Raw genomic sequence first — 144,179 nt, forward strand, 5'->3', positions numbered from 1 at the left:
GGGTGATCTTGTGAATGTGTAATTTAGAATCTGTTGTCTGGTTACACTGGCAATACAGCATCTAACACTCAAGCATTCATTTAACAAATAATTATACCGTCTGCTGTGTGCCTAGGGGCTTGAGGGACCAAGCCCTGCCCTGGTTACAAACAAATTCAAATTAGCCAGAAGCCTCCGGAGAAAACAGAGCCCTGGAGGGGTTGGGTGTGGAGTCAAAAGGCACCAGCTGGGTGGGGGGGGGGGCATACTCCGCCTGCACACAGACTGGAAAAGCAGGTGCCTGGACTGGTGGAACAATCAGAGAGAGAGAGAGAGAGAGAGAGAGAGAGGCATGAGCCATGATATTCAGAAACTTCTAGAACATACCAAACACATTTGCTATAAAATTCCCAGACATTACTGGACCATTAGAGCAGGGACATGGAGTGGCCACTTAGATCTTAAAGAAACTGGTCCCTCCAACTATTGCAGGGATACTGGTATGAGGCAGGAGCCTGCTGGAGATGAGGGTAGCTGGGACCAAGATAGTGGGGAGAAAGAGGATGGTATGTGTGAAAGACGGACACGTCTGTGTATCTGTGCTCAGGGAGGCAGGAATGGGTGGTTAGGCTTCAAAACAGCTTGGGGTTGGGGTACACGCACCCATGCTCCTGTGTATTCCTCAGTGGCAGAAGCCTGCCAGCCAGCCCTACATTTTATATTGTATTCTCCCCATGATGACTTATTAATCGTAACCCGTAAGTTAAGCACTTTGAAAGCAGAACGGGGATTTCCAGGCACCGAGTGTGTTTAGGATGCCTAGACATCAAGGAGAGATTTAAAGGGGGAGAAAATGGGTGAGCCAGGGAGCTGGCTCCGTGGGTAAAGCGTTTGCCATAAAACATGAAGCTTGTTTGATCCCCAGCAACCACCTTCGTTTGATCCCCAGCAGCCACACTTAAAGGCTAGTTGCAGACACTCTACCGTCCCTGTACTGAGAGGTGGGGACTCGTGGGGTCGTTGTAGCTATTGGCCAGTCGGTATAGCTAAATCTGTGAGCCCTAGGTTCAGTGAGAGCCTTTGTGTGAAACAAGGTGGAGGGAAGCCAACACTTGATGTTAAGCTCGAGCCTACAGATGCATGAGAGCGAGGGGGAGGGGGAGGAGGGAGAGGAGTGGGAGGGAGAGAGGGAGGACGAGAGGAAGGGAGGAAGGGAGGAAGAAAGAGAAAGAAAGGAAGGAAGGAAAAGAAAGGAAGGAAGAAAGAAAAAAGAAAGGGGACTGGAGAGATGGATCAGTGGTTAAGAGCACTGACTGCTCTTCCAAAGGTCCTGAGTTCAATTCCCAGCATGTTCAATTCTCACCATCTGTAATGGAATCCAGCACCCTCTTCTGGTGTGTCTGAAAACAGCAACTGTGTACTCATATACATAAATAAACTTTAGAACAACAAAAGAAAGAGGGAGTGAGGAATCTGTTCATTAGAAATGAAGAGTAGGACCAGACATAGGGGTACATATCTAAAATTCCAGAACCTGGGACTGAGGCAAAAAGATTGAAAGTTTGGGGTCAGCCTATGCTACATAAAAAGACCTGTCATGAGGAGTGGTAAGGAAGGAGGGGGGGAGGGGGGAGGGGGGAGGGGGGGAGGAGGAGGGGGGGGAGGGGGAAGGGGGGAGGGGCATACCCAGCCCAGTTAGGACCAGTGCACTTAAGCTTGTGTGGTGCTTGTGCGTGCCTGCAGACCTTGCTGATGCAGAATCTGAGTTAGTAGCTTTGCCAGGACTAACATTCAGCATGGCCACTAACGAACGTCTGAGTGACAGCTCAGAGTCAGTAGGTCAAACTTGGAGCAGCAAGGCCCTAAGCTGGAGCTCACATATCCCCAGGCATTGAGGGGTGCTGGTAATGAGGCTAGGGGGTAGTAGGAGGTGCATACAGGGGAGTAAGACGACTGAAAAAAATGAGTGAGAATCTTCTAATCATATTTCCATCACCTTGCTCTCATGTCCTCGGGCATTTGCCCTAATTCCAAATCTGATGGGAGTTTGGAAACAGAATTTATTAACACAAATGATCTTTCTTAAGTGTTTTCCTGAGGGCTGAAACCTAAACTCTGCCATTGTAGGGGGAGAGGCGATATGGACCAGAGCGGAGCAGATGTGCACCTGACGCTGTGCTAAGGCTGCGCACCATCGTCTCATTCCTGATTCTGATGGCTTACGATTTTTGGGACAGGATCAATTCTAGGGGGCTAGCCTGGAACCTGTGACTATCCTCCTGCCTTCTCTTCATGCAGTGCTAAGGTTACAGGCAATGTGCAAACACAACTGGCTCCAACATCTCACTTGAGACGACCTGACTTTCCATCTTGCTGAGACCAATCTCTAGGCAGGAGCCATTGTCTCCTGTGTACTTAATGAAGAAACAAGCAAGATTCAGTGACAGAAGCTGGTAGATCTCTGTGAGCTCAAGGCTAACCTGGCCTACATATAGCAACTTCCAGGCCAATTTATCTGGAAGGAAAGAAGGGAGAGAAGGGAGGGAGGGAGGGGGGAAGGAAGAAGGAAGGAAGGAAGCTGGAACAATAAAGTAAGCTATTCCAACGTCTTTGAACCTTCGCCTTTCAGTCACAAAAGAATCAATAGAAACTGAGTCAGGATCATTTTTCTGGAAAAACGAATCTCTCCGTATCTCTCAGCCAGAGATAAAGGTTAAACATCCATAGTCACTCAGTGACCCTATCCAGCAGACATTGCTCTAGACTCTGTGCTGTCTCTGGTTCGACCATGTGCTCAGAAATCTCGCCCTGCACAACATTCCATTACCTCTTCCTACTTGAAAGCATTTGTTCTCAAATAAATGGAATCACCTTCTAAAATATTTGTGAAAATACCATGTTACAATTGACTTTCATTTCAGAATTTTGTGGTAATTTGGATCAGTGGTTAAGAGCACTGACTGTCCAGGGGCTAGAGACTAGCAGCTCAGTGTTTACCAAAGAGCACTAGCTGCTCTTCCAGAGGACCTGGGTTCAATTTCCAGCACCCACGAAAGGATATAATGTCATCTCCTGACCTCCATTGGTATTTCAGGCAAGTGGTACACAGATGTACCTGCAGGCAAAGCACACATACACATAAAATAATAATATTAAAAGTACTTTTTAAATAAAGTATTCTAGAAATCAATTCGGCTAAAATTTTTGCCCGGAAAGATGATCTTGAGGCTTGTTGAGAAAGCAAAGAAACCCTTGGAGACACTCCAGTCTCTTCAGTTCGTCCTGGGAGACCATCATTGCTACTCTCCACTAAGCACTGTGCATTCCCTACCACAGGATTCCTAATGTACAAATTCAGTTCTCTTCCTTAGGGAAGATCTGTAACGTCACCCCCAACCCCCATGTAGTTGCGATGCAATATCATAACTGGCCAGTAGGTGCTGCTGTCCAGCACCCAATGGAATGATTGAGATCAAAATTTACATAGAGTACCAGTCCAAACTTTTACCAGAGTAAAAGTTCAGCAGAATGCAAATGACTTTCAAGGGTGCTCCTAATCATAAACATTTGCTTCTCGTGCTTTCTAGAAATCTGTCATTTTGGCAAGTTCCCAAAAATTTAATCTACGACAGTAATTCTCACGTTTATATATTTCACCCACACATCAAAACCTGTATCCATGCAACAGACGCTGAGTGAAACTCTGGGCATACAACAGTCTATCAAGATAGCCAAGACAGACAGACTCTGTCAAGACAGCCAAGAGCAGGTTCTAGCTCTTAGTCTTTGGTCTGCAAAGATATTGGGGTGATTTGAGTGAAAAGGATCGTCCTGAAGCTCACGTTTAAATGTTTGGTTCCCAGTCAGTGGAATTCTAGAAGGATTGAGAGGCATAGCCCTAGATTGATGAAGCTAGAAAATGCATGCTGAAAGAGACTGGATATAGATCTCTCCTGAAAGACACATCCAGAGTGTGTCCAATACAGAGGTCAATGCTAGCAGCAAACCACTGAACTGAGAACGGGACCCCCGTTGAAGGAATCAGAGAAAGAACTGAAAGAGCTTGAAGGGGCTTGAGATCCCATATGAACAACAATGCCAAGCAACCAGAGCTTCCAGGGACTAAGCCACTACCTAAAGACTATACATGGACTGACCCAGGGCTCCAACTGCATAGGTAGCAGAGAATAGCCTTGTTGAGGCACCAGTGGAAGGGGAAGCCCTTGGTCCTGCCAGGGTTGGACCCCCAGTGCAGGGGAATATGGGGGGCAATAAGGGGGATGTATAGGGGGAATACCCATGTGTGTGGGGGGAAGGGAATGGGGTCTTATGGACAGGAAACCGGGAAGGGGAATAACATTTGAAATGTAAGTAAAGAAATATATCTAATAAAAAAATTTAAAAATTTAACATAAAAAAGAGACATAGCCCTGTTAAAGGAAGTATCATTGAGGGTTGTCTTTTTTTTTTTTTAAAGATTTATTTATTATATGTAAGTACACTGTAGCTGTCTTTAGACACACCAGAAGAAGGCATCAGATTCCATTACAGATGGTTGTGAGCCACCATGTGGTTGCTGGGATTTGAACTCAGGACCTCTGGAAGAGTAGTCAATGCTCTTAACCACTGAGCCATCTCTCCAGCCTGAGGGTTGCTCTCAGCTACTGCTTTGACATCATGCCTGTCTGCTTCCCATGAGGATAATGAGCTAAGCTTCTGACAGTGTAAGCTAGCCCCAGTTAAATGCTTTCCTTTGTAAGAGTTGCTTTGGTCATGGTGTCTCTTCACAGAAGTAGGACAGTAGTAAGTAGGAGATATTTCCTGGTGACAGGTATCTCTTGATACTTATGCTTTTGTGCAATCTCTGCATAAAACTTTGTCTGGCCTTGGACTTATTCAGAACAACAGAATGTGTGGAAATGATGCCTCCTGGCTTCTCGGATAGGCTGCAGCCATCCGCGAAGATCTCGTCTTGCTCAGGGGAAGTTACGTGCTGAGGAAAGCAGCTATCAGTCACCATGTTAGGGATTGGTAGTGCAGGTCTATACTCCCAGTCAGCCCAGAGACTGAAGCAGGAGAATTGCAAGATTATAGCTAGCCCTGACAACAGGAGGTGTTCAAGGGCAGCCTGGGTAGCTTCCTTACTTCAAAACAAACAAAAAAGTATGATGTAAAAACAAGCCTGGAGTGGTGGGTCGTGCCTTGAGTTTGTGGTCAATCTGGCTACATAGATGAAGTCCAGACCAGCCTGGACTTCAGAGTAAGACGTGTCTCAGTAACAACAGAAGTCAGTAACTAAACAAGATAATTATATATTAATTAATAATAATATTCAAACAAAGACTACGGAACTCGGGGTCAATCCCCAGGAATGAGGAAAGAAAAAAAAAAGTTTCTCTCCTCAGGCCCATTGTATTTTACTTTGTTCATTCGTTTGCTTCTCTCTGTGCATGCACACATGTGTGTGTCCCTGTGGTAGCCAGAGGTTGACAGCAGATACCTCCCCTAATTACTCTCCACTCTATTTTCTGAGACATAATATCTCACTGAACCCAGAGCTCACTCACAGATTTGGTAAGTCTGGCTGGTCAGTAAGTGCCATGATCCTCCTGCCTCTGCTCTAATCAACACCGCACTGAGGTTATAGACATGTGCCACCACCACCAGTGCTCAGCTTCTCATGTGGGTGCTGGGGGACCCAGACTCAGGTCCTCATGTTTAACAACAGGCACTGGGCTGACTGAGCCCATCTCCAATCTCCTCAGCCTCTTTGCACACAGCTTAGTTCCAGGGAAACAGAGGTCAATCCTGGACACTGGGGCTGAGGTCTTACTGGGAATCCTCACATCTCATCTGTGCCCTGTGGCATCAAAGTGAAGCAGCTCTGCTGAGCCCTGCCCTGATCTCCTTGGGCGCAGCTCACAGCAGGCCAGGCCTGGGGGGAGGCAGCTCGGATCTCTTGGATTATTTATAAGATAGGTTCAGTGCAGCCCGTCTAAGCAATCTAAGCTCCCCTTCAAGGCCTGGCAGTCAGCCAGGGATGCACTCAGCCTGCCCTGCATACCCAGCCGTGATTGCAGTGGTGGGAGAAACCAGGGAACCCTCCCTCGTTTTGAAGAAGCTTTTTTCAAGCTGTATGCTCAATCAAACTGTGCCTGGCACCCCTGTGCCTGAAAATCTGGGACACACGGGAATGTTTCAGTGGGAAATCCTTCCAGCCAGCAGCTTCTGTCACTAAGTAATGGCTCTCATGCTCATGACGGTTAATGTCAGCAGCGCCGGGCATTCTCTAAGTTTGATGCAAAGCTTATGTGGGTCATTTTCACCCCTGAACCCCCAACCCTACCCTCCCCCTCCCCTCCGTCCCCTCCTCTCCCTCCCCTCCCCCTTCCCCCTCCCGGGTCTCATGGAATCCAGACTGGCCTCAGGTTTGTTAGGAACTGGAGGATGACCTTTTATCTGGACACACCCTGGAGAAAGTGGGGAATAAGAAGCTGGGCTGGAGCGAGAACGCAGCGATGAAGAGCACGTCGCTCTTGCAGAGGAACCTGGTTTGATTCCTAGCACCCACATGGTGGCTTCAAATCGTCTATAACTCCAGCCCCAAAGGATCCGAAGCCTTCCTCTGACCTTCAACCTACATAACCAGGCAGGAACATGGTGAATGTATATACTCACAGGCAATGCACTCAGACACATAACTGATTAACTAACTAAATAAATCTGTAACTTAAAAAAAAGAAGGAAAAATAAATAAAAGCTGTGGGGGGTGGGGTGGGGAGGGCTTGGAATATGGCTTCTTCTGCAAGCTTGAGCACCTGAATTCCATCTCCAAAACCCATGCAGGAGCTGGACACCATGGTGCAAACTTGTAGTTCCAGTGGCAGAGAGGCTGAGACAGGCAGATCCCTGGGGCCCTATCGCTAGCTTCTACTGAATGAGTTCCAGGTAAGACCTTGTCTCAGAAAAGAACCCGTAGCCAGCTCTTCAGGAACAACAGCAGAGGTCACCTTCTGGCCTCTGCACGTACACACATGTTTACCATGTCCACCTATGACCCCTCCCACGACTATGGGGACATTTTGTTCAGGGGGCCAGGACTTTCACCTGACAGTTTGATCTAATGTGGCAGCTGAGGTAGACGCTGTCTCAGAAAGGCCAGTCTGTCAGGGAGGGCAGGACAAAGCAGACGTGGGGTCCCTGCTGGCATTCGGCTCAGCCACTCAAAATCTTCACCTCATTTCTCCTTCATCCGCCCTCACCTGGGGTGGGGAGCAGAGCTATGCCCACTTAAAGGCAGAGAGAGCTGACTCCACAGCCCAGGTCCAGCGTCGAGCCAGGGTGTTAGCGTCAAAGGCTTTTCCCAAGCCCCAGGCAAGGAGGAGGGATGAGTCATGCCTTCCTACTCAGGAGAAGGAACAGAACCAAATGCCTCCTTCGCCACTGAGTCAGGGCTCGGAAGTGCCATTTTTAGACGTCTCAGGAGGCTCCGAGTTGGTGAATCAGAATACCCAGTACCGAGCTAGACTTTACAGAAGCCTGAGTCCAAGAGGCGGAGTCTGGCGCACTGAGCACACACAATTAGACGGGCACTGCCTACACAGAACCGCTGGGCTCGCGGACCTCCTTCAGGGAGGGTTAACCCTGCTTCTAAGGGATTAGTGTGCTGCGCTCCCCCGAAGGGATGCAGGGGAGAGGAGTGGGGGTGGGGTGGGGGTGGAACAGGGTTCAGGCTACATTGGAGAATGTAGGGTTGGTATCCTGGCTACAGTGGGAGGTTCATAATGTGAAGTTGCCTCAAGTTGTCACCAAGTCACTTGTGTAGTGTATCTCGGGGTTCTTTGAGAACAACAGAAACTCCTCAGAGTTTCTTGCAGCAGGGGTCCTAGGACACCAGCATGGGATACATAGAGTATGTGGCCGAGACTCATAAGGGTCTGGGTGGAGAAATGGTTAGCCTGCCCTTCCCTTCCCCTTCCCTTCCCTTCCCTTCCCTTCCCTTCCCTTCCCTTCCTTCCTTCCCTTCCCTTCCTTCCCTTCCTTCCCTTCCTTCCCTTCCCTTTCTCTCTCTCTCTCTCTCTCTCTCTCTCTCTCTCTCTCTCTCTCTCTCTCTCTCCCTCCATGTGTGTCTTTACTGTTTGTTAGCATCTCTGTTGAGCAATAACCAACCACAGCCACTTGTGCCCACCCAAGGGCTAAGGCCAGGAAAGTTAGATTCCTTGGGAAATTCTAGTTTGAGGCATCCATAGTGTCCATACTCAAGAGCCCTTAACTCAAGTTAAGAGACAAACATGCATACATCTTTGGAACATCTTCATTCCTCCTGGGTTACAGAACTACAGCAGGCTTAGGGCCCTTAGCACTAGAGACATGACTAGCTCTGTGGTGACAAATGCCTCCAGCCACCTGAGGGCATGCAGCCCCCACTTGCCTAAACCCCTGTGTTCAGCTATGAGTATGGCCTAGGGACCAAGGGCATGGTATCAACACTGGCTTATGTGCCATAACAAGGCAAGGAAACTCTGCTCTGCAACTGGGCTAGGACCAACCAAGGCTCCGGAAGGAGGAACTCACTTGCAACTGGGTCATGGATGGTAGAGAGAGGGCGGCATAAACGTGAAACACCCTCCAGGAGACAACAATGAACTCTCCATGGTGTCCCATTTCTGAGTATACACCCTGAAGAATTAAAAGCTGGGTCTCCAAAGATGCCTGCTTACCTCTCCATTCCCAGCATGTGGAAAACAGCCAGGAGGTGGAGGCTGGGCAAGCATCCGAGAGAGAGGAATAAACAGAACACGCTGGGTACACACACGACAAAGACTCAGCTTTAAAGGTAGCGAGGATGGGCTGGGAAAATGGCTTAACAGGTAAGAGCTCTGACATACAAGCGTGAGGATCTGAATTCAAATCCCCAAAATCCGTGTCAAGAGATTCTATAACCCCAGGGTAGTAGTAGAGGGGCAGAGGCAAGAGGATTCCTGGGGCTTACTGGCTACCAGCCTAACTCCATGTTCAGTGAGACAGCCTGCCTCACGGGGGCGTAAATCAGTGATAGCACGGGGCCTCCTACATCCTCCTCTGGCCCCCGTGCATGCAAGGGCCCGGCACACATATGCACCACATATACATGCAAACAAACAAATAAAAAATCGCAAGAATTTTAAAAATAGGAAGAAAATGGTGGCTGTCATGTGGATGAGCCTTGAGGCACTGTGCCAAGTGCAATGTTACACAAAGGCCAATGCCTGCCTAATGACTCCCTGTGTAAAGCCCCTAGAATAGTCAAATACACAGAGGCAGGATGTAGACCCTGGTTGCCAGGACATAGGAAGGAGTTGGTGCTTCGAAGAGGTGGGGCCGCAGTTTGGGAGGATGAAATGTTCTGCAGACAGGTGGTGATGATGGCGGCTGGGTGGACAATCCTGTTCATCCTAAATGTACTGTGAAAATGGTCAAGATAACGGAAGAGGAGGGAGAAAGGAGGGGGGAGGGGTGGGAAAGGGGGAGGGGAGAGGAGGGGGGGAGAGGGGAGAGGAAGAGGGAGGGGGAGAGGAGGAAGGGGAGAGGAGGGAGGGAGAGGAAGGCAAAAGGGAGACCCCATGTGTTGGGACTCCGTCAGCAGAGGGCAGGCACATCCTCCTCTATGGACACAGTCTTCCTTGGTGACCCATGGGAACAGCTCGGGTTGCCTGAGATTCTTGATATGTGAACAACATAGTCCAGTAAAGCCTTGTGCTCTCTGAGTGGCAGACCCATCCCCAGCAATAGGGAGGTAAACGCAACAGAATCAGTGGTTCAGGTTATCCTCAGCTACACATGGCCATCCTGGGCTACTTGGTGGGGTGTCTCACCACAGACAAGGATGGCCCTCTTTCCACAAGATTGGGGATTCTAGAGGTGCAGGGTGGTCTTGGGTGAGGACTTCCCAGCTGTCCAACTTGGAGACATTCATGCAAGGGAGTGGAAGGGCCACTCTCTAGTGCTCACAAGAGGACTGGGGCACAGTGAGCACAGCTCCCTCTGGCGCTGCAGTCAGCCAGAGCCCAGGATGACAGGCAGCAGTGGAACCAGCGCTTCGGATTCCTCTGTAGACAGGTACACCAGTCCTCGGCTGCTGTCTGGGACCAGACCAGGTTCAAAAGCCCCAAGGGGCTTTCTAGCCAAACCTATTTATGCAGGAAAAATCAGGACTGAAGCTGGCCAGGAAGTGATGGAAAGAGTTGTCCTTCCTTTCAACTCAGTCACCTGAGCACCTGTGGGGGGAGGGTGGATGGCTGGTGTGGTCCGGCCGAAACACGTGGCAGGATCTGCCAGCGGAACCCAAGACAAGTGTGTAATATGCGTGCAAGCGGATGGGAGAGAAGCCAAGGCACTGCCTTCTCCCACACCGTGAGCTCAGCATCCCCTGGGACTGAGCCACCTGTACCGTAGCAAACCCATCTTCCATGCGCAAGAGATTCCTTAATGCAGCGTTCCTGCTGTTCTTTCCGTGGCCGGCTCCCGTCTTTGTCTGCTTCTGGCTTCCTGGATCTCAGGCGCTCGCTCCCGAGCTGTACCACCTGTGACGAGGGAAGGATTTTCACTTTCAGCTACAGCACCAGGAAGTGGAATCTACCAGCATCTCTACCCTCGCCGCCGCCGCCGCTTGCTGCTTCCGTTCCGTCCTGCAAGTTAATCTCGAATCACATCAAGCGTGCAATTGTTTGCTTCCTAAGAGGTGCCCTCCTCTTTGGAGCTGTGCGTTTGAGGGGCAGAGAACAACTTAATTACGACAAGGCACGTAGCAGCCTCGTTTTTAAAAGTATGGTAGCTGATCTCTTTTTTCTCCTTATTCTATATTATTTACTCAGCTGATGAGCGCTAATGAGCACCTGGAGAGTAATTCAGCGGAACGTTGGAGAATTCATGGCCCAGTAAATGGGAAAACGAATCTGTCGGCACTTGAGATAGATTGAGCTCAGGTGGCCTCTCTCCAGGAAACACACCTGACACCTCAGGCGCACAGAACTCCACATGGGTGTGGAGCTGCGGATCTGCTACTCCTGGCGCCTGGTCTGTGGGTGAGGGTGACAGTTTATACGGATTGTCAACTTGACAGCATCTAGAGTTACCTCTGGATCCATCGGTGTGTGTTTGGTTGGGGGGAGTTTCTACACTGGCAAGCCAAGGTGGGACGTCCCACACTAAATGTGGACAGAGCACCATTTCATGGGCTGAGGACCCAGACTAGCTAAAAGGGAGAAAGTGACCCAAGCACCACCGTTCATCTCTCTGCTTCCTGATGGCGGCACAAGCCACCTCAAGCTTCTACCCCTAAGCCTTCCCCACCACCATAGACAGGACCCTCAAACTCCGAGTCACAATAAGTCCTTTCTTAATAAACTTTTTATAAAGATTTATTTGTTTATTATATGAGTACACTGTAGCTGTCTTCAGACACACCAGAAGAGGGCATCGGATTCCATTTACAGATGGTTGTGAGCCACCATGTGGTTGCTAGGATTTGAACTCAGGACCTCTGGAAAAGCAGTCGGTGCTCTTAACCACTGAGCCATCTCTCCAGCTCAAGTCCTTTCTTCTTAAGTCACTGTCTTAGTGAGGGTTTATATTCCTATGAGAAACATCATGACCAAAGGGCAGGCTGGAGAGGAAACGGTTTATTGGCTTACACTTCCACATTGCTGTTCATCATTGGAGGAAGGCATGACAGGAACTCAACAGGGTAGGAGCCAGGAGTCAGGAGTTGATGGATGCCATGGAGGGTGCAGCTTACCTGGTTTGTCCGTTAAGACTTGTTCTGTCTGCTTTCTTATAGACCCCAGGACTATCGGTCCAGGGATGGCACCACCCACAATAGGCTAGGTCCTTCCCCATTGATCACTGATTGAGAAAATGCCTTACAGCTGGATCTCATGGAGGCGTCTCCTCAACAAAGCCTCCTTCGTCTCTGATGGCTCTAACTTGTGTCAAGTTGACACACAAACCCAGCCAGCACAGTTACTTCTGTCAAATACTGAACTTGGGCGTGGGAGGGCATAGCATGAACTCTCCCTGTTGGTTCTCCCAATAAATATATGATGGCAGAGATTTTCATGAGAAAAATCTTCATGCCTTTTTTGCAAAGGAGGGAAGAGCCGAAGCCTGTGTCTTCTGAATCAACTACTTCCGGCCTGTGGACCGTAGCCATTTCCCAGTTCCGTGTGTGGGTTCAGTGTCACAAAAGATTTTCAGCAGCCCCCCTCCAGGAGGCTACTGGGTAGATGTTTAAGGAGGACATCCGAGGTTGACAGAGCCTGGGGAAAATCACAGGAGGGAGGGGCAAGAGTCACTCACGGAAGCTGGGGGACAAGTTGTTATGTATTTCATGAGGCAGGAAGAATAAGAATTCAGCTTTGCACCTCAAGTGTGGGCCGACTCAAACTGGAACCCCAATTGTAGGTAAGACCACATGGCCAATCAGTCTCCTTTTGATTGATTGATTGAGACTACCTTACTATAGCTCAGGCAGACCCAAACTTGTCATGCCCTGTTCCTCAGACTCTGGAGTACTGAGATTATAGCCATAAGCCACCATGTTTGTGGAATCTCCCTCCATTTACAGAGGGTGTTCTGCCTGACTAGATCAGATAACATGCCCCACCCCGAGATTCCTTCTAGAGTCTCTCTGAGCCCCAAGGCTAAGCTGCTCTCAGTGGAGTTGCATCCAGGCCTCCGACGTCTAACAGCAAAGACACTGGACCGTCAGTGGGACCCAGCTCAGTGGGACACAGTTTTAGCCAGTGGCTTTGAGAAGGCCAATCACTGCATATGAACGTTCATGTATGCTGATATGCATGCACACATCAATGTATATATGAGTCCTGTGTATGCACGTATATGTGTGTCTTAAATCCCATGCAGGTCCCTCTCAGGAAGTGTGTTTTGCAGCAAGTATCTGACATGAGTCTTGGAGTACACAAATCAACTTTAAAGGTGCGGCCAGCCTACAGAGAAGGGCGGCTTCCAGTGAATGATGATCGAAGAAATCTCAGAGACCTCAGAGCAGGGGTCGTTGAGTTGAGGAGGAGGGAACCTGACCTCAGTAGCTATGAACCTGACCTCAGCAGCTATGTGGCTTTATGTCAGGGTGTTGGGGCTCAAGGACCACACTGTGGCCCTGAGAACAAAGCCATCATCCTCTAAATGGGATGAGTGCCAGGGAGTTAAAATCTGCACTTGGGGCAGTCACCTGAGCACAGTGACATAACACCTGGACATCAGAATTCAGCATCCTGGGAATCTTTGAGACAGAGTTCTTTTTTTTTTTTTTTTAAGATTTATTTATTTATTATATATAATTACACTGTAGCTGTCTTCAGACACACAAGAAGAGGGCATCAGATCTCATTACAGATGGTTGTGAGCCACCATGTGGTTGCTGGGATTTGAACTAAGGACCTCTGGAAGAGCAGTCAGTGCTCTTAACTGCTGAGCCATCTCCCCAGCCCGAGACACAGTTCTTGCTGGGTTAATAATATTGTTTTCTGTCAGAGATAGCCACTGACATCACAAAGCCATTGAGGAATGTCTGTGCTGGGCCCTGTGGATGGGTCTTCTCAGGTTCCTGACCTGGCAGGGCTGGGCCTGACTTGTGTCACAGCTTTACTGGGTCTGATGCATCCATCAGACATCTTCAGCTCTACTTTGAGAGGTACCAAGCCACCTCAGGAAGCCTGGAGGAACCCGGACACTGGAATGCTGTTGGTGTAAGAGTGTCTGAGGTGGGGGCTGGCCTCTGATGCTGTGCTTCTGGGACATGTAAATGTGGCCCCACCAGGACCAATAGTTTCAGACCCCTTGAGAGTGGGCCCAACACCCAATAGTGTCAAGTGTCCTCTGGAGATTATACACCGAGCCACAGGCAGAACTAGGTTTAGGAACAGCTTTGGAGAACTGCTGGCCCTGGAAACAGTGCCTTGAGGGGACACACAGCTCTTTGCCCAGCACTGGATGTGCTGCTAGCCTGTGTGTGTGTGTATGTGTGTGTGTGTGTGCGCGCGCGTGTGTGTCCATGTGCGTGTGTGTGAGTGCGCATGCGCGCGCGCATGTATGCATCAGAACAGATTTGTGGGATACCACATTGTCATATTGGACAACGGTATTAATTGGCATTACAGTTAGAGTATCATCTTTGCAGGGTACTTCTTAAAGTCAACTCAGCAGAGACCTGGGGATGAAACTCCAGGTGATTCGAGTCCGGGCAAAAAGCCAAAAGCCCCAGGTGCAGATTCGAAGTGCCAAGCACTGATCCCCTGTAGAGGACATTGCCGGCTTTGTTCTCAGGTGCACAGCTGTGGTCCCTGGGCCCTGACGCTCTGCCGTGAAACTTTCCAACTCAACAACCCACCCCGTACTTAGTTCTAAGCAACAGGTCCCCAGTTCCTTGTTAATGAACGGACAGGCATCTTTTGTATAAATGCTACCCCAGTGAGGGTCGTGACAGTTGAGGGTAGAGTGGAGGGAGATTGAGTCCTACTCAGATCTGAGCAGAGTTGGGAACCCTGCTGAAAAAAGGAGAAATGGCTTTAGAACAGCAGGGCTGAGACACCCATAGGCACAGCAAGAATGCTACATTTCTATACCATATATAGAATTACAGAGTGGTGGTAAGGAGTTATTGCTGAAGACTGTACTATTTTTCTCATTGACTAGGAAGAAGTCAAGCTGGTGCCTAACGAGAGTTTCCATCTCTGCTGACTGGTGTTCACGGTACCGAAAGGTATGCGGCGCCCTACCAGAGAAGAAAGGTAAACACTAACCAGCGACGAACCCTGCCATCTACAGCAGTGACCTGCCTGTGACACGTGCAATAGTAGAAAAAAAATGTGAGAATAGCCCATCGTTATCTGGTTGTATTTAAGGCGTATTCCATGAGGTGGAACCCCTGCCTGGCACTGTTCAGGTAGCGAGAATCTGAGACTAAGGGAACCTGAGGGAAAACTGAGTACTATTGTCCTGCTAAAGGAACACAGACTGAAATCACCCCTCGGGACATGCTGCTGTGCTCGTAAGTCAGTGTCTTCCTCAGGCATGCCCAGAGGAGCCTCCTCCTCCTCCTGCAGCAGATGGGAACCAATACGGGGGACTCGAAATTCGGCAATGCGCAGGGAGTGAGAGACTTTGGAGCTCTCTGTCCTAAATGGTATGTCTCCACCAAACTCCCCCCCTCAGGGCTCGGAGAACCCTACAGAACATTCCGAACTAGAGATGGATGACACCGAGGAAAGAGTTCCAGACACAACAGGACTGAAGTGCATAGGAACTCACAGAGACTAGGGCTGAGGGGAAACCGGACATGAGCTCCCACCCCTAACCAAGAAGTGATCTCCAATTGACAGTCATTTCCAAGGGAAAGATTAGTTTGCTCCAATGCATCTTACTGGGCATACATACCAGGCTTAAGGGTAAACCCCATGCCACAGCCAACACAAAACAAACTCAATGGTATTTTTGTGGAGGTTTTTTTTGTGCTTTTGGTTTTTTTGGTCCCATATTACCTGGTTTGGATTTTTTCTTCTTCTTCTTCTTCTTCTTCTTCTTCTTCTTCTTCTTCTTCTTCTTCTTCTTCTTCTTCTTCTTCTTCTTCTTCTTCTTCTTCTTCTTCTTCCTCCTCCTTCTTCCTCCTCCTCCCCTCCTCCTCCTCCTCCCCCTCCTCCTCTTAAACCAATCTTTTGCTTGTATATTATGGTTTCCAATTTTGTGGGGTTTGTGGGTTTTGCATTTCTTGGTTTTTGCTTGATTGTTTGTTTGTTGTTGTTTCAAAGACAGGGGTTTCTCTGTGCAGTCCTGGCTGTCCTGGACAAGGCTGGCCTTGAACTCAGAAATCCACCTGCCTCTGCCTCCTGAGTGCTGGGATTGTTTGGTTTTGCCTGTTTGTTTTCTAAAGGGAGAAAGAAAGATGTGTGATTGGATGAGTGGGGGTGCAGAGAGCCTAGGAGGGAAAACCTGTGATTTGAGTAGATTGCATGAAATGATTTATTTTCAACTTAAAAATAAGAACGAATTATGTATATGTAAATATATCACATATCTCTACCTGTCTACCTGTCTGTCTGTCGGTCTATCTATCTCTATATATTCACATTCGTGAACAGTAGGGTTTCCGGCAGCCTCTGAAGAGCCCTCACCAAGTTTCTCCTACAAGCACCAGGAGGAAAAGAATGAATCTGACTCAAGAGCGAGCTCCGGTATCTTTGCCTTTTAAACAAGAACACAAAAGAGATCCTCCCACCTTCTCTTGCGGCAAACAAAGGGACCTCCCTTGAGTGCTTTAGGGTGTGGATGGAGCGCCCCCTGGTGGTGATTGGTCCTACACTGCACCATCCGTACGCGGACCTATAGAAATCAAGTCCTTTTAAGGATTCTCCAGTTTCTATACACACCAGAGACTTCAATGTGTTTCCAGTGTTGGAAAAGAAAAAATTAAAACAATACAAACTGTCCTTGGCTGGTGCTGTAGGAGGGGAATAACTCAGTGGTATAATATGCTTGCCTAGCGTTCATGAAGCCCTGGGTTGAGTCCCCAGGTCCACAAACAGTTTGCAGGTCTATAATTGTACACTCAGGATTTGGAAGCAGGAGGATTTGAAGTTCAAAGTCATGCTCAATTACACAGTGAGTTCGAATCCAGTCTGGGACCCATGAAACCTTTTCTGGAAACAAAAACAAAAACAAACAAACAAACAAACAAAAAACCAACCAATTAAATAAACAAAACCCAGCAACATTAAAAAAAAAAAAAAGAAAAAGAAAAGAAAGAAAGAAAAAAAAAAAGAGAAGGGGTTGGGGATTTAGCTCAGTGGTAGAGCGCTTGCCTAGCAAGTGCAAGGCCCTGGGTTCGGTCCCCAGCTCCGAAAAAAAGAAAAGAAAGAAAAAAAGGAACCTATATTATACCAATGCATGTTGGCATTACTGTATTTCAGCCTGCCAAATCAAATGCGATCTTTTGAAATTAATTTCACCAGCATTTTCTGTGTGTTGCTGGGATGACCACAGTTGCACACAGGGCTTGCTTGTGCTGTTTATATCACAGTACAGAGTTTAATCCCACTGAGCCTCATTACAAGCTATGGACTTAATGAAAAAAAAATGGGTCTTTGGTTATTTGGTCAAGGTGGGGCAAATAGAGTCAAAGAGAGGGGAAGCGAGAGGCTGGACCCTTTTGGTCTCTCTCTCTCTCTCTCTGCCATTATCAAGAATAAATCTGTTTTCTTGGAGTCCTGACCTGAGGTTAGGGAGAGGCCCTGAGGCACTGAGGCAGAGCAGATTCTGGAAATTTCCAAAGCATGAAGGAGCAGTGTGGCGGCGTGGGGTCACCCAATACCTGACGCGTGGGTCGTTTGCTTTGCTGTGTGTCTGGCAGTCAGTATAGACGCCATGCTGTGGGTTGCACTGCAGATCACTCTGGCTGGGTGGTCCCTTGGTATCAAGGTGGCCACTGTGCTGGGGGACCTATTCCCTGAAAGAGAGTTCCGGACCCTCACAGGCCCTTCAAGGACTCTTTATTGTTCTGTTGTTGCCTCTGGAGACGAGCCCACCTCCTTGTGTGTCTGGAAGGAAGAGTAAGACCCCGTTTTCCCCGATTCTGAAAATGACTGCTCCATTTGTCAATGTCTTCGATGCTGTTAACCCGTTATTGTTTCCTTGGCCTCAGTTGAATGGCCTGACACCGCAGGCCTCTGAGTGGGCTGTCTGGACTTTAGAACCTCATGCTCATTAACTGTGACACTCCTCTGTATATGGAGAAAATATTGCATCTACTTATTCTCGTCAAGAATACCATCAAATCTGTATTTCAACTCGACAGGATCTAAAGCAGCCCGGGAGACAAAGCTTTGGGTATGTCTGTGAGGAAATCTCTAGGCTGGGATAACTGGGTTAACTGGGTTGATCAATTATTGTCCTAAATGTGGGCAGTACCATTGCTTGGGTTGGAATCCCACGCTGCCTGAGAGTGAGAGCACAAGCCGGGGAACATGAGGGTTTATTTCCTCCTACAGCTCAAAGGGATTCAGTCCATGGTGGTGGGGAGTCACCGCCACAGGAACAGGAGGCAGCGGTCATACTGTACCCACCAGTTAGGAAGCAGACAGAGAACAAGGGGTAAAGCCTAAACTCCAAGCCCTGCCCCCAGTTTAATTTACTTCCTCCAGTGAGGCTCCGCCCCTTAAAGGTTCCCATACCGCCACCCGCTGGGACTAAGTGTTGAAATAAATGAGCCTAAAGGAGAATTTCATATTCTAACCACAACACCGTGGATGCCTCACGCGCTAGGAGAAGATGGTATATGGCTGATTTCTCTGGGGATTCTAATCAAAAACAAGTAAACAGTGCGGTTAAGTTATGACGGTGCCAATGTAAACCAGTGTGTGGCAGGGCGCAGGCGGCCAGCCTCTGTGAGGAGTTGGGTATTTGAACCAAGGAGTTGGAAGTTCAGAGGCTTTGCTATGGGGCAAAGTGGTGTGTTTGAGGAAGGGATGCAGCAGTATGGATGGAGAAGGACTGAGTGGTAGGAGGTGAAGTCTGAGGTGGGTGGGTAACTATCTATGCTAGGCAATTACTCTGTGAGTGTCCTAGGAGCTGAAGCCAGGGGGATCCTTGGGCTGCTGAGAGGAGCAGGGAACTGGAGACCCATTAAAGACGTGGATGTGCTGAGCGTGGGTGAGTAGTCTCTGGAGATCTAGGGACCAGAGCTTGCCCAAGGCCAAGGGGAAACAGGCTCAGGATGCCTCAGGTTTCTGAGTGGTTAAGGATACTGGCGGAAATACTGCTTTTGTGGGGAGGGGTGCAGGAGCAGGAGTGGGGGAGGGCCCTATGTTAGATGTATTCAAACAGGCCTGTCAGGAAGTAGTTCAACAGCTGGCAGCCGGAGGACCAGCAAAACTGCTGACACTGGAGCACCTTCCAACACCTGTTCTGGACATATTGATTGCTGTTAGTAGTTTTATTGCTGCAACAAAAAGCAAGTTGGGGAGAATGTATTCAGCTTACACTTCCACATTGCTGTTCACCGTCGAGGGAAATCCGAGCAGAAACCTGGGGAGGCAGGAGCTGATGCAGACTGTGGAGGGGTGCTGCTTACTACCTCGCTTCCCCTGGCTTGCTCAGCTTGATTTCTATAGAAAGAACCCAGGACCACCAGTCCAGGATCGCACTCCCTGCAATGGCTGGATCCTCTCCAACAAATCACCAATTTAAAAAAAAAATAAAAATGCCTCAGAGCTAGATCGTATAGAAGCACTTTCTCAGTTGAGGAACCCTCCTTTTGGATGACTTTAGTTTGTGTGTCAAGTTGACGTGAGACTAGCCAGCCCAGTTATCCTTCTTTCTTAATGGTCCTGATTGTGATCAAAGCCCCTGGTGGCCCTACGTGGTCTGTCATGGTTTGAATATGCATGACCCAGGGAGTGGCAATATTAGAAGATGTGGCCTTGTTGGAGTAGGTGTGTCACTGTGGGTGTGGACTTTAAGACCCTCACCCTAGCTGCCTGGAAGTCAGTCTTCTGCTAACAGCCTTCAGATGAAGATGGAGAACTCTCAGCTCCTCCTGCACCATGCCTGCCTGGATGCTGCCATGTTCCTACCTTGATGATAATGGATTGAACCTCTGAACCTGTAAGCCAGCCCCAATTAAATGTTGTCCTTATAAGAGTTGCTTTGGTCATGGTGTCTGTTTACAGCAGTGAAACTCTAAGACATGGTCCAAGAGTCCATTTTCTTTGACAAGAGATCAGCCAATGAGACGTTCAGTTTGGGTGCAATTCTTAGTTCAAAAACCATGTATAAAGTTGCTCTCCCTCTGGATTTTGTAACGAATACTTAGGCTGCTGCAGCATCTTTGAGAAGCTGACCAGTTGATGGCAGGGACATGGAAGGGTCTTTGAGGACATCACTGGCCTCTACCTTCTGCAGCCAGAAGACACAATGTGCGGCTGCCCACCCAGGTGTAGGCTGAGGGTTTTCAGGTTGAGGCCTTCATGACCATGGAGTTATAAGCCCCATGATTAAGTATAATCACAGGTATGAACCTGGGAAGACTGCCTAGAAAGACAGTGCAAACACAGAGGGTCCTGTAAGGATTAGGGGTGATGGAGAGAGGCCAACAGTGGACCCTGGAGGAAGGTAAATGTTAAGCTGACAGAGTCTGAGGATTTGGTGCACCAAGCTGCTTCCATCCATGTGGGTCCTCAAACTTTACCATGTTCACCTGTTCTGTGGGAAAACTTGGAAGCGTAGGACCCATCTACCCACTCATCGCTTCTAGGAAGCCTCTTTACAATTGCTTGGCCTGGGTAAGATGCCTAACCCCGTCAGTGGGTCGAAGTCCAGTCTCCATTGAACAGGTGCTGGGTAAGAACAGTTCCATTCAGACCCTGGGACAGACAGGAACTCAGCTTGTTGCTTTGGACAGTTGCAGGAGGCCGGTTAACGTACTTGCGAGGACTCTAAGGGCGGTGATGGCTTTTGCACTGGCGTGGCTAAGGACTCTGTGCTGTCTTTTGCTGTGGTTCTCCAAATCCTGTTAGACACTGTGCCCTGTCTTCAAGATGGTTGTCCTTAGTCTCTGCCATCCTCTTATCTTCCCTTAGACCCTTAGATGAAGGAGGCAATTTCCAGAGAGTTATGAGGGGAGGCAGGTGCTTCAAAAAGCTCCCACACTGTCTCCTTCTCCGGCAGGTGGTTGTAGGCTCGCTCCGAGGCAACCATAGTAGTCAGGGGAACGCAGTGATCAAATGGCCTGAGAACCCGAGAATAGAGACCAGACAGTTGCTCAAAGACCTTGAGTACTGCTGGCTGGGGTGTGAGTGAGGGAGGGGGTCTCCAAATGTTAACCATGACTGCTGAACAAGACCAGGAAGTAGGTGCTCTTAAAATCTTATTTAAAAAAAAAAATAATGCAGCAGGTTTACAGGGATGAACTCATGAACTCTACCCAGGAGAACCTGCCTTGGCAAAGGAAATCTGATAGGCACAGAGCATTGCTGCATTCTTTTCTCATGATTCCTAGTCATGGATTTAAAGTCAGTAAATTAGAACGTCCAGGAACACAAGAATAAGAAACAGACCATGGGCTGGTGAGATGGCTCAGCAGGTAAGGGAGCTTGCCACCAAGCCTGACTGCGGAGTTCAATACCTGAGACTCAACTGGTGGAGAGGGAGAACTGACTCCTGAGGGTTGTCCTCTGATGTCTGTGCCCACTTCCCAAGTAAGTAAATGTAAAATAATAAGAGCGAAGTGAGAAAAACCAAAGCAACAAGAAATGGAAGACAAAAAAATAAAGTGAGAGTCACTGTAATTACAAATGTGCTATGTTCAGTAGATAAAAGGCAGAGCACGGCCGAGTGGGATGAACACATCTGTATCCTGTCTGTAGACTCAGATATGATGATATCTGTGGATTGGAAATAAAAAAGAGGAAAACAGTGCACCATACAACCCCCCCAAAAGGAAAAAAGCGCAGAAAATTAGCATTAAATTAGTCTATTAGCATCAAATAAAGCAAGTTCAGAACAAAGAAAATGACTAGGGCCCAAGAGGGGGGGATTCGCTAACAACAGAGGAGTAGATCCAGCACACCTGGACATGTATGCATCAAACAACAGAGCATCGAAAACATGTAAAGCAAAAGCCCGACGATGCTGGAAAGGGAGCAAAACGCAGGAAAAGCGCATTTGCTTCACCTACAGCAAGAGATGGAACCACAGTCAGCAAGGTCAAAGAACCACCTTAAGAGAATAGAGTCACGGGCACAACCTTTACCAAGGTAACCATACCGGCTCACAACAGCCCTCACAGCTTGTAAGAGGACCGAAAGCATAGTGGCCACAATGTTATCATTTCAGCAATCTGAAATGAGAAGACAACAGGGAGATCCCCAGCTCTTTGGAATAACACACTTCTAAATAATCCACAGTGCAGAGGACACTGCTAAGGACACCAAACAAATTGACCTAGGATGCAACTAAGAGGAAGAGTGCCTGATCTTGAGCCATGACTCCAAATCTTAAACCAGTAAAAGCATAAAAGACCCCAAAATGAACAGAAGAGGAACTGGAGGTTTGAGTCCCCACTGTACTTGACTATCAGGTCTGAGGTTTCCATGGGGTTCTTAGCTTCTTCTCTGAAGACTCGGTGGCCAAGGCTGTATCTTGCTCTAATCTCATCACTCAACCGCTACTACTGTGCAGGGGAAGCCGACAGCAGGTCAAGTCTCACATCCATGGCTGGTCAGAAGACTATGTCCTTTAACTCTGCAAATTTGCCTCTGGTACTTCTCTTGATGTGCACTCCAGTGGTCCCGGGGCACCAGACACACAGCAGGCTTTGTGCAGGAGGGTACTAGGTTCTGCATTGTTTTGTAATTTTATCACTGGGGAAAGGCCTGCCCACTCCATTATATTGAAGACACCTCTTGTGTCCCAATCACTACTAGGCTGGGCCTAGAGAAAGACGACTCCACAACTAAATAGGTGCCCTCGATGCACACCTCGGGGCACTGACTTCTAGGGAACTGGGTCTTCCCACCGGTGCAGGCCTCGACAGACAATCCCATGCAGCCCAAATTCTGATTGGAAGGAACACATGCAGAAGAGTTAGGGGGTGTGTGGAGAGCGAGGACAAGCTCTGAGCATGCTTTCTCCACCTCTGCTCTGCCTCGGTCCCTCTGCTGCTGCTGGAGCTCTTGAAACTTCACAGCTCAGTCCTTAGAACCAGATGTGGTAAACCCCACACTTCTGTCAGGACGCGGTGCAGAAGCCCGAGTGCCCCAGAACATGTGAATCTAGTCTACTCTTTCATTCCTCAGACCATCCAAACTGGTCCAACCACAGTGGGGCACACGATTGCTAGGCTTGGCTCTCTGGCTGGCTTGGCCAGCTCATCACCTGAACCAGCCAACCCTCAGTGCTGTGATTATCACTACAAATCACTAAACTTTGTTGAGGTTAAAGCTTCGTTAAGTGGCAAAGCAAACCAAGTCACACACGCACGTCACTTCTGAAGCCAGTGCTGTGCGTGGAGAATATACAGTCTGCAAATACCAAGATTCAGGACTTATTTGAGCGCCCCACTATGCTGCACAAAGCACAGAGAAGAGGAAGCAGGGCAGTGGGTCTGTCTCATGGACATAAGCCTGCCTGTGTATCAGGGGCATCCCTACCTGAACCTGAGACAAGCAGCACAAAACAAACTCTTGGAAATGACAGAAGACGGGTAAATTAAAGGGAACTGTGTCACAGAAACTGAAACGGAGAGCCTAGATGGGCCCAGGTTCATATATGTGGTTAGTGTGAGGTAACAAGGTTGGGTGGAGTGGTGGTGGTGGTGGTGGAGAGCATCACAAATCTGGTGAAAGAACACCGCGAGACATACCAGAAGCTGGGTGTGGTGGTACACACTCACTTCCAGAACTCTGAAGGCAGATCGGAGTTCCAGGCCAACCTGATCTACACAGCTAGATTCAGGCCAGTGAGTCCCTGACCCAACCAAACCAAACCAACCCACCCCACCCCACCCCAAAAGATACATGCCGGAGTGGGCTGGGGAGATGGCTCAGTGGTTAGGAGCACTTGGTGCTCTGATCTCAGAGGACCTGAGTTCCAACACCAGCAGGCTGCATACTTCATCATATGCTGTGGGCAGTCAACTTAGGAGGGGACTGGACAACTTTAAAATCCAAACTAGATGTTGTGGGCTCCTGTGTTTCTTCCTCATGTACAGTGATTGGAAACAAAAAGATCTTTAAAAAAATGCATTCTTGAAGAAAATTTTAATTTAAAAGAATCAAAAGAAAAATTGAACAGTGCCTAAATCTTTATTTTTCATAACCTACATTTTTCAAATTAGACAGTCTTACACAAAATGACACAAAAGGAAACTTAAATTCCCAATAGTTTACATGTAAGCTTGATTCCAGTCTTATGGAAAGGAAACAGAAACCCTCAGGCAAGCTCCCACGTTACAATCCTGTCTGTGACTCGCCACGGCTGTTAGCGCTCCTGGAATCTTCGATTGTCTGTTGCTTTCCGCATGACAGGCTACAAAGCACACAAACCCACAACTACAGCTCACTGAAGGGGACACAAAGACAGGTATGCACCATCAGTCGCCTGCTGTGACACACTGGACCAGTTTTTCAATATCAACTGCAGAAACCCTAATACAGCAATATAAGACTTTTTTTTCCTTTTTTTTTTCTTTTTATTTTTTTGCCACCCACTAGTGGCAACCAGTGATGCAATGACAGGAGGGATTCACAGAGACATCATGACACTGACTACGAGGAGGAATCACTTGAAATTCATGTCTGGTGAAGCGGGGCCAGATTCCTAGTCCATATTTCCCTATGATAATTAAGCATCATCACACAATTTTACAAGTTAAAATGTCATTTGTGACTGTGGTATCTCCGATTCTATACCTTGAGATACTGAAAGGAATGAGTAAACTTAGAAAATAGATTATGGAAACCACGGATCACACTTGCTGGACGTGACACAGCAAGAGTCTGCATGCGCCCTCAACAGCTTCCTATTTTGATAACTTCCATTTTTTTCTGAGTGGAAAACCTCAAAGTGTACAGGAAGTCTCTGTTTTGACATTACACAGCTATTTGGCATATCACCTTTGCTTCCTGAAAACGAGTGCTATAAAAACCACATCTGAGCACGGCTTTAGTTTCTGATGCCAGGCTGTCACCGGCCAAGCAGTAATTACAGTGTCCCAACCTCGTGCATCTGCAGACCTGCCCTTGGGTGCGGCCACTGAGCTTACACTTCAGCCCGCAGACAGCAAGCACCTACAGCTGGCTCTGCCACACAGGTTTCCTGCTGCAATGCTCAGCCTTGGGGAAAGGACTCCTCATTGAAAATCAAAGATCATCTGTGAGAGCATCCTTGGGGATAAGGGATGCTGCCATTACTTGGCCCCTCTTCCAGCAAGGCTGTGGTGTGAAGGACCTGAGGCCTCGGGCTCGCCTTTCCAGACAGACAGTATCTGCGAGTGTGGGTTCAGAGGCCAGCCTTTCTTCTTCTTCTTCTTTGTTTTTTTTGTCAGTGATCTGACATCTACAAGGAAATGCGTCCTATGTTCCTTTCACAGGCGTTTGAAACATCAGCACTGCGTATGCTCCTATGTAACTGAGTGACAGTTGCTCTGAAGGAAATGGTCATGTGCATCAGGCCGTCTTTGCCTCTGGCAGGAAAAAAATCACTTCACAAAGTTTTAATTCTAATTAGCACATTTCTGTTTTTTACTTTCATTGGAAGATCTTGCCAGTCTCTGCTCTCTATACTCTCTTCAAAACCCTCAAACATCAAATACGATCAGTATGTACTTACATACTTTTAAGAGTATGAAAACATCCAAAGGCTTTAATAAGACTTCCCATTTCCCTTTTGCAGCAAAGAGGCAAAGTCAGTTCAACACACCAGTATAAGGGGAAAAAGAAAAACCTTAACAAACTAAAATAATACTCAAACCACAACATTTAGTTTATCCACATCCAGCTCATCAGCAACATTTATAATATATCAATAATTTTTATCAGATTCTTCTCTGTAGGGTACCTTTCTCATATGTTCTGATTATTTACACTGTACAGGCAGAGCACACTCCCAAGTGCACAGTTAACACAGTAGCGACATTTGCACTTACAGGGTTCTCAACATCTGAAAAAGACCAACTGTTGAAGATCTGCAGGTTTGTTACAAAACCACTGGGTTCTTGTACAACAGTATGCGCTCTCAGCAAAACCAACACCAGGAGATCCGCATGGCAATGAGGAACCGATCCACTCCCGCCAACCCGGGGCAGGTCTCCGTGAGCTCTAAGCTGTCTTATACAAAAGTTAAGGCAAAGTCATTTTCAAGTTTAAATAAAATTCAAGTCTTTAAATATTGGATGGAAATCATTTTTTTTTCCTTAGAAAATAAAAAGAAAAAAGAAACCAAAACAACCTTCAGTCTTGTTAAATAGCATTTTGTGGAATCAGCTGTATGGTTACATATAGCAGGAAATATTTTAAGGTCTGCTGCTTAGAATACTTAAAGAAAAATTTTAGGCATTTTAAAACAAAATAATTTATCTGTAACTTTATTATAAACTTGCTAACTTGACTGCACTCGTTCTTCAGAAGTGCAGCGCTTCTGGAAAGAATCAACAAGACCCTCGTCTTGGAGGTAAAAGGAGCAAGGGTTCTGTCCTCCGCCAGCCAAAGGAGGGGGGGACCCACAAACACCACTCTCTCACGGCTAGGTTCTTCTAATCCATGTGCCGATGCAGAGGTACAGGAAGACACCCACACAGAGCTGGCTAAGACACGACTCTCCAGAGAGAGTGAGTGGGGGACACGGACAGAGCAGGCACTGGAGGATGGGAGCCAGGCGGCCCACTCACAGGACACACATCATGGTACAACTTCATGGTCTGACGTCAGTGGGCAGCAGTTTCTAATTTCATCTAGGTTCTATTCACAATGTGCTTTGAATTTATTTTACACAGTAGCCACTTGGAACTGGAGTGAGAGGCTGGTTACTTGCTCGCAGGACATCAAAACTCAAAGGTTTCAGGTCTTTCTAGGGTGCTCTTTGCAGGTTCATTCTGTCCACTAGATCAAAAAGAACTGTATATACATATGTATCTTGTTTTAAAGCTAGAGTTACCTGTTAGCTAACAGTTTAGATGAAAACACAGCTCCTATGCCAGTATGTCAGTGCCCTGACATTGCCAGTCCCTTGCTCTGTGAGGCCACGGCTGCCCCTGCCAGTGCCCTCAGCCCCCACCCATCTGCTGGGACACCCTACCAATGTGCACTTGCAGACCAGCTATTTAAAAAAAAAAGTAGTAGAGTTCCCTTAATTTAGAAAAACTCATTATAGCTTGCATTCAGAGCCACGTGGAGGCTTAATAAAAATATCCATTTGTTAGGATAAATACATTTTCTATCCTGAAAAACATCAGACTTCTGAATCACCTCCAGTTAAGCACCAACCTAAAATAAGGTTTATATTATATAATTAAATCCTGAAAAATAGATTTTTTTTTCCAAGAGGGGGAAAATCCGACTCACAGAAGGAAGTAACTTGCAGGTATCCCACGGGCCCCACAGACGCTGCAAGCTCCTAACCAGCGGCTCACTCCGTACTGAGTGTCTGAGTGTACGGGAGAGCTTCGTCCACGGTGAACACAGCTCTTCCACACCCTCCCCGGCAGGTATCCGGCTTTCACTAAGGAGACTTGGGAGGGGTGTTCTGTTCCCTGTTCAGGCGCTTCCCGGCAGCTGGAGGAGACGGTCGGCGCCCAGGCTGCCTCCTCTGATCTTTGGGGACTCCAGGAGTAGACTTAAGGGCAGGGGGCTCTCTGTATCTCTCCGCAGGCTCAGCGAGCTTCTTCTCCTCCTTCCCACAGGCGACAGTGTTTGGCTTTTGTTCTTTTGGGGGTTGCAATGGGGAGGAGGAAGGAGGCTCTTTACTCGTTCTCTGACAGATCTCTGCATAACTGGGCTTTCTCAGTTCCTGGAAACACAGAACGTGGGATTATGCATACAAAGACAGAAGCTCCTTCAGGGGTGAAGTTGCAGAAGATAAAGTTCTTAAGTAAAATCTCATCTTCATGGGTATTTTTAAGACATTCACAAAATTCAATGGCAACTCCTGGCATGCCCAGGGCAGCCAGTGATCAGCATCAAAGTTCCTGCCTCTAGCTTGTGGACATAGGACAGCATCACAAACCCACTCTGTGAGATTTGCTGACTTTATAAACATGGTGCTGGAATGAATATGCCGCAGAGTCTGGAGTTACTCCAGGAGAAGAATAATTACTAAACAGGCATCATGTGACAATGCTGCTTCCCTGAGGAAGGGCCTGAAGCACAAATGCACTTTCTTGACTTATGTTAGATTCTAGCTTTTTGTGTGTTTGTTTAGATTCTATAAAGCTAAGTTTCTATTAAAATTAAACAATTTGAAAATACACATCCATTTTTGCTAAGCTAATCACAGTATCCTTGAATAAAAAAACTAAGTGTTTTAAAGACTAAAAAAGGACAGACATCTTTGGTTTAACAAAAACGTCACCGCCCGCTTTCCACGCAGTGCCGCTTTGCTCTGAAGAGACTATAGGAAGGCCTCTCTACATCAGCTAACAGCCATAAAGGCAGGGCAATAAAATGGTGACCACATTCTGACCAACATGAAGCCGTAAAGCATTCTTAAGAAACATGGAAGCCTACGAGGCTCAAGGGAAACAAAAGAAAGCAGCAAACCCTGGCCCCACCTCGCTTGATCTAAGCAGGACTAGTGCAGGTGCTGCCGTGCTTACCCAGACGGCTGGGGACAGTATGACACGGGTGAGGAGGTGAGCTGGCTTCAACTCCTGATCCTCCTGCTTTCCCCTCCTGAGTCTGACCGAGTTTGACATGAGCGTCACTGCACAGCCACAGCTGGTCTGGCACTTGTGCGGACTTGTGGAATTCCAACTTCCTACTTCTGCCTCCCGAGTAGAGATGCCGGGTCATCAAGGACAGAAGCTACTGCCTCACTGTATCCCTGCTGGCTGAACTTTCAGTGTAGCCCACAGGCCTCAAACACGCAACCATCTCTGCCCATCTCCCAAGCATTGGAACTAAGGGCTTAAGCTGCCACACCTGGCAGAGTCACTGGGCTTTAAACAGGACACCATGTTGTTCTTTTAAGTCTACTTCTCTCTAGTCTCTACCCCTCTATTCCTTGCCCCATTTTTTCTTTTATTCTTCTCTCATAGATCACATCCTGGCCTTACTTTTCCCTCCCTCCACTCTCCGGGTCCCTCCCAAAAGGATGAAGAAGGATGGACCACCTGTGCCCTCCTCTAGAACCCCATCTGTCTAAGCCTTTGAAGCAGACAGACTACTGTTGTGTTTTTCTTGAGACAGGATTTCTCTGTGTAGGCTTGGCTGTCCTGAAGTTCATTCTGTAGACCAGGCTGACCTCAAATTCAGAAATCCACCTGCCTTTGCCTCCAGAGTACCTGGATTAAAAGTGTGTGTGTGCCATTACTGCCCAGCTACTTCTTTTTCATATATACAACACACACAATAAATGCAAAAATCACCAAACTCCACAGAGGACAGAGTTGAGACCTGGTTGCTAGTCTACTGAAATAGGAGGTCTCCGTGATAGGTATAGAGAAAGGAAGGTGCAGACTAATGAAACCATCGTCAGAGGCAGGACACAGGGAAGGAGTGCCCGAGTGCTGTGGAGGGCAGGCACGGCACTTACTGTTGCTGCTCCATTCACCTGCACCGATTTACATGCAGTCGCAGTGGGGGTTGAAGGGAGTCTGTCCACACTGTGAGCGTCCCTCTGCTTTTCTGCCACCTTGGGATCCCTGTGGAAATGCCATCTGGTTTAAGAATCACACTTAATATTACAATCCTTCACACCTGTACCTGGCACAGGGCTGGCAGAGTACTGATACTCACTCAGGTAAATGGGCCGGGGAAGGGGAACGTTCAAACGCTGCGGACACAGCACAGGGCGCTGGCACGGAGGGCTCTCTGGGCACCACTACAGGAGCAGTGTTTGTGCTTGCATCTGTACTGAGGCTCTGAAACCATTAAAGTCGTATTTAGCAACTGTCAGATCTTTACCCACGAAGTTAAGGGTCTAACCTGGCAATCTCTCTCTAACCCACCTTTGGACACCTTCCCACCTTGACTGACTGATCCTGAAAGGTGCATCACCCTCCCAGCAAACACAACAATGGCTGGCTACCACCAAGTGCCAAGTCACAGCGCAAAGACGCAGGAGAAGCCTCCAGCAGACGTGACTACATTTGAGTCTGTCACCCGCTGCCCAGCACTCACTCAGCCTCCTTGCTCTCAATGTTAAACACATTAGTCAGCCGTACATTAGTCAGCCGTAAGCTTGTCTTATCCAGGGAACAGCTTCCAAACACACCTCACTCATCTGACATATCAGGGCTCCCCATAGCTGAGGTGGAGTTAGCAAGTTATACTATGACTCACACTGTAACTAATACAAAACGAAGACTCTCTCTCTCTCTCTCTCTCTCTCTCTCTCTCTCTCTCTCTCTCACACTCTCACACACACACACACACACACACACACACACACACACACACGCCTACATCAACTGGAGTGCCCAGTGGTGGGAGGGAGGTAGACACCACAGGAAACCACCCTTGGAAGTGGGTGTACAAAACTGCATTCCCAATTTAACAGGCAAGGTCACTAAACTAAGACCTGCGTGAATCAATTATCCCATCAACGACTTTCTTAGTGCAGCCGTAATTCATACAAGTGTATGCATGGTATGTCCTTAACCCAGTGTGTGATTTTAGGACAAGTAATTGGCTACAAGCTTAAATGCGGAAAGACAAATTTACTGTTTTTCTCTTCAAAGAGGGGAAAAGTTCCAAGGTAAAATGAAGTAGCTGAAACTGCAGCTTTGGGAGAATGGTGCGACTGGCGGGTGGAGGGTGGATAGACTGAGGCTCTGCTGGCTGGAGAACCAGGTTTCTGATGAGTGCTCAAGTGAAAGGAACCTAACACATGGTAGCATGGCTTTTTCTTTGCAAACGCATGCTCAGATTCAACATGTGTTCAGTGCTGATTCTAGACACACATAAATATGGCACTTTACAAAGGGTCACAAATCCAGGTCAAGGATGGAGGGCTAGGTGGCCCACTGTCCCAAGTCCTCTGCAGATGCAGATGGACCATCACTGGCAGCAGTGTGGACTGTGTAACCTGGCCACACAATCAAGAACAGCCCTTTCAGAAAGCAAAAATTGTTTCTTTAAAAAAAGGCTTTTCACAGAAACTCAAGTACATTCAGAGCAGCAACTGTCTGCAGCTGGGATGCCTACTAGCTTTCTCCACTAGAAAGTACAGAGCCTTGGGAAGCAGTGTCCACAGTCAAAAGCAGTAGCAACTACCACCCCATATGAGACTCCACTCTTTACCTGACCTTAGTCTCCAGTTACAGCAGCAAAGTCATCTGCCCTAGGAACTACTGCAACACTACTGTGGTTCCCACGCTCTAAAGAAAAGACAGATGTGTGGTCTGATGTACAGCCAGTTTACAATGCAGCATAAGGGAAGCCTGGAACCGGGACCACTCTACAAGTCCCCCACTGTGTGCGTGCGTGCATGCGTCCGTCCATGTGTGCCCCTAGCACTTAGCCATACCTCAGTAACTGGGTGGAAAGTAATTTCTCCACGTGTCCCACAGTCTTCAAACACTGACGCTGGCAGAGGGACAGATCCCATTTCCAACCTGGCAGCTAAGTGTCCTACACAAGTAGCCCTGGAAAGAAATCTCCTTGGATTTGAGGCTCATCTGCCTAACAGTGACGACAGCTACAGTCAAAGACCTTGCTGTGGCCCGTGCTTTACCACAGCACAGCAAGTCTAAGCTTCTTCCTGTGTGCACCATGTACATTACCTGCTCTAATTCAGATTCCTGAGTCTCATTCTGTAGTTTGTGAAACAAAACAGCTCTAAATGTCAAGGACAAAAATGACACAGGCTGCCCCCACCCCCACCCCACCCCGCAACCTCAGTAGGTGGCTTGACCTGTCTCCAGTAACAAACACCAATCACCCAACCTCAAACCTCTCCCTCCCAGGTATTTTCTCCTTTTCCTGTGTGTAAAGGACCTGGGTCAAGTCCTGGCACAAAACCAATGCTGAGAAAACATCAGCAACTGTACCACATAGCTTACTCTTTCTTTTGAAGATCCTATGATCAAACTGGAAAGCCTGTTTTCAAACAAGTCCTCTGCCTTCAAATTGCCTGCAGCTCCAGGTAATGGGGGGAAGTTGGACAGCCCCAGTTCGAAGCTTGGTGATGGAGGCTTTGGTGGTGTTGGAGACTGCGTCTGACTGCTCTGCAACACAGTGACACCCCATAAGGTCACACAAGTGTGGAGTGACAAGAGTAGAAATAGAAAGCAAGACAAAGAATCTCCCGACTTTCACATCAGCCCAAAAATTTATAAATGTTGCAAAAATAATTTCTAGGGTCTAACCAACTTGAAATTTAGGCCAACAGGATAAAATGTGAGCAGAGTCTAAAAAACAATAACGACAGAGTTCAAATGTAAACAGTGGGCCAGTGAGAGGGTTCAGTGGGTAAATATTCCTGGTCCCAAGCCTGAGAACCCAAATTTAATCCCGGGGACCCACAGTAGAAAGAAAATAAAATCCACTCATACAAGTTGTTCTCTGACCTTCATACAATCTCATTCTCTCTCTCTCTCTCTCTCTCTCTCTCTCTCTCTCTCTCATAAAATTCAAAGGTGAGCAGGTTAAAAGACGTAATGGATCTAAGGTGACAAATAGTGGCTGCACTGACAACCTTTTAGCTGACGTTGTCTGATTATGAGCCCTGACAACTGTTCTTTTCGTAGCTTTCTTGACGATCAGATCAAATGTGATCTCACAGAGCTTGTTTAAAAGTAACCATTAGATATGACTCCAAAATGTCAAAGCAGTAACATTAGAAATCCAGATAACATGAGAGAAGCCAGAAAGTGCTTCCTGCTGAGAAAAAGGTGATGGTTCTCTACTAATGAGAAGGAAGACATCCGCACCCCAAGTTGCTAAGATCTATGGCACAGACGTAGCCTCTGCTCACGGTGCTGCAAAGGGAAGACAGGCTTATGCTAGCGTGGCTGCTGCATCTAGCCTGCAAACAAACTTCATGTTCCTATTAGCCAAGGTTTCAGCATCCTCTCTGAATCTTAGATATCTGTCTCCCAAGGGTTGGGAAGGGAGCTCCTGCTTAAAATCCCATTATAGTTATCTGCTGAGGACCTTTTCTGAACAGACACATGTAGACTGAACTACTCATAAAAGCGTGCTCTTACCTGCACTATTCACAGCACCTTTATCTATATATTAAGGGAACACACCATAAACCAGCTGGTCATCACTATGCCTAAAAACTCCACAATCCTTTGTTAATTAGGCCAAAAATGTCAGTTACAATGTAAGGATATCACCTTAAAGTTCTTTGCAGTGTTCCTCCTCATATCTTAGCCTTAATCCATTTAACTCATGCTTATGCTTGTTTACTGTTAGATTTAAATGTCTTGTAAAGATAAGCCTTTGGGGATAAAGATGGTTCTGTAAGATTGCTTGCTCTGCAAACATGAGGACCGGAGTTTAAATCCCTAGTACTCGTGTAAAGACATCAACTTAGCTTTATGTCTGGAACCCCAGCATTATTGATGATCAAAGGAGTTCACTGGACAGCCAGCCTACAGCAACAGTGGGCTTCAAGTTCAGTAAGAGAGCATCTAAAGACGATGCGGTTGAGAGGGATAGACACCTGAAGCCTCCTTCTGGCTCTATGTATTCGAGTGCATGGGTTCACACATTAGTGTGATTTTGTGTGTGAACACACACACACACACACACACACACACACACACACACACCACTTTATATACTTACTGTAAACTTCTCTTCTCTTTTCTTCCGGTAGCCAAAGGAATTTTTCCTAGAAGAAAGCAGAAGACCATTATTGTTCCCCTCCCTTGGAAACTTTGCCAAGCTTATGTTTTGTTCATGTGTTCAAAGCAGCATGCATCAACTCAGTCAGTCTTCAGTATGTTTAATCTTTCATGAATAAATTCTGATTCTGAAAGTCAACTTGTAAAAGGACAGCCAGAGCCCAGGCACTGCAGCACATGCCTGCAGTTCTAGTAGTGGGGTGGCCGAGGCAGGAGGCTGACAAGCTCATGGTCAGCCTGTAATATGTAACAAGATGGTCTTACTGTCTTAAACAAAAGTACAAACAAAATCCAAATGTTGAGAGAAAGTCATTAAGTTAGATGTCCAGAAAAATAACAGAAGAATAGTTATTCCTAGTAGCTACCTAGAATGTTTAAATCCCTTCAGCTGGAATGACAAGAGATGGATAAAATCTAACGCTAAACTATATAGGTGGGCTATTTAAAACACGAGTAAAAACTATGATTAACCCTTACTGCAAAAGCCACATAAGAACCTCTGAACCTTAAGAGGTCCCTAAAACCCCAGCTTGCCTTCCCGTCAGCAGCAGCCAGACTCTGGGCAGAAAGGCTGAAGTCTGTGCCCTGCAGCTCCACAGTGAGCACTGCATCAGGATTTGTGGCATCCTTGATGAGGCTGTGTGGCCCAACAACCACCCATGAATCCCAACTTACAATTTTATTTTTACTTGTTTATTCCTTCTATTATTTCAATTGAACAGACTCCCCAAAGGAGATTCATTATGTAAACTTAAGAGGATTTCTAATTTATTTATAGAAAAATGGATTTCCTAAAGTATTTTATTAGAATAAGCTAGAGGACTGCTCTACATAGCCTCTGGCTAGTCTTTAGGCTACAAACCTTTCTGACTCTGGAATGGAGGCAGGCTTTCTGCTGGGCTAGCCTAGGATGGGCTAAACCCCTGAGGAGAGATGAGCTCCTGTGCATAAAGGTGGGCATGAGCAGCAACCTGTAGGACTAGGTCTGTGGGTCCCACATGACCAGGCCTTTGGGCATGTGGGTCCACTGTGAGCACCTGTGTTACAGTTGCTGCCCCAAGATACCATAAGGGCTCATCACTGGGCTGGCTTCCCTCAGGTGCCTGTGTGCCAACACCAATGCTGCCTGACAAGTATCTTCTTGTCAGCCCATGGCCTCCCACAAAATGCATTACTGCCTTCAGAGCACCTTGATAGCCTACTAGGAACCTACTGGGTGCAGGAATCCTGTAATGTCAGAACCTCCTGCAACATGCTATCAATGCCAATCCCTCAGAAAGGGACTGCAGAGTGAAGACACAGTCACAGAACTGTTGCCCCAAGGTGAATGGCTTGTTGGAGCAGGCAAGGAGATGGTCCCAGCACCACTCAGTTTGCACTGGGATACTGGAACTCACATGTTTTGGACCCCACATGGTCATGCTTCTGCTCTGTGAACCAAGAGAGCTTCCATTGACACAAAGTCAAGATGACCACCTGGCATTTGGAGTTTTTCACTATACTGACCTTGACGTGCACAAGGGTAGCAGACACATGACCAAAGCCTTGAAGAGTCTATGGGAATTTCTTAGAAACAGTTAATGGGAAACAAGCTCTCCACAAAGGAGCGGAAGGGGACCTGTGAGCTCAGTGGAAGAGCAAGTCTTTCAGGAAGATCTAGATCACCCCTCCTGCTTCTAGATACACCCTCTGGACATGGACGTATGATGCAGGAAGAAGAAACCTACACGGTAACCCTGGTTCCATCAGTTCATAGCTCAAAAACAAGGACCGAAAGGTACATCCATTCATGGTCCAACAGTGAACATGGTTTGCTGTTGTCAGCAAAGTAAAACACACTAGTTTTTGCTCAAGTGTCACTGGAAGTGTTAAGTCCTTACTCAGGTCACAGATTAAGTGGGAACATGACGCTTTTGTTGAGAATACAGTAAGAGCCTCCATTATCTGTCCCTTAAAAGCATAAGCCTGTTCCAGCAGCTACCTGGAAGTTCAAATACTGCTGGGAGACTTAACAGTGACTAGGACACCAGAGAAGTAGAGGACACTGGTTAATAAGACGCCCTACAGGCTCAGCCCTGCCTCTTTATTTCACTTTGTAGGTGGCAAGGATTCGGCAAACACTGCTTTTCCTCTGGCAGAAGCCTCCATTAACAAGTGCTGGAAGACCATAGGAAATTACCTTTCAGCTTACAATCTTTGTACACTGTGCCTGTTGGATCCAGAAGGTCTGCTGCCCAGGCTCCCTTCTCTCAAGACTCTAGCCTTTACGAATGCCACACATGATCTTCGGCTGCCACCTGATGCCTCCAATAACCCATCTGGTATAAAAATGGCTGGCATAGCTTTCTTCCTTGGTGGCTCACAAGGCCACTCTTAGTTTTATTAAGCCATGGTGCCTGTGGTCTGTCTCACCGTAGCTTTAAGATGCTGCCACTACAACTGAAGATGGGAGTCGCTGCTTCCAAATTTGTCAAGTTCAACTCTCAAACTGCACTGAAAGCAAAGATACCCCCCTCCTGTTCCACTGCTGTCCTTTATAGCTATGAGCATTTACAGGTAGCAGCCTCAGGCAAGCAAGAAATTCCATGCTACTTCTCCTATGCCATTTACTTACTGTGTCTCTGTGCCACACGTTTAAAATCAGCAATATTTCAAACTTTATTGTGTATTTAATGTGTTTTAAGGTTACCAGTGTAATTGTTCTGAGATGCCATGAGCTTTACCCATTAAGGCGGAGAACTTGACAGATGAATTCTATTTCACTATTTCCTGGGACATAACAATATTAAAATGAATTTACAATGCCACACAAGTGATTCAGTGAAAAGAACAACCCTTCTCTTACGATCTAGAAATGACTAAGCTTCGTGGAGAAGGCACGTCACAGCAGAGAGAACAGAACATCTGTCACACCACCAGCCAGTGAATCCACGAGTGACAGGAGAGCCAGCTGGCCTTCCTGCTGATGGAGGACATTCCGGTGACAAAAGACCCAGACAAAAGACCAGACCAGCCACAAGGTTCCCAGATGGATAGGGGATGAGGGATAACAAGGCTCCCTCTTTTTAATCCCGTGGGGTGGTGAGGGGTGAGGAAGCTGTAGATGCTGACAGGGTGGCACATGACACACAGGAAAGAAGCAGCTACCTTACACCAGAGCACAGGGGAAGCAGCAGGCACTGAGCTCAGCAGAGGAAGACTCTCCACCAGGGACTAACAGCTTGTGACTATTACCACATGGTTACTGAATGTTTTAAGCAAGTACTGAAAATGTGTTATTAAAAGTAAATGATTCCTTTCAGATTATTATTATTGTTTGTTGCCAATGCACCCAGCCATCCAAAAACTCAGATGGAAACACAAATTAGTAAGTAACATGTTAAAAAAAAAACAAGCCAAAAAACTAACAAACATGCATTCTGCAGTCATGGGTCAAAAAATGATTTTAACCTTTGGGCCTTAGTGTTCAATAAATGCACTTCACAGGGACTGGGTAGATGATGGTCAGTCAGAAAATACTTGCCACCCAATCATCAAGACCTGAGCTTGAGCCTCAGAACCCATTATTTAAAACACACACACACACACACACACACACACACACACACACACACACACTGGGACTAGGGACCTGCGTTTGAATCTCAGGTCACATAAAGTCAAGTGCAATCGCTGTATCTGCAACCCCAGTATACACAGGGAACAAGAGGCAGGTGCCTGGAGCTCACTGGCTTGCAAAGTTTGCCAAACTGTCAGCTCCAGGTTGAGTCAGAGACAAAGGTGGAGAGTGAGAGAGGTAGGCGGCTGGCATTGGCTCTGGCCTCTGCATGCATCTCCGGAACATGTCTGTCTGTACACTCATAAGAACATTAGAGACACCAGACTCTCCAAAATAAAAATGTCAAGTAGCCATGTTTACAATCCTGGTATTGGGGTGTTTGAAACAAGGGAACCCTGGACTCAACCAGCCTACACTAACTGGTGAGCTCCAACTAAATGAGAGAAACTGTCCCGAAAGGACATGGGACTTGAACAAGACCCAAAGTTGATAAACATGATACATGTAGTCTGCTTTCTCCCCTTCCTTCCCCAACACACACACACACACACACACACACACTCTCACACTCAAAGAGAGAGAAAACTACATTCATAGACAACAGCAATCCTCTGAACGAGAAAGTCAACTGAATGCTTCTGGAAAGGACTCAGCATCTCAGGTGCTGCCAAAACCTGTGGTTGAGGAGGGGCAGTCAGAGGCAACGTTAACCGGGTGAGGGCTCCAGGGGAGAGAGTGACTTCAGAGCAGTGCGAGCAGGATGAGCCCCAAGACCAGCGGGCTTCAAGAGCTCCCAACTGTGACCTCATTCAGCCTTCAGTGGCCGAGGAAGCTGCTTTGCACAGATCAGCAACACTATGGTTTCTTGAGACAGAGCTACTAATGACTCAGGTCTTCCAGTGGAATGATGGGCGAGATCTGTGAGTAAAATAATCGGCAATGCTCTGGAAAGCAAAGAAAGCAGACAGCAGTGTCTTGGTCGTGCGCGCCTCTGGTCTGACTCTGTGCCAAGAAAGAGGAATCGACAGTTTTGAGTTTCAATTTGCCGTTAATCACTGCTGCATATTTATGTATGGAAAGCTTAAGACTTCTTTTCCATTTAAACATTTCAAAGTCGGTAAAAAGAAAAGGCCCAGGCAGGCTGAGGATTCTGTTCAGCACTTGTGAGGAAAACCCTGCCAGGCTCCATCACATCAGCAACACTCGGGCCGTGTTAACACCGGGTAGGGCGCAGACCTGAGAACACCTGTTCTCTTTTCTAATCTCATCTCTTTAGAGGAAGAATAAAGGGCAGGAGAAAAGAGTGAGCAAGAAAGAAACTGCATTAGAGGATACGGGGAGAAGGAAACGGAAGCACAGTAGCTTACAGTTATAGTGGATGGAAAGCACCCTAGATAATGATCACCAAGACTCTAAGAACTACTTGTCCAAGAATGGAAGTAATGTGGCAGCAGGCACTGCTCTATTGGCGCAGCTTTTGTTTATGGGTAAACTTAGCAGAAATGGAAGTGACATGCTGGATTGAGTGGCTACACAGCCCGCATCTGTCTATGTATCCCACTGCCAGCTCATTCCGGTTTATTTAATTTTTGTGGAGCACTAGGCATTGGACCCAGAACCCTGTTTATGCTAGGCATGCTCTCTACAGCTGAGCAGCATGCCCAGCCCTCCTTACTACCAGCTGTAAAGAAAGCAAGGCCAGGAACCCACAGGACACACCTTGGAGCCCATGTCTGTCCAGGACAGGGACCTAGAGGGCTAGGGCTAACTGCTAAGGTAAAGCTGTATGCAGGAAAAGCAGGTTACAAATTGTACAGCTCCTAAATAACCAGCTTAGTTCTATGAAAGAAAATGTCATTCTTTTAAGAAAAAAAAAAAGCAAGCACTGAAGTCTATGTTCTAAAACTGACTATTCTGGAGAATTAAGGGAAACACTTTATATCCTCCTATTTGATTTTTCTGAAGTGTACTATATGATATGATTATAAAAATCTAAGTTGAAACTTAAAAATATTAGTAGTTCATGATTGGTACATGATATCTTTTTGACAAAATATGTGAGTGACTTACCTTCCTCTCCCTAAACCAGGAGAGGATTCAAGACTACTTGGCTCCACACGCCCAGTTCCAATCTCTCTCTTGGCATAAGCTGAAGGGTTTTGTATTCGTGTTCTAGTTTGCCCTGCTTGCCTCGTCTGTGGGCTCCGGACACCATTAATTAATCGATCTGCAGTGAAGTTAAATATTGAAGGACTTTCTAGCAGCCCAGGCCCTCTCTCTGTACTAGGAATCGCATGGCGCAGATGAGACTTACTAGGATTCCTGCAAATGAGATGTTTGTATACGCTGAGTTATAAAGCAATCACGGAGTATAGAATGAACATGCAATGTGAACTATGTATGTCAAGATCTGCCTCCTACCAAATAAACACATGTAAAAGCTGCCCCCAAGCCTTCTCCTCCTCACTATGGGCATCCATCTTGGGGTTGACTTTAGACTACAGTATTAAGTTTCAGGTAGTCTCATCTCTGATGAGCATCACTAGTGCTTACACAGATCTCTCATTACAGACAACTTGGAGCTCATGAGCATTGACAGCAACCTTGGAACTTGCCTGCTTCTAGGAGGATATTGTCTGAGCGAGGTCAGGGGAGACGTTGCAGGTTTGAAGGTCGGAGATGTAAACCCATTTATAAATCCAGTACTTGGAAAAGGAGTTACCTGGATTAACAAAACAAAACAAAAACAAGCATGTAAAAACAGGAGCTATGAGACACTTCAATTGGACTTATACTGTTGTATCTTGGGTAAACAAGATTATGTTTTCCTCTTGCCAGAGGTGTTAATTCCATTTTATGCTTAAAAATAACCGCAATGGAAGGAAAAGCTTACATTATTACTAACGGCAACGTCTACTGACCATGCCAGGCATGACTATTGCTCAGAACTTTCTCCCTGTCAATGTAATTAATATTTACAATAACCAAATGAGAATGCAAGAGGAACATGTAGTCCTGAACAGAGGTACTGCCTGGTGACACTCAATTGCTTAAGACATGTCAGTGTGACTAGTACAACTACCTCCAACCTGGTCAGAGGCAGACAATCCTTCATTTTCAATAGCCTTAACAAAATTCAGCAAAGACCCCAACTCTCTCATATTCTTACTGCTCCTAACCATGCGTGTGCCACCCCCTTGGGCAGGGATTTCTTCTCTCAACCCCTACCCCCATTCCAGCTCTGCCCCCACCCCTCTTAAGGCTTTACATTCATGTAAAAATTGCTGTAAACAGCATCCTGTATTTTAGAATCTAAAACATTTTTTCCAAATAATCTAAAGTGATAAAGAACATATAAATAAAATAATATAGGTCCAGGCCTTTAATCCTAGGACTTGGGAGGCAAAGGCAGGCAGATCTCTGAGTTCTGATTTCAAGCCCAGCCAGGTCTACAAAGAGAGTTCCAGGACACCTAAGGCTACAGAGAAACCCTGTCTCAAAAACAATCAAAACAAACAAACAAAAACAAACAAAAAATCCAAAATAAAAAACAACAACAACAACAACAAATCAGAAGAGAACTACAACAGGTCATAATGGCTTTAAGATTTGAGCTAAATGTACTTTTAAAAAGTTTAAAAGTAGGACTTTAAGTACCACTCAACTGTTTAAAATCTTGACACAAAACTGAGGTAAAAATCAGTGTGAAAGGCTCAGTGACCTCTGGACACAGGTTTCACTTCAGATCAATCAGGATGCCAGAGGGGTATCTCCTGAGAGTTGTTCTTTGTCCTGACTGGGTAACATGTATGTCCTAGCATGTATCTAGCTTTAGACACAACTTTTTAGTGCATGCCTTTAATCCCAACTCTTAGAAGGCATAGGCAGGCAGATCTCTCCGTGGATTCAAGGTGAGATCAGCATGGTCTACACACATGTGTGAAACTCAGTTGAGAAAAGGAAGACAGAAAGGGAGGGAGAACCTAAGCAATTCTCTTCGGTGCTAACTGTTAACAGAAGCTCTGATTTAAAATAGCTATTGGAGCTAACATAGCATTCCCTTGGCTAAAAGTTAAAGTGACAATGGAAAACAGTTAACACTGTTAACACCAAGGAGGATACACTACTTGGCAAATTCCACAGTCCAAAAAAAAATCTCTCCCAGTTACACAACAGATGGGGGATTAATATCCAGAATATTTGAAGAAACCTAAAATTAAACACCAAATCATCCACCTAATAGATGGGCCAATGAGCTGGATACTACTCAGTTCTCAAAGGAAACACAAATGGCAAATGCACACCTGAAAAGGGACTGGACCCCATCAGCCACTGGGGAAAAGCAAAAACTGAGAAGCTTTCTTAACCTGGGATACAAAAAAAGACAAATGCTGGTGAAGAAAGAGGAACCCTAATTAGCTGCTACTATAGATGTTTCCAATGTACACTATGGAAACCAGTCTGGAAACCACATGACCCAGCTACATCTCCCTTGGGTCTTTACACACCCATGTTTATTACTGCTTTATTTATAAGAGCCAGGAAACAGGCCTATCCTACTATGTGAAGCAAACCAAACTAAAAAAAGATAAATACTGTGTATTTAATATTTGGAACCTAGACTTGAGGGGTGGGTAGCAGATAGATGTAGGAAAGAGACCATGAAGCTAGAAGGAAGATCACCAGAAGGAAGAAGGGCCTTCAGAGGGAAAAGCAGAGGTGGCACACTAACATTAAACAGGGAGACTGAGAACAGAAGGGGAAGGTGGGGACTCATGGTACAAACAGAATAGTACACACGCACCAAAACGCAACAATAAACCCATTACACCTTGTTGGCTAACTTAGAGATTAAGAAAAAAATTCTGGGGTTGGGGATTTAGCTCAGTGGTAGGCGCTTGCCTAGGAAGCGCAAGGCCCTGGGTTCGATCCCCAGCTCAAAAAAAAAAAAAAAAAAAAAAAAAAAAAAAAAAAAAAAGAAAGAAAAGAAAGAAAAAATTCCATGCTACAAGAGCCACTTAACTCAGACCTGGTAGGCCACTCTGGAAGTAATGACACACACCTTCAATTCCTTTACTCCCAGCAGAGGCAGGTGGATCTCTGAGTTCAAGGCCAGTATAGTCTACGGAGCGAAACAAGGACAGCCAAGGCTACACAGAGAGGCCCCGTCAAGACAAACAAGACAAAAACTGTTAAGACCAAAACATCAGTTTAAACTCACAATTTTAGATATAGTACACACTCCAGAAAAGGGCCTAGATGGGAGGACCTAGATATAAAACAGAAAAGGCATCTAGACACAGAGTATAAGAAGAGGTGACAGTGTCCCACTGCAGGAAGAACTGAGCAAGGCACACCTGCACAGCACGGGGAGGAAGCTATGGGACAGTTCCTCTACACAGCTCTTCTGATGCTTCTGGGAGAAACAACCACACAGCCACGGGTCCATCTGCCCCCCCACTTCCTCCCCCTCCTTCCCAAGCTGGTGCCTCCCTCCAAACTAGAACTTCTTCTATTTCTACACCTTTAAAGAAGAAAACAAAAAACCAAACAAATACCCTCCACCTTCACACCCCATGTGTGAGAAAACCATGGGTCTAGCAGTATTTGCTTAATGTATCGATCCACCTTCTTTTCCTGCAGATGACGTGATTTAGTTCTTCTCTATGGCTGAATATAAATATATCTGCTTTGCCTTTCCCAGTCCTGCTCCTGGAATGATGACTCTGAGACTAATTAGTTATTACTAAATGTCTAGGCCATAAGCGGTGGCTCATTTCCTAAGTAGCTCTTTTCTTTTTTAAAAAGATCTGATGGGATTTAAAGATTTATTTATTGTATGTGCGTGAGTACACTATAGCTATCTTCAGACACACCAGAAAAGGGTATCAGATGCAGATGGTTGTGAGCCACCATGTGGTTGCTGGGATTTGAACTCAGGACCTCCGGAAGAGTAATCGGTGCTCTTAACCACTGAGCCTATCCTAACTAGCTCTTATTTAAGCCACTCTATGTATACCACTTGGTTAGTTACCTCTCCTTCAGTCCTGGACCACTTCTTCCTTTACCTTCTGGGGCTCCCTCAACCTCTTTCCAAGTTCATCTACGTGGTGGTCTGTCCCTCATCCCTCTTCTCTCACTTATTATTTCCCAGAATCCTCTTTTTGTCCATGCTCCACTTCCTATTTCCCGCTTTTTTATTGACAGGTGGCTTATAAGAGATCCTCTCTACAGTTAGCACATGGTTCTCTGTTGTATCTATTCACGCACTGATAGGCACCTAAAGTGATTTCCAGACTTGCCAGTAGCATGAGATATTAAAGAAGCATCCCACGCTAACGCTAGCTAGCACCGGCAGATAGCTTCAGTTTGTCTCCATCCGGGTGGACAGGCCAAGACTGCACTCTTTCCTTTTAGCCAGGGTCTGTCTTACCCATGCTGGCTCTGCCTCTCCAGCTGTCTAGGACTCAGAAATCACTCTCTCTTTCTTCCCATCTCACTAAATGCTCACAGCTGGCTGCTGCCACACACACCCCATACTTCCAAATTCCCATGGCTGGCTGGGGTGCACCCTTGCACAATACGCTCTTCCATCATACCTTTCTCAGGAACCCAGTTGAGTCACTGGGCACAGAATCTCGCATCCTGATCTTACAAACTATCCCTCTATGTTAGATGCAGATGAACGTGCAGGCAGCTCTACTACTGTCTGTGGGTAGTTATTCCACTGGATTATGCCATGGGTGGAAACTGGATGCTATTACAGGTCAACTTTTATTTTTTTCCCGAATCTCCACACTGATTTCCATGGTGGCGGCACTAATTTATATTCCCAGAGACAGTGTGCAGGGACCCTTCCCCACACCCTTACCAGGGTGTCAGCTGCCATTTATCTTCCTGATGGCACATGGAACCTCGTGCTTTGTAACTGTGTTTACTTTATGACTAAGAACGTTGTACAGTTTCATTTATATATAAATTGGTCATATGTATTGCTTCTTAAAGCTCTTATTGTTTGAGAGATGATTTACATGTGGGGGTATACGTGCCACAGCACATACTTGAGCGTCAGAGGAGATCGTCACGAATATGTGCTGTCCAGCTTGTGGCAAGTACTGAGACAGATCACTGGCCCACTGGCTCTGCTTTTAGAGCTGCTGTTCTTCTGATATGCACTTCTTTACGTCATTGTGTATGTGGGTATTAAGCCCGTGTTGGGTGAATCATAACGTTCTCTTCCAGGACAGGGTGTCTCCCCTATGGCAATTGTTCCTTTGTTGGGCAGAGACTTTCAAGCAGGACAGAAGCCTGTTTGTCCACTGTTACTATTGTGCTCTGAGCCACTGGTGTCCTCCTCGGGCAGTCTTTACCTATGCCTATGTCTCCATGTGTTTCCCTCTGCCACTTCAAAGTTTACAGATAGACATAAGTCTTCATCTTAGATATTGGTATACCAAACATTTTTTGGTGCAGTGTTCTAGACCTTGAGGGAGGGGAGTGTTATAGGCCTGAGAATCTCCTATAACTCCTGTCCTGCACATGGCAAGAGAGCTAGCTTTAAAATATAGAATATGCTTTAATTTAGTGTGTGTGTGTGTGTGTGTGTGTGTGTGTGTGTGTGTGTGTAAATGTGCCTAGGTGTCAGATCCCCTAGAACTGAAGTTATAGATAGTTGTGAGCTGCCATGTGGGTGCTGGAATTGAACCTGAGTCCTCTGGAAGAGCAACCAGTGCTCTTAACCACTGAGCCACCTTTCCAGCCCATTTTCATTTTTTTTAACATTTATTTATTTATTATGTATATATACATCATACAGTTTTCTGCCTGCGTGTATGCACCTGCAGGCCAGAAGAGGGCACCAGACCTGATTACAGATGGTTGTGATCCACCACGTGGTTGCTGGGAATTGAACTCAGGACCTCTGGAAGAGCAGACAGTGCTCTTAACCTCTGAGCCATCCATCTCTCCAGCCCCCATTTTCATTTCTTAAGGAAACAAAATGTTCCACATTACTTCCTACAAGATCAGGTCAAAGTCCATGTGTCTAAGGACTAAGCAAGTTACCACCCCTGTTCCCAGCTGCCTGCTATACTCAGAATAAAAGTTGACCTTCAGCAACGTGAATGCTTTTGTACACGCAATCTATCCTGAGACCTTCCTTTCTTCGATCCTTCTAAGTTCCCATGAAACATGAACACCCAATTAAGGTACACACAATGGTTCACCAATCCTTGCTGTGAGTTTAATGGTATTTTCTCTTTATATCTCCTTTGGCAATATCAACTCCTAGACAGACTCTTTTTCTCACAGACATTTATCTTCATGTTTCAGTACTTAACAGGACCTGCATTTTCAAGTCTGAACAACTCTGTTCAAGCTCCCTCTTTCCCACACCTCCCCAGCTGGCCTGCCAACCAGTGGTACTGACAACATGACAGGTGGCGGCACCCTCTACTTGTTCTCTGATCTGGTCCACAGCCCCATCCTGGATATGCACTCTTCCCGACTTAGTGAGTTCATCTCTGCTTTCTGACTACTTCCTTCTATGCATCCTACTCTTCACTGTTTATTACATTTAAATCAGTGTCAACAATGTGCCGCAGACCTACAGACTAAACTCACCGACCTTTGTAACCTGGACCTCACTTTCAAGGAATTTACCACATAAGGTTGATTTTCTTATCAGGGAACCGTACTGCAACCTTACTACATCAATAAAGCTGAATCAGAACCCATGCTTCCTAGAGTCTATAGTACAAACCTGGAGAAAAGTGACTGTGCTCACTACAAACTTATGAATTAAAACCAAAGTCCTTAACAGAGGCCAAAAGAATGAATCATGTTACCCAACCCTAAGGTAGGCATGCCAACTACGTTGAGTTTTGTGAGACATTCACCATGTGTCTGCTTCCCTATACTGTTAGGAACCTACTGTTAGGAACACATCTTCCTCTATGACAGAACTCCTCGTGTCAAGTCCCTCTCTCTGCTCAGGACACCAGTTGGAGCCCTTACTGTCCTGTGTCATAGAAAGGAAATGCTAAGAGGGATCACAGCATCGCAGGGCTTGGTTGCTCAGGACTCTATTGCCTAATTAAACTTTAAATCCACACCGTAACCTGGGGTCTGGGCACTAGACAAGCTGTAGACACATGGTTCTCTGATTAGAGTAGGACTTAAGCTTTCAAAGGGCCTAGTGCAATATCTCAATGTAAATCTGTTATGTAGGGGTTGGGGATTTAGCTCAGTGGTAGAGCGCTTGCCTAGGAAGCACAAGGCCCTGGGTTCGGTCCCCAGCTCCGAAAAAAAGAACAAAAAACAAAAAAAAACAAAAACAAAAAAAAAACAAAAAAAAACAACAACAACAACAAAAAAAAATCTGTTATGTAAATTTAAAACAGAAAGAACAAGGCTTACCAAGGGTGGATCGAGATAACTGTGTGTTGTTGACCATGTCTGGGGGGCGATCAGGCTGTACAGAGGGAACTGCTGCTGGGGACTGTACACTGGAGGTAAGTAAAACGATGTAGCATAACGCTGCTGTGTGTAAAGGTTCATGTCCAGAGGTCTAAATCCATTCTTTGGCAAAAATGTGTTTATCGCTATCGCCTTTGCTTTTATCCGTGCCTGTGTGGAGACATTCACGATGTTACATGTTCCCATTAGAACATTCAAGAACACCGATCAGATAATAAAGGAGTTAAAAGCAGTGGTCTTACTTACCTTAATTGGCTTTCCTTGGAAAGTTCTGACTTCTTCTCGAAGGTATTTGTAAGCCTATGGGTAAAATTATCCAAAACACCATTCTGTTAACTTTCTAAGTTAACTTTACAGCTCAAATAATGATCTATATGGTCGAATATAGCAGACAGGATCTAAAAAGAGTGATTTATGACCCTCTTTTGGTCGCCGATCAGTAAGAATATCATTACAGTACCTGTACCCCCAAATTATTGTAAAAAAATAAATAACATAATGTAAGTATCCCAAACCCACAACTTAAAATTCCTCAATTATGATACAAAAAGGACCACTGCTTCCTTCCTATTCATCCCAATTAAAAACTAGGACTGTGTAATACAGGAAGGGAAGTGCTCGAAAGGAAAGGAGATTGAAGTATTTGTGCTATTATCACTGCGTGGGCCTATGTTCATCTGAGCACTAAGTCTTTATCAAGTTCCACTTCATACGGAGGCTCCACAGTTTCACCTCTGCTCACCGTCTGGCTCATCAGGCAGGCCAAGGCCGCACCACACAGTGAGGACCTCTACCCTTCTGGTCTTTAGGTTTCTGTGTTTTTCCCTTCTGACTCTCTGTTTGTAGTGCTTAACATTTCATACTTGGTATGCTTCTCTAAATCAGACATCTCCTTTAAGAGCACAAAACTTCTCAAAAACTTTGAAAGCACTTTGCCACACAATGGACACTGCCTCACAGGTCAGGGTTAAGTTCAAATTTCCCTACTTGGCAATCAAAAGTTTTCCTCAGATATGAGAGCAGATTTGATTTCCCACAAATGCCTACTCATAACACATTTAAGGAGTAATGTGACCTTCTTTCAGTAGTGCTACAAATCATACCTGTGGTTCCTGCACCTCATTTTCCCTGGACTTAACTGGGTGTTGCTGTAACAGCCTCAGTGTCCTAACTTCTGCTGCACACTGAAGGAACATGGGTAAACTAGGGACTTCACGGCTCGCAGAGCAATATACTCACCTGCTGTGCGTCAGCTTCTGTTTCAAAGGTAATGAACCAATTATCATTATAGGCAAATTCACAGTTTATAAATTTTGGTAAATTATCTCCTTTAAATAGTGCTTCTACTTCCTATAGAAAACAGAGAAGTTAGAAATTAGTCCTCAGTTATGTTGCTTTTTGTCCTCATCAAATTAGGAGGAAAAAGTATCCTCTCAGGCTGTGATGCAGCTGTGATGCAACTGCAAGCCTTTGAGAAACACTGCAGGGAGCACCCACAGGAACACATGCCACAGAGAAGGAAGGCAGGAATCCCTGGCAGCCTCTCCACTCACAAGGAACTGGATGGAATTAATATGACAAACAGGGGGGCCTGGGATGTGGCACACTTGGAAGCATGCCCTGCCTAGCACATAAGAAACCCTATGTTTGATCCCAATAACACATAAATGGAGCATTGTGGTATATGCTTGTAATTCCAGCACTTAAGCTGGAAGAAGACCAATCAAGTTGAAGGCCATCCTCAGCTACACAGAGTTCTGTGCTAGTCTGGGCTACATGATCCTTAAACAGAAGAGGATGGGGACAGGGAGGGAGAGTGAAGCAGAGTGGAGCGAGAGGAAGAGAAAGGAAACAGGAAGGAAGGGGAAGGAGGGAGAGAAGAAGGAAACATTGTATTTTATCAGCAGGCTAATAAATACACAAATTATTTTAAAAGATAGTTTGAAAACTAAAAATATTAGCTGAGCTGCTTCTGGCCAAGTTAAACTAGATTTATGGTCCCAAATGACACAAGTCATAAGTAAAAAAGACAAATGCATGTTATATAAAGCTTTTTAGACACCTGTCATTAGTAGGCATGGAGAGCCATCCTCGAGAGAACACACAGGGGCCAAGAGCGCCAAAGCCTAGAGTTTCCAGGTCACAGGATGGGCAAGTCTCCATAGCTTCATGGGGGGTTCTTTAGGCCATTAACCAGAAACAAAACAACTAGAATGGTCAGGTAAAATAACCCTACAGCCAGGTCACTGGGCAGCGGGAGAGGGAAACCCTTCTTAACCCTGAGAACAGGAGGGCAAATGAACAAGACTGTTTGAAGCCCTAAATGAAGGCTGTTCTGAACCACTTCACAAATGTGCAGAAACCAAACTGGTACCCAGTAATTTTTTTATCCATTTTTTTTGGAGCTGGGCGTCTTTGGGACTACGTGGATAAACGCCACCAAGGAACTTAGACATTTATTAGGAGTAATAATCACATAAAGAAGTAGAAAAGGCGCTGCCTTCTACTGAAAAAGAGGGGTTAGATTAACCTTAAAAGAATACAAACAGCAGCAGCCCCGGAGACCCCCGAGAGTTACTCAATGTCCATTTCAAGTGCTCAGACAGGAAAAGGCTTAGGATGAAAGCTCTGAAAGAGTAAACTCAACCTGCTTAAATCAATGATACAATTTTCCAAAAGTCAGAGAAAAGGACAGAGGAATAAAGAGAAAACTGGCAGATTTTTTTTCAGCAGAAACAATGTAAACCAGAAAAGAACAATGTGTTTAAAACACAAGAATTGGGATGTCGAGAGGAGAGCACTCCCTGCCAATCCAGAAACCTTACTAACTCCTCCCTGCAAACCAAACCAAACAAATTAAAGCCTTTAGTAAGCTCTAAACCAGGATTCTCTCAAACAGCAAAGATGAAAATAAGTTGCTTTCAGTAGTAATGGATTTGCACAAAATCTTTCAAAGGAATCAGGCAAAAGGAAAAAGCAGAACCTGCTGAAGGGCTAAATTCAGGCTTGTCCATCTGTTACAACATGCAAACAAGTGATATCATCAACAAGATTCATACTTAAGAATCATGCAGTTCACTTACAAAAGAAACACACACAAGCACTCATCATGCTTTAGTAAGTTTGCAGTTTTGTTTTAGATGGCCTTCTTAGTTATTCCAGGCTGCATGCAGCTGGCGGGCTGCAGGTGGACGTGCCTGAAAGCACTAAATGTGTAAGCATCTGGGCCAGTCATGGGGGCACATACCTATATTCAGGAGCCTGAGGCAGGAGGACCATGAGTTAAAGGCCAGCCTGGACCTTGCCTCTAGAAAACCGAAGCTCAACCAACCAAACAAACAAAAAGCCATATCTAGTGAGGGGAAAAAAAAAAAACAAAAAACAAAAAACAAACAAACAACCAAAAGCCCCAAGCCCAAACAAAGCAGACCAACAAACCAATAGATGCAAACAGAACACAGACCCACACCATGGAGCATCCCCACCCATCACACATCTAAACCTATTTTATTTTTAATTTCTAACTACTGAAATATACAAACCCCATTATGTTTAAAAATATAAATGTATAAAGGAATCCTGAGAACAAAAGGTGTGGTCATTTCCTTCTGCAAGTGAATCACATTGTATCTATCAGTGTGTATATTCTGAGAAAAGGTGTTTCTGTATCTTTTCTTAAACAAGCCCCATCAAAAACAGATATGTAAACAATCAAAAACAGATATATAAATAAGTACCAACAAAATAAAAATCTCGGGAAAACGTCAAGCAGCACACGTGGAGCAGCGCTTACCTCCACAGGGGTGGACTCAGATATCTCACGCAGTATCACTATGCACCGGTTTTGATTTGGCCTTACTTTCTCTCCCTTCTCATCCACTTGGACTAAAGGTAAAGCTGTGAAAAGGGAGGAAAAACAAGGGTGAAATACACATTACATGATACGCCAACAGAATGTGAACACTCCTTACCAAACATACCAGAGAAACTTGTACACATGGTGAATTATTAAAATGTTGAAACTCAAACAAACTGCCAAACAGTTGAAACCCACCTTTCTGTTTAATTTTCAAAGTGAAGGAATATGTAAATTTAAAAGGTCCTGCAAGAGCTACCAAATATACACACAATGAGGTGACAACTGTAGACCAACAGATCAAACGCTAGAAGCACCAGACAAGGGGTTAATGGTTTTCTCCTTTCTACAGTGAAAACTGACAACTTTAGTCAGCGATATTGGGGGTAATCCTTAAGAATAATTCCACAGACTTAGTGTAGTATATAAACAGATACAGCCAAGTTGCTGAGTTTTTAAACCAGATCTAACTAACACACACACACACACACACACACACACACACACACACACACACACACACACACACACACAGTAGTGATAATTTTTTTTTTAAAAATCTTTTAAATCCAATTAAGCTCTAAAGGAAGATAGCAATCTTTTAATATCACTACTTAGTCAAGTGTACACAGAAAATTTTTGAAATCACTGTCTCATCAATGAATAGGGACAGGGCAACATAAACACACACCTACAAAAAAAGCTGGTTGGTAGAACTAAGACTTTATTTCAAACACAGCAATGTCGAATCACTCAAACATCTGTAAGCAGTGGGTGTGCGAGTATGTCTGCGGTAGAGCATACCGTTTTCTTTGTGAGAAAGCCGCTACAGCTGGACCACACATCAGTTTCAAGGGAGGGAGCAGGGAAAAATACTCACCTGGAATTTGTAGCTTGAGTACAAAAAGTGAATTTTTATAATAAAAACAATGTGATTTAAAAAAGAAACGGAAACATCACAGCAAAGTATATGCAGAAAGCGCCACAGGGCCAGCAAAGCTCTGAGAGGAGCAGAGGCATCCTTCACCTCATGTTCCTCCCATGGGTCAAGACCAAATGGCTATGGACTTTGAATGTGGCACTTTAAGGCCAATCAACATCTAAGGTGAGGTTATTTTCTTTCTTTTAGGAAAATAAACTGGTAAGGTAGTGAAGTCCCCCAAATCAAGTAGAAATAAATAAATCACAGTTTTGACACAGAAGGTAAGCTTTAAGGGACTAGTGAAGTGCCCACGGATTTAAACTGTGTAGGATTTAAACCTTCACTGTATGCGCCACATTTCAGAGAAACGTCATTCCCAATATCTTTCTAAGGAAAAAGTGCAACAATATTTCATCAAAGGTTAAACAACAAGTTGGAAAGAAATTCATTTAGTAGCTAAACCAATATTTTACTTCATTAATGTTATTATTGGTTTTGGTCTTCATTAATTTAGCAGCTGTCTTTAAGGATCTCTAATGAAAAGATTCTTTTTCTCTTTCAATTACCCATGATCTTTGACCTTTCACTATAGGTTCAGTCAATGCCCCTGTCATACACAGGGAGGCTGTGGGAGGAGAGGAGGGTCTAATTTACACCCAAATCCTGTGTGGTGGCTGGGTGAGAAGGTTTATAACAGGACAGATAGTGTGGAGACAGTTGTCAACTTCACCTCACTGTCTACTTACATCTCAGGACTTCAACAATCAAATCCACATCAGTACTGAGCTTCTTGATGTGGTCAAGGTTAGCCACCGTTGTAATTGGCACATACTGATCACTGTCCATCTGCGATATAAGGTACATGTCGCTAGCAAGATTCTCCCTGTTGAAAGAAAGCAAACTCTTCTAACTGATACTACTTTAAAAGAACTTTCACTTCTAAAACCGATTTACAAGAGGCATGAGTGTGGTGAGACAGCTTTGAAATGAGAGCTGAGTCTAAACTCCATATGATATTTACTCAACTGATAGAATCAAAATTAGCCAAAAATGAAATAATTCTTTTAAAACATAATTATAGTCAGGCATGGTGCACACACCCTTATCTCCTAACTCTCAGGAAGGAGACAATGTAGATCCCTGAGTTGGAGGCCAGCCTGGTCTACAGAGCAAGTTCCAGAATAGCCAAGGCAACAGGGAGAGAGAGAGACCCTGTCTTAAAGGAAGAAAAAGAAAACAAAAACAGTAACTCAAAACAAACCAATAAAAGGGTGCAATTATAGTACATCTTTGTTTTGGACAATGTTTGAGTAATTTATTAAAAATGTACACGAATTATTTTCTTCTTTTTTACAGTAGGGAAATCTAGTTAAATGAATCAGAAAGCTACAAGAAATACAAAAGGCCAGAAGAATGTCAGTACCCCGGATGTTCCATACCATCTGGACACATGTTAAAGGTTCTTCAAGTTGTGGCTTCTAGGCAGCCAATGTCAATAACAAGAAGAAAATAGGGTTAGCACCTTCAGCCCGGGTAGAAGGAAAACCATACACCAGCAAACAGGACAAGATGTACTACCTCCTGGCATTTGGGCCAAAGAAAATGTTTCTGTGAATCCTCAGGGAAAAGACCATATGCAATTCAACACACAGTCTCTAAAACACCACAAAACAAAAGCACAGCTGGGTTCCACAGCCCTCCTTCAGTGAAGACTGCCTGAGAGGAGCCCTGCTCACCGTTCCTCCTCTCAGAGCTGACACTGGGAGTTATGGGAAGGCTACACCAAAGGTTTGTAAATGGCAGGGATCAGAGCAGAGCTTCAAAACTTTGACAAAAGTATCCTTCATTTTTACACCATGCTATTTGCTATACTAAGTTGTGATAAAGGGGAGGAAGAAAGGATGCCTGGATATTGTTCCTTTATCTTAAACAGGCCTCCTTGTCTTTGTGGGACCTTCATTCAGACATGGTCGTGTCCTCAGAGCTACAGGGAGCTTCACTCTTTGCCAGTTACCTACCTTCCACATATCTACTCTCATCACTAACTCAAAAGGTCAACATTTTCCAGCAAGATGTCACTTAAGGGAAATTAAATGGAGGAGCCCACTAAAGCGGCGAGTGTTTTGGGCGTTCATCTGAAGGTCCTACAGCATGCTGTGCATATGCAGAAATCCACAGTCAAACAACAGTCCAGACAACCATCACCAAAGTGGATCTGAGGCAAACTCTGGGCATCCCTGGCCTGAGGGTCACCACCAGTTCTCTACAGCACTTCTGATGAGTAGACAGACATGTAATTAGGTATTTATAAACATACCACTATGAAAAATCACATTTGTAATCAATAGCCAAAGTGTAATTCAAGAGATATCAGGCATTAGAAAAAAAAAACCACTAACAGCCTTACCTAGATAAGCAGAATTCCAATGTTTTTTTAAGTACTTCCCGAGGGTCTTCCTGGCTTTCTGGTTGAGACTCATTTCCTCCTATACAGAAGTAATAAACAACTCAGGAAAAAAGGCTTAAGATTTACCAAGCAGGTGGGTAATCCAGTACAGCATTTCAGTGTTTTCACCTGTATATATGTACAATAATATGAAAAGTGCTATTTTATCTGCAGTAACCCAGGAAAAACAAAATAAACGCAATAGCTGGGAAAACAATGGTACTGCGTAGCCAAGTCCAGCAGTCACTGTCACAACAACAGTCGGCACAGGCTTCCTTGGTCCTGCCATACTTCAGAAAAGGTTTTCAGGTAATAAACAAGCACATTGACTCTAAATAACAGTAAACAAAAAACAACAACAACAAAGAATCAACGCAAAAGGTAAGCACAGGCAAAACCAAACAGCCCCAGACCAAAACATCAGAAGAAAGCTGGAGACGGCTGATACACGGGCCATTTGCTCTACAGGACTAGGTATGTTCTACAGGGGAGCTGTAAGTTTTCCTTCCCAGCTGTCTAAGGGACTAATGAGAAACTATGTGTGTATGGTCACAGACAGCAGCAGGAGAAAGGCAATGCACTATAGAAGCGTGACGTTTGACTGAAAGCCCCTGCCTACAGCTGTGGCACCCAGGGCGCCTTGGGAACTAATGTTTACTATCACTGATTTGAAGGCATTGGAACACTAACAAGTGTCTGTACATATGTCAGACAGGAGAACACAGAGGACACTTGTATTCTAAAAGTCAAGGTTAAAGACTGTGAAGGTAGACAAGGTGGGGGAATTCAGAACAAATGTAGAGAAGACAGTTGGAGACAGTATCATACTGAGCAGTAACAAAACACATCTTCACTAGCAAAAAGAAACTAAATTGCAAAAATAACCAAGGAATAAAACACAGGAGACCATAAGACTTGAAAGTGAAAATGTGGCCTGTCAATCTCTGATCTGGAGACTTTCCAAGGTTATCTCCTTTAAATTCACACTACAATCTCCATACTGAAGAGACAATTACTTGATACATGAACTGTGAATTCAGACTGAAAGAAGCAAGGCCCCAGCTCTCAGGGGGCCAACATTCCACCGAGAGGCAGACAATGGACAGCTGAAGAAGCCTTTGGCAGCGTAATGAGACTCAAGTGACTCAGAAGAAAACAGTCAGGGCACAGGGCCCAGGGCCAGAGTAGCATGGTGCTGCCCCACACTGCGGTGTCCTCTGAACTGATGGGGGAAAGAGTGTGCATGAGAAGAGTGACTCATTCCAGACAGAGGCCCTGTGAGGCAGTGCCATCAGACAGCAAGGAGGCTAGTACAGCTGTGGAGCGAAGAACTCAGTAAAAAAGAAAGGCACAGAACGAAGCATGTATGACTCAGGTCAGGGAGGTTGTTCAAATTTTAATTTGAAAGTGACTGGGAACCAATTTGGGGGATGATGTCCTGGAAAGACTACCATGGTTACATGGTACAGGCAGACTGAAGTTGCAGCCGTATAATCAAGAGGCTAACACAATCACTGAGGGCAGACCATCTTTTGGTACCACATGGTACCAAAGCCAAGTAAAGAAGTCGAAGGCCTGCCATTTAGCTCAGAAGTGTGCCAGTGTTCCACTCTGCAGCGGCAAAGAGCCAGTGCCTACAGAGACGCCTCTGGCCCGTGAAGACTACCAGGTAAGTCTACTGTGACGTACATGGGAATTAGGAGGGAGAAGAGAATGATCTGCTAGGATGAAGAAATCACCAACAAAAGTGACCCTGGGGATGGGGAGATAGCCCAGTTGGTATGTGCTTTTGTGCAGCAATGTGAGGACTTGAGTTTAGCCTTCTGATCCATGTACGCTGACTATGAGGCTATACTCTTGGAATCCCAACACTGGCTGGGAGTGAGAGTGGGGGCAGAGAAAGGGAGATTCTTGGAGCTTGCTAGCCAACTTCTCAGCCTAATCAATGAGGTCCAGATTCTACTGAGAGACCTGGTATGTCTCCTGAGGGTTGGCTTTTAGCCACATGAATATTCAAATGCCAGACATGTGCCCACGAATGCACGCATACACGCATGCGCGCACACACAGATAAAATAGGTAAGAGCAGGGTGAGATATATAGCCTATAATTAGAGCGCTATGGAGCCTGTTAAAGCTGAGACTCAAATACCATAGGGAGGAAAAAAACAAACAAACAAAAACCCCAAAAACCCCCACCCCCTAAACAGGCCTGGCCAAAATAGGGTCTTTAAAGAATTGGGTAAATGCAATTATCATACTTGCAAGGACAACTTAAGTAAGGCTTAAACAAATTCAGGAGGCCAGGACATAGGAACAGCTAACACGAAACAGCGTTCCAAAGGACCTTGATGGAAGGACATAGGTGTACAGAAGATACTGTGTAAGAGAATGATGGAGACTGGGGGTGGAGAGATGGCTCAGTGGTTAAGAGCACTGGCTGCTCTTCCAGAGGTCCTGAGTTCAATTCCCAGGAACCACACGGTGGCTCACAACCATCCATAATGAGTTCTGATGCCCTCTTCTGGCGTGCAGGTATACGCAGATAGAGTACCCACATACATGGACAGAGTACTCAGACACAAAGTAAATCTTTTTTTTTTTAAGCAGAATGGTGGAAACTGATCTAGCACAAACTGCACGGTAGCACTGCAGGAGGCGCAGCACCATGCGGGTAGCCAGACAGCAGGTGTAGTGGGGAGGCAAGGACTGTACGTGGTAAGAGGAGAGCTGCTGAGGACAGGCTGCAGGACTGAGTGACATCAGCGAGACACCAGATGACTTACAAGACGGAGATACAGGACTGAGGTTACTTTCTTTTTAAAAATAATATAAAAAAAAAATAAGTAAAATAAATGAACCAGTATGTTCCTAGGCATGAAAAAGCACTACTCCTCAATCCTAACTATAGAAATCAACGGGACTCCAGCAGGCTGTCAAGGTCAGCAGCCACCACGCTAAGTTTCTTGACTGTCACCAAGTGTGCAGTCCTGACACATGATGAAAAAGGGCGCTTTACCTTTGTGGATTTCTCTTTACCCCACATTATAGGCATGGTGATAGAAACACATGAGAAAACGTCTAGACAGGAGTATCACAGAGCACATGGTGCTCTTCCTCAAACTGTTAGGATTGTCAGAAACAGAGTCTAAGCACTGTTACGAGAGAGGAGCCCAGAGCAGGACAACAACTAAGTACAATGTGGCGTTCAAGGCAGGAAGAAAGACACTAGTTGGAACAGGTCAGTCCTCATTCCGGTTTGTGGTAAATACATCACTGTAAGAGAAGAACAGAAAGGCTGGGTGTGGGGTGGAGTTCTTTCTGAGGGCAACTGCTGTCAAGGTGGACAGTGTGCTCACTCTGCAATTCGTGACAACGGGTCTTTCCCACTTCCTTCTGCCAGAAGCACAAGAACTGTCTCTAATAGTCACTGTCACGCCCAGTTACAGTCCCCACAAGTTTCAAACTCTCCTCCTGCTCTTCACCCAGAGCCTATAGAAAGTCTTCAACTGCACTTCCGGTTTCCTACTGTGGCTCTGGTTCTGTCTCTTCTGCCTGGAGCTGAGGGTATTTCAGCTCCTCCCATGCTCAAGCGCCCTGGAGCACACAGCCATCTTCAGTGTTGCTCTGTCTTTGCTGTGAATTTTAAAACACTTTTTTTTTTTTTCCTTTTTCTTTTTTTTCGGAGCTGGGGACCGAACCCAGGGCCTTGCGTTTGCTAGGCAAGCGCTCTACCACTGAGCTAAATCCCCAACCCCTTAAAACACTCTTTAAAGGCTACCTGTACCACTGCATCCAAGGCTCACGGAGCATAACAGAAGATGAAGCGTGCTGCCTAACAGTGTCTCTGGCATGTGACACGGCACTGGACTGACCTAACTGCAGCTGGGAGGACCTGCGCAATACTGAGTCTGTTACTGTTTCATTCATCATGAATGGGAGAAAGGAACACATGAAGCCTACCCCTCACTGCTACTAGGCGCTAGGAGAGGAGCTATAAGTTCTAAGCCTCAATTTGCATTTACAAAAGTGACCCTGACCAAACTCAGTGGGGTAGACATAAGAGTCAGAAGGGTTGCTGGGAAGAAAAAAGAATTTGGGGGGGGTAATGAGGTGAAAACAACCCAAAGATCAGTACACACATGTATTGAGCTGTCAAAGAATAATAAAGAATGATATCTTAAAAGGATAAAGATGCTTGAGACCGTGAGTCATTATGGAAACTCAAGCTGAAATCCCTGTGAGCTCTCTAGCTGAGGCACGGAGAGAGGCTGCCTTTGCTCCTGGGAAACAAACGCTGGCCCGCTGTGGAGAGCTGTGGAGAGCTGTGGAGAGCTGTGGAGAGCTGTGGAGAGCTGTGGAGAGCTGTGGAGAGCTTCCTCAGTTGCTCCTTCCTTAGCCTTCCCTTCATCTGCTTCCAGCCCACAGTGTTGGGGACTGAATCCAGTGCATGTGTTAACACTTTACAAACCGGTAGGCTTTGTCAATCACACCATAAACAAAACTGGAAGTAAGGAATTATTTTCCCAATACCCACAAACATTTCACATTGGTACCACACCCTAGCTTCAAAAGAGAAGTCTTTGTCTTTTTCTTCCAAAAATAGCTTTAAATATCTCTTTTACAAAGAACAAACTCTTTTGAATTTAGAATTCCCAGACATATTTTAACGTATTATTTTTTGATACTACCTACTTTGGGTCTTTTGCATAGTTTCTGTTCCCAGTTTAAGATTGATATGCAGTCTAAACTTTGTTATTTTTAGTTCCTTTCATTTTACTATAGGATCCCCATCACCTGTATATAGAGAGCCTGTTATTTTTTTCTTTTTGTTGCCTTTTTTTTTTTCTTTTTTTTTCGGAGCTGGGGACCGAACCCAGGGCCTTGAGCTTGCTAGGCAAGCGCTCTACCACTGAGCTAAGTCCCCAACCCCTGTTACTTTTTTCTTAAATCTAATTTAAATGCCTTAAATGTCTAGCATTCTTCCCTCATTTTGCTATCAAAAAGTCATTTTCACCATTACTGCAGTTTATCCCAATGTTTTGTCATTTCCCAATTATTAACCAGTGTTAGGTTAATGAGGAAGCGCTGATCAAATCAAATTGCTAAATGCTAGTGAATCCTTGCTTATATGAAGGTTTAATAAAATCACTTAAATTCAACATGGCTAATTCATATTTACTAGAAAGCAATGTGACTTGATTTTTTTCTTTCCTTTATAAACTCTTACCTTATTCATTTGACCAGTTTAAAACAGACCTAACGTCTACATTTTCTACATAAGTAACGATGCTGACTTCTGTCGTATTTGAGTCTTAAACTAAATGAGGTTATCTCACACTGCGGGGCCTGGTAGCCTTGGGTCTGCCAACTCCGCTCCTGCTCACTAAGATAATGCTCTCCTGTATTTACAAATGGTGACCATAAGCAATGCAGACCAAGAAGACAGGCCTTGGTTTAAAACCTGAGGTAATTATACCCTGCAACAGTAAGAAACAAAATAAAAAGGAGAAAAATATATCCAACAGGTTTGCTTCCCCACATTTCTTTCTTTCTGTCACTTCTTTCTGTCACTGCACTAACAAAGGGGACACAGTTTAAGTCCTTCTGGCTCCCAGGGCCTTTATCCACTGCTCTGTTCTACTCTCTAACTCTCAGCCCACCAACCTGCCTTACCCTCAATTCCAACACTAATTCTCCACCTCTGCCTGTCTTGACACTTCACCCCATGAAAACCCTTGGCTTCTGGTATTCAGTGCCATTTGTCTCAGAAGCCACTTGATTCTCCAGCACACCTTCCCCTCCAGGGTTTCACTCCTGTCTCCACCAGTTTCAAGGAACACTGAGCAAAGGCAATGAAAAGTACATTGTTTAAAGCAAGACTAAGAAACTGACATAACAATTAAATCTCCAGGACTCTCAGTGAAAAACATCGCACTTTGCAGGCTTACCCGTGTCGCTGTTCTCAGGCAGAGGTTAAGTATTCTGCATGGTCTAGAGCCAGAGTGCTCATGTCTGTCTGCTCTGCCTCCTGTGCGTCCGGGAGCGTGGCATTCTCACGGCTTTTGTCGCCATCGCCATTGGCATCCGATCCTAGAATTGCAGTTTTGTCCTCAGAGGATGTGTTACAAGAATAACTTTCCCTTAAAGTACAGCTTACTACATTGGCATTACTCAAAATTTGTAATTGGATTGTACAAGCTCCCAAGGCTCTAAATGTGTCACAAGCCTGGGCCCAGGTGTGAATGGAGAAGACAGTTAGCATGCTGAGGAAGGCAAAGGTATAAGTTAACAGCGGCTCCAGGCTCACTACTCACCCTGCTGGTCGCAGTCTGTAGGACGGCCGGGAGCCTCTTCCCACGAGGCATTCACACCGACAGCCGCACTACTTGCCTCCAGATGTAACATATGAGTCCCCCATACTTTTGCATTAGGGTTTAGCTCTGAAACCTTAGTTGTTGGGACCTAGAAAAAAATTTCACATGTATGTATTTTTATCCTAAGTTCAACAAATGCTGTTTTGTTAGTTTATAGTAAAAACCAACACCAATATTAAGACAGTTTAGGCTCAAAAGCCTAGCTAGCTATCTATTCACACACACCTTGGGATTAAATGAGGCTCAAAACAAACAAAGCTGATGCAGTCAGAACTGCAGCTAAGTCACCCTTACAGTTTCTTCTAAGCTCAGGGCTTACTGCAAATGAGGGCTCCTTTATTTCACTCAGCTCAGCCTCAAAACCTGGATGGCCTAACATGAATCTCAATTTATAGGTTTACAAATGCAATACAATGTAAATGGAAACGTCTTAATTATAAAGCTCTAAACTGTAAGCAGAGATAGAAAACAAGAGCTCTTCCTTGCAGCTAAGACTCCTGAAGCACCAGAGAAGGTTAGAGCATCACTAAGGCAGGAGAACACCTTACAGTCTCGGTAGAGCTACTCGCTCCCATTCCTGAGAGTCGCCCTATCCTCTTGGCAGCTACAGAACGACTGCCCAGATCGCCCACAGGAGGCTGCAGGTGATGCTGATTCTTCTGGTCTAGGGCTCTCACCTGTGCTAACGCTACTGGGGCTTGAGTCCAACGCCCTACAGACAGCTGTGCAGCTACTTTATCTCGTTAACATCACTTGGAAATAACTTTGCAAGTCTCACTTTTTAAGTGGATAGGAATTTTTCAGGTTTTGGTAGTGGTTAATTACATAAAAGTATATTTGGTAGTGAAAGAGTAAAATGCAATTTGACACTCCTCAGGTTCAGAACAGCTATTCAATTGTAGTGAAGTTTGTTGAGATTTTTAGACCCAGGTCTGTTTAAATCTGCATGATTTTTTTTTTATTTATAGGTATTTTAATTTTAAAAGAAAAAAATCAGATGATAACAGCAACCACCACCACCACCACCACCACCACCACAACAACAGTGCTGACATTGCTGGCATAAAGCACTCAGCATGATGCCTGGTACACACCGGGCACTCCCAAAATCACTAGCCCACTGGTCACAATGTCAACAGCAGCATCCCACGCTCAGACGCCGGGGACCTCATCCAAAGGCTGTCCAGCTCAAAGTATCAGGACAAGCACTCTTACAGGATCAGCACCTCCTAGGCCTTGTTCAAGTGCAGGCACATCCCGGCGTCTGTGTCTAACACAGCACTTCTGTACTTTGGCCCAGTCTGTCTGGCATACGCTTTCATTCACTTCCAGGACTGACAGTCTCTGCTCACACGCTTCACAGCTTATCATATCCCTTCACTAAGTGAATACTCTCCATTTCCTTTTTTTCCTGGTACCAAAACAAAAATCAAACAAACAAAAAAATCTGTCTTTCTTCTACTTACAAACCCTGAATTCTTCTCCAACTACATCCCAGTAGTGGCTATTTCCCAAATACCAACTCCAATTTGCCCCTGAACTCTCTCAACAAACCACTTGCCTTTTTGAGCACACCACCAGTCATGGTGCCCTGAAGTAGAGCCCCTCATGAAGGGACAGGGGTCCCAGTCCTGGGTGTACCTCAGACTGGTGTTCTAAGCTGGGAACAGGCAAGCTTGTGTTTCTCCAGGGTCCAGCACAGACAGTACCCTGTCTGCACTGCACAGCACGAGGCACTACTGCTGCGCTACAGCAAGGGAGCATGGAGCATTGTAACCACGGACAGGCAGAGCAGATCCAGTCTCAGGCAAGGGGCGCGGGCAGTGGAAACCTGAAACTGTTTCTAACACTGCAAGGAGAAGGCTCTGAGCCAAGCAGTGTCCACATTCGTCCTCTGAACGTAACTCTGGCCTCTGCTGCCTCCACTCGCTGGGCAAGAACTGAAGCACAATGCCCACAAACGGAGGCCTAAGCAAGTGCCCATCTCTTTACTTTGGCAAGTATTTCCAAAAAGCCAGGATTTTCCTCCAAGTTAAGTGTAAGCAATAAACGCCGATTCTTCAATCACAATTAAATGTCCAATTCATCTTTGGCATCTGGTGTCTCTGCAAAAGGCTAGTCTCATCTCCTCTCTCTCTCCACCTACCTAACAAGGACAGCCTACACTCACAGGCATCTGCGAGCACTGTGCTGGCGCCTGAGCACCGCACAGCGAAAGGCAACCTGAGGTCCTGGCTGTTACACACACGGAGGTTTAACAACTTTACTCAAGTATAACTTGCATATTTTTAAAGATTCCCACATATTTAATTTTCATGAGTTTGGATTCATAAAACTACCATCAGAATCCTCCAAAGAACCTGTTGTTTTAATTATAACTATTATATCTGTATTATTATACTAGTCTGTATAATATAACCTATTTCTCTTTTTTCCTTCTTGACTATCTGCATAAATCACTTTTTGAATTAGGCTCAGTTCTCTTCCCAGTATCCCAAAATCAAGTTTTTCTATTTCAATTTCATTCAATATATTAACAGACTCTTGTCACATGCACTGCCTATATAGTCTTTAAATTACTAACATTAATACCAAGTAACATTATCTTTTTCTTCTTAGTGTCTTTTGTGGCTGAGCAGCATGAACAATATATGTTCTGTAGTTTATAAGACAGATTACACGGCTGTGAAGTGCCCACAAGCAGCACTCAGTTATTACGGCCTGGCATAGTTAGTCTTCCATGGTGTCCACAGCCAGACTGTGTCTGTGCTCTATAGAACTCTGGGGTGGTGGACACCACACACACAGGGGTGGTGGACACCACACACACACACACACACACCCCACACACACACCCCACACTCCATACACACACACACACACACACACACACACACCCCACACTCCACACACACACACACTTTGCTCACCACTATGTTGCCACCCAGCCAGCATCATTCAGAACATAGTAGAAAGGTGCTCAATGAAAACTTACCAGAGTAATAGCATAGAAATGTACATTTTCCACAAAGTAACAACAGTTTTAGCTCACAAATGACTTGGACCTTATGGGTAAGAAATTATTACATCTTGGGTGCTAAAGTGATGGCTCGGTGGCTACTTTTCCAAAGGACACGACTGGAGAATTGGCACAAGGTTAGGAGCACTTGCTGCTCTTGCAGAGGACCAGAGTTTGATTCCCAGTACCCACATAGTAGCTCACAACTTCTTACTGCAGTTCAGGGAATCTGGAGACCTCGTCTAACCTTCCCTAACACCAGGCATGCTGCAAAGACATGCTGACAGATACATGCAGGCAAAACATTCGTGCACATAAAAATAAAGTAAAATAAATCTAAAATGAGAAAGTTTTTCAAAGGAAATAAAGAAACCATTATTTAAGTAGTAACGCCCAAGCAGATGTCAGGAAAGCAGTCCATTAGGATTGTGGGTAGTTATTTAAGATTTGGAGAGAGCACTGACAAAAGAGATGATGCACGAAGACCTCCAAGACCTAAGGGCCTAACAGCAGAGAGCTCACTGCATTCTGCACTCCTACTACAATCACAGCAAGCTTAACAGGGAGGCATCACTACCCTCATTTCCCAAGAAAACCAAGAAAGAGAAAGGTCATATCCACCAATGGTAATGAGAGGATTATAAGATTGTACCTTAATATCAGCAAACTCAAAACATTCAAGAACTGACTTATCAAAATCCACATGAAAAAGACTTTTATTACACAAAGGCCAACCTTTGCTTTACTTAAAAGAAGGGTTTTGCTTTTACTTGTATGAAACTTGCAATGGATTATCATCAAGAGCCCTAGTTTTATCTGCCTGGATCTATGAGTCAGAATTTTCTTCTCTGAAAATGTATGGGTTGGTAACATTTATTACAACCAGAAGCAAGCTGAACTTCCTGCCACACTGTGAGGGTGTGGGGACTGTACATAAAGTCACCACTGCTTCTCTTTGAAGGACGAGGCATTTCACCTGCAGGCTCGGATGCTCTGTACATTCAAAACACTATGCTCTACTTTTTAAAAATTCCTGTTTCACAAGTTTGTATTACAAGATAGAATGGTCTCGCCAACAGGCTGCTGAACGGAACAAGAGGGAACTAGGAGTGTCTGAGTGGGGAAGTAATGGGGAAACTCAAAGAGATGAGACAACAGAGCAAAGGGGGGAATGCCTGAGGGAAGTCTGGACTCCTAAAGTCGCCCTGAGTTTTGAGGCACACCAATGCTACCTCTGTCCCTTCAGCTGCAAAGAGACATGGCTCCCAATATAGGGTTAGTTTTAAAATGTCTGTGACCAGACTTTGAAAATAAGTTTTAAAATGAAGGCAACACTATTAAACATGATAATATCAGAAGTATATGCTTGGACATTATCTCATAATTGAAAAGCCAGTTTAAAACAGCATATACTTTGCTTAAAGCCACAGGATAAAGACAGCACTCAGTCTCCATGTCAAATAAATGTACCAAACAGAGCTGATAATCAGCTACTAACTGTGTGTACTTAAAACATTCAGAAACAATTGTGGGCATAGAGAAAAGCAGGCAAGAAACACTGATGGGCAATCATCCTATTTGCTTATCTCCATCTTACAACTGTCTCCTTAATTTCTAAGTGAAATCTATCTCCTTCCTATTACCGATAGCTTTTCTTACTGAAAAAAAAAAAAATCCTATTTCAGACCAGCCTTTTGTGTCTATTGGTTCCATATCTACAAATTCAACAAGTCACAGATCAAAAATATTTGAGGAGGGAACCCTGTACCTCTAAATACAATTTTCTTGCTATTTCCCTAAAAAAGAGAGAGTGTATGGTATTAGATATTTCAAGTATTTTAGAATGCCATAAAGTATGCAGAAGAATGGTTTTGGTATCCATAGGTTCTCGGAACCAATCCCCTGCACATACAAAGGGATAAGTCTATGCCCTTTCATTACTAATACTTTGTTACACCTGTACTATGAGCAACATTAGCTTCCTGTTGCTGAATAATAAGTGCATTTATTAAAGAACTTTTACAAAGATGCGCAAGTTAGCGACCCAGTATCAGTGGCAAAGCTTCATCCAAACCATGGAGGTCGGAACATGAGTGATTTTTATTGAAACTAAAATTTTCTGCCTTAGACATATATAAATATATATGTGTGTATATATGTGTATATATATATTTATATATTTATATGAAATGCATTTGTGTTCTGCATGTTGTTGGTGACTTCAAAAACGTGCTGAAACACATCACACTGCCCAAGTGACAGCTACCCTCTCTCAGAAGAGTAAGGTACACTGAGCAAAACAGTACCCATATGAAAAGGTCTGCACAATGCTGTGTGGGTTAATTAGGGGGCATGCTTTAGCACCAACAGTTTACACACAAACTCTGGCTTAAAGATGTCAATTGATAATTCACATTTATTTTTCATTCGAAAAAGGTTAAATTGATACTTCATGCATCCAGTCTTAAAAAAGATTAATACAGATTGCCCACAACCTAGAATTAACTAATTTTCATAAACACAATCAGAACATAGCACAGAAGTGCCACAGCACAACACAACAAACACCGAGAAGGCATACTTACTAACTGTCCACCTCTACTTTGCCATCCCCAAACAACACCATCATCTGACACTGGTAGCTGATAAAGGGTCTGTTCCAAGGAAAATGAAGTATCTTCTAAGTACTGGGTCTTACTGTGTAGATCCTCATTAAAAGTCGGAGCATCTTCTGTCATGTTTTCTATGGCTGTGTTAGCCCAGAGATAGCCCACTTGATATCTGCCACACCTACCCGTCAGTCCTTCGGCAAGTGCCTGACTTGTTAGCCCTCCCATAGGGTAATAGGAAAATTCATTCAAAAACTGAGCATAGAACTCTTCGGGGATACTGTGCCAGTCCATTTCTGAGGGACTTCCAGACACATCCTCTGTGGGTGATGCAATGTGGTCGACCCTGGGCACTGTACATTCTTGGCTGTCAGCTGGGATGGCAGGAACTGCCTGGGGAGCATTACCAGGACTAGCTGCAGGCATATCCACTTGTACAGACTTGACATCAATCAAAGAGGAACACTCCTCACAAGTGTCATGTAACACTGATTTCTTAAAAGTTGCCTCAGTGTTCTCCGAAAAATGAATCTCCCCATTTAAAGTGGACTCTTGAACTGTGGATCTGTTTTTTTTTCTTTTCGTCTTACATGGGCCTAAGCAGCTAATGCTGTTAGGATTAATACTGTCTTTATCCAAACAAAGTTTCTCATTCTCTTCTTGGCATGTTGGCTTTTGTTTGCTCAATTCTGATGCATTATTACCAAAGGCATTAGAAACATCTTTAATTGATTCAGTGTTGATGAGATGTGAATCAGGGCTTCTGTCACTGTTAGCCCACTCCTTCTTTTCAGGTGATGATGAGCTGTGGTTTAAAGCTGGTACAATTGTAAGGTTTGGGTTTTCACTCACCCCATCAGTTCCATAACTGTTTTCAATTTGACTTGTTTCACAATCAGGATCTGCTGCTACGCCAGACCCAATACAGGTTGCCATGTTCCTATTGGGCACAACCTTGCTAAGAACACTCGTTTCCCAATGAAAGATTGTTTTAGTACCTGACTTGGCATTTTCTATGTTCTTCTCACAGATCTCTCTATAATTAGCTTTCTGTGGTCCCTTTTCAGCATTTGCTGGTACACAGGGCCCATCAGATTGGCTCTTCACATGTACTTTGTCTCCTGGTTTGTCATGTAGGCCTGTTTCCCTTGCTTCAGGACCAACACAAGTGAAAATAGATGCAGGGGATGTTACTGAGCCCTGATGAGGTCTGGAGTGATGGTGAGACTTGTCACTTGGTGGTCCTTGTGAAAATCCAGGCTTCAGGAGCTCTGTCTTCTGGACCACCTCTTCTATGTCTGATTCACTTTTCACTTGAGTTAAATCATAAGCTTCTCTCTGAGCCTTGTCTGCCCTCCTACCCTGACAGACATCTGCTTGACACCAACTTTTCAACTCCCTCTTGCCATGGCTCTCAGTGTCTAAAATGCTCATTCTACCCTCATCTTGACAAACGGAACTATTTTCAGAATACAAGAACAGCTCACCTCTGTTTGCCAGCTGGATACTTCCAGTCTCCAGGTTGCTATCCCCCAGGTGTTGCTCCTCCATACACACTGGTCCCCAGTGGGGTACAGGATTAGGGCCATCAAGTTTACTCAAGGCAACCTCTTTGAAATTAGCATGAACTGGGAGATACTCACTGTCCAAGCTCTCCAAAGCTAACTTTTCAGGACTTAAATTAATCTTATCTAGACCAAAGGAAAGGATCCTGCCTGACCTGCTAGCACTGATGTGGAAGTAATCAGTATCTTCTAGTGGCTTTTCAGAGTCATGCTCTCTTTCCATTTCGGAGTTTAACCTTCGACAAGTGCTAACTGTTGTAGCCTCAGGTTCACCAATCCCATCAACATAGGAAATATCATTTGGTAAATTAACAAGTGAGTCATCCACCTGACTTCCTAGTCCTGAAGCACTGCTCGAGCTCTCTTCAGATATAGCACACGTGCATTGTAATGAGTCACTGCCTATGTTAATATTTAACTCAGGGAGTAGGCCAGTATTATGTAATGTACTATGTTCTGTGTGATCTTTAGGGAATTTGGCATGAACTTTAGCCCTCAGAGACTCAGCTTGTAGGTCACTGATGCATGCTTCATCACATGCAGCATAGCCCCCAAAAAGCTCAGAACGACAGCCACTTTTCTCACTAAACACTTCTTTTGTTCCATGTGAGCAGAGGACATCTTGGGGTAACAGCTCTTCCTGCTGCAGCTTTAACTCTCCTGCCCTCTGGATGGCATCTGAGGCAACACATTCTTCCCTGATATCTAAGGGCCAATCCTCTTGGGAAACTCGGTAAGTAACAGCTGAATGCCATTCTTCTGCAGCTGCTCCATACATGGGAGTACACAATTCCTCATCCATGTTCATACACTCCAGATCTATAGCACAAATACTATAAAATCTGTTCTCCCTTGAATTCTTACACAGTTTGTCACCAACACAAATACAGCTTTTATTTTCCAACTCCCCAGCAGACACATTAACAGAGTTATTCTCACTTAAATTACTGATTCGCCTGTTTAGCACTTTTTCTTTCTCTACTAAAGAATTTTTACAAGTGGCCAGGCAACACTGCAGATGGTCACTTAGGAAAGTTTCCTGCTGCTGGTCAGGTACGTGTGAGAAAGGCTGGTCATTTTCAGAGCAAACCTGTCTACCACTGCTCCTACACAGTGGGTCACTAGCAATCTCAGGATCCTCTCCAACAGCAACAGTATCTGAACTCTCATTAGCCTTGTCTGCACTTTCAGACCCATAAAAGAACTCGTATGAGGTGGAGGAATCAGAATTCCATGACTGCTTTGATCTATGATCCTGTCTGTGCCCAGACCCTGTAAAGACTCGAGCGCACACAGTAACCCCAGCGGCCGCTCGACTGGGTCCATTGTCAACATTATGAAGCTCCTCACCTTCAAGGGTATCAAATAATGAAGATAAAGTTTTACTTATCTTGGTCTCCAGTTTCTTCTCTTCCACACATTTTTGTAACAGGCCGATTTTCTCACTGTCATTGTCACTACTGAGTTCTTTGCTGAAGCAACAGCCCATATCGAAACTTCAAACTCACATCCCAACACTTGTCCTTTTTTGCGCCTCTACAACTGTGTCTTACACTACCTTGCTACAGTTCTTCGGCTACAGCCAACACCCTATACCAAAAATAGCTCCTGGCAAAGCAGTCACATGTTCCTGCCACTCAAATCCCAATCCTAATGACAACAGAGTCCTGCCTGACATTCATCAGACTTCTTGTGCTGAGATCCAAATGGCACATGACTCTAAAGCTACAGAACAGGGGAAACAGAAACATAAACGTGGTTTCACCTCATCTTCATAAACTGAACTCTAAAACAACTGAAGTTAGTAGCACAGCCAGAAGACATTTCAAACTTCTGTTTTTTCTTCTTCAGTGTTTCAGTATTACCTGGATTATATTTCATAAGACAATAGCCACCACAAGTTAGTTTGTAAAGTCCCTTTAAAGAGAGCAATACCAGAACCTGACTCTGTAACATTTACAACTATGAGACTGTTAGGTGACAGACAATAAGGCTGCTGGACAAGCCTGAAAACTTGAGTTCAATACCCGGATGGCACACCTGACCTCCACATGTTCCACCTATGTAGGCAAGGTACGTGCACTTGCACACTTATGCATGTGAGCAGACAGACAGACAGACAGACACACACACACAAATAATAATAATTCTAAATTTTACAGCTACATAAAAGTTTAATCTCATTTTCTAGTTTTAAAAAATTTAATGTTAAGGAATCATATTTATTTTGTCAGGCAAAACAATGGAGTGACAAAGAGATCCATTCTGAAGTGTCAATGTGAACTAATGAACTGTCCAGTATTTACCTCAAAATAGTCCAGAAAATAAAGTTCTATGTCTATACATGCCTTGAGTGTTATATGGGGTAGGACTGAAACATGAACAGCTGAATGAGAGCTAGAATGATTGCTAGGGTTCATGATGCCTACACTGGGATGTAAATACTATTTTCTTTATAGATATCTGAAACTTGAAATTAAACATGCACTGGCATTTCTATTAACTCTTCTCCTGGAGCTAGAGAGATGGCTCAGCAGTTAAGAGCACTGACTGCTCTTCCAGAGGTCCTGAATTCAATTCCCAGCAACCACATGGTGGCTCACAACCAATCTGTAACAGATTCTGGTGTATCTCAAGACAGCTACAATGTACTCATATATGTTAAATAAATAAAATATTAAAAAAAAAAAGACTTCTCCTAAAATCAGTATATACTGCTACAACATTTAACCTGTAAGATACTGTGCTTTAAAAGCAGACAGTTGTCATTTACATACAAAATGAAAGCACTGGCTATTTTCATGAGTGTGAGTCTACTTACTTATGTACTAGTTAATCTAAACAGTCACTCAGAAACAATGTCATCAAAAGAGATAGTTTGTCTATGGGGATTGGGGGAGAAGGTAAAGTCCTAGAAGTTAAATCACAGCCCTGTAAATGCCAAGCAAGCACTCTACCACCGAGCTATATCCCAAGACAGTTCCTTTGCCTACGTTCTCTGATCTAGTTATCTTAAGTAGTTTGGACTAGTAAGATGGCATAGTGGATTAAGGCCCTGCTGCCAAGCCCGACAATCCCAATTTTATCCCTGGGTCCAACGTTGTAAGAGAAAATACTGACTCCCTTCAAGTTGCCCTCTGACCAACTGACCTACACACACACACACACACACACACACACACGCCCATGCTATGACATATGTACATGTGTGTACACATACACATATAAGGAATAATTAAATATAATGAAATGCCATTCCGACCCAGTTCAAACTTTCCTGACATAAGAATCGAATCCTCCTATTATGACTAGAAAAAGACATGGCACTCCCCAGAAAAGCAAACACTAACATTGCCAGTCTTTACACACTGCTCTCAAACAGCATCTTTGCTCATTTATGGTGAAATCCAACAGGACCACTTCAACAGAAAGATCTAAGTTCAGTCTCTGGGACCCACGTGACTGAGAGAACTAAGTCCTACACGTTGCCCTCTGACCTCTACGTATAGACTGTAGAACATGTGCTAATTTCATAGATGCTATGTATTTTAGAGAACAGAACACTAATGTTTATTATGCTGTCAAGTTCCTAAGGTTGTTAAATACTTAGAAGATAAACTAAATTTGTAGTTCTACGGAGATGTACTTCCTAGACGCACATATAAATGCAAAAAGCAAGATTTAAAACAACGGATTCCCACTCCCTTGTGTACCTAAGACTGACCTCAAACATGCTCGGTATTTAAAGACGAGCCTGCACCTTGTTTCTTGCCTCCTGGTAGGATGAGAAGCAGGAGCTACCACGCCCAACTTAGAGTCCTGAGGCTCTCTCCTTACATGTGAGGCAAACCCTTTACCAACTGAGCACACACTTAGCCTGTTGCTTATTCTCTTATTAGAATTTGACTTGCATACTCTAAAAAAGTCATCAAAATGTAAAGCTAATCATATACATACGAAACAGATTGACTGAAAACAGTCATAAACACTTGAGAATAAACTATCTGACACATTGTGAAAGAGTAGTGATATTTAACATACTCAAGGGCACAATACCAAAATGGATCCTCCATTTAAGAAACATCTACACTTAATTAATTTTGTTCACAATACATATTTGGGTAGTCTTGCCTGTGGCTGGGCAATCTGTGATAATCTTAAAACTAATTTACCTGAGTCAATGCTGGGAGGGAACTTGTTTGAGAAGTGGTTTGCGATATAGGACCATTCATCTGTAAAATTGCAAACATCAAAACTCCATTATAACATTAACAAAACATAATTTTAAACCATAGCAATTTAAGTAACACCAAACCCACTAAAAAAAAATTCACAATTTTACATAGCAAAGAAATCTGTAAAAAATTATACCCAGAAATACAGTGGCACCTTAAAATGTATAATTTCTCAAGTTCTAACTAAACATTAGAATTTCTGGTAGTTTCAAACTGAGGTAACTTTAAGAAGCTGTTTTTCCCCAACACCCATTTAAAAGTGTTAAATATTACTGTTTGACAGGATTAAAATTCCTAAAGATTTATTATTTTTATGAATGTGTACATGTATGTATTTATTCTTGTGTGCAGGTGCCCTCAGGGACCACGGGATGGCCTGAAGTTGCAGTTAGAGGAGGCTCTGAGCCTCCCAGGGTGGATGCTGGGGACTGACCTCTGCAAGAGCAAGGAGTGCTCTTAAACACACAATTCACTATGTTAATATGATAGCTAGTTTTTAAGGCTATTTTATCTGCATGAGTGTTTTGCCTACATGTATGTCTACATGTGTGGTACCCATGAAGGTCACAAAGAAGGGTCAGGTTCCCTGGAACTGGAGTTAGAGATGGCTGTGAGTCATGATGTGGGAGCTGGGAATCAAACCTGGGTCCTTTGCAAGAACAAGTGCTCTTAATTGCTAAGCCATGTCTCCAGCCCAGATTTTCTTTCACTAGTGTGTATGTACACACTGTGTGTGTGGGCGGGTGATGCCAGCATGCATAGGAGTCAAAGAACAGCTTTGACGAATTTGTACTCTTTTCACTGTGGAATACGGTAAAACAAATTCAGATGGGCAGAATTGGGTGACAACTGCTTTTACTCACTTTCCTGGCCCCAAATTGTATTTTTTTTTTTTAAAGATTTATTATATATTACTGTAGCTGTCTTCAGACACACCAGAAAAGGGCATCAGATCTCATTATAGATCTCATCATATCTCAACCGTGTGGTTGCTGGGACTTGAACTCAGGACCTCTGGAAGAGCAGTCAGTACTCTTAACCACTAAGCCATCTCTCCAGCCTGCATTTTCTTGATACAAAGCTCTAAGTATTTAAAGTTATATCTTTTTTTTAATGTATCTCCTAGTACTGGTAGTTTCTGCTAATAAAGTTGCAGATATTTTTTCAAATAAATATAATTCAGTCTGAAATATAACAGCTTGCTACTTGGGGGAATTACACGGAAAAAAACATTAAAATTGAAACTAGAATTTCCTTCACTACTTTTTCAATATACTATAAAATAAGCTAACTTTCCTTTGAAAATATGTCATAAGGCCCTCATTCCAGGGGGGGAGTCTGGAGGAATGTCACACATGGGATGCACAAAAAAAAAAAAAAAAATCTAAACAGGTCCAGCTAAGCTCCCAGCTAATACCATCAGATCACACCACCTTTTGGATAATTATGCTTCAATATAGCTATTGCTTCTCTTTTGTTAGAAAACAACATAGTTTTCCCTGTAGGTCTTTCTGAAAACTTTTGTGTGCATCTCTTGCTGTAGAGATCTCAGCCAAGAACACTGGATGAGTAAGTTCTTTTGCTCTGTTATTGTTTGATATACGTGTTCTAAGAAACATACTGTTAGAAAATTACTATTCCTTTTTAACCTCTTTTTTTTTTTTTTTTTTTTTTTTTTTTTTTTTTTTTTTTTTTTTCAGAGCTGGGGATCGAACCCAGGGCCTTCTGCTTGCTAGGAAAGCGCTCTACCACTGAGCTAAAACCCCAACCCCCTTTTAACCTCTTCTTAAGTCCATAAAGAGTCTGAGCTCTTTATCAGAAATAGGAATGGATGGCTGTGGCCTGTGGCCTACAGGCCTCCCCCGGGCCTCCCCTCTGAGGACACCTACCAGATGAGAGCTGTCCTTGCCCTCCTGGACTCGCTGTGCCTGCGGTTCAGCCACAACTTTAGCGTCCTGATCAGAAGTCATGGGCTCCACTGGAAAAGTATAATGCTAAACTCAGGACGCTGGAAAAGACAGAATGTGAAAGTTAGCTTTGATTTGAGAAGCACCAGTTTTTGTTGTTTTATTTTTGAGATGGCCTAACTGCTTAGGCCTAAAATAGCTGGAACTCATAGGAGCCCAGGTTATAAACAACTAACTTGCCATAACCCTCCTTCCTTAGCTTTCCCAGTGCTGGGATGACAAGTGTGAGTCACTCCACCCAGCACTATAACTGATTCTTAAAGTAAAATTCCTAGGTCTGAGAATGCTTGAATCTTTCAAATTGTTTGTTTGCTCTCTGGATTCCAAGCAGTTAGGAACGTTTGCCCAGAATGCCCATGCTATTCACTGAGCCTGCAGCAAGTTTCTCCTTCTGACCAATTTTAGAAACTGTGTGCTAACAAACAAAAGCTCAGGAATTCATCTTAAAACCTAAAATTAAGGAGTTGATAATCAAAGAATATTCACAGCTCAAGAGCAAAAAAAAAAAAAATAATTTCAAACCTGGTCAAAGAATACATGTACACACACACACAAATGCTCCCAATGGAAAATGAGGAACACACATACTAAGATATTCAAATGCCTCACTAATCATCAGGGAAAAGCTAATTAAAACCACAAAAAGACACCACCATGCACCTGTTCGGATGGCTATAAAAAAGACTGTGACAAGTGTTGGCGAGGGTGTGGAGAATGGAGAATGCAGAATGCTGCTGGAAGGACCGGTGCAGCATTGCTGAAAACAGTAGAGGTTTCTCAAAATTTTAAAAATAGAACTACTACAATACATGATCCAGCGATCCCATTTTTTGGTATCCATCCAAAGAAAGCAATAAGTTCCTCGTGAAGACAGCCCATCCTCGCTGCACTATCACTCACACTGGCCAAGACAGACTCAGCAATGGATAAAGGAATATGAGAGGGAGCATGCGCTTGTTCAGACTTAGAACAGAAAAATCGGAGACATGTTGAGCTAAGGTAAATAAATCAAGCACTGGAAGTTGAATACTGTATGAATTCCCTTACAAATACAACCTAATCAAATAATCAAATAAACACACACACACGGCAGAGAGTGAGGGAAAGAGGGAAACAGAATAGTAGTTTTCTGGGTCTGGAAAGTAGAAGAGGAAGCCACAGGTCAAAGAACTCAACAGTGCAGTAATCTAGCATGATGAGGTCTCCTGATCTCATACAGCACAGGGCTATCAGTTACTGTGCACAGAAATCTGCTATGAATGTAGACGGACACATAACGGTGAGTAACTCCGAGATGACTAATGACAAGAGCCACTTTACTATGTATACCTTAGGGAAGTATATATTAACAAATCACAGAATCCACAATTTCAAAAATAGAAAAAATATGAACCCCAAATTTGTATATTTACAGTTTGTGAATGGTCCCATTTATTTATCTTGATCAAGAACAACAGTTGTGGATGAGGCATGGTAGCAAATACCATTAATCCCAGAACTCACAAAGCAAAGGCAGGCGAACCAACCAGTCTGCTCTACATGCAGGCGAACCAACCAGTCTGCTCTACATATCAAGATTCAGGCCAGCCAGAGCTACATTAAACAGTAATTGCAAAGGAATAATCTCATCAAAGAAACTGAAAATATATGAGCACAGTTACACAAACACTGGAGCGTTCGGAAAATGCCCTCTCAACTCAGCACTAAGCAATAAACCACATATATCTTATCTAACTTTAAAAAACTACTTAGAAATAGACAACTTTCATGACTATTACTGTGGGGGGGTCCTAATCATTTAGTTCTGCGTTGAAGGCATTTCTTCTTTAATGCTTCACAAATAAGGTAGGGTCCAATGTAGGTCAGGTACCTTTCAGTCACTTCTGAAAACAATGGCCAGGAGGAGGGGAAGACAGAAGTAGCTTGCTTTATTTCACTAAGTACCCATGCAAGTTTTTCCACTTATACTGTTTTAAGTTAGCACACAGAGCAACCAACGGGTTTCACCACACATCTTCACACTGTCTTCTTCCACGGCCAGGCCTTTCCAGCTGGGTTCTCTTTCTTCTCCCAGTTAGTCCCAAATTATGCTGTATTACTTGTATTCCATTTTCCTATTTCCCATCTCGTCTTGTCTCATGAGATCTTGTCTCATGACCCTTGTTTCGTGAGTGCCATACATGCATACATAAACAGAGGAGGGAGGGAGACAGAGGATAGAATTGAAAATTTTAAATGTTAAGTTCCAAAGGAGAGAAACTGTGGACTTGTCTTTGAATGTGGTTTGATTTTCAGCTGCCTCCATTTTCCTGCAAATATCTTGATTTCAGGTGTAAAATTCTGTATGTACCGCATTTTCTAGGCAGGTTATTTATCGATAGGCTGGCCCCACTCTCAACCGTTAAGAATGGTGCAGCAACAAACACGGGTGAGCAAGTGTTGTATGCTGACTTGGTACACAGACTAGGTATAGTCAGGTTGTACTAAACTATTTTGAGGAATTTCATAATGGATGCATGAGATCACATGTCTGCTGGCCCTCTCCCAGGAGCCTTACCAGCATTTGTTGTCATCTGCTGTCTTTATTGACTTAAGGTTATGTGTTTGCATGTATGTCTGTCTGTATTTAGTGCCTGTTGAGGCCAGAAGCCGTCAGATCCTCCAGAACTGAAGATACAGTTGTGAACTGCCTTGGGTGCCTTTTTCCAACTGCTAAGGATGGAGAGGGTTTTTCATCTTTATAATGTTTCTCCCTATTTTCCAAAAGCCTGGTTCTAAATCCCAACACTCTTATTAAGGAAATTATTTGATAATCAAAAGCAATCTCACACAAACATGGTAACATAGATCTTTAATTCCAAAACTTGGGAGGCAGAAACAGCCAGTGATTTACAAAGCAAGTTCCAGACCAACTAGGGCTGCATAATGGCTTCTGACTCAAAAGAGAAATGAAATTTAAAAATAAGTAACAACCAATCTCAGAAGGGTGGTGTTAGAACACGTGTGCTGTCCGGGTGGAAGGAAACTTTCCAGTAGGGAGTGGAAAGGTTTAAGACTGATTTAAGGGCCAGACGTGGTGGCCTCTGGTGGGCCTTTGGTCCCAGCACTTGGGAGGCAGAGACAGGCACATCTCTCTGCATTTGAGGTCAGCCTGGTCTACAGAGTAAGTTCAAGGGCAGTCAAGGCTACACAGAGACACCCAACCTTGAAAAAACCAAACAAACAAACAAAAAAAAAAAACAGAAAACAAAATGAAAAATGGAAATAAGGAAACAGGAGGGAGTTGGGGGTGTGTGTGTCTGCCCTATGAAAAAGCTTTAAGGATACTTGGTAGCTAATTTAAATATAAGCTGAACTGAAGTAACCTGCATGGGTAGATAATCTACTCTCAGAAGTCACAGGTTATTGAAGTTATAGGTTATTAAGAGTCCAATGACTCCCCTCACCTCCAAAGTTGCTGATCAGGAAGATCTGAAAATACCAAATAACACAGGCAATTGCCACAGTGGCTGACTGCCCTTTGGGACTAGATGGCCTTATTGCTGAAGACACCACATGATCTAGTTATAGGTCATAGAGAAATCAACTGGACTGAGATTAAAAGGCTTTCTCCATTCAGTACCAGAATGGGCTATGAAGGCTCTTGGGTGAGAACTGTAATGAACAACCTTACTCTATGCTGGGTCTTTCATGGTGTATCAATCAACTTGCTAGGTACGGTGTGCTCCACTAGTAAAATAGAAGTATGTCTATTGTGGGGGTAACCAACTTCATTCTGGCTGCTATTGAGACCCACTCCACAGGGGGAAACCCCTTCTGGTCTCATTAACCCTGGTCAGAAACTGGGACTGTAGAGGTTATGGATCTTATTCTGCTAAACAGGCGTTATATGCCCATCACTTCTCCTTCTATTAATCAGGCTTTTGCAAAAGCTATCAACTCTGGCCTGAGAGACATCTGCTGCAGTGAGAATCATAACTACAGACAGACTCACAATGGTCAGAGATCACAGTGACTGCTGCACACTTAGTCCACCCACAGTTGTCTACTGTAGGTTCAGGGAACATCACAGAAGACAGTTTAAAGACTGTAAGAACCTAAAGAAAGGATAAGATGCTTTGGAAAGCTCTCTGCTAGGTACAACATGGCCACTACAACTCCTGAACCCACAGCAGCTGTGATTATGGGACAAGATTAAGGCCATCAACCTACCATGAGGAGTGGGCACTCATGAGGCTCCATAAGAACTGTAGCTCAGGCTGGCCTTGACACTCTTGCTATGTGGTCAGAAGACTTTGGACTTCGGGTCCTACAGTCTCCATTTTCTACATGCTAGGATTGCAGACATATTCCACCATGCCCCCACTTAATACAGTGCTGGGAGTTGAGCCCAGGACCTTGTGCATACCAGACAAGCACTCTACCACCTCACCTATATTCCCAGCCCTAAACAGGTATTTTATGAGTCTTACAGATTATTGCAAATCACCTGACCAAAGAAAAAAAACTAAACACTTGTCTAACGCACCCCACAAAAAAACAAAGAAAAAGCTGGAGGGAGGACATCTCTGTTTAAATGTGTGGCTATGTCTGTACATGTGTGTGTAGTAGGCACACACACGCGGAGGACAGCGGAGAATATCAGGTGTCCTGCTCTATTACTCTCTGCCTTAAACCTTTGAGACAGAGTGAGTCTCAAGATTTGGAGGCAGGGTTACTGACCCCCGACTCTGGCTCCCACAGTGCGAGGGTTACAGATGTGAATGCCATATGCAACTGTTTATGTGCTGCGTAAGACTTAAACTCAGGTCCTCCTGCTGTGTGTCATGTGTCCTTACCAAGTGAGCTATCTCCCAGCCCAGTAAGGTCAATTGTGAAGGGCAGATTTAGTTATGTAAGAAAACTACTAGGGAGGGAGGACTGGGAAGGGGGAACAACTTCTGAAATGTAAATAAATAGAACAGTTAAAACAAAAAGAAAAAGGACAAAAAAAAGGAACCTACTTAGGATGATGGTGTAGAAGCTGGCTTTGAATTGCAGTGAATGACAAGAGTCAGAATGACAAGGAACAGTTTCAAAGAACTGGAGTAACAGAATGTAAGTGGCACAGGGCTCAGTGTGCATCAGGGAGTGAGCAGGGTAGTCCAATCCAAGTCTGCTCGCCTCAAGCCCAATGGCAGGAGATGTGTCAACCTCTGGAGACTCTACGAAAGGCCTGATGCTGCAGCAGAAGCTGAAGCTCCAGAGGATATAGCTGTATCTCGTAAAGCACATGCGTCCACATGTACAAATTCCAGTGCTGCTGGCTTCCCTGATCCCAAAGCACTCCCCAGTTAGGCTCGCAGTGGGCAAACACAGAGACACAGAGACACAGAGGTGTCTGGGGGAGGAGGAGTGAACCCTCCAGCTCACAGCCTACAGTTACGTGTGGTCATCAGGAGCTCCAGGTACACAAAGCACAGAAGCTACTGAAGTGAAGACTGCGGTGACAGATATGACACTTGTCTAGCATGTGCTCGGCACCAACATAAATTGTAAGAAACACGCTCCAGGCTGAATCGACGACATCCCCCACCCCCGCCCACCATGAAGAATCCAATTTTGGAGAAGTGAAGAGAAAGCCACTCCTAAAGGTCATTTACTATACTCTGAATAGTATTATGAGTCTAAGAACTAGAATGCCTTTTTCTTACACATATTTATATAATCCTTTTTTAATTTTTCAGTGCTGAGTGAACTTTTAAAAACCGGCTCTCCCCTCTTTCATTTTAGTCATGCTTCTCAGCCCCCTCTCCAGTCCATTCACCCGTCTAACCTTTAACTGAAATCATTTTACTTTCACACTACGTGCCACATTATTTTGCTTTTCTGTCCACAGCTATTATGGGCTTTACATAATTTTGACTGTTTCTGTACCTTGTTCAGGTTTTGTTGTTGTTATTGCTAATAGTCTTTATTTTGAGGACACAGAAAGCTGCTTCAAGTTGGGAGGATAGTCCAGTCAACAAAGTATTTAACACTGAGTGTGAGGAACTGAGTTCAGATCCCCGGCACCCACATAAAAGGTCAGGTGGGTGCAGTAGTGCACACCAGTAATCCCAGCACTGGGAAGGCAGCAACAGGAAGATGCTCTGCCTGAGGCTAGCTGGCCAGTTACTGTAGCCTAACCACTGAGCTCCAGGTTCAGTCAGAGACTGTTTCAGAAAAGGGCAAGTAAGCATTGTTTGACCTTTGGCTTCCATACACATGTGCATGTACACAAATATATACCACACAACAGCATACATGCACAAGCAAATAGTAGGCTGCCCAGTAAGACAAAGGGGATTAGGAGTGCAGGGTTCAATGCTGAGCACTGTGTGAACTATGTGTGGCAGTACCAACTCTTACTACCTACACCTCAGCAGATGGAGTCAAAGGGACAGCCTCAGCTGCCTTGCGTGCCAGCATGAGCCAAGTCTCAGTATAACAACTGTTCAAAAGGGCTACCACCAGTTTGGCTGACACCGAGTGGGCTGGGTTTTGGTTGTTTTTTTGTTTTTGTTTTTTGTTTTTTTTAAAGATAAACCTGGGATATCTTAATAAGAAAGCAAGGAAATTATTCATGGTAGGTGTAGTTACACTGAATGAACACTAAAACCACAGCAGAAATGTATATAAAATATGGTATCTAAAAGTCCCTGAAAGCTAAAAACATCACCTCCATACTGTACTTCATTATATACGTGTTGCGTGAAATAATAAAAAGGCAATCTACAATATCACTGGGCGAGAAGTAGGTGGGACTTCTGGGTCAAAGAGGGGAAAAGAAGAGGCAGGAAAAGGGGACTGGGCTTTTGGATGAGAGAGCTTGGAGGAAAAATGTAACTAGGAGGTCCCCCCAGTCTAGATGGCAGATCCTTCAGGATTCACCGCTGGAGGATTTAACTAAAAATGGCTTTGAAATCAGGATGGTAGTTGCTGCAGCCAGCAACTGTGTTACCTGTTAATTCTAAATTAAGATTGTGCGGTGTTTTTCTTCATGGGGCGAGTAGACTGGGTTCAAGAGAGAAAGGTACAGCAGCGAAGCGTGCAAACCAGCTAGCTGTGTGAATTTGAATGCGTGAGGCTGTCCTGGCAGTGACCCATCGTGGGAACTTAGCAAGTCGGGTGGAGAAATTTAGGAGCTCCAGGTCAGAATTTCCACGAGATGTGACCAGGCCAGCGCCTTGCTGGAGATAGCATAGATTGCCTTTTTATTATTTCACGAAACATACACAGATTCATCATCCTACAAATTACTAAGGGAAACAGTTATGTAGTCTACCTCCCACAGATGAATCAATAATTCATAATGACAAAAAGTTATCAAGAGAAGAAAAGCCTCAGTAAATGAAGAATGAATGAAAGATTTTAAAATATCAAAATGTAAAGAATCTAGTGCTGAACATAGCAGCATACACCTGCATGTCAGCATTCAGGAGTCTCAGGCCAGACGACCGAGTTCCAAGCCCGCATGGAGACTGCACAGCAAGACTGACTGGAAACAAACACAGGAGGAGGAGGGCGGTGCTCATCAACACAGGACAAAATGTTGTCTGCACAGTTGATGGAAGCTTTGTAACTACTAAATCAGACACTGGCTGGGGCCATTTTTCAGTCTTGTCACTGAAACTGGAACTCTAGGCATTTTTTTAAAAATGTAACAACAGTACCATCTAAGAGGTATTTGTGCAAAAATAAAACAAAACCACATTTAATCAAACCTCTAGATCTGATTCCCAATTTAAAGAGAATTCTGAGAAAATTTATGTTAAGACAAAGCTATCAGTTAAATCCAAACTGTGAAGCAAGAAAGATGACCTCACTTCTACATCAAATACAAAACATTGTAGAAGGGGGGAAATATATACAAAGTACAAAAGTTTTCACCAAAATAACCTAGTGTAATATAAGAACTATTTGGATTTTGAGTCAGATTGAATTTAAAGTTTCATTTTGGATACCAAAAAAAAAATTACATGGATAAAAAGAAACATTAAAGAATGACAGTGATTTTATTTAATTCAATCAAGGTGTCCCAGTTCTGTTCATTTGGAGTGGCCTTGTCTAATAGAGAAACAAACCAAAATTCTTTATTCATGGGACATGCTAATACACTCTAATAGACACCCCACCCCTTTTGCTTGGGAAGCCAATTTGGAAGGGTCACTAAGCACATGAGATCAAGACCAACGGTGACTACAATAAGAACTTACCCTATAAATAAACACACACACACACACACACACACACACACACACACACACACACACACACACACACAAGCAGCTTGGGGAATTAAATGTATCTAGACTATGGTTTGAATGAGAAATGTCCTCCATTCCCCATGTGTTTATAAACACTTAGTCCCCAGCTTGGTGGCACTGTTTTGAAAGGGTACTTAAGTAACCTTCAAGAGACAGAACCTTGCTGGAGAAAATCTGTCACTGGGGGATGGTCTTGGGATTTTATAGCTCAGGCCCACTTCCTGTTGCCTCTGTGCTTCCTGACCTTGGATGCACAAGACTGATCTACTTCCTGGTCTTGCTATATATAGTGCCTTTCCTGCCAAGATGGAATGTATGGCCTCAAATTGAGAGCCAGAAACCCCTCCCTTCCTTTACTTATTAGGCAGTTTGTCACAGGAATGGGAAAATACAATCGGAATTTGCTTTTTAAATATGCTAATAAAGTTTGAGAAAAAAAGAAACAAAACCTCAAGGATGGCAGATCAATGGCTGCTGAAACCAGATAGTACAGGTCAGCTGAGTGAGGTTTATGAAACTGTCCTCTTTACTTTTATATATTTAAATCTAATTAAGAAAAAATAAGTACATATATAACTTGAATATATAACTTGAATATATTACTGATATTCAATTAAAATGTCACATTTATTTATACTTAAAATGTGTCCTGATGAAATCAAAGAAAACATGTAAAACATTTTTATGAACAGTAATTGTGTTGGCTTTAGTTATAAAAAGGAAGTAAGACATTTAACTACAGAAAAGCAGAAACCAGCGCAATCAATCTCAACTACTTAAAAATTGACAAAACCTGCAAAGTAAGTGAAAATAGCATGATATAAAATGATAGACAGGCAAGTTTTAACTATACTTCTTTAAAAAACTCAACTAACAGCAATCATTTAAAAAAGCAAAAGAAACTAAAAGGGAATAAGCCAAGAGATTAACAATGTGGGACTAAGGTTTCACTTCTGGCACACTGCACAGATATGCACACTGCAGCAAGGGTACAAACAAAGTACAACTCAGCCCACTGAGGTTTCCTTCATTATCGCTCACACACGATGGCTCCCTACAGTGCTGGCCAAGTGAGCACTCTATACTCCACCACCAGCACTTACACAGTGAATTAAGTGTAAAGTTTAGTAAGGTCTCTGCTCAGCCTCATGGTGGGGTCCAATCCCTTAAGGGATGAAACGCAGGCAAAGTACTAGACGCCACTATACAGCCACATGTTCCAACAACTCCAACCGAATTTCTAAAAGCTTACCGGAAAGAAAAAGAAAAGACAGTCAATGAAGGGCCAGCAAGACGCTCAGCGGGTGGAGGTGCTTGAGCATAGGCCTGACAATTTCACTTGATCTGGGGATCCTATAGGGTGGTAGAAAAGAATGGACTCCAGAAAGCTGTCCTCACTTCTTCACATGCACCCTGGCATAAGTCAGGGCCACATAGGCACATACATGCACACACACATGTGCAAATATATACATACACAAAAATAATAGTTTTCAAGTTAAAAAATAGTAAATGAATATTCATCTGGATAAGTAAGCAATTTTCCTGAATTTAAAAAATTAAAAAAAAAACCAGGCTATTCACAACTGTACACCTGCTTTAAGTATTGTATGGATCCCTGGGGAATCAATTTTAAAAGCCAAATTGTTTTACTTTTAAGGTACAACTGTATTTATAAGTGAAACAGTTTACCTACTAGACTTTTGTCTTCTTTGAAACTAAGTAAATTCACCAGGGGGAGAAAATTGTCAAAGCAGTTATAACAAAAGTTATCAAAATACAACTCTAGCATTTTAGGTCTGGAACGAAGGCCATTTCTTAGTGTTGTTAATTTTCTATTTCTAGAGAGGTGTAAGGAAGTGAGACAAGAAAGGAATTGGAGTGTCTCACTCATTTGCTCCATGTTGCTAGATTATATCCTCTCGTGGCTGTTAGCATCATTCTGGCATACCTAAATTATATATATTCTGGTTTCACACCCCCCCACACACACACACAATGTAGCGTTCCTCAAGGGTGGCAACTCTGCATTTTTCTTTCAACTCACAAATTACACACTGTATTCACTCGTCTTCAATAGTGGAAATATGTACAGAGCAAAAGATGGCTGTCTCCAGCACGGCTGCTATGCTAGTGCTTTGATTTTACACTTAGTATCTCTACAACAGTCTCTCCAGTGACTATTCCTACAGTAAATGTGTCACTCAAAGACACTGGCAGATGAAGAAAGGAACCCAATCTCAGTACAGTACTTGTTTAATTGTACATTTACACTGGCACCCAGCACAGGTGTACTCCTAATCAGACGTGGCCAATAAGCTTCAAGATTATTTTAAAATTTCCTTTTATGGATGCACACCTGTACTTCTACTGAAAAGCCCAATGGGGGGATTCAAGTTGTTCGTACTGGGGAAGAGGGGTGATAAAAATCAGACACCGGATACAACAATTTATTAGCAAAATCTGACTGGAAAGGTATCTATTCACAAGAAATATACCAAATACAGTTGTACTTTTAAATGTCACACTAATAAAAATCTAATTTAGAACTTATGGCTGCTTTTATGACATACTGTCGGGTCCCAAAGAAACCTGGGACAAACTCCACTTAGTACCTGTGGCTCCTCCTAGCACTTCTCATCCTATCCTACCCAAAACCTCTCCAGCCCGGAGGCTGAACTTCCCTTCCCCCAGCTTCTGATTCCTATAACAACTCAGTCATTTTGGTTACAAACTCTCTTGGTCTACAGCACCTCTCTTGTTCGGCTTGTCCGGCTTGTCCATATCTCTCATGGTGTGATGGTTTGTATATGCTCGGTCCGGGGAGTGGCAATATTAGAAGGTGAGGTCCTGTTGGAGTGGGTGTGTCACTGTGGGTGTGGGCTATAATACCCTCATCCTAGCTGCCTGGAAGCCAGTCTTCTAGCAGCCTTCAGATGAAGATATAGAACTCTCAGCTCCTCCTGTTCCATGGCTGCCCGGACTCTGCCACACTCTCACCTTGATGATAATGGACTGAACCTCTGAACCTGTAAGCCAGTCCCAATTAAATATTGTTCTTATAAGAGTTGCCTTGGTCATGGTGTCTGTGCACAGCAGGAAACCCTCACTAAGACAGTAGCCTGGTTCAGTCTTGACCTTTCCAGGTGCCTCTGGATGCTCTCTCCCTCTTATCTACAATAAAACACTTCTCCTCAACTGTACCTAGGAGCCATCATGTCCTCACTTTCATTCACAAAGTTCGACATACTTTCAAACACTTGTTTGAAAACATTTTTAGCTGGCATTCTTCTTAATATAAAACAACCAAAACAAAACAAACAAAAACTGAGAATTTGGACCATCTCATTAGGTAAGCCTCTGCTAGGAAAGATGTCATATTACACATTAATATTCTGACAAACTCCAAATCGCAAGTCCAGCATTGGTGTATAAGGAAATGTAAAACAACACCATGCGGGACTAGGAGTGGGTCCTCTCTCTCATTTTGCATCTGTAAGTTTGCTTCCACAGCTGCAGCATGTGGGGAGCCCTTCTCTGCTCACAACTTGTTGCTTTTATTCTGTATGTTCCTCTTCCAATAACCATGGGAGAGCTGCTTCTACAAACGCTTCACACACTTTCCCAAGAGTCTGAAAAGCTGGGCAGAAAAGGACACAACTACTTTAGCTTTATCTTCCTAAAATGCAGGCTTGACTGGTTCACTTATCTTTCTTGTTCATTAGGGGAATGCCACTATCAGAAAATGCCATACCTTACACTTGGAGTCTCTGCAAGGTTTACAATAATTATTTTACTTAACCTAAATTGGGAAAGCATATAAGAGAGGGAAAAAAAGGTTTAATCAAAATGTTAAATAAACCCCATGTGAAAAGTCAATTGTCTCTTAAACCCAGACTGCTTATAATACATTCTGACATTTATCTATGGCTTCTTTTTTTTTTTTAAAGAATGTTTCCTAGGTTTAATGTCCCAGGCTTTGACATTCAGTATGCAACCATTTCCATGACTAATTCAACCGTGCCTGGCTTGTCTGTGCCTTCTTCCATCCTGGCTTTGAGCTCAGTCTGTCACTTGGTCCTGTTCATTGGCTGTCAATGTTGTTGCAATTCAATTAATGTAAGTGCTTCTGTTTACTCAAGCTATCTCTTTAGGAGGATGAACATAGGGTGGTGTAGACCTGTAATCCCAGATGTTAGGGGCTGGAGTATCCCAAGTTAGAGGCTGGTTTGGACTACATGGCTAGACCATGTCTCAAACAAGTCAAACAAAATACATACAGAATCCAAAAGAGAAAAGAATAACTTGTCAACATTTCACATGTATTACCACTATCCTGACAAAGGCAGGGCTTCCTGACTCCAATCTTTCCTATTTGTGCTCTAGAAACTGCATTAAACACTTCCTCACTGGGCAGCTTTAGTAACTTTCTTTTTGAGTAGATGAACTACTTTGATGAACATTTTCTTGGGACCACCGACAATTCTCACAAAAATCTTCATCCATTTACATTTGCAAACAAAGAGTTCTGATGGACAAGATTAGTATATACTTGTTTCACAGAATTCACAGTCAGTGGCTACAGAAGATACTCAAGCTTCAGATATCCTCTTAAGATATCTACAGGGGTGAGGAGGGAGGGGGGGAAGCACCCTCTTAGAGGCAAAGGGGAGGAGCAATGGGTAAGGAGGTTCATGGAGGGGAGACCAGGAAGGGGGATAACATTTGAAATATAAACATCCCAAGGAAGATTAAAATGATTTAATAATAATAATATTTTTAAAATTCTACCATGGAGAATTCATCATTACTCAATTGTTGAATGGGAAAAAAAATCTCTATTCGCCTCACCCTTTGTCTTCAAAGGCTGCGCATCATCCATTCCAATGTGTACTTACAATTAAGAGTCTCAATCAAAGATATACAAACAGTGAAGGTTGGCATTTTAAGCAAACTTAGAAGTGAGCATTTAAAGTGTGAATCTAGAGCTGAAAAGCAGCTAGAGACACCACACCTGCTCTGCTCAGAGGCACTGATTGCCTCCTCTTAGGAATAGAGCTGAGACCACACCTAAAACCTGAGGCTTCTGATCCCTCAAAGCTGGTTTGAAGGATCAAACAAGAAAACACAGCTACTCAGAGACCCTCCACCAAAGATGGAAAAGTCTACTGCAAAAGTCATCTTTTTCAACTGAGCACACAACTTTCAGAGGAACATACACGGAACAGTAAGGGTCATTCACCTAGCCAGGCATGTTAGCCAATCAATCCTGGAAGCGATGGAGTGCCAGTATCAGTCAGACTGCCCTTCTATACAGACTGCCCTTCTACACCTACTGCAGTTTCTAGAACACCTGTCTTCACTTTTTTGTAACACATTAAGTGATTAGTTTCACAACAAAAAACAACTTTAATACACTGAGACAGACAGTTTTTTATCCCAAGGAAGAGTAATTTATCCAAAAACTAAAACGTTCCAGTTTCTCAGAATGTTCAATCAAAACTTCACTTTATTATTAATCAGTCATTAACCCAAACAAAGCAAGAGTACCTTTAATGTGTAATGAAGGCTGTGAAACCCACCAGGCCATGAAGCTCTAGAGAAGGGAGCAGTTACTTGCTGATGACAAAGATGGCAGTTACAGAAATGGCAACTCATCTTCTTCATAGCCTAAATTACAGTCCTGACTATATGTCATATATGACTATATGAACATGCAAATCGCGTTCCTTAAAAACTAAACGCCTAGCTAGGTGCACACCTGTAACCCTAGCACTTGGGAGGCAGAGGCTGATGGGTCTCTGAGTTTGAGGCCAGCCTGGTCTACAGAGAGTTCCAGGACAGACAGTGCAACTGAGAAACCCTATCTCAAAAACAAAACAAAACAACACAACACAAAACAACACAACACACTAAAATGAGCTGAGAGCGACAGTTATGCCGGCAGTCCCAGCTACTTGGAGGAGCAGGATTACTTTGAGCCCTAGTGTCCAACGCCAGCATAAGTAACAACACAAGACTGAATAACTGAATAAGTAACTCATTTAACAGCATTATAATTTATGAACGGGAAACTGGGAAAAGTGATAACACTCGAAATGTAAATTTTAAAAAATCCAATAAATCGGTCCCCAGCTCTGAAAAAAAGAAATGTAAAAAAAAAAAAAAAAATCCAATAAAAAAATCCCAGCATTATAAATGATAAAACATCTCACTTTAAGATATAGAATATGCAGCCTTCTTTCTCCATTTAATATGTTTGTGTATACATAAAAGTATGTAGATAAAATAAGGTATCTACATTTCATATTTCAGTGAAGTGGAGCTATTTCCCAGCAATTATAATCCTGTATTCCTAAAGAAAAAAAAAATCACACCTCCTAAGTAAGACAAAGTGCCTAAATATAGAGTAGATATGATGGGTTTTTATTTTTTAAAAAAAGTAAACATGAAAATGAATGGTTTTTGTTCCCGTTTCCATATTAAAAAGGTTTTGAGAAAAAGCCAAACAAGTCACTGGGGCTCAGTGGTTGTGTACCAGTGCCCACCTACAGTCTGGGTCCTCGTCTGTCTTTCCCCATCTTCAGCACTTCCTGCTGTAACTGTTTCAAACAGCCTAGGGCTGGAGAGATGGCTCAATCATTAAGAGCACTGGCAGAGGGCCTGAGTTTAGTTTCTGTATCCATCCACACAGCAGCCCTCTTTTGGCTCCAAGAACACCAGGCACATGTTTGGTGCACATACATGTGCTCGGGAAAAAACATTCATACATTCCAAAAAAAAAAAAGTCTTTTTTAAAAAAGTAACCCAATCTTGACTCAAGACAGAAGAGGTAAGAAATGAATGAGAGGTACAGGAAAGGAGAAAACTAAAAAGAGCCAGGTCAACCCTAACTGGATGTTCTCATGACCTTGTTCCTGGGAGCCAGTCTCTCCAACATAACCTTTCACAGCCTGCTCCTTTCTCCAGACTCACCAGACTCACAGTAAGTATCCCCCTGCAGTACCACTGGATAGACCTCTCAACAGAACACAGTCTGCTTTGCCTTCACCCCTCTGGCCTGGTGCTTCTGCTTCTGTAGCTACTCTTTCTTAACCACCCTGAAATGTTCTTCCTGTGTGCTAAGCAGAGTAAGAAGTTCTGTATCCCATGCAATTGAAAGGAACTGCAAAAGCAAATAGGTAGTTACAAAAATTAATGTGTGCACACTTAACTTGAAGTTGTGTGTTCTTTTGATCTTTGCCCTAGACCTGACCTGGTCCGGTCCTTCTATTGATGTTTTCTTACATAAGCCATAAAACATCACTGTTTCTTTAAAGCACATCTAATGCAGATGGAAAACAATCTAAATACGCAATGTTTATAGAAGCTTTATTCTCCTGTGTGTGTATGTTGTGTGTGGACCTTTCGTATCACCCTCAAAAACACATTAGAAGCTACTTCCCTCAAGACAGGGACTGCCAACTAGGTCAGGCTGACTGGGCAATGAACCCTATGGATTCTCGTTGCAGCCTCCCTAGAGCTGGACTTACCAGCACAACACCATACACTCAGTTTTTTTCTTTTTCCTATTTATTTACTCTACCTTGTATGTATTAATCTTTTGCCTGCCTGTATCTATGTGTACCAAGTGCATGCCTGCAGATTCCCTGGAACTGGTACTATGGATGGCATTATGTGGGTGCTGGGAATAGAACCCAGGTCTTCCACAAGAGCAACAAGTGCTCTTAACTTCTGAGCCAACTCTTCACCAGCCCCCAAATCTTCTTTATGTGTGTTCTCAGCTACTCCTCAGACCCTCCACTACAAACGTATGAGTACACTGTAGCTGTCTTCCAACACACCAGAAAGGGGAATCGGATCCCATTAGAGATGGCTGTGAGCCATCAGGTGGTTGCTGGGAATTGAACTCAGGACCTCTTGAAGTGCAGTTGGTGCTATCTCTCCAGCCCCATTTATAATTTCTTAGTGAATGAAAATATTGACTACTTTGATTTCTAAGATACAGTATCCGTTACAGCAATTAAATTACATAATTGCACTAACAGAGGGTCAATGTGAACAAGGTCATGAGGCTTTGGTAAAGAGGTAACTCAGCCAAGGAGGAGCCTACCAGCCACAATGCAGAGCACCAAATCTGGTTGGTGAATGCAGTCAGGAAAATGTGGCTCTAGAGTTTCTGCCTCTTCTTGAGTCATGCCCCTGTGTTCACTTTCCAGAAGGCCAGTTCACAACGGTACGCTAAATTTCAAGACAGCTATCTAATCAACACGCAGTGAAATTTTTATGGTTTGGCAGACTCCTATATGTCGGATGTTTAAAATAAAGTTAACTCTACTACCCTTTTAAAACATAAAACCCGATAATCCCTATCTGAAGGATATGCAAATGACCCAATTAAAAACCTGCAACTAGATTGCTGTAGCCTCTTCTCAGAAAAGGTTCATTTCTAAATTCCAACTGTTATTAAATTCTTCAAAAGCCAGTATCTCTGAAACTACCCTAACTTCTTAGTTCCCTTCTAGAATTCCACCAGGCAAGTTGGTCTTCCTAAAACATGGGCCTTCTCGGATTAGTTCAAAAATCTCTAGTCTGCCCTCGGGATGAAGTACAGATATAAGAAGCTATTCAGATATTACTTTTCTTCCTCCTAACAAAGCCTAATGAGTTAATTCTTTTATGTCTCTTACTAGCCCTTTCTACCCTGGAATATGGCACAGCAAATTATGATCATCCCATCAACTCCAAAATTTTGTCACAGAGAAAGACGTTTGTGCCAGCCTGCCTGCCTTGTTCACACTGTGCTCCTAACAGGACCTAATAGAGTAGAATCCCATTAAGTGTGTGTCTAATAATTCTTTTTTGTGGCAGTAAGTGTGGGGAGACTTGCCTAGCAATTAAAATGAAAAGTACAGGAAGCAACATGGTTCCAAGTAAAACCTTCATTCCAATTGATGGGTTACACACAAAAGACAGCATTTATTGTTAGGGTAAAATTACTTTGAATAAACTTTCACCTTCGTTTTAGTCTCTAGATTTAGTGTGTATGCATGTGTGCATACAAGGATGCATTTGAGATCCAAGAGTTACACATCAAAGCGTGACATTAAAAATTAATCTAATATTAAAAACAACAAATCAGTAAAGAAGTCTCTTAATGGCAAATATACTAAAGCAATTATTTGTATGGGAGGAGCAGGTAAAAAATACTGTTTTGAAAATCTGCTCAAGCACTGACTGCTCCTGAAGAGGTCCTGAGTTCAAATCCCAGCAACCGCATGGTGGCTCACAACCATGTGTAATGAGATTTTTCTGGTGTGTCTGAAGACAGCTACGGTGTACTTATTATATAATAAATAAATAATAATTTTTTTAAAAAAAAGAAGAAGAAAGTCTGCTCAAAGCTTATCTCACTGGAAAGATATTTAATATAAATGACCAAATACTCGAGCTAGACACCTACAAATACATTTTAGCCTTTCCTCAACTAGGAAGTATGTTCTGAAGTATGATGAATACTTGCCTGGGAACTGGACTCCTTCCCCACCGGCAACCACATTCCCCTGGGTTTTCTCATCAACAGCACTGTGAGGACATCTTAGAAGACAGGGACAGCACAGAACCTGGTGCATAATGTGCTAAGAGTCCTGAAATGCTGAAATACCAACTGTTCACAAAGCCACAGTGTCAAACTACAGTCTCCAAGTAGTAAGCACTACAATTGCAGACACTTAAGGTTTCCCAAAATAACAGTGTAAATGGTACTATTAAAACATAATGAATATCCTCTATCATGCAAGAAGTAATATAACATTTAAAAAAAGAACCAACGTTCCAACATAAAATAGAATCAAATCTCACTTTAGCTTAGTACTGTAAAAGGTCTGTCTCCTAGCCAACTCTGTTTCACAAGTAGGTTATAACTCAACACAGTCAGGATTATACTCCCTTTTTAGGAGACAATATACATCACATAATAAATTTTGAGCAGAGAATCCACACCAGTACTTGTAATTCCAATTAACTGGATGGAGTGTGGTTCACAATGAGTACTTGCCTACCCAGTGAGAGGACCTGAGCTCAACCTTGTTGACTTCGACGTTGGTTTTGTTTTTTTTAGACAAGAAGCTTCCCATGGATAAAACTGTAGCTTACCTCAGTAAGCTAAGTGATCATGTTAGTGCTGTCCAGTGTGGCACCTCCAGCTGCACGGTAACATTAAGACTTTTTCATTAAAGCTTTCTCTTTTTAAGACTGTCTTATTATGGAAGACATGCTAGGATTGAACTTGGAATCCTCCAGACTATTCTTCCCGAGAGCTAGGAATACAAAGATGGGTACACCTGGCTAGAGCTTGCATATCTAACATAAGCCCCAGATATACATTATTGTATCATCTGAGTCCAAGGGATTGGAATAAGACTATTTTTTTTTTTTTTTGCAAGGGGTTGAGTATTGATTGTCATGGGCTTGAAAGTATGAAAATAGAAAACAATATCATTTTCTGTCTTTCTGAACTGGATAATGAAGAGCAAACTGTCCTCTGGCCTCAGGTGTTCTGAAGAATGAAAAACAAATCAATAGCTTCAGTCTTCAGAATTGTAAGACGAGCACACTGTTGTGAGCTGCTGCAATGTATTCAACTCTCTAATTTTGTGGGGAAACTATTGTTAAACTGAGATCCTGACACACACCAGTGTTTGCTGACTTGAAAACAGCAAACAAAACCACACATAGAAAAGCTCTCCAAAAACTCACATTCCCTCTAGTTTCAGTCTCTCCTTTTTAAAAAACATGGATACTGGGCCTTTAATCTCGGCACGAGGGAGACAGAAGCAGGTGGATCTTTGTGAGTACAAGGTCATGGTAGAGAATGAAAGCTACAGCTTTTAAAAACATTAACAGGGGCTGGAGAGATGGCTCAGTGGTTAAGAGCACTGACTGCTCTTCCAGAGGTCCTGAGTTCAATTCCCAGCAACCACATGGTAGCTCACAACCATCTGCAATGGGATCTGATGCCCTCTTCCGGTGTGTCTGAAGACAGCTACAGTGTACTTATATACAATAAATAAATAAAATCCTTAAAAAGAAAAAAAAAACATTAACAAAAGCCACACACACAAAAATGCAAGCTATGACATTGGACCTTTGAACCTATACATATGTCCCTATGTTAGCACCAGGGATACTAAAACAAACAACTGCATGAATGCTTTAGTAAGCAAATCATATAATTTATATGAACTTCTCTTGAGTTTACTCTTTCTTAAAGGTAAACTATAATCCAGTCTGTTAATATTATACGAACTGGGGGATGCTAAATCACAACACAATCTAAATCAAGGTTGCAGGATATTCTAGAATGACAAAACCTTTACCTTTCCTTCAATACATACAGTCATGTACTACATAACATTTAAGTTAAGGATAATGCAACATTTCCTTAAACATAACATTTAAGTTAAGGATATGGTGGCCTTATAATAACAATGGAGCTAAATATTGGGGGGGGGCTGGAGAAATACTTCAGTAAGAGTACTTGATGCTCTTGCAGAAGACTGGCATTTGATTCCCAGCACTAACATCAAGATTACAATTGTCTATAACTCCAGCTCCCGGGGATCTGATACCTTCTTTCTGGCATCCATGAACATCTGTACTCACATGTACAAACCCTGCTACCACCCTATCCCAACTCCAATGCACAACTAAAAAGAAAAAGAAAAAAGAAATATATATATATATATATATATGAATTCCAGTTGCCGACTGCTACTGTAGCTATTGCAACAGATCTAATACCTGGTTACAACACATGACCCACTGTTGAGCAGTACTGACATAAACAAAGCTGCTGCACTACCAGGTGTGTAAAGACACATGCGGTAATGTACAGATAACATCTGAGAAGGACGGTTATAATGATCCTTACTAGTTTGTTTATTTACTACACTATGCTTTTGAGTACACCATTTGTTTTTTTAAAAATCTTACTATAAAATAGCATGGCCATGTTATGTAGGCAGCAGTATTACATCTCTCTAAGCCTTGACTATATCAAAAGGCTGTGTGAGTGACTAGCCTGTCCTGCTTGTGCTAAGCATTCTAAGGTATTCAATAGTCATAACAATTAAACAGCCTATCCGCACTTCAGAACATACCCCATCATAAGCAACAAATAATATTCCTTCAGTATTTTTTAAATCTTAAAGAATCTGCTTTTACGGTTAGAAAAATGGTGGTTAAGATTAAGAGCATGTACTGATCTTCCAAAGAACCTGAGTTCTATCCCCAGCACCCACATGAGGCAGCTTACAATTGCCTGTGGCCTGTAGTTTCAACTCCCTGTAGATCCAATGCCTCTGACCTCTCTAGGCACCTACCCCACTTAGCTTTAAAAATTAAAACTTGAAGTTCTGCAACAAAAGTAAAAATATTTTCACCAATGCCAAGACTGGTTTTATATACTTGCAAGTGTTCTGACTGAGCATGCAGCTAAAGAGTGCAGCCAGAGGTGGGTCCACAATGGAGAAAAGCCAGAAGAGTATTAGCCTGAGGCCATTCCCAGCCCCATATCCAGACCCGGGAATGCAACAAGTTAACAGTCCTAACTCTGTCACTAAACAGCTAGCCGTATTTCTAACCAAGTACAACTTCTGTATACTTCAATCTTCAGAGCTCTGAAATCCTACGATGATACTGGTTTTTTTTGACAATTGATAACTAGTTATCAAATCTCAACTGGCAAAAGAGTGCAGACCAAACAAAACTCAAAAATGTCAGAAAATGACTGTGATACTTCAAAGTGGTATTAATCTTTACCTAACACTATATTGAGCATCTAGTAATTCCAGACAGATAACAACAACAAAGTTAAAAACTCATCAAACTGGTGTAAAGTTTATTATGCACCACAATGAAAAGTACTTTCAATATTCTGAACTTGAAAGACACAGTACACCAAGAGAGTCCCTGGGTTTGATTGAAACCTATGACCCCAAGTGCTTCTGGCACTTTTGGTTTTGGCAATTCTAGTTTCTACCTCCAATCTTTTTGTGTTTAGATTTAATTCACCCTAAATTAGACAATCTTGAAGGACATTTTCCATAGAAAAGGTTTTAGTTTATCAACGTATTTAGAAAAGCATAAGAACTATGCAAAAGTACAGAACACATACTGGGCACACAGTTTCTAGCATTTCACCCTTTGGTCTTCCTCATGGTTCTCTCCCTCCCTAAGGGTGTAAAGAAGCAAATATGCTGACTCACCAATTACTCATTTGCACAACTGGTCTGTACTCCAACTGACCTGTTAAAGGCCAACAATAATTTGCATTCTGGCATGATAACAATAACTGGGAAGTATGGGTGTTAGCCACTAAGGTAACAGGACTTAATAATCATGCCAGGCAGTTTTGTCTGAGAATAAAACCAAGTACCCACATTAAGTAGAATCCCTAAGACCTAAGGACGGGAAATTTAAATACTATACATTGTCTTTTAAATGTTTACCTCGTTAAAGTGGGGGGGGGTGTTATGCTCTTATCACAGTACTTTAACTCTACTTTTAAAAGTTTTTGTTCACATAATAACAACTAAGTGGTGAAAACAATAGACTACACCCCATACAAGTGTCCTCCCAAAAGGAAATCTGATCCCTTGTAAGCCATTAGGAAGAAGTAGTAGTGTTCTCCAACTTGACCAAAAATTTCCCTCTTTGCAGACTCTGGTTAAAAAGTAACTGGGACTACTTTTAGAAGTTACTGTTAGCTACTAAAGCAGAGAAATACAATTCAAGTGAAGGTGCCCAGCAGGATATAAATCTCAACAATGAAACATAAGGATATATTGTAATCAACAAAGAGAAAGGAGAGCTCAACAAAGTCTAAGTCTTTACAGACTAATGCCACCCCTACCCCAAGTGATGGGGCCTCATAGCCCAGGCCTTGAACTCTTCTTGCTCATTCTGCCTCTACCTCCCAAGCACTTGGATTACAGGTGTGATCATCACACCCAGCCTATAGAAAGGTTGTACAAGGTAATTTTTTTAAATCGGTGTTGAAACCATGGTTCATCAAGAGTTCATTTCACCATTGAAGCCACCTGTAACTTTACACCAAGTTGGCCAAGGGGTTTGCATCCTTTACTGTGATCAATCCACAATAAAAACACAAAGCTTTCTGAAACATGAAAACATTCCCATTTTTAGAGATGTTATTAAAAAGAGAAAGTTCATTAGTTTGCTTTGATAAAATCTGAACTAACAATATACTTTTAAAAAACTGATAAATGCCAGCAGAGTTAAGGCATATTTTAAAACTATTTTTTAAGCATGCATGATTTTGCACAACACAAACTAAAGGAATCTAAGCAAGTTACCCTTCGTGTAGACTGGAACTAGGCCTTTTCAACTATGACCAAGGGAAGTAAGAGGAGTCTGCATTTTGCCCCTAAGTAAAATCCATGTCTGTGAGTTCATTTCTGACTCTTCCATATGACTTTCCATAAAGCAGAACAAGAATCTTCCTAAATGTCTCGGTTTCATTATCTTTACTTAACTATGCATATGGACTCATGCCATAGCACGTATATGGCAGAGTTCAAATTTCAGGAACTGGTTCTCCCTCTCAACCATGTGGGATCTGGAGGTCAGGTTTGGAGGAGGCACCTTTAACCTGCTCAGGTAACCTCACCAGCTCCAAACAATTATTTTTAAAAGGCAATCCTGATCATGTAATTCGCTACTTAAAAACACTCCAAGTGTTTCCTGATGTTCTCAGGATAAACAACAAAATCCTCAACCTACACAGGGACATCCAAGGCCCTACAAGACCAGCCACCACCTACTTCTTCCGGCTTTTTCACCTCATTAAGTCATTTCTATACTAATTTGTCACAAGCTCTTTGTTCCTGACTACCTCAGAATCACTACAACGTCATTCTCTGCTGAGAATGCTGCTCTCGTCTCCTTTCTCTCCTCAGTACTTCCCTCCAGGCCCACATCTCTGACCTGTTGAACACTGGGTGAAGTGGCTGCACTCCTACTTCAGCAGGCACCAGGTACATCCAAATGAAGACCAGATACTTTGCTTTTCTCACCACACAAGGCTGGGGTTTATTAAATTCCTCAGGGAGACGCTCTAGAGCACTTGCCTGGGACAAACAGAGCTTACTTCCCAGCACGGCACCCCCATACATATACAAAAACAAGTCATTTGTGGCATTTTATGATTCTGATACTGTTCTGGGATCTGGATTCATATGAATAAATAAAATAGAAAAAAAATCCCTTGTATATGTCACGGAGTTTATATGAGTACAGAAAACAGACCACAAATAAATACTGTAATGGCATGTTATAGTGCTGTAAGTAAAATGAAGGAAAAATACAGCAAGGAAAGGAAATAAAAGAGAGCCAAGGGCTGACATGACATAATACATATGACAACTATAACTATCAAGGGAGCATGTAGCTATCACCAGCATCTGAATGCCAGTGCATATGACTTTAATATTACATTAAAAGTATGTCAGAAATACTACAATTATCTTGGGTTCTGTTAATAATAATTTAATTTTAAAGCAAAAGATAGAAAAACAAAAAAGCAAAAACCTACCTAAAGAGAATATCTTTAAAGACTGAAGACAGTGAAATCTGAGGTCCAATAGTTTAATTACTAACTGTGCCTAAACAATTTTATCCATTAAATACAGCTACAAAAAGTCAGAATATAAACTAGAAGAAACTTCACAATGCAGCCTTTTCAGGTGTCCAGTTTTGTTAACAGATACCGGCAAATACATGGTCAGCAATTTCCTTTACACACCTGGGAGATGTCCCTAGCCATGCTTCCATCTCTCATCACACCAGGGTTTCAAGTGGGGAAAACAGTCACAGGCATAAAGAGACCTTCCCCATAAGTGTCCCTGAGTTGTGCTGTCAATAAGATGCAACACATAAGAAGCACCCAGTCTAAACTCAGAAACTAGCAATGATTCCCCAAAGAGCCATCTTCAGGAATTAATTCAGAATATTAATAAACTAAGCAAAACTTTAAAAAAAAATACATTTTGGGGGGTAGGGTGGGGCATCCAATTTCAAGCAAAGAAACTACCAAGAGCCAAGACAGCGACGCCATGGGAAAAGGTTAGGAACAGAGAAGAGGAAGGCCTAGAAGGTGGAGCAGAAAATGAAGAAACAGACAGTAGGTTACAGTGGGCAGGTCAGAGATTTTAGAGCTGTCCTGTTAAGTTTCTAGGAAGGGTCAAGCAACCAGGATGTGCCTGAAAGGCAGTATCTGGTAATAGATGGCAAAAACAGTTTTTGTAAATACAGGAACATTTTATTTTGATCAAGCAAATAAGAACCACCCTGATTAACAAGCTTTAAGGAAGACTTAGCATGCAAACTACAAAAAGATATTTTCAGTGACACCTGAGTCTTGTATCAGTGAATATTAAGCTTCCTCCAAAAAATAACAAAGCAGTACATTTTCCATTTGTGTTAAATACAAAATATTTTCAAAGGCCTAGGCCTCAGAAGCTAGGGTAGTAGGTATAGCAAGGAAGAGAAAGATCACACAATCAGCAGCATCACTCCAACACAAATCCTTCATGAGTAAAATAGGGATCAGGACAGTTTCCACAAAAAAGTGGTGCAGAGACTGACTTTATAAAGACAGAAAAAGAGCTGTGGAAGAGGAGAGCAAGGAATGATAGGAAGGAAGCATAGCTAATAACTTCCCCCATTCTAAGGTAGACACTTACACATGGGAAATAAAGCAGCTTGTAAAGCACAATATTAAGGGGAAATATTTCCAAGTTAGAATTTATTTTCCTTCTGTCTGGTTTTGTTTTCACATTTACATATTTAGTGTGTGTGCAGAGGTCAGAAGATAACGTGCAGAAATTAGTACTCTCCTACCATATGGATTCTAGGGCTTGAACTCAGGTAGGCAAGCTTGAGAGCAAGAGTCCTTAGCAGCTGAACAAAAGGCCCCTTCCTTTTCTTAAGAGAATCTAGAGGCTTACTATTTCAATTCCATGCTCTAATAAGAAAATCCATTTCTAATTAAGGTAACTGCAGAGAACATCAGCTCCAAAAACATCAACAAGTCTAACAACTGGGAGCAAACTAGCTGGCCTGGTGGTACTTGCTTGTAATCCCAGCTACTGTCAGGCAAGTTCAAGACCTGTGGGCAACTTAGGTGAGATTTTTGCCTTAAATAAAAAAATTTAATCTTTTTAAAGAGGGCTGGGAGTATAGGTCTTGCCTAGCATAACCAAGTACCAGGGTTCAATCCTCTGTACTGTCAAGTAAATCAGGACAAAACATTTCAAATAAACTGAGGTTCATAAATTTAACCCTCAAATAATATCCACTATTATTACTCACTTACTATGTACTCTAAAATGAACTCTCACAGAAAAAAACAAGATTTCTTGACCTGAAATAATAATACAAGCAAAGCGCAGCAGTAACCCTTTTCAACACTCAGCTCCAGCCTGCATTGTCTTCCTTCCATCAGAAAAAGGCTGAAATGGTGCAATGGTGGAAATCACAAGAGGACACTACAATCTTCCTGCTTCTACTAATCTAAAACTAAGGAATATACTTTAAACCTCAGAGTATCTACAAGAGCATGAGTGTTAGGAAAGTGCTGTAAACTCCGCCTTTACTCTGTAAGAGCAAATGGACTTCACAGGAACTAACGTAACCTATGCAGCAGACCACCAACCATCGCTCCTCACTAGACACAGACTATAATCCTAGTTCCTATTTCAGCAGGTGTATGCTCCATGATCTAAAAGCCACAGTGAGAGGAGATTATCAGCTCTTTCCTGCTGGTAACATCAACCAAGTCTAAAAAGTCTGTAAATCTTGTTGCAAATCTGAGTAGCTGCTGCTACTTGAAGGCACTGTTTATTTTAATTACCATTAAGCTGATACAAACTCGCTTAACATTTCGCAATCTCGTTTCATTTAACTTTGTGAAGACTTCATGAAAACAGGTGGTTAAGTGAATGAAATATTTGTTTCCACGGAGTTCAAATACATGTTTGTACATACTTAGGTAAGTCACATAAATTTATTTCCTCAAATCTCAGGATTTTTTCTTTTTTACAAAATGGGCAAGCCCCCAGGACATGAATATGAAATTGCTGCTCCTTAAGTTTGCCACTCTTCTACAGAATGTGGTAAAATGAATGCTAGCAAACCTCTACGCCCATATCATCATCTATTTTCTCTCTGGTTCCTACTCAAATATAGTATAACGCCTTTCTCCAAACTTATATGCCGCCTCAGAACCTGTCTTCTATGCCAGAGACAAATAATCAAGACATGTAATGAATTAAAATTGACAGCTATAAGGCAGAATATAAAAAATTGGAATTCAGTAACCATAAAAATAGCAAAAAGACATCATCTACGTGCTTCATCAGTCTTATGAGACTTTTCAGATAAGAAAGTCACCAAGAGAATAATTTTTTTTTTTTTTTTTTTTCTTTTTTTATTTCTGGTTTTTCAAGACAGGTTTCTCCGTGTACTCCTGAGAGTAACTCTGTAGACCAGGCTGGCCTCAGATCCACCTGCCTTTGCCTCCCTAGTGCTGGGATTAAAGGCGTGCTCAGGATATCTTCTAATGACTAAGAAGTCATACCATTTCTATCCATATAAATAAGTCAACTCGAGTCACATTAGTATTCCAAACAGGAGAAAGTTTTAAGGGAAAGTGTAGTAACTAAAAAGTAAACTTTCAGGGAGCATTCTACTTTAGCAACTCCAACAAACCTCCTTAAACTATTCCTTGTACAGCTTGATTACAAAACTGGCTTTTGGTATAATAAGCACGAAGGAAAAGCCTCAACCATTTCAACTTCTGTAAATTAACCCTGAATGTAAATAAGGGGAGCCAATCAAGTTAGGAGAGTATAAAAACTGCACATAATATACTAAAAGATCACCAAAAATCTCCTCTTGTGGTCTTGCAAACACGAACTCAAAACAAACTGCAAGTGCATTTTAAATATCCAACTCAATTTGAAAAGGGGAGTAGCTAAATATCCTAAAAGAAACACTTCTAAGTTGCTACTGTCCCTATTACAAACTCCCTTGTTTAACTGTGTGCTACAAACTAATTCCACTGCAGCCATGGAAAGGAAGCCCTCTGTTTGTTCGGTTACGGAAAACTTCAAAGTTTCAGTTTATGATTAAGACAAAGTATTCCTCAGCCAGTGAGAAGGCAGATTGAGATCATTTTCTCCGGGTCGTTTTCTCACATTTCGAGTCAGTCCAAATTCAAAGCCACCTTACACCAAAAAATGAGGGGGGTTAACAAGATTACATCCACTGAAAGTCACAAGATGCAATGACCTCGACTCTGAAACAAACTCAATGTTCTACTACACACCACTGAGAAGCAGGTGGTTAAGAGGTTCCTGACCGGTTACCGTGAATCTTCTCATTTGATTTTTTTTCTCTTAACTATTTCAAAGTCGTCCCTGCTCAAGTCTATCAAGTGTAAGGGGAAAAGGGAGCAGCATTCCAAACACACAAACGAGCAACAGGATCCTAACTTCCTGGTTCTAAAGGAATGCGATTCCCTAATGAGCCATCTCTCCCCGCAGCAGCGAGCGCGGCTGTCTGGCCGGTCTCCGGCGGGACCAAGGGGGGCGAGGCCCCGGCGCCGCACTGCGGGTCCCCGGCGCTCGCTCGCCTGCCCTCGGGGCGATGGTGGCCTGCGACCCCAGCCCATTCTCCTCGGGTTGCAGAGGCAAACCCGCAAGGGCCTCGGGGACGCGGCCTCAGGGAGGACTCTGCACACGTCTCACTTCGCTCCAGTCCTCTCCGGCCAGGGCCGTGTCAGTCAGGTCTGACCCCGGCCCGCAGGTCCTCCCAGGTCCAGTCTAACCCCGGCCGCCCGGGCCACAGTCCAGCCTGCCCTGCCGGTCCCTCCACGGCACTGCCCCTCTTTCTGTCCTCCCCAGCGCCGGCCCCAGCTGGGCCCCGGCCCTGTGCCGTCCCCTCCCCGCCCGGGCCCGGCCCTGCCCGCCACTGGCCCAGTCCCTCCGGGAAGATGGCGGCCCGGTGACAGGCTGGTGGAGGCGCGGGTCCGAGCACGGGGCGCCGGGGCAGGCCGCCCCGTCGGTGACCGAGGACAGCCCGCTCACCTGTCAGCCGCCCGCCCCGCCCGACCGGCCGCCCGCGGGCTCGTCGCCGCAGCCCCGGTGCCCGGCGACCGCGCAAAACACGCGGGGACGGCCGAGGAGGGAGACGGCAAGAAAAGGCGGCACGGCCGGGCCGGGCCGGAGACAGCAAAGAAGAGCGGGCGCGGGCTTGGCAGCGACAGCAGCTGATCCTTCCTTTTTCGGGCCCGAAAATGTCTCAACCTCGAGACTCCAGATCCCCAACGCTCCTTCCCGTTCGCATGAGAACACACAGATCCCACTTCCGGGGCCCTGCGGAAGTCCCACCCCCGCGCGCCCCCGCGCCCTACCCCGGCGCCCTCACCCACCCGGCCCGCCGACTGGCGTTTGGCGCCCAGGAGAGCCTAGCGTCATGGCAGCGCTGCATAGTGATTGGCTAAGTGGAAAACGCGAGTCCTCCCTTCTACTTCCCCCGGCCTCTCCGCGCGCACCCATCTCGCGGCATCTGTGATTGGCGCGTGCGCGCAGGATGCCTTCCCCGCCCCGCCCCGCCCTGAGCTGCTGCGCGCGCGCCGCACACCCCGTCTCTCCCCGCCCATTCTTCAAGCCCCGCCCTGTAGCAGTCGAAGCGCCAGTTGTAGGTAGGCAGCTTAGCTTAGCATCTTCCAAGCAAGTGCTAGCGTGCCGGGCCTCCCAGCTTGGCAGCATCCTGGAAGCCCACCCCTCGCTCCGGACCCGCTGTCCCCAGGACCTCGACCCCTGTCCCGCCCTTCTCTACAGATTCCCCGACTTCAGTGTGAGACAACAATGATTCAGATAAGCAAAAATACCTAGTCGCTTCCCAGAGAATTGAGAATAGTAATACCTTGCCTTTATCAATTTTCTTAAAAAAAAAAAAAAGTATGTTGCATTTACTTTACTTAAAACTTGCTGCCTACTTATTTGCGTTTATGCGCCGGTTGCTTACTGTCTATAATGCATTATTCGAAGTTGTACGAAATTTTCCCGAATGAAAAGGCTTTCTCAGAACTATATTCACAGTTACTGTACACCCGTTCTGCTCCTTGGTTTCTAGGAAGTTTTCAAATGCTGAAGCGTGCATTTTGGAAAAAGGCTTCTTGGACTCTCATGCACTGGGCCTTTTTGTGGGAGTTTATTCTCTTCCTCCCTCTGGATCTTGATGCTCAACCTGTGGTGTTTAGACTTCAGAACAAGGGCCTTTACCAACTGAGCCATCTCACCCACCCCCTGAGTGATACCTTGTTGCCTTTTACTAGGCTTACGACTATTTCCTAGTTAATTGTTCTCACAGACCTATTTCTTCTTCAAAGACAAGATCTCACTCTTTTAACACAGGCCGGCTTTCAACTCACATGGATTATTCTCTTGCCTCCCACCTCCCAGGTTGGAAGTACTGCATGGCACTACTGTGCCCTACTCATAGATGCGTTTCCTACCCTGTAGATTGAGGAACCCTAACTTTCCAATTACATTAGTGTCCTAAGCATTCTTAAGAAAGACATTAGGTGAGTTACTCAATCTACACCAGAATAAAGCACAACCTGTACACTCTATACATTGCACTTTTTTGCTGAAAAGCCAAGTCAGTGTTTAATATGTGGTTTTCCCTTTAAATCACCTGGGATGGAGCTCAGGGATCTCGGGTACCTGACTGACATATGGAAGGCCCTGGCTTCCATCCTAGCGTGGAGAGAGAAGGGGAGGAAAGAAGAGGAGAGGGAGAAAGGGAGAGAAGACGAGAATCTAGAATCCAGAGCATCTTGGGTCCTAAAAGCTATGATTCTGTTCCCCTCATATGCCCATCTTCTACCTCTGATCAACTCTTGCTTATTTTCTCCCTTTCATATGGTCCTATCTTCCTTTTAGGTCCTCTCTGTACTTTGTAGATCTAGTAAAGACTCAGCAATCAGAGCAATGGCTCTCACCTATTATCTGAGCAGCTCAAGGAGGTGAAGCAGGAGGATCATCACTATGAGATCCAAGCATGCCTTGGGGAGCCATCAGCGTGAAACACTGTTTCAAAAAGTAACTGAGGGGCTGGGGATTTAGCTCAGTGGTAGAGCGCTTACCTAGGAAGCCAAGGCCCTGGGTTCGGGTCCCCAGCTCAAAAAAGAACCAAAAAAAAAAAAAAAAAAGTAACTGAAAAAAAAAAGTAACTAAAAAAAAAAAAAAAACTGAAACAAGAGATCCATCCCATCACTCTTACCTCCTTTTTTTAAACTTTTAAACATTAACTTTATTTTCTTTTCCTGTATGTGTCCATAATCATAGTACTCAAAAGATTGAAGGAGGGACTGGAGAGATGGCCCAATGGTTAAGAGCATTGACTGCTATTCCAGAGGCCCTGAGTTCAAATCCCAGCACCCACATGGTGGCTCATAACCACCTGTAATGGGATCCAATGCCCTCTTCTGGTGTGTCTCATACCTACAGTGTACTCATAAATAAAATAAATAATTCTTAAAAAAATTTTTAAAAAAGAAATTAATTTAAAAAAATTGAAGGAAGATGATCTCAAGTTTGAGGCCAGTCCAGATTTTGCTGTTAGTCAAGGATATCAAGAAAAACCTGGGCTACAGAGTGAGGACCTATCTCAAAACACAACATAAATTCTAATTATTTCCAGCTACTGGTTGCCCAACAATTAAACAAATATTTTCTAAGAACTTCCTCTGTGTTGAGAGAATCTATTGAATTCTGAGGTAGGGTGAAGAATCTTGAAGAGAAAATAACAAAGAAGCAGGGAAAGAGAGTGTAGGAGTTTCAAGAAGAAGATCCCAACCAACTCCGGAAGGAAACAGGAGTGCTAGGTAACCCAGTGTTAGGTAACCAAGAGTGTAGGGGCTGCTCACAAGCCTTCCTCAGAGAAGAAGCACCAGTTGGGAAGCTAGAGACAGGCTAGTCCTGTTCGGTGAGTCAAGATTTTATTATGAGGCAAGGAGGAGGAACCCTTAAGAAGCTTTTGTAAGACTTGCTACAGAGTTTCTCCTACCATAAAAGGGACCAGAATAGAAACACACTAAAAGAACTGGCTAAGCCAAATTAGGCGGAAGTGTCAAAATGAATGGCAGTAATATATTAGAATATGTTGAATTTTTTTTGAATGCGTGAGCTCACACAGCTACTAGGGTGTGTGTGTGTGTGTGTGTGTGTGTGTGTGTGTGTGTGTGTGTGTGTGTGTGGTTTGTTTAAAAATAGTAAAAATGATAAAAGGGAAAGCTCTTCTTTAAAGTAGACTACTGGCTAATAAATGAAGAAGAAATTGTTTTCCTAGATCAGCCCTGCTGCCACTATACAATTTACAACAGCCATGAAAGCTAAGGTGAATGAAGTTTACTGAGGCCGCGGTTATATATGACACTTCAATGCTTATTACATTCAAAGGGAAAAAAACATTTCGCAGTTGACAAATGTGTGTGCTCCTCCTGAATCAAGTGAACCAAGTCAGCAATAATGGCTTCCTGACTGACATGTGCTCCCATGAGACTAATTCAGTCATGTGGGATTCATGCCCAAAACACAATGAGCAAGATGATGTGTTGAGCATTGCTCCGGCCACATGTGATTGACACACAGGGAACCATAAATCTCTTCTCCCTGTCTTTTTGCATGTTTTAATTTCTTTATGATAATCAAAATACGAGAATGCTATGGGCGATTTTAATTTCCTATATGAATTCCTATATGTATTCCAAGTGAAAGAAATGAGGAGTGCATTTCCTAGGATATCCCACACTCCCTCCCTGAAGGAACAAAGAGGCCCAGGCAAAGCCTCTGAGTCTTGAATCTTCGGACACTGAAGAGACATACAGTGGAGCTTAATGGGCAAGCACAGAACCAGGAAGAACAGAGTCCAGGCAACGGTGGTAGAATGACCTGTGAGGTAGCAACAGCAAACAAAGGAACCTATGGATAAGTACCTGCAGTGGGAACTCAAGATTTGCATAGTCATAGACTCCTGGAATGAGGGACCATATCTAAAGAGAATCAAAATCTCTCTCTCTCTCTCTCTCTCTCTCTCTCTCTCTCTCTCTCTCTGTGTGTGTGTGTGTGTCTGTGTCTGTGTCTGTGTGTGCTGTGCATGTCTATGTTAATGCAGTGTGGTATATGAGCTTGTACAGGAACATATACCCATACATGTTGTCTTAGGGTTTTATTGCTGTGAACAGACACCATCACCAATGTAAATTTTATAAAGGACAACATTTAATTGGGGCTGCCTTACAGGTTCAGAGGTTCAGTCCATTATCATCAAGGCAGGAGCATGGCAGCATCCAGGCAGGCATGGTGTAGGAGGAGCTGAGTTCTACATCTTCACCTGAAGGAAGCCAGGAACAGACTGAGCATCCTCAGGCAGCTAGAAGGAGGGTCTCCAAGCCCACCCCCACAGTGACACACTTCCTCCAACAAGGCCACACCTTCTAATAGTGGTCAAGCATATGCAAACCATCACACATGTGCATCTGGAGGCCAGCAGGGTCCTGTTCTGTTACCTTTCCTCCAAGAGGGTCTCTCACTGAACATGGAGTTGGCCTGGTAGTCATCAATGCCCAGGAATCCTCCTGTCTCTGCCTCCCACAGCAGGCCAGCACATCAATGCCTGCAGTCATACTCAAATTTTTATGTGTGTTCTGGGACTTCAAATTCTGGTCCTCTTACCAGATCCTCTCTAAACAAGCATATTTGCCCACTGAACCATCTTCCCAGCTCCTCTAGAAAGATAAAAAAAAAAGTCCTTTCTGTGTGCTTTGAAATACCTGGGGGATAATATATTTGCAGAAAGCCCACAGGAAAGACCTAAGCTACTCTATCAGGACTTCAGAGGTTGGGTCTGTGACTTCTTTGAATGTGACACTATTTTCTCTTATGCTGGTTGGATCTGCAGGTCAAATCTGTGGTGCTTCTTGTGGATTTCCCTGGGGAATATCTGACCTGCCTACTTTCAGTAATTTTTAGTCACTTTTACACTATACCCAAATACATGACAGAGATACTGAAGAGAGCAGAATGTTATTTTGGCTTGTGATTTTAGTGTGTATCATGCTATCATGGTAATGGCACGGTGCAGACCAGGGTATAGCCTTCAAAATCCTGCCCCTTTGAGGCCTACTTTCTCCAACTAATTCCTGCATTCTTAAAGCCCTACCCACTTCAAAACAGTACCCCTAGATGAGACTGGAAGGACATTTCACATTCAAACACTAAAACCTGCATAGCACTCATCTATGCCTAGGCCAAGGCCCAAGGAAAAAACCTATGTCCTTCTTGACTGCATGCCTTGTTAAGACCCTCACAAAGAAAAGGAGTGATTGGTACGTGTAATGGTTGTTCCTGGTTATCATCTTGACAATATCTGGATTGAACTACAATCCAGAATTGGAGGGCTCACCTGTGATCCAGATCTTGAGGCTGGGAGACAAAAGTTTCTGACCTGGATCTTGGCATGGAGATCTTGAGGTATAGTGGCTATGAATTCCAGGAAACTAAGGCAAGGAGATCTCTGAGTTCAAGGTCAGCCTGAGACAAAAATAGTCCCAGATCCAAGATGGTGGTACACACCTTCTGCTGGAGACCTACATAAGGACTTTGGAAGAGGAAGATTCACTCTTCTTTGCCTGCTTGCATTTACTTGCCAGCACATCTGTTGGACTCTACTAGCCTTGTGGGACTGGGCAACTACTAGATCCTTGGACTTCTGGCCCACAGCTAGCCATTGTTAGGGTAGTTGGACTGCAGACTGTAAGTCATCATAACAAATTCCCTTACTATATAGAGACCATCCATAATTTCTGTGACTCTAAAGGACCCTGACTAATACAGTAAGAGTCAGGAAATGTTGGAAGGATCCCTACCTAGTTTGGAACTTGATACTTCCAAATTCTCATGTCCGTTAGCTACTTTTTGTTGTTGTTTTTTGTTTGGTTGGCCTCTTTGTCTGAGATAACCAAAAGCAATGTATGGAAGGAAGGATTCACTTGTTTGTTTTGGTTTACTGTCCGAGAGGAAGAGTGGCAGGACGGCAGGTGGAACAGCAAGCTAAGAGGCCACATTCTCAAACGTAAGCACAGAGAGAGCAAACCGGAAACAGAATGGGGTTATAAACTCTCGCTCAAACTCCGTCCCAGTGAAGTGCTTCCTCCAGCACCGCTACACCTCCCACAGACTCCATACCCTACCCCTCAAAACCCCGCAGGGGCCAGGAATCCATAGGAAACTATTTTTTCATTTAAGCCTACATCAGATGTAGGTAAACGTACTCCCGTGGGAAAGTTTTAAACTCCTGGAGACCTGACAGAGTGGTTACAGTTTTTTAATTCAACAACTTCCCACTGATCCAGACTTTGCAGAGCCTCTGTGGAAGTAAGAAACGGTGCCAGGTTTCTCCCCTCCATCTCCTTGGGCGAGAGACGCAGTCACCTCTGAGAAGTTGGATATCGCAGCAGACTATCCTGAGGAATGACTGTGCGTTTCGGTGCTTCAGGAAATGGACACGGGTCCCCCGTCCATATAGACAGGACGGCTCTTTTTACTGGATAAAAACAATTCCCAGAAGGGAACTCCACAATTCTGATGTTTTTTTAAGGTTGTATTTGTTTGTGTTTGCATGTTCGTGTGTGCGTGTGCAGGTGCACGTGGGCATGGAGGTCAGAAGTCGACCTCTGGTGTCATAACCAGTTCACCTGATTTTTTCAGTGGTAAATCCAGCTGGCCTGGAAATTTTATCATCTTTCTCCTCTTTCCTGAACCTCATGAGGATACCTATTTTTTTTCTTTCTTTGTTTTGTCAGCACTATAACCTCAGATACCATATGATGTAGTCGAGGGGCCCAGTCTTCCACACGTCACTTACATTATACTTGCATTTTCCTCTAGGCATACGTTAGCCGCTTTGACTAGACTCAGAGACAGTTCCCTAGATCCTCTTTGTGAGACATTGGAAGCTCACAGGTCACGTGCTGCCTTCCGCTATTAACAAGAATCCCAGAGGGAGACGGAAAATCAAAGAGAATACTTATTTTCTCCTTCGATTTCTTTATTTTTTTTCATTTTTTTTTTTTACAATTTTATATATTTATTTGTGTGTGTGTGTGTGTGTGTGTGTGTGTGTGTGCTCACCTGTATACACAGGCCATGTGTTACAACAGCATGCAAGTGGAGGTCAAAGGACAACTTGCAGGAATGTGTTCTCTCCTTCTACCATGTTGGATTCCAGGGACCTAATTCAAGTTGTCAGGTTTGGTAGCAAGTGTTTTTACCTGCTAAAGCAGTTCACTAGCACCTCACCCTCAATTTCAAAGGTCAGACTTCTTCACCTCTCTGGACGAGCTATACTTTTACTACTTACAATTTCCATGCACTGGTTATAGGAATAAATGTGTAACAGGAATGGAAAGAAATGCAAAAATCAGATTTTTTATTTTTCGAGAGTCTGACGTTTGTTTCTCGGTAGACCCCGAGCTCCCTGTTTAGCAGAAGATGACCTTGAACTTCTGATCCTCCTACCTCTGCCTCCTGAGTGCTGGATCTACAGGTGTGTGTAGCTTTAATTTTTTTTTTAGTCTAACTTTAATGATTCTTAAATGCTTTAACTTCCCTTTTAGCCCACAAGAGGTAGTGGGAAAGAAAAGATACTGGGGAAGTGAACCTGTTTAGAAAGGTTCTTTGGAGCAACTTCCATTTGTGTTGTCTGGAAATCAGCAGTTTGGTTCACGGATTAGCAGGCAGCAGCAATTCAGCCCACTCACAAACACCTCATCGATACACCAGCAGTCTAGTTCAGTAGTTTGGAGTCGAGATAGCAAACAGGTATCAGCAGCAGTGACACTACCTAGCAGAGACAGCCAGGCCTCAGCCTTGGCACGAGTCAGCAGCAGGAGGGACCAGCAGGAGTGTTGGGAGAAGTTCTCAGCTGTGCCTCTCTCAGGGAACTGAAGATCAGCGAAGATTCAAGACCAACAGGCATTGCACAACTAGCTCTACCAGCGAGCCAAGCTCCGTCTTCATCACTGTCCATCGAGTTCTATTTATAATCACTCCAGACATCACATGTCCTCCGTGGGTCTTGCCTCAGCACGTGTGTCTGTCTCAGCTGACATCATTCTGTCAATCAGCTGAGTCCAGAAGTTTTTGGTGCATTTTTCTCCATGGAGTCTGGACAAATAGAACTCAACAACACATGTAAGGTGGACCAATGCATGCGTGTCTTTATTGAAGAATCCTTCATCACGAGTCCTTTCACATGATTGCTTTAGCAGAACATTCTTTCATCTGTGTCTGCTTCAGGGAAACACTCTTTCACATGTTTGCCCTAGCAAAACACCATGCAACACTACTGACTTTCCGAAGAACCTGTAAGTTTCCACTTCAGGATGTGCCACCACATCCAGCTTACATAGTATCGGAGGTTAAACCCAGGGCTTCAAGCAGGCTAGACAAAGCGCTTTACCAACTGAGACACATCCCGTACTAAGTCTATTGTTTTCTTTAGAAGTATCCCCCTATTTTAAAAATTGTTTTGAGTCTTCATCCTAAAGTACCCCAGTGCTCAACTTTTAGTCAGATAGTTATTAAATTGCCGGATATTCTACATTATGAGAAAAATTTTTTTTTCTTTTTTCTTTTTTTCGGAGCTGGGGACCGAACCCAGGGCCTTGCGCTTGCTAGGCAAGCGCTCTACTGCTGAGCTATATCCCCAACCCCATGAGAAAATTTTATAAGTGCAGTTTTTATGTTTTTTTTTAAATGACCATAAGTGACTGTCGAATACTCAGCCATAAGTGGACATGCGTTATCCCCTCCCAGGTCCAAGGCACAGGAGCAGAAAGGATGTGGCAGTCAGAGGGAGGGGGAGACTGATGGAACGCTGCCTCCTGGGCCTGACGTGGTAGTACCAGTCTCAAACTCACAGCAGCTCTGGTTGCCACCAAAGACTGGGCTTTCCCTAATTCCATAATGGAGGAGGCAGGGGTTCACAAGGCTCTCAGGACCTATAGGCAGTTACAGGTTGCTAGAGGAAGGAGAAAATTTTCTACAGTGATGTAGCCACCCATAAGGCGCCCATGGGCTTTTACATCACCTCCAACTTGTACTCCTGTAAGTGATCCTAGCAGGATTCATGGGGTTGTTAAAAAACCAAAACCAAACCAAACCAAACCAAACCAAACCAAACCAAACCAACAAAAAACTTGGAAGTAGAAGGGGAAGTTGAAAAGAATCAGGAGGGAGACAAGGGAGAGTAAGATGGTGATAAATATCCTCTAAAAACATTATATTCATCAGAATTCCATAATGGATGCCTTATTGTGTATAACACACACTAATAAATACTTATAATAATAAGATCGTACATTTATACATATATCACATCACAGTCTACTCCACACAGATACACAACCGACAGACACACAACTGAAAGAACAGTATCGGCAACTCGTGCCCTACCTCACGCGTGTGCTAAACAACACTAAGCTTAAGTTTTATGCTGTAAGATATTTAATCTCCATCTTAAAATGCATTATGAAATAAAACTTGACTTTTGCTTTGGGCCACTTTGGTTCTGGTTTTGTTCATTCTGGTTGCAGGCATTTAAGTCTATCCGTGCTTTGCTGGTGTCAAAGCTGCTGCTGACACAAGCTGACCGGACTGATGAGACCATGGAAACTCTGACTTCTGATTTCCACGCAGCTCACAAGCTGATAATCCCCTCTATGTGTACAACCCACTGCTTTTGAAGATCAGGTTTGAAATCCTACATAGGAACGGAAGCTTAACTGTATGTAAACGATATTTCCTTCATTGGTTTGAAATTTTTGTATCAATTAATTTTTCTATCTTGAATAATAAGAATTTCAAACACAATGCCTTTAGGGAACTGGCTGGTATGAGGTAATAGGGAGTGGTGAGCCTATAGCTAACTAAGGAAGGGATGTGTGCACAAGGAGGAGACGCTCTATATCACTTTAACAAACGCTGACGCTGACATGACGCATGCCTGTCATCACGCATGCCTGTAATCCCAGCACCTGGGAGGCGGAACCTTGAGTGGGTGGGACTTCAGGGCCCACTGGGGCTACACAGTTAGATTCTGTCTCTAAGAGCAAAAACAAAGCATGGAATAAACGCACAGACTTCCGTGATGACAAAGGGAGTTGGTCCAGAGTTCAAGATCATGGTTAAAGGCAGTTTTCGCAGAGGCTCAGTGGATGAGCATGACCTTATAGAGAATCAAGTCCTCAAGGACTTGAAAACCCAAGCACACAGAGAATGGAGAGCTTTACAACAGAATGCAAACTTAGGTGCCCCTGCCTCTTCAGTCTGATGATCCAGCTTGATATTGCTGAAGAGGTCATTTGCAGTTTCTCCCAACAGTACAGGATTTTACCAGCAATCCAAAGTACTTCTACGTAATAGCACTGGTAATTATGAACAGTATCACAAGATGTATTTTCTATGTATCATCCCCTGTACTCCAAATGGCACTGGAATGTAATTTACCACCATATTATAAGTAAGGAAAGTGAAACTTAAGCACCAAAACAATCTACCTGTGATTTCCTTGAAAGGGAACGGAAAGTAAAACCGGAACTCCGGAGTCTAAGCGTTTTTTTCACTCCCCTCTCTGCGGCCTTTGTGCTCCATCTGCAGAATGAAGTCCCACCACAATGTGGCATTTTTCTTTAGTCGAAATCAATCAATCAATCTCTCTCAATCTCTCTCTCTCTCTCTCTCTCTCTCTCTCTCTCTCTCTCTCCCTTCCCCTTCCCTCCCCCTCTCCTCCTTCTTCCCTCCTCCTTCCTTCCCCTTCTTCTTCCCCTCCCTCTCCCTCTCTCCCTTCCCTCTCTTCCCTTCCCCCTCCCCCCCTCCCTCCCTCTCCTTCTCTCCTATATTCTTTGCTTAACACAACAGAGTGGAAGACAAATGGCTTTCTATATAAAGAAGCAATCAGATGTAATATATTGCTCTCTGGTAGTTGGGTCATAATGTGCTGTCTCAGCCCAGAGAAGAATAGATTCTTCTTCCACTGAAGAAAGAAATGCGTCTTGTGGGTTCGGCTCTGGTTATACAGCTCCTGCTAAGTGGAGATGAGAGTTACTGGAAGTCAGAATTCCTTTGGTCTTGAGAGGTTCTGTCCCTGTCTTAGTGACTCCAGTTAGGTGCAAACCAACCTCCAGCGTGATGTACCCTTGACTCATCCCCATCCAGGATAAAGCTCCATTCTGATTCTGAGCACTGTGCTCTTTGCTCAGAAATTCACACCAGGGACTGGAGAGAGATGGCTCAGCAGTTAAGAGCACTTGCCGCCCCTGAGGAGTGCCCCCACCTCACATCTCACACAACTCTGCAGCTCCAGTCTCAGGGGATCCGACATCCTCCTCCCAGTCTCTTCAGACAGCAGTACCACATAGGATGCATATACATACATGCAGGCAAAACATTCATACACATGAAATAAAAATAAATAAATCCTTTCGAAAAAGGAAGGTCACAACAGACCTTTCTTTTGTTAATGACAGGATCCTTCCTGTATTCCTCCACTCTTTGAATTTCTCTGTGCTATCTATTTTTGTTTTAATTAATATTTCCTGTGTTAAGTGTATTTTAAAACACTTTCATACACTTGTTAATCTTTTTAACCTCCCTTCCCAGCTTAGATCCAGATTTTACGTTTTATTTTTTTTTCAGAACTTCATACATGAACACTGTATCTAAATCACTCCAGCCCCCCTTCCTCCCTTTTACCCCCTCCCAAATTCATGATCTCTTCTTAATGACTATTGATTGATGTGTGTGTACATATGTGTGTATATATATATATATATAGTGTGCATATATACATGCATACACTGCATATATACATGCAATCCACTGAGTTCATTTAACCGTACTCATTTGTACATGAATCCAGGGCTGACCACTTGAGATTAGACAACCTATTCAAGAGTTTGTCCCTGGAGGAAACTGATTCATTTTCTTTCAAGCCATTGATCAAGCCCTTCATTTAGAGGTGGGACCTTGTGGATTCTCCCCCATCCACAGTATCCATTGGTAGTGTTGTTATTCTGGTCTTGTTGACATTTCGTGGGTGCACTTTTCTTGTCCTGCCTCGAGGATACTAGCATCAAGCATCCTGGTCCTCTGACATACAATCTTCATGATATTCGATGAGCTTTAGTGGTGCGTGTTACATTGCAAATGTATCAGTCAGGATTGCACATCCTTCTTGAAGGATGTCCTATGTATTTTTACCGATTGGGGTCCTCTGTAGTAGTCTCCTTCTGTTGCAAAAAGATACTTTGGATACAGACTTTTGTGTTAAAAAAGTTTTGGAGAAATATCTGAGAAATGAAAGAGGTGGGAGACAGTTATGCTAATGGATGGAAAATACTAGGAGAGGAAAGGAGAGAATTACAGAGAAGGTAGAGTAAGTGTTCCAGATAGCTAGAATGTCTACTTGATGACCGGAGGGGGTGGGGGACAAAACACTTCAATTACAAAAGAATAGAAAAAGTCTTTATGGATATTATATAATCTCTGGAACTTCCCCTAAGTTATTGGTCCCTAATCACCACCACATCACAGCATGCTGAGATAAAGTAACAAGAATGAAAAAGAAACAACTTTAAATTTTTTTACATACTTACTAAAAGGTCACAAAGAACACTTACATTCCTTCTTGCTACTTTTTATTATTTTCTCTCGGAAGCCTAGACTGGCCTTAAACTTATCTTCATGTCTAGTGCTGGGATTATAGGCATATTAGGTAGAACATTCTTACTCTTTTTTTTTTTTTTTTCTCGGAGCTGAGGACCGAACCCAGGGCCTTGTGCTTGCTAGGCAAGCGCTAGAGACAAAACTGCTATGAGATGTATGTTAACATACTAGGTGGGAATTTAATCAGGGAATTGACTATGCTAGTATAGCAGCTCAGAAGTTCCATGTTGGCACAACAGGCCAAGCCGGATACTCTGGGATGCTTGTTTGAGGCTCAAACCCTGAGAATCCAGGGAAGAGGCTGCTGGTGAGAGTCCTAGAGTCCAAAGGTCAGGGTGTCTACACTTCTGATGCACTTTGGGAGGAAGGTTAGTGTGGAAGGTCAGTTTTCCTCCTGCATCTGTTCCGTCTAGTCCTCCAGCTGTATGGGTGATACCTATCCACCTAGAAAAGGTTCTCCCCGCTACACAGCCTCCTGTCACCTTCTCTTAAAGCTACAGACATGCCTAAAGCAGTGGTGCATCAGATCTTCAGGCAGTTCTCCAGTCAAGGGCACAGCAAAATTGGCCATTGCAGTAGGCGAGCAAATTGCTGCTAATTTTCAAAGCAATTAAGTGTGGTTTCCACGTGATTCTCAGCTAAAGAATCATAGGGAAATCACCCTTCCTTTGAAGTCTCTCCTTTAATTTATTGTAGTGACAGGAATGAAGAGTCACAAATGCGGAGCCTAGGGCCTTGGGGACCCAATTTTTGCCCATATGTTTTTGCTTCATTTATTATTATTATTTGTGTGTGTGTGTGTGTGTGTGTGTCTGTATGTGTGTGGTTGCATGATGTGTGTATTAGCCATGCTGTGTGTGTGTCTGTGTCTGTGGAGTTGCATGATGTGTGCATTTACCACCATGTGTCGGCGTGTTTGTGTCTGTGTGTCTGTGTGTATGCATTTGCCACGGTATGTGTGTGTGAATGGTTGCATGATGTATATGCATTTGCCATGGTGTGTGTGTGTAAAACTTTATGAAGTCAGTTCTCTCCTGGGTTCTGGGGATCAAACTCGGGTTGTCAGGCCTGGGTTGTCACACAGAAAGTGCCTTACCCATTGAGCCATCTCCCTGGCACTTACCGCTGCCTTTTGTCTACACCTCTAACTTTTTTATATATTGTTTTTCTATTTGTTGAAACAGATGATTGAATTAGAAACTGTAGTGTGGTTAAGCAAGGCTAATACAGTTGCCTTTTTCAACGTCAAGACATTTTTTTAAAGGAGGAAAACACTGAACAATGAGGACTTAGGTTCAAGCAGCCTAGGAAAGAAAGGCCCCAAACACGGACTCTGAACCGTTTTCACCTGCTACATTCCAGAGCAAACCTAGCACAGACTCAAGAGGAAGCAAGAATCGGTACTTCATCACCAACCCCAGGGGCCTGCCAAGTCTTGGCAAGAAACAAACAGGTGGAAGGCTTTGTTCTGTCTCTTTCAGGCACAGAGACAATGCGGCTTACTGTGTGAGTAGTGCAGGCAGCCAAATGAAGTACTTCCCAGGTAGAAGGAGGGGTCAGTGGCCCATGTACACCAAGTAAGGCATCAGATGCTGGCCCAGTTAGTGAGGGTGCACGGTGTGGTTCTAGGAATAAGGGAAGACTTAGCACAACCTGGCAGAGAATAAAATGTTCTCTGGCCCCCAAAGGCAGAGGTAAAGAAAACACAGAATTTCTTATGGTGATAGGTGGTACCTTTTTTAAATATAAAAGGCACCCCAAATCATGGTCACTAGTGTGCTTTTTAAAAATGAATAAAGCAAACAAAACTTGCTCTACATGCGTTCTAGTGAGACAGCTAGCAACGTGATCATGGACTTGGGACCTCTCTGGGCTACATGGAAGATTCCGAGAGCAAGGGCTTTCTGTTCCTGAGGTGGGCTTGCTCCTGAGACATGCTTCGTGAGGTCCTTACCCCAAACTCCAAATGCAAGGGCACACTTGTTTTTTTAATCAAAAGTTTGATTCTGAGATGGTTATACTTTATATGCAGTTGTGACAAACAATGCAGAGAGATCCTGTGTGTCTTTTACCAACCAAGGTAAGGTAAAGTTAGACCATTAGAGTTCAGAACCAGATTAAGGCAGAAAATATCTCACAGTTCTCCACTTAGAGTCACCCATATGCTTACCAGGGACATGTCCTTAATAGTGACAACCCCCATTTATGGTCTCTATTTCTATAATAGTGTCACTTCCAGAATGCTCTGTTAGTGGCAAATGTACTCTTTTTTTCCCCTTATTAATTTATTTATTCACTTTATATCCCGATCTCTGCCCTCATCCTCCTGGTCCACCCTTCACACAGTCCTTCCCCCATCCCCTCTTCGCTTATCCTCTGAGAGGGTGGAGGCCCTCTCTGGGTACACACACACACACACACACACACACACACACACACACACACACACTAGCACTTCAAGTCTCTGCAGGCTAGGCATATACACTCCCACTGAGGCCAGACAAGGCACCCCATTTTAGGGGAACAGGATCCATAGACAGGCAGCAGCTTTAGGGACATCCCCCTCTCCAGCTGTTGGGGGACCCACATGAGGACCAAGCTGCACATCTGCTACATAAGTGCAGGGAGCCCAGGTCCAGTCGTGTATGCTCTTTAGTTATTGGTTCAGTCTTTGAAAGGCCCCCAAAAATCCAGGTTAGTTGACTCTGTTGTTCATCAGCAGAGTTTCTATCCCCTTCCGGGGACTCCATCCTTCACCCAACTCTCCCGTAAGACTCCCCAAGGTCTGCCCAATGTTTGGCTGTCCTTCGCTTCTGTTTTAGTCAGTTGCTGGGTGGAGCCTCTCAGAGGTCAGTTATGCTGGGCTCCTGTCTGTAAGCATAATAGAGTATCATCAATAGTGTCAGCGATTGGTGCTTGTCCATGGAATGGGGCTCAAGTTGGGCCAGTTATTGGTTGGCCATGCCCTCAGTCTCTGCTCTGTCTTCATACCTGCATTTCTTGTAGACAGGACAAATTTTGGGTCAAAGTTTTTTTGGATGGGTTTGGTGCCCTTATCCCTCCACTGGGTCCTGCCTGGCTGGTAAGTGTACTCTTACGTAAACTTCATCATAGGTGAACCTCATCCAGAATAATATTCTGGAGATTAATTCATACCACAGCATGGATAAGTAGGATTTTTTCCCCTTTTCATTGCAGAGTTGTGTTATGTAATATGGACTTAGTATTGTTTGATTCATCAGCCACTTACTGAAGTACACCCCGGTGGTTTCCAGTGTGGGGTTAGGACAAATAAAACTGCTCTCAAGGTTTGAATATAGGTTTTAGTGTGAACACAAGCCCTTATTTTTCTGGGATAAATGCCAAGGTATGCAATTAATTATTGGGTTGTATGCTAGTCGTATATTTAGCTTATTAAAAATGGTCAAACTTTTCCATAGTGGCCCTATCAGGTTTTTTTTTTGTTTGGTTTTTTTTTTTGTTTGTTTGTTTTTTAATGTTCCCACCAGCCATGTATGTGCAAGGGATTTGGTTTCTTTCTACTAGAGACATTTGGTAACTATTTGTAACTATATGTTACTTTAGTCATTACTTTCTTTCCCCAGTGCTGGGAATCAAGCCTCAGACCAAATTAAAGCAAATGCTAGGCAAATGCTGTACAGCTGAGCTGCACCCTGGGCTCTCCTGTGGTCATTCTGATGGATACAGTAACACTGTGAGCTGTGGTTTTAATTTGAATTCCCTGGAAGCTCCCTGTGCTGGGTTATCATTATATGGTGCATGTTCTCATGCACTTACTTGTCAATGGAGATCATCTTCAAGTTGGGCCAGTTAATACTTCGTTACTGTGGCCCCTTTTCTAATTGAGCAGTCTTTCTAATGACCTTGGAGTTTGTGAATTCTTCATATGTTTCTGATACTAGTTGGTTGGGAACCTGGTTCGTCGGTATTTTCTTTTAGTTTGGAGCATGTAACTTTATTTTCTAACAAGTCCATAAAAATAGTTATTTACTGAGACAAGGTAGCACTGACTAGCCTGGAATTTGCTGTGTAGACCAGGCTGGCCTTGAACCTACAGTAATACATCTGCTTCTACTTCCTGGGTGCCAGGGTTAAAGGTGTTCATCACCATGTCCTGTAGGATGTCATACAGGTGAAGGCTGGTACAGGATAGAACGAGGCCTGTCATTGGACAAGAAGGAAGGATGGGGGGAGAAATTTTTGAGGGAAGAGGAGGAAACTGGAACGTGAGGAGACTGAGAAGTCCCCGCCGAGAGAACACGGAGGCTGATGTTAAGATTCCACTCTGTATCTTTACAGGTTGTTATGAATGTTCTTAAGGGATGAATGTGTATAGGGCTTTGTATGCTTAGGTGGGCAATTATATCTTATCAATTGGATCAGAGGTTATTGTGTGGTATGTTTTTTTCTTGTGGCGAATTAAGTTTAAGAGAGTATGTGGCAGCTGGGACACTAAACCGCCACGGAATTGGGATGTATATTTCTGGCATGGTGGCAGCCTGCCTTGGGAACGAGATGGGTAGAGAGATTGTTGCCAGGCTCAGAGAGAGGGCATCCGCAGTGTGATATGGGATGGAGCGGAGCGGGTGAGAGGCTTTGCTGATGGAGATTAAGATATCTATCAGACATCTTGGGGCACTGAGGTACCAGACCTAGAGTGAGATAAAAGAAAGCCTTTTCAAAATTTCACAGCAACAATGTCCAGCTTAAGATTTTCGTTTTCGATGACGCGAGCTCATGAGGTTTTCTTTTGATGCACTGTGTGAAGTCTGTGAAGCCTGTACTTTGTCCCAGATTCTAAGATAGTTTTCTGTTTGGTTTTTTCTAACAGGCTAATACTTTTGTATTTTATTTTTGAGCCTGCAATCCATTTCAAAAAAGAAAATATGGTAGCTATTCTAGTTCATTCATTTTTCAATATAGATTTTAATTTTCTTTGTATCTACAAGAGACATTTTAAAAATAATTAAGCTTTATATTTGTGCACACTGGGATTTTCCTTTGGCAAATATTCCAGTCCATAGACCCTGCATGCACCTTCATTAAATCTGCTTTGATTCTTTTGCTGTATGCAGATCCTGTACATGTGTTGAGAGAGCTATACCTACCTTACTCTTTTGAGTGACTACAAATGTCGTATCATTAATCCCGGTCTTTATTATTAATACTAATGATTTCCCTGTAGTTACCATGTATCATGTTACAAGCTCGATTATTAGTTATAGGAATTTGAGGTTAACTCCTTGGGATTTTCTGTGTTGACAAGCATGTAATCCAAAAGTAGGAATCAATCACAGTCTGTCTGTCTCTATCTCTACCTCTCCCCCTCTTTCCCTTCTTGGAGGATTTTATTTCTTTCTTTTGCTTTAATTACAATGGTTAGGGCTCCCAACACTATGCTGAATAATCTGATTCCAGCAGTTATCCTGGCTTTGGTCCTGATGTCCTAGTCTTCCAGGAATAGCATTATGAGAAGTACACTGCTAGCTATAGGTGACTGGGATGTTTCCATTTGCTTTTACTTTTTCAGAAAGTTGTACTTATTTATTTTTAATCATGGAGTAACACTAATTTTGTTACACATTTTTTTTCTGCATCAACTGACGTGGTTCTTTGATTTTTTTTTCCTTCTCTTCTCTCTTAATGTGGTAGATTATACTACATGAAGAATTCCACTACTGAGTCAATTTTACAATCTTAGAGCAAATTTAACTATAGTATATTATTTTTATACATGCTTAAACTTTATATGGTATTCTATTTAGTTTTTTGCATTTAAATTCATGAGTAACATTGCTCTCTAGGTCTTTTTTAGATCTTGCACTGCTATTGTCTAGCTTTGGTATCAGTGTAGCACCAACTTCATAAACTATCTTCCTTTATATTCCCAAGAAAATATGAAGTAGAATTGGGCCTAATCATTTAAATTTTGATAGAATGCTGTTGTGAAACCTCTGGTCCTAGAGATTCTTCCATCCAGGTTTAAATATTCCTGTTATGATTTTTTTCTTTTTTCCTGGAGCTGAGGATGGAACCCAGGGTCTTGCACTTGCCAGGCACTCTACCACTGAGCTAAATCCCTAACCCCTCCTATGAATTTAAAAAAAAATAATGCTTTGCATTTCTTTTATTTCATGTGCCCCATTCTTTTTCAATTAAAGAAGCACCATGAAGGAGTGGACTCATAATGAAAATCCATGCTCCCATACCCCAGCTGGCACCTTGAGGCCAGCTGGGTGCAGGCCTGAGCGTCTGTGTCCTGTTGGCTTATGGCCGTCGCCCAGCACAGGTGTGTTGACTCAGCCTGAGGACTAGGCTTCAGTCTCGGATTCCTACCTAATCAGCCTTGCCCAGAACCTGGCCTGGTTGGCTGCCAGTCTCTCCCACACCCCCGGTCCTCCTCCTTACGCCTTCATTGTTCCTGGAACTTCAGTGTCGCCTCTTACACGCTGAGAGTCTTCCGCCGTTTACTTTTGCTGCTGTGACCTCACCTCCATGTTGTACTCTTCCAGGAAGCGAATTTCTGTTTAGTTCAAGTCTGAACACTAGACTCTAGACTGTGGAACATTCAGGAGAGATCGACCCTGTCACCCAGGTCAACACCTTCTTCTGGGAAGCTGGCTTCCTCTTCTTCAATTCTCACACCAAGGCTTCATGTATATACACCAAGCTGGCATGGATTTTAAACTATATATTTGACCAAGTTGTTGCTAATATCAATAATACTAAGCACTAATAAGTAATTAGTGTTTTTTTTTTATTTTTTAACATCAGATCTTTTACTTTCACCAAGCAATAATTAGTGTTTTCGAATATCGGCTATGTAAAATATCCTAATTTCTTTACTACACTCACATATCTAAATGGCATAGATAATGTCTTGCATGTTTTCTCTTTTGCTCTGTCTTGTTTTGTCTTGACAGGGTTTCCTGGAGCACAGACTGGCCTCCACTTATTGTGTAGCCCAACATGACCTTCAACTTCCGATCCTCCTGCCTCCGCCTCTTGAGTGCTGGGGTTACAGGTGCAAGTCACCATGCCTGGGTTTATGCATTGCTGGGGACTAAACCCTGGGCCTTCAAATGCTAGACAAGTGCTTTACCAATCACGCTATACCCTAGTCCCTTTTACATGTTCAATACCACCCATAGGGTTTTTAATTTATATCAGATGCATTTACTCGTATGATTAAAGAAAGGAAAAGGAATAATTGTTGTAGAGAGAAATTAGGATGGGCCTTAGGATGAACACTCAAGTTCTCTCTCTTGTGCAGGTAGCATTCCCGTACAGATGCATCAGGCTTGCTGGTCCAAGAGTTTCCTATAGAAAAAGAGTTTAAGAACCAACAGAGGAAAACTTAAAAAGAAATAGGTTTATTGAAGCCATAGAAAATGCTACCTTAAAAGGGCCAGAAGGTACCCATGGAGCCTGCTTAGTGACTCAAACTCTTACATGTTGTGCTCTTGTGGGTTAAAGGCAAGTCTCATGCTAACTCTAAACACACAGCTGGGAGCTCGGAGCAGTGGTTTGGCCAAATGCGCATCTTTCAGAAGGATGGTGATTTGGTGGGTGGTGCATATACAATGGCAACTAAGTTTCTAAACTCTCTTCCTGATCGATCCATCATATCCCCGGCAGGACGCGGCACGCTGACACAACAGCACGAAGCCCTGCAGTGTGGACCCAGGTCACACTGTGGTCATCAGGCCTAGTGTTTAGTTCACTGTCCGTGTCCTCTTTAACTTCCCATATCAAAGGCTTTGGGGGTGTTATGGGAAAACGGATGCCATGCTGGGCTGGAGTGCTGCTGGAGACTCTGTCTGTGTGCATTCACATCCTGGCGCCTGATAATGCTTGGTACAAGAGTCTTGTCACGGGCGGGGGGGGGGGATGACACACGGGACAGCTATTCCCTGAGGTGCTACTGATGCCCGCGCTCTACAGTTTCCTCAACTGTGAGGCCAGAGAATATGCACATTTACACAAATGAAATCACAGTTGGGAAGAGAATAAAGGTTTATATTTTACATGAGGTAAGATGTAGTTTTTCCTTAAAACATCTCAAGATGGTCCCATACTTCTTCCAAAATCAGAGCAAAGTATTGGGTGCTTTCTCAAGAGAAATGCCCAATCCAATAACCCCAGAGCCATGTTTATAGAATTCTGCTGTACAACTTGGTTCCTAACGTATACCACAAAATGGTATCATGACAAAATAGAAACATCGATAACTCATTGATAACTGAGTGATGTGATCCATCACTAAATGGTGTCTACCTATCTAACATTTATATCTATCTACCCACCCCACAGCCAAGATGAGAGTGCACTTGGGAGACTGAAGCAAGGGGATTGGGAGTTCAAGGCCAGCCTAGGTTATGGCAAAGGTAAGAAATAAACAAACAACATGTTTTTCCACATTGCATGTTTTTAGTTGTTCGTCATGTTTTTATTTTGGCTCAGGAAGTCAGGGATGCACTGCGTCCTGGTTCGTGATCCATGCTGCTTTATTTCAGAGACGGAAGGTTGGTTCTCTGAGATCCGCAGAAATGCATGCACAGTGCAGCCTTACAGGACTCTGGGTGATCTGTCAACGTCCTCTTCATCCTCACTTGAGCCACACACCACAGGCACTTTCTGCTTGTCAGGGAGCCTTGCCTTGGCCTGAGACTCACCTTCTGTCTTGATTTACTCAATGTCTGTCATTCCATGATGGGGCCGCAAATAAACAATGGCCATGGTAGAGAGTTATGGGACACAGGTAGGAAAGGAAGGGGAGGACATCTCTGAGATTAAGACATTTACGCCTAGACTGGAGTCTAGGGAGAAAAATCTCTAGGCAGAGAATGCAGTTAAAAAGTCCTGAGCCCGAACAAACCCCTAATCAGTGAGAGAAGGCTAGTCAAGGTGAAGGTGTGAGGGAGGGGAGTAGGTTGGACAGTGGGCAAACGTCTGGCCATGTGTGGAGTGCATTCTACATCCGTTCAGGAATCTCTGAGTGATCAAGCAAGGGAGTAAAATGATAAGAATGTTATTGGCTTAAGAGCATCCTAACTTGCTTATTTCTAGACGATGAATTGAAATAGAGCAGCCGTCCTATGAATTCGACTACGGTGAATATTTGGTTTTGCCTGGAGGTGTTTGATGTTATGATAACTGTGGGCAGAGTGGAAGCCAGGACTGAGGCTCATATCCGGCTGAGCACAGGGTGCTCCCTCTCATCCCTACAAGTATCAACAGAAGTGCTGCGGAGGAACCTGTTGGTCAGGAAGGAAGTTGCCTGGGCTGCAGAGAGTCGCTGCTGCAGTATCCAAATAGAAGGGACATGTTGTGGCTGGAGGCAACTTCAGAGTGTATCACAAAGTGGGCAGGAGGATGTGGCTTCTGCGAACGGAGACAGAACTCAAGTCCTGAGTTTCTGAGCAACCGTGTCTGCAGGGAGTTTACTCACCCCGATGTAGACACTTGGGAGATGTCTGTGCTCTAGGTGGGGAGGTGAGAGGGATAGCCTTCTATTTTGGACATGCCTGGTTTGAGATAACCACAAGACATCAAGGGCAGGGTGATGCTCGAAGGATATGTCAGGGCTAACCATTGGGGTCTTCAATGAGTGTAGTTTTGTAACCATCAAAACTGGTGGATCTGTCCCTTAGGGTTACTGTTGCTGTGATGAAACACCATGACCAAAGCAATTTTGGGAAGAAAAGGTTTATTAGACTTAGATATCCCAAGTCACAGCCTACTGGGGGAAATCAAGGCAGGACCTCAAACTAGGCAGGAACCTGGAGACAGAAGCTGATGTAAAAGTCGGGAATGACACCACCCACAATGATCTGGGCCCTCCCCCACCAATCACCAATTAAGAAAATGCCCTACAGGCCTTCCTACAGCCAGATGGTAGGGAGGCATTTTCTCAACTGATGCTCCCTACTTTCAAGTGACTCCGGTTTATGTGAAGTTGACACAAAACTAGCCAGGCAACATGTTTAGGGGATTATAGGATACAAATAAAAATGTCTCAGGGTAAAACCTTGAGGCTTCCGTCATTAATCTCTCTCTCTCTCTCTCTCTCTCTCTCTCTCTCTCTCTCTCTCTCTCTCTGGTTTTTGGTTTTGGTGTGTGTGTGTGTGTGTGTGTGTGTGTGTGTGTGTTCATGTTCGTGTTCGTGTGCATGTGTGTCATTCCTTAGGGTACCCTCTACCTTTTTGTTTTGAGACTGAGTTACTTACTAACCTGAAATTTGGCAAATAAAAGACTTGCTGGCCAGTGAGCTCCAGAGAGCTGCCTGCCTCTGCTTCCAGAATGCTAAGAACACAGGTTCTGGTGATACAGGTCCTCCATCTTGCAAAACATCCACATTAACAATGGAACCATCTTCCCACCCCTAAGTTGTTCTTTTTTGCATATAGAATACGTAAGGGAAAACACTTTGGATGGGATCATCCAAGTTGATGAAAATAATACTTACAACCTCAGAGAGCAAAGTTGTATTTTTTAATTAATTTATTTACTCATTCATTTTACATCCTGATTACAGCCCCCCCACCCAGAACTACCCTTACACATTCTCTAAGGAGAAGGGGAAGTCCTTCTTAGATACTACCCCACCCTGAGATATCCAGTCCCAGCAGAACTAAGCACATTCTCTCCCACTGGGGCCCAAAATTACAGCCCAGTTAGGGGAAGGGGATCCAGTGATAGGCAACAAAGTCAGAGACGGCCCCAGCTCCTATTGTTAGGGGACCCACACGAAGACCAAGCTACACGCCTACTACAAATGTGTAGGGGGCCTAGGTCCAGCCCCTGCATGAGCTTCAGTTAGTGGTTCAGTCTCTGTGAGCCCCGTGGTCCCAGGTTAGTTGACTCTCTGTAAGTCTTCTTGTATTGTCCTCGACTGTCCCCAACCCACTTGCTCAATTCTATCCCTACTCTTCCACAAGACTCCCCAAGCTCTGCCTGATGTTTGACTGTGGGTTTCTACGTCTGTTTCCATCTGCGGCTGGATGAAGCCTCACAGGAGACAGCTAGGCTAGGTTCCTATCAGTATGTTCCTGGTGCTGTGGGCCTGGTGAAGGCGGGCAAAGGGGTTGCAAAGTTGTTCTTGACCTTAAAATATACAGCTTCTTTAGTGCAGCCCTGTAGTCCTCTTCAGCATGAATGTGATACATGAAATGTTCTGCTGCTTACCAGAGTAGCCAAGGGTCTTAAGTGGCCTTTAAAGTAGTAGAATTAGGCCAGGCCACATGGAATGGAGCTGTGTGGGGATCAAGGAAGCTGAACCAATACCCTTTCCTGACATTGCCCCCGGACTCTAGTCATCCAAGAGTTCTTCTAGTGCCGAAGCTCTTTGCTGCCTGATGACACTTGGCAGAAGTCTGGTTTATGGTTAGGATTTGCTAATATCTTACATAACTGGTTAACTCATAGACCATTAATTCTGAATAATTGTATATATAAGTATCAGACATGGTTCCCTGCTTGGCCAAGCTTCAGTTGGCCTTCTGAATTAGCCATAGAGTCTATCCTTGTATTTCTTCATGAAGTGGGTTTTGAGCGAAGCGTGCTAGTGAGTCCGTTTAGCAATAGCTCAGCATTCAGGACCTCTATTTATGTATGATAACAAGATCAGTGTCATCAACATCCGCCACCCTTAGGTGACATCTACTCTCCTTGACCTGTCTTTGGCAAGATCCTGTCAGGTCAGTTTAGCCAGAACTCCCTTGCCTCCAATCCTAGAACTTTTCACTCACGGATTCCCACAAACCTTCTGGCTGTATGTCTCCACTGCCTACACTGTATTCAGAATTAAGCTGCAGGTCTCTCCCCACCAAAAGACCCCATTTGCAGTGGCCATGATACCAATGATCCTATGCCTTAGCAGATGAACACTTCTTGCTCTTCAATACGTCCCATATGAGCGTGCGGTTTTACTTTGTCAGCTTTTGTGCTCCCAACTTGAATTCTTCAAACCCTTCTTTTACGACAAATTTTGCCGTACGACGAACAAGTGATTCTGCTACAACATGAGTCGTGTGCTAAAACACAGAGCAGTAAAAAGAGCAACGATGCATTGTGACAGAGGAAAGTAGAGCTCTGTCACACCCTGAAAAGGCCAAGAGGATGCCGAGTGTGGAGTAGACACCGAGCTCTATAATCAGAAAGTAGCAAACAGCCCCCTTTACAGCCGCAGGGTTCTATGGCCACCAACCAAAAGCATCACCAGGCTTAGTTGGAAATCAGCACTGCCGCTAAGGGATCCAAGTGCTGTGTTCAGAGAGAAAGCCAGCCCCTCATTCTTTCTTCTGATAGTTCATAGGCAGGCCCCAGCTCACGACCATAGAAGAGAAACACTTCAGCCCCCTGGGATGCCAAGAGGGTCTGCAGTCTCTAGAAAAACGGTTGCTAAGTATCTTTAAGCGCCTTTTTCTTTTCCCACACTGCTCCCCACCTAAAGTTTCCCCCCTTCCCTAGGTGTACTGGAAGCCATGAAAAGGAGGGCCTCACCAGGTAAGCTTCATCACAATTGTAAGAAAAGAGCTGCCAGAGGGATGCAGAACAGCCATTGAGAAGAAAATGTAACCAAGCCTCAGGGTGCAGGCAAAGCAACCCAGAGAGTCTCAGAGATGAGTGTAGAGGAGGAGAGAATAATGCTCAAGTCTGCCTCACGAAATGGAAACATGGAGCCTGGGAGATAACTAAGTCAGTAAAGAGCTTGCCACCGAAGCGTGGGTTTAATCCCTCGGGCCCACTTTTAAAAAGCAGGGGGAAATAGCATGCATCTGTGATCTCAGTAGGGAAGACAGGACAATAGAGCTAGTTCCTGGAGGCTTCCCGGTAAGAGGAGCTCCAGGCAAGTCAGAGACCCTGACTCAGAGACAGGACTGACAGCTCCTGAGACATAACAGTTTGTGTGTGTGTGTGTGTGTGTGTGTGTGTGTGTGTGTGCACGCACGTACAACTTAGAGTTGTCCTCTGGCACAACACACACACACACACACACACACACACACACACACACACACACACAGCACATACCTAGTTACTGAGAGTGGTGGGGTTGGGGAGGAAGTTCTCTCTCAAGGTCCTTCCTATCCTTTGAGTCACAGTTCCTTCTGTCTTCAGGTCCCAGACGATGCTAGTGATATCTGCAGATGATTGTGCAAGAAAACATACAGCAGGAAAGAGGGAGCCCTGTTCTGGTGCATGCCTTGATTGTGAAGTTGCTTACTCTTTCTGAACCTTTGTTTACTTACCTGTAAAATGGGAATCACCACATTAAATGGCTAGGTTTTTTTTTTGCTTTTTTTTTTTTTTTTTTTTTGTTTTTTTTTTTTTTTTTGTTTTCAGCATTAAAGAACTGACTCAAGTCACCCATAAACAGGATGAACAGGTTTGTTTATTCACCCAACAACACCATTATTGGTGAATTCAAGTCATTATTGATGGTTGCTCTTTGGTTGAAACTTGATATGAATTATGCATCCAAAGATACTCCTAAAAGCCATAGGATTAACCCTCAGTTGTATTTGGTAAGTCAGCCGGGAATGGAAACACCATTTGTAACCGTATTCTGAACACCACACAGGGATTAGCTCTAAGGGAGGAGTTCTTTGTAATGTGAGGGCCCTGAGCAGATGTCTGTGAAATGCCTCCCTCTGCAGACACAGACGCTGACAGCAGAGAACTCAGGGAGAAAGCCTCAGTTCCTAATCGTGGTCCTTCCATTTATAACAGGCTGCATTCAACAGCACAGGAAAAACACTTCTGGAGGAGGCTGTCTCGTGCCTTGAGCCATTTATTCCTGGAGGGTTGTGACTCACCGGCTGCTGGAAATACTGCTACGGTGGACTTCTGTGACAGCTACACTAGGCTCTGCTTCCTTCGGAGACATTTCATTTAATTATAGCACAGTAGTAGCATTGCCCGTATTCTTCTGGAGCAGATGCATGTAGATTTTTGCTGTCTGTGGAAACCGCTTAGAGAAAATGTGTGGTGTTTGCTTACGGAGTTTTGCAGCTATAGGCTAACACCACTGCTATTTAGAGTCTTCAAACTTAGCCCCGTTGTAAGCCCTCCTCTGCTTTCTCTTAGCTGTTGATACAGTTTTCCTACCCAGAGCAGAAAAGAACCCAAAAGAACACTTCGCAACGCCAACAGGCCGTGCCAATGAAGCATGGTGGAATTCCACCTGGAGACGGTCATTTTCACCAGAGACCCAGAGACGCTCTCCCGATACTCCAAGCTCTAGCCCTGTCTTTGTTCTCGCTTCATCTATTTATAGCTTCCTCTTGGCCTGCAGTTGCTGTCTGTGTGGGTCCAACGGCAAGACATGCTCAGAACAGACTAGAATGAAGAAAAAGGAATGGAGCTGGTGCGTGCGACAGAGCCACACAACTGTCCAGGATCTGTCAGCCGTGGAGCCGAGAGCCTCGTTTTTCATGTGTAAAGTCAAATAGATTTTTTTAAGGATGTCTAAGTAATGAGAAATAACAGCGTGAAACAGAGCCACTGGAAAAAGTAGGATAAATCAACCCCAGATAGAATGGTGCTAACTTAGGAAAAGAGAACTTTAAATAGTACTAAGAACAATAGTGTAATCAGAGATACGCAAGAGAGGGCTGAATTTGACTACCAGGAGGAGCTGCCAGAGTGGAAGAGGTTGTTTCTAGTTTCTAGGTGGTTGTCACTTGTATACCCATGCCCATGGAAGTGGACACCCATGGAGGCTGGAGGTCAACCTCACTGTCACTCCCCAGTGGGTCTTACTGGCCTAGAGCTCACTACATAGGCCAGAAGGGCTGGCTAGCAAGTCCTAGAAATTCACCTGCCTCCACCTTTCCGGCACTGGGACTCCAAGGAACTGCTACCATGTCCGGCTTTAAAAACCTCAGCTCTGGGGGTCAAACTAAAGCCCTCGTGTTTTATAAGGCAAGAACTTTACAAACTAACCCAGCTAGGCCATTGCCTTTTCAATAATGCTTTCTTTTCTTTTCTTTTTCTTTTTTTTTCCCCTGCCCAAGGAACACATGTCTTCTATCCATTGCCTGGGATGGGTAGCTTATATTTTCTAACTTTATGGTTCCTAAAGAGCTTTTCCAGGCTGCCTGACTTCAAAATTTGCCTAAGTTACAGTTTCTTTAAGTTGTAATAGAAAGTGAAGAAAATATTACTTTGACAGTTGGAATAACTCAGAAATTGCAGGGGTATATATATTTCTTTGAGAGAGAAAGAGGAAGGAGGGGAGAGGGAGAGGGAGAGAGACAGAGAGAAAGACAGAGACACACACAGAGAGAGAGAGAGAGAGAGAGAGAGAGAGAGAGAGAGAGAGAGAGAGAGAGAGAGAGAGATCCTTTGAAACCCTTAGCAATGGAAGTGCATGCAGCTGCTTGAGGCTTGGCCTGGCCTCCGTTTCTCTCTCTTAATCCCTCTTGACTCAGACTGCTGCCGGCTGCCTGAGACTTCTCTGCCCAAGCTGGTCCTTCAAATATGCATCCCTCACTTTGTATACACTGGTGCCTGACAAGCAGCACTTGGAGGAAAGGAGAAAGTACACACCGCTCTGCAGGAGAGGAGGCTCTGAGCCAGGTTTCTGGTCTACCCACCCAACTGGCGCCTTCTCTGTAGAGCTGCTCCAGGAGCTGACTCAGACAGCCTTTCTACTCCCGAACTGTTAATGACCCCATGAACTCTGATGGATTAAATCAAATTACACAGGCACCAAACCCTCCAGCTAGGTATAATGGCAGCTTGGAGCTTGCCTCGTACCACAAACTACAAACTACATAGTTATGTTAGCCGAGTACTTATCGGCTCCCATCAGTGTGCCCAAGGCTACACCTACATCCAAGAGTCTCAAGCAGGTAAAGGCTGCCCGTGTCTTTACCTTATAATTTTGTTCAGTCTAAACTCAGCAGGTTCCTTCAGTCTGTGAGGTAGAAGACTCCAGGCTGCCTCCCTCTTCGGCTAAAATCACAGGCCCACTAGCCAATAGGAAGGTCTCCTCTGAGGCCAGGGTGGAGGATGGCATTGAGGGCAAGGCAAAGGAGAAGAAAACCTCCTAGGTGATTGTTATTTGGGAGGGAAATAACAAAGAAGGTCCTAGAACACAGCTGCATGGCACACACAATTGCCTCCTGCAATTCACGTTTTTGGTTTAGCGTGAAGCCTGAGACACTGCCCGTGTGTTGTTGCTTCATCTTCTCTCATCCTTAATGAGAACAACTCCAAGTTAGAATCGAAACTAAAACCCAAAGTCCATCTTCCAGTCTTACTCACTCTACCCCTCTGTTCAGATCCCCTTGGTTTCTGGCATCAACCATGACTAGTGCTTCTCCTGGCCCACCGCTCTCCCTCTGCAAGGTCTCCCTATACAGTCTAAGCTGGCCTTCAAGTAGCTATGCCCCTGCCTACATATTCTGAATACCCAGACTGTCTCTGGTTTGGATCCTCCCTTTTCTTTCCCTTTGTTTCTCGTCTACTTCCTACGCCCCTTCTTTCCTCTTCCTGGTCCCATTCCTTTCCCTAATCTACCCTCCAGTGTTTCTCTATGTTGCCCAGGTTGGCCTCGAACTCATAATCCTCCTGTTCAGCTTCTTAAACACTAGGATGACAGGTTCACACCACCAGACTTGGCTCAGAACCGGATTTCTCTGCACATAGAAGTCATGCATCCACGGTTTTTGGAAGCTGTAGACAAGGCCAAAGTAGAAAATAAACATTTTCCATATTCCCCCCACCAAGAAATAACAGCTTGTCTGTATATGTACTTCTAGTAACGCGAATGTGATTAAAAAGGCATTATGATGGACGGATTAGGTTTTGTAGAGTAGTTTTCCCCTTCTGTATGTGAAATTCACCATTTTGTATCCCTCAATATACCGAGTGGGCAAGGGTCTGCATGAACTATAATTCAGTAAACAATTCCTTATCGTAAGATGCTAGCATTGGAATTGGTGCTTGGACAAGTGTCCTTGTAAATATACCTCTGTGCACACTCATAATTACTTTTACAAGGAACATTCCTGGGAGTCAAATTACTAGGTTATAAGTTAGGCAGCCAATGAAATTGGTGTGTCTCCACTGGTATACTTTAGCAAAGTTGCGCTAATTAAGAGCTCACCAGCCTTGAAAGTAGCCGTTTCCTTGAAGCTCCCACTCTTGCCCCCCAAACACAGTGTGATCCTGCTGTAGGGTTTCCATTAACTGAAAAGGAAAAGCATCTCACTGACATTTTTATGGTGGTCATAGATGGTGACAAATGTTTCTTCGGACTTAACCTGAACTGTTTTGCCTATTTTCCCATTGGAGTTGATATCTTTATTTTGTTGCGAGTTCTTTGTATATAAAGATATTAGAAACGTGGAAAATGGTGGATGATGGAGCCATTATTCAAAATGCAGGAACAGTTAGCAAAGGCTTTAAATGGAGTGATAGCTGTGTGCCAGTGCCCATGCTCCCGGGAAGCCGCCTTTCCAGTTCTGAAATTATAAGTTATTCAGGTACAGATGATACCCACAAGGAGCGTGAGGTAAGAACAGACAGCTAAACACAGGCTGCCCGGAGCATCTGCGCTTTAAAATGTACAGGTAGATAAAACAGATCGACTATCCCAGACGCTGCCAGAATTTCCCCAGGAACCGACATAGGGTGCTCTCACGGAAGGAAGAAGACAGATTGGTCAGATGTGACCACAGCACTAAAGCGAAACCAATACTAAGTAAGATCAGAACTTTCTGAAAACCCTGGGATTTGGCAAGTAGGATGTCCTGGTACATTTGCCCACTGCTGTTTCAGTGGTGGGGAAAGAATGGAATGCAGAGAGGACTGTTCGACAATGATCCCTGGGAATCCCAGACACCAGCCCGTGTGCTGATGGAAGATTACAACCGTTCTCTTTGTTCAGTGACAGCTAACCTGTGGGCAACATTTGTCCGGCCATTTGGTTACATGGCCTCAGTGTGCTGACTGGCTGGACAGACTGTGGTGTGTAGCAAGGAGCATCCCGTCTGCCGTGACTCAGGCTGTTGTCTGCCTTTTTATGTCCTGGTTTCTGATGTTCCCTCAGAGTAGCTGTTCAGCCTTGAGTGTCCGTTCGGCAGGCTCAGCTGTTTGCTGGTATTTTCCTGGACACCTGTAGAAGGCCATGCGACACTGAAGTGTTCTTTCTGGGACTAGGATAGAGCTTACCTTAGCAGAACGATTGCCTAGCATACACAAAGCCCTAGCACTGCATAAACCAGCTGCAGCTGCATGGCCCCGTAATCACAGTACTTGGGAGCCTCAGGCAGGAGGATCAGGAGTTCACTACAGAGTGGCCTTGAGGTTAAGGTTAAGTTGTGCTACATGAGATTCTGTCTAAAAAAAAAAAGTCCTTTTTAAAGGATTAGTACATCATATTGTCTTTGAAAAGCTAAGGTGGTTTGGAAGTATTCTTAGAGGTCAACTTTTGCTCAGTTTTGTAGGTAAATACCACACTCCAGGGCACGGTAGATGATGAGGAACGGTGGTAGATTAAGCATGGAACACTAATGAAAAGCAAAGCCAAGGTCAGTGGAAATGCAGGCTGATAATAACTCTAAATCCTGATACCGTGGGCGGCTAGAGAAGGACGATGTGTAAGGACAAGTGTGGGAAAGAAGGGCACTCAGAAAACAAGGAATGCGAAAAGAAGCAGAGATTTTATGGAGAAAGCCTTCAAAGGAAGACTGATAGCGTCTAAGGAATATCTTGAGGTAGGCAAAACGGGTTCCATTCCTCAGCCCGTGACGATGAATTTGGCAGCAGCTGGCAATTTGTTTATACAAAGCAGCCAGCCGGCAGCAGGTTTGTTCAAATGAGTCCCATGACAGGAGCCTACTCCACTGAAAAGGAACCACAGGCCTGGGAAGAGCTGCCTGGGGCCCCGGCTCTTAGGAAATGCTCCGATGGCCTAGTCAGCTCCTGAGGTTTTCACCGTACATACATAGCCTTGGGAAGGCAGGAAAAACGATGAGATCCTGAGAATATTACTCAGATGGCTGGAGGACATCTCAACTGGCGAGGACTGTTTACTCAACTCCATCCCACAGCGGGAGATGTGAGGGTGAGACAAGGGCCCTTGTCTAGGTTGGTGGGACAAAGTCAGGAAGGGAAAGAAGCAGCCAGACTTGCCCCAAACTCGTGACGTGAGCAGAGTCTGTCCAGAACAAATCGATGAGGATAGCACAGATCTGTCTTCTGATTGTGTCTGAGCACATCCTTCCGCAACATTGCAACCGTACACACTGAGTGATAGGGTCAGAGCAGGACATGGGGAGGGACAAACTCCTGTGATGCCCTGAGCTGGAGCGGCTAAACCCCCTGGTGGCAGACTCAGGGTCACACCCCAGGTCTCCTGTTTCTGACTCATTGTTGCTTTCTCCGTGTTTACCTCTCTTAAGTTGCATGGGATATTCTTTATTGATACAGTTGGCTTAATATTTATTATGCTTTCTATTTATTGACATTATTATTTTTTCATTTTGCGTGTGTGTGTGTGTGTGTGTGTGTGTGTGTGTGTGAATGTATGGGTGTTACTATGTGAGTGGGCTCTTGTGCGTGTGTCACACGCTGACACCAATGTCAGCTGTCTTCCTTGATTGATCTCATCTTATATACTGAGACAGGACTTCTCACTTAAACCCAGAATTGGCTGACTCCATTAGTCTGGCCGGCTATCTCGTTCTGGAGATCCCTTGTCTCCATCTTCCTCACCCCCTTCTTTCCCACCCCTAACTGGGCTGCAGGCAGACCATAACTCCGGCCTGGGATTTACACGGGTGCTGAAGATCTGAAATCCAGTCTTCATGTTTACCAAGCAAGCCCTGTATCCAGCAAACACTTCCCAAGCCCCATGCTTTCTTCTTGTTTTGCACTCCCTCTCTGCTTTATTTGAGCTCTAATTATAAAACTAAAATTTTCTTCTCTTAACGTCAATACCCTTTTGAATTTTTTTTTATTTTTGTCTGTTACTTTCAAGTTTATGAAAGACATTCACAGCTAATGTAAGCCCATTCACAAATAGTACTGTGCTAACTCATCGGTGGTCCTACGAGAGAGGTCTCCTCATCCAGTCTAAAGAGCCAGCCTGCACCGTGTATGAGCTGTCATATTCTACTACGTTGTTGCTATAAGTATTCAGAATAATGTTTACTATTCTTTTCCCCCTTTCTTTCTTTCCTCCTTTTCCTCCACTTCTTTCTCCTCCTCCCCCACTTCCTCCTCCTCCTCTGCCTCTTCTTTTTTGGCAAAGCAGGTCTGTTAGCAACATACTCTCTCAACTATCTTTGGATGGGGGAAGTTTTTATCCTTCACTCTTTTTTTTTTTTTTTTTTTTTTTTTTTTTTTTTTTTTCAGAGCTGGGGCCCAAACCCAGGGCCCTGGGCTTCCTCGGCAAGCGCCCTCCCACTGAGCTAAATCCCCAACCCCTATCCTTCACTCTTAAAGGATAATTTTATCAGACAAGAATTTCTACTTTGGTGTTTGTGTGTTTGTGTGTGCGTGCGTGTGTTTGCGTGTGTGCGTGCGTGTCTGTCTGTCTGTCTGTCTGTCTGTCTGTTCTGAGCCTCCAGCACTTTCCAGATAAAGTTCAGTCTTCCTACTAGCAGACCTGCTCCAGGCAGCTACACTTCCTGAAGCTCCCCTGCCTTTCGGGTTTGGGGTTTTCATTTGTCGCAGAAGAACTGCTGTGGTCTCTGTTCACTTAGTCTTTTTCTTGTTGTAAAGATGGGGCCGACAGCTTTCGGGCTCTTTAGGTCAGACTGGACTGCTGGTGTTCTTCACTTCCCATAAGGTTAGCCGTGTCTACTAGATAATGACTAATTCGCTCAACAGTGGCCCTCCTTTCCACTCATCAGGCCCGGTCGCTCGAAACTCTTCTTCAGAAATCATCAATAGAAGATGTGCAGTAATCGAAGCCTCCGTTCTTCCATGTTCGCTGCCTGGGACGTAGATATCTCACTACCAACCCCATAATAATTTCACTTAAGGGCCTTGCCTTTTGGCTGTGTTACTGGGCACCCAGGGAAAAGGCCTCATTTCCCAACCTGCCGATGAGTGCCAGGAGTGGCACTGCATCTGAAATTAGGCCAATGGTATGTCAGTGAGGAGACTGAGCTTGGGCCATGATCTACTGGGTAGCTTCTCCATTGCTGCATCCCATACAACCACACTCCATGCTCCTTTCCTCCATGCCCCTCACTCTATCACTGGGTACCATGCCATTCATTCTATCACTTGATACCATGCCATTCATTCTATCACTGAGTACCATGCCATTCAATCACTCTATCACTGGGTACCATTGCATTCATTAACTCTATCACTGGGTACCACGCCATTCATTCACTCTATCACTGGGTACCATGCCATTCATTCACTCTATCACTGGGTACCATGCCATTCATTCACTCTATCACTGGGTACCATGCCATTCATTAACTCTATCACTGGCTACCATGCCATTCACTCTATCACTGGGTACCATGCCATTCATTCTATCACTGGGTACCATGCCATTCATTCTATCACTTGATACCATGCCATTCATTCACTCTATCACTGGGTACCATGCCATTCATTCACTCTATCACTGGCTACCATGCCATTCATTCTCTCTATCACTGGGTACCATGCCATTCAGTCTATCACTGGGTACCACGCCATTCACTCTAACACTGGGTACCACGCCATTCACTCTATCACTGGGTACCACACCATTCACTCTCTCTATCTCTAGGTATCCAGTAAGTCCAGACCATCATTATCAACTTGAATCATCAACACTAGTTCCAATTTTAATAGTATTAGCTAAATAGGGGAGGAAAGAGAAAAGCGAGTCAAAGCCACACAGCGTGGTTACTAGAGAGATTCCTTCCTTCCTTCCATCCTCTCAGCTCTGGACCCAGGTCAAACCCTGGGGCTTGGCTCATGCCAATCAAATATTTCACCGCCAGCCTCCTTCCCCAGACCGGCCTTCCTTCTCATCTCACCTTCTTTTTTTGTTATTTCTCACCAAGTTACTGTTTCCCAGTGTGTGCTCTGAGTACCACGGGCCTCCCCAACATGGGGAATTGACAGAATGCTTGTGGACGGGCCTAGTCTCAGATGTGCAGAACCAGAACTTCCAGTGTGAGGTCTGGGATGTGCGAGTCCTCTGATAGCTCTTAGACATAGTGCAACACGGCAAATCCTCTGGTGCCTGAATGGAAACTTGGGAAACAGAAAGGCAACGAATCACCTAGGATTCCTTAATTTCACCCAATGAGGAAGAAAAGATGTGCGTGATGTCGATGTCCATATCAGAGAAAACACAAAAGGGCTCTAAGGAAAGGGAAACATAGATGTCAGATGTAGTGGCCTTCTGTATCATTGTGGTCCTCAGTCCACCGGTTATGCATCAAAAAGATTAACAACAAAGTAACTAACATGTACAGATACTTTTCTTTGTTCTTATTCTCTAAATACAATGTAACAACTGCTTACACAGCACTGACCCCTGCACTGGATATGCAGATGTAAAGAGAGATGTATATGTTTACAAGAGGATGTGCCTAGGATTCATGTAATACTGTGCCATTTTATATAAGAGACTTGAGTGTCACTGGATTTGGACCCTTTTGGAATTCATAATACCAGTTCTTCCTAATAACAGAGGAATGACTTGGTCATATAACCCTGACTCTTAGCCAAAAGTTTTTGAGTAGACATTAAGTCATGTTAAGTTTTACAGAGAATTTCAGTAATAGTAATTTCTTTTCTAAAAATTAAAAAAAAAAATACATGTTTTCGATGGAAGCACAAGCTCCAAGAATCTTAGGTTTAAGAGCAGGATAGATGAAAGACGCTGGAGCCAGAATGTCAAATATTTTTGCAGTAAATATTCACTTTGTGGTAATGGGAACTGGAACTCACTGGTGGAAAACAGAGGCCTGGTTAATAGATAAGTAGAGGTCAAAAGCTAAGTCAAGGTTAAAGGGCATGGGCTACAGAACACAGGGTTCAAGGTCCAAACTCAGAGTGACTCCTAGTTTCCAGGTGCCAGCGAGGACAGCGCGGTGGACACTATAACGAACAAAAGTGTTTCCGAAGAGACCGGAACAGCTGCCAGGCTGTGTTGACAGTGGCAGAGGCTGAGGCTGCAGGGGAGAGGAAGCTCTCATGAGGCAATGGCCATGGCTGTGGCAGGGGAGTGGGGATTGGCCAGAGCAGGCGGCTCTTGAAAGGGAATGGAAAGGATAAGTCGCCGCCATGGGAGAGAGGGCTTATTGGATGTCCTGGGAAGAAACATTGCAAAATACCCACTCACCTCTAGTGTAGACACATGGACAAGGAAAAGTGACAGCAAGCCAGTGTGTCCTCTCCCCACTCTATATCCTCGGCCTCCCAGGCTGAGCCTCTGAGACGTGGGCACTTACCCAGACAAGAAGTGGTAGGAACCAGATCGAGCTGAATGCACGTCTGGTGTCCACGCTCAATAATGAGAGAAAGGACAGCCCATAGCAAAGACTCCACACACCACACAACCAGCTTGGCTGGGTTGCATCCAGTCCTCCAGGCAGCTTGCAGGCAGCTACCTCCAAGAGTCTTGCCCCACCAGCTTGCTTGGAAAGGGACCTCATGACTGAGTCCAAGAGTCTTTGCCCCTGAAGGGACCTATCCAGAAGTAGAGAGATAGAATACTTACTTTTTGTACAACAATCCAACCAGACCTTCCAGGGGAAAGGGACCTACATGACCCTGGACTCTGACCTTGTTTCTTTTGAAGCCCTGGGTCCTCTTGAACCCCCAGTCTAGACTGTGGGGAGGGCCTTCTGGGGGGAGGATGCCCCCCTGAAGGGACTGTTTCAAATGTACATAAGAAATCCAGTTAATAAAACAAAAACAAAAAAAAAAAAAAAAAAAAAAAAAAAAAAGAACACTTACTTTTAATGGGTAGTGATCCATATCCACATGCCTTCTTTCTCACAGAATTTCCTCCCTTTCCAGACTGGGTCCTCCCCTTTCATGACTACTAGTGGTACGCATGCCCAGAAGACTCTGAAGTAGCGCCACACCAAGAGGTCCATTCTTATCTATGAGTTTCTCCACTTACCATATTGGCCCAGTGGAGCCTCCCAAGGACAGAAGACAGTGGTGCTCATTCATTCCTGTTCCACAAAGTTTCTGAGACCCTCGAACAGGCTACACACACCCCTCCCGTTCATGATTCTCGAAGACCTTCCATATAGTCTGCTCCTCCTTCTCTTCTCCATTTCACATTTTTTACAAGGCAGAAACTTACTACATGGCCTAAGTTAGCTTGAACTCAGAATCCTCCTGCCTCATCCCCTAAGTATTGGGATTACAAGTGTGTATCATCATACCTTCCAAAATTTATTATTTAGCCAAATTGCTAATAAGTATTTACCTTCTGTGATGGTTTGTATATGCTCAGCCCAGAGAGTGGCAATATGAGAAGGTGTTGCCCAGTTGGAGTAGGTGTGTCACTGTGGATGTGGACCTTAAGACCCTCATCCTAGCTGCCTGGAAGTCAGTCTTCTGCTAGCAGCCTTCAGATGAAGATGTAGAACTCTTAGCTCCTCCTGCACTATGGCTGCCCGGACTCTGCCACACTCCCACCTTGATGATAATGGACTGAACCTCTGAACTTGTAAACCAGCCCCAATTAAATGTTATCCTTTATAAGACTTGCCTTAGTCATGGTGTCTGTTCATAGCAGTAAAAGCCTAACTAAGATACCTCCTATGTAACTTTTCATGGGAAGTTTGCCAAGAATATATTCGTAATGGATAGGTGGAGAAAGGACAGTGGGCTCAGGAAAGAATGTGTTAGTCTAACATGGGGAAGAGGAGAGAGCAGTGCTTTGGATTGTTAGGATGGACCTAGAAAATGTAGTTCAGAAGAAACCAGAAGACAGAGGTTCAAGAGACCAACACTACGGACACGGGCTAGGCAGAGTCCCTAAAGTATCTATACATAATAAGAGGAAACTGATATTCCTGGTAAAATTTAGGAATGTAGACTCCCAGAAAGGTAATCAACTGACAGAAATGGTATTTCTCTTCCAGAAGAAAAGAATATACAAGAAAGAAATCACATGGATACAAACTGAACAACCAAATATTTATAACACGCGGTGGCTGGGATGTATGTGCCTATGTGGGTGTCTGTGTGTAAGCATAAATGCACTCGCTTCAGAGAGGCAGCTGGCAGAGGACAGTTAACACCCCATTATGTGAAATAGATACTACCCCAAATAAAAAGAACAGAAGTATTCATTCAGGGCTGGTCACATCACACTTTGCACTTCTCTCCCAGGGTCCTTCCCCTGCTGACTTTTTCCATGTCGCTTTTTCCTTTTCTTCTCCTGGACCCTGTAATGTTTACGAGTGGCTTCCTTGTGCTAGGTAGGACCCACTGATGGACAAGCATGCTACTGCGTTCACCTGATATACCTGGACCCTCCCTAAGGACAAGATCAGTCAGAATGCTGCCTTGTACAGAAACATGGTAATCTTTGGGGATGCTTCTAGAAAATTCTGTGCGACTGTTTTTGTTTAATTTCCTTCTGATGACAGTTTTTTTTGTTTTTGTTTTTTTTTTGTTTTGTTTTGTTTTGCCTGTGAAACATTCATCCCTCCACTCTTTTTGGTGAAAATACTCAGTTCATTAGCTTGGACTCTTATAGATGGTGGGGTACGGTCCCTGGGGGTAAGGAGCACGACAGTGCTACTGCTTACTTTTTCTATACAGCAAGGGTCTGTGGATTCAAATACTCAACTAGCACTTGTTTTGAAGAGTTTTACCATAAGAAACATTTATTTTCATTCATTTAAAAAAAATCATGTGTCTTTTTAGAGTATGGAGTTCATAAAGCCTATAATCCGAATTTTTTCCCCATTGTCAGGTGTTTCTCCTATTTTTCTGGAGCAAATTTTAAACGTACTATGTTGTGTCTTCATATAGGTATTTCTTGCTTGGAAAATATTCAACCATAGTGTTGGCATTTGGTCTAGGCTCCGCCCCACAGTTACCTGGCAACAGCCAGGTGTGCCTGACTCACTACAAAATGAGGGGCTGCTTGGCCCCTCCTCTCTCTCTCTCTCTCTCTGCCTTTCTCTGTCTCTACTCTCTCAACTCCCCTCCTCATGCCCTGAGTAAACTCTATTCTATAGTATACTATACTGGGGCTGGTTCCTCAAGGGCAAGGGATGTCACAGCATGGGCCCGAAGAGGCACCCCTCCCCCACACCTTACCATACCTCCACCAAACATATTCCTTCTCTTTATTTTTATAAAACACAATACATAGACTTCTAGAAATGGATAGAAAATTGAATTCAATATCCACTAACATTCCTTCTGCCTCTGAGACCCTACAATCCTAATGCCATGAGAAACTTCATTAACTTGAAACCTGATAATTTGTAGTTTGTAACAATCACACTGGGCTCAAGTTGTCGTGTGTTTTTGAGCTAATAAAAAGACTTTCTAGGCAAGAAATGCTCCTGATGATCAAACTGAGGTCAAAGATCTCTGATATAATACGCAAATAACGTGCACCACAATTAAGGTAGTTCCTTAGAGACTGCTTTACGTATATTCTTCTACTTAGCAAGTCTGGTTTAGCATAATTTTGAAAATCTGTTGACTTCTCACTAATTCCCTTAGCCTCTCCTCCCATTAGTGTGAACTGGTTCTATCACATGCAGCCACCTTAAACAGAGATGTAGAAAGAGCATTTAAAGGGGTTCCTTCTAACCAACGCACACAAAACCAAGTCCCTGGGGACGAACACTGTCTTGCCAGTCAGAAGCCGTAACTCTGACACGCTCACTCAGCATCTGACCACTCTGCTTGGTTTGTTGATCACGTCTCCAAAGGCTGAAATCTTTTGACTTAAAAAGATGGCTGATAGAATGATGTGACCGAGCACTAGATATTTTTTCCCTGAACTATGTGATAGGAGTAGAAATGGGTCCTCTGGTAACAGGAGGAAGTGAGGGACAGTGGGACAGAGGGACAGTGAGTTCTAGTTTAGATGAAAATTAATTGTGTATTAGCACTATAATGTCTGAAGAGACAATAGATGCCATCTTCAACTTAAGTATTTCACAGAACAATGGCTATGGCATTAACTCCAACATTCCAGTCTGTCTCTGTCTAGATCTGACTATCTCTTTTTATTTTAGAGCTTTATTTTAAGAGAGACTTTGGACAAACAGTAGCGGGTTGAGATAGAAGTAAAAGAAAAACTCCAGAAACTATGTTTTATAAGGAATAATTGAAGGCTGAAAATAATTTCTGAATTTTGGAAATGATTTCAGACAAGCATGGTATTCTGAAATATTTAAAATTAAGAGAATAATTCTGTTGGCATATTTTTCTATTTTTATTTTATTTGGGTTCTTATATCTATCATCCTTCTCCACCTCAATCCCTCCCAACCCCCTAGCCCCCAACACTAAGTAATAGAGAAGGAAGGTTAGAGGAGAAAGGGGGCACTGAGTTCTTTTTAGACTACTTCCTGCTGATTTGGGGAGTTCCTTGGGGCAATTCCAAGGATTCCTACTCAGGATATCTCCTGCTTCTTCTTCTTGTCTCTTTTCTCTCCACCACTTGACAAACCAGCAGAGGCAAGAGCAGAAACGGGCAGGAGGCACAGCAGGTAGCCAAAACAGTAAAGGACATCTAAGTCAAAGAAATCAAAGACCTGAAAAGTCAGGTCTTTCCTACTGCCCTGTCAATCCAAGGGACTAAACTCAGGTTGTCAGGCTTGGTAGCATTTACTTTACCCACTGGTACATCTCCTATACCGGAGAGTGCTACTGAAGGACCCTAGTTCTTACTGAAGTGTAAGAGCTATTAAGAGGCTTGGCCTGGTAGGAAGTAGGTAGGTTATGGGGTTCATGTGAAAGATCCTAGGGGCTTTCGACAGCCTTACACCCACTGCCTCAGGACAAGATTAGGCCCAGTTCCAGCTTCCAGCCTCAGGTCAAGGATAGGTCAAGTTCCATTCTCTACCTGCAGTAGAGGAAGTAAGGACATTCTTAAAAAACTGAAGAATGTACTGATAGTCACCTGATCCTCTGGTCCCATATAGAGTTCAAATGCATGTCATATGCTTGCTAGCCAGTAGATTCAAAGGTCAATATGCTTAGCCAATAAGTTTAAACTGTAACCTTGCTGATATAACCTGTAACCCTAAAACGTATAAAAAGTGCTTGTTGGGCTGGAGAGATGGCTCAGTGGTTAAGAGCACTGACTTCTCTTCCAAAGGACCTGAGTTCAATTCTCAGCAACCACATGGTGGCTCACAACCATCTGTAATGGGATCGATGCCCTCTTCTGGTCTGACAGTGACAATGTACTCACATACATGGAATAAATAAATAAATCTTTAAAAAAAAAAAAAAAAGGTGCTTGTTATAGCCATTCAGGGTTGTCTTCTAGTCACTCGCCACAAGGGGCTGATTGAAGGTCGATCCCGATGCGCTGGAAAATAAACCTCTTGGCGTTTGCATCAAACTCCGTTCTCGTGTCTTACTTGGGGGGGTCTCACAGTAGTTAAGACTCACTTCAAGCCTTGCACTACATTTTAGGATAAAGGGAAAATAATACCCAGGGAGGAACAGTGGGGCTCCTTCACTGTGTTGCCAGCAGCTATCCCCAGTGGAATCTGGAAGAACAGAAAGCTATGAAAATTTCAGTGAAGCAAGCAGGGGACCAGTTAACAAAGGATTCAGGAACACTCTGAAACTGTAGCTCTGTGTGGGCTTCTGGGACTTTCTCATTCACATGAGTCCACAGGGAAGTGTCTGGGACTCCAATAAGGACCCACATGGAGTATTGCACTTCCTGAAAAGGCTCAGATTGGAATGTAAGTTGACTTAATGGCACGATAGTTTCTGGAATAGTACATCTGTATAGCTCAAAGACATAAAAGAAGATCAATACATAAAAGGTTATAGAAAGAGTATTTTGGTTAATACAAGAAATAAACTTCTGTCAAATGTGCCCAGCAATTGATTCAGATGGGTCTGAGAGGCACGAGCTCCTAGCACAGAGCAGAAATTTGTTATATAAGCCCTTCAGAAAGATCTGGTGATTCAGTGGCACAAATCATACTGAACGATCTACTCTGCCCTTTCCATGCTGGGTTCTGTGGTTTCCTGAATAGTTGTCTCACAGTGCCAATGGAATGGCTGATCTAAGTAGCCAGGAAAGATTACCACAGGGGCCCTCAGGAAACAATCAGTGGATATTCTGTGCTGTCACACTTCTTGCTGAATAACAACTGAAGTGTTTGGTTTACTCTGGCTCCTAGAGTAGGCAACACAACTCTCTCAAAGAGCAGGAGAAGGCAGCTGTGTCGGCTTTGATCTCAAATCTGGAAGTATGG

General features: G+C 43.9%; 1 protein-coding gene across 1 annotated transcript; it reads right to left on the reverse strand.

Annotated features, from left to right (window-relative positions):
* Nucleotides 1-23,774: 23,774 nt before the first annotated feature.
* On the reverse strand, nt 23,775-102,339 carry Larp4b (La ribonucleoprotein 4B). The gene is given in 19 exon segments (XM_032885131.1): nt 23,775-27,534; nt 29,278-29,386; nt 29,481-29,605; nt 31,748-31,912; nt 33,483-33,528; nt 39,171-39,422; nt 39,716-39,822; nt 46,518-46,727; nt 46,824-46,877; nt 47,817-47,927; nt 50,371-50,474; nt 52,102-52,238; nt 53,763-53,841; nt 59,752-59,776; nt 59,778-59,893; nt 60,118-60,265; nt 71,543-71,602; nt 73,495-73,613; nt 102,032-102,339. Coding segments are annotated over 18 exon segments (2,217 nt in total). The 5' UTR covers nt 73,576-73,613; nt 102,032-102,339; the 3' UTR covers nt 23,775-27,246.
* Nucleotides 102,340-144,179: the final 41,840 nt, after the last annotated feature.

This window comes from Rattus rattus, chromosome 14 (assembly GCF_011064425.1).
Source record: "Rattus rattus isolate New Zealand chromosome 14, Rrattus_CSIRO_v1, whole genome shotgun sequence".
Lineage (NCBI taxonomy): Eukaryota > Metazoa > Chordata > Mammalia > Rodentia > Muridae > Rattus > Rattus rattus.